At 39.6% G+C, this 121,896-nt stretch overlaps 3 protein-coding genes across 18 annotated transcripts in view; 1 reads left to right on the forward strand and 2 right to left on the reverse strand.

Annotated features, from left to right (window-relative positions):
- The window catches only part of KCNQ1 (potassium voltage-gated channel subfamily Q member 1), a 393,720-nt gene extending 389,525 nt beyond the window's left edge, over positions 1 to 4,195 (reverse strand). For all 3 annotated transcript variants that reach the window (XM_081942341.1, XM_081942340.1, XM_081942339.1), the window contains exon 1: positions 2,427 to 4,195. In XM_081942341.1, the coding sequence (XP_081798467.1) occupies positions 2,427 to 2,800 (374 nt within the window). In that variant the 5' untranslated portion in view covers positions 2,801 to 4,195. The remainder of the gene's footprint in view (positions 1 to 2,426) is intronic.
- Positions 4,196 to 42,850: 38,655 nt separating this feature from the next.
- TRPM5 (transient receptor potential cation channel subfamily M member 5) lies at positions 42,851 to 109,333 on the forward strand. Of its 2 annotated transcripts, XM_081950266.1 has the most exons (26): positions 42,851 to 42,975; positions 58,777 to 58,847; positions 59,836 to 59,986; positions 61,462 to 61,642; positions 63,560 to 63,726; positions 63,929 to 64,100; positions 64,427 to 64,491; positions 65,158 to 65,349; positions 66,235 to 66,337; positions 67,151 to 67,269; positions 68,490 to 68,840; positions 71,016 to 71,147; positions 73,765 to 73,888; positions 80,752 to 80,897; positions 84,303 to 84,415; positions 89,058 to 89,150; positions 96,000 to 96,255; positions 97,260 to 97,378; positions 98,502 to 98,634; positions 99,538 to 99,712; positions 100,438 to 100,606; positions 102,594 to 102,772; positions 103,898 to 104,030; positions 105,078 to 105,150; positions 105,685 to 105,775; positions 107,989 to 109,333. In XM_081950266.1, exons 1-26 carry the CDS (start codon positions 42,949 to 42,951, stop codon positions 108,069 to 108,071), a joined length of 3,618 nt encoding a protein of 1,205 aa, XP_081806392.1. In that variant the 5' UTR covers positions 42,851 to 42,948; the 3' UTR covers positions 108,072 to 109,333. The 2 variants fall into 2 exon arrangements, with proteins under 2 accessions (XP_081806392.1, XP_081806391.1); XM_081950265.1 differs by lacking the exons at positions 102,594 to 102,772; positions 103,898 to 104,030; positions 105,078 to 105,150; positions 105,685 to 105,775; positions 107,989 to 109,333 and having other exon boundaries at positions 96,000 to 96,117; positions 100,438 to 100,631.
- Positions 109,334 to 109,955: 622 nt separating this feature from the next.
- On the reverse strand, positions 109,956 to 120,423 carry TSSC4 (tumor suppressing subtransferable candidate 4). 13 transcript variants are annotated; one of them, XM_081950295.1, is made up of 4 exons: positions 120,270 to 120,406; positions 113,121 to 113,229; positions 112,494 to 112,564; positions 109,956 to 111,319 (listed from the first exon to the last, which is right to left on the reverse strand). In XM_081950295.1, exon 4 carries the CDS (start codon positions 111,224 to 111,226, stop codon positions 110,159 to 110,161), a length of 1,068 nt encoding a protein of 355 aa, XP_081806421.1. In that variant the 5' UTR covers positions 111,227 to 111,319; positions 112,494 to 112,564; positions 113,121 to 113,229; positions 120,270 to 120,406; the 3' UTR covers positions 109,956 to 110,158. The 13 variants fall into 13 exon arrangements, with proteins under 13 accessions (XP_081806421.1, XP_081806416.1, XP_081806423.1 ...); XM_081950290.1 differs by lacking the exon at positions 120,270 to 120,406 and adding an exon at positions 120,172 to 120,239; XM_081950297.1 differs by lacking the exon at positions 120,270 to 120,406 and adding an exon at positions 120,208 to 120,229.
- Between the last annotated feature and the right edge of the window lie 1,473 nt (positions 120,424 to 121,896).

Consider the following 121,896-nt stretch of genomic DNA (forward strand, 5'->3'; position numbering starts at 1 on the left):
AACTGCTATTTTAAATGTACCAACATGAAGAAACAAATCACTTTTTGTTTCTCCTAAGCAGAATGTCAAAGGCAGCTAATGCCCTGCTGTGTTTCAGGATATACTTATGCTCTCAATTCTTGGCACACGCATAATCTGTATATGAAGCAGAAAGAACTCTCAGTGTTCTGATGAGACTACATGTGCTCACCACTTCTAATCCTACCAAATAAATAATCAGATGAGAGGCAAAGTACAAATTATTACTGGTAACAGGAAATTGGTTAATAAAGTCCTTTCTGTTTTAAAAATATTACCCAAAGGCTGATATAACAAAATAATACTTTCCCCTTCTTTACTTGTCAGGTCCTATTCACCCAATCAATTCAACTTTTATATTTTGGGAGAAGAGGGAATAGAGTTCTTCTCTAAATGACCAAATTTCTGAACATAGATTCCAGCCACAATACCAAGAAGCTTCTTCAAAGGTTGGTTAATTACCATGGTTTTTGCCTTCATCCAACTTGCCTCAATTGGGTTAAATTAAAAGATGACAGATGGATGTGATCATTTACATACGTTATATCCAGCGATAGGATCAGACCTTCTAGGATCAGACCACCTGCTATTCATGAAAGAGTGTTTTAAGTCGACAATCTGTTGGGCTACACCATTTTAATTCACAACACAATTGGTTTCATTTGTTTGTTGCTTATAAGCCATTGTGGGTTTCTACTGGTATACCAAACAAGTCACAAATGCAAACTATGGTCTAGGGCTAGTTTAGTAAGCCAGTAAACTAAACCTGAAAGTGTGTTCTGTGACCTTAAGGAGAGGCTGCAATTGCACACATACACAAGTGCCAATGATTTTCTTTTGCTAATTCTTACCATCTGTTACTCATTCTGAACTACCATTTTCCTGACCCTTTTGCTCTCCTGGTGGCAGGCCCCTTTTTATTCCAGTGCATTCCAGATTCCTACTTCAGGCATTCCACATGCACATTTGAAAAGGGAAATACAAGTTTAGCAATTTTATAGAGGAAATCCGGAGAAAATCAGGGTAGACAGAAGTGAGTGAAAAATAGGCACTAGGCACTATTCATTCTGTAAGTTTCAAAAAAAAGTTTTTCTTCTTTAAAAACTATGGGGAACACTATGAAAATAGGAAATACTGTACATGTGTGCTGCAGGTAAGCCAATCTAGAGCACAAAAAGGATGGAGGAAAGGATTAAACATAATTTAATCCTTTCCTCCATTCATTCCATCCTTCTAACTTCCTGAACTCAGTTTTTCTGTATTGCTTTTTAAAATTGAAGTATGTGTGCACTGTGTAGTTAAAGGCCTCAGCTCCAAATAATGAATTGACCAATTCTGGCAGATGACTTAAAAGTTCCTTCCCACGGGCAACAAAGTATTGGCTCTGGTACAAGAGCAAGTATAGCTTCTTAGTACCTTGTACTTTTGCTTTGCTAAATGGATTATGAATGACTAGAACAAAACAAAAGTATCTGCCTGGTGCTTTCCCGTACTTTGCATGAGAGCATATCTACAATATGCTCATGCAAAGTCCTGAAAGAGCCCTTGGTACCATAGGCAGTTACCTACAAACACTTACTCTGGTGATTTACAACTTAGAATAGAATAGAATAACAGAGTTGGAAGGGACCTTGGAGGTCTTCTAGTCCAACCCACCTGCTTAGGCAGGGAACCCTACATCACTTCAGACAAATGGTTACCCACAACATCTTCTTAAAAACTTCCAGTGTTGAAGCACTTAGCAGGGATAGAGGTTAGGGCACAAGTTTATCCTTTAAAAACCCTGTTTCCAGTGGCCTATGTAGGAGCTGAACTCCAGTGGATTGACTTGCAAGAAAAACACACAAACGCCGGGCTGAGTTTCTTTGAAAACCGCCTGAGCGGAGTATTTTTACACTCTGCTGAAGGATGAATTCTTGGGCAGCCCGAGTGCAGTTAGGAAACAGAGATGGGGAGTGGAGGGGGAGCGAGCGACAGGCTGCCCGCTTAGTTCCGGGCCGGGGGGAGGGAGGGAGACTCCTTTCCGAGTCAGCCCTGCAGACACGGGGGCTACGTCAATCGCGGGAGAAAGAGCTCTCCGGCTACACGCGAGACGTCGCACTTACGACGGAACCTCAGGCATCCCTGTCTCCAACTCCTGGAGAGCGGGGAAGGGGGCTGGGCTCGCTCTCGCTCTCTCTCCAGCCCACCCTCCCAGCGCCTTCACGCCTTTCCTACGCCAGGAGCGAAGTGCTGGCCTTCCCCTCCGTTCCCCCCCCCTCGACTCCGGGGGTTTAACCAGGCCGCCGGGGAAGGGAAAGGGGGGGGACGTTAGAGGTCAGCAGCAGCCACCCAGAGCAGGAAGGGGGCGGAGGCGGCAGCAGCAGGACCGGCCGGCGCGAGGTGAGAGCAAAAGTTGTTCGACTCACACGGTGAAATGATAAACGAAGCACTTCCAGCCGGTGGGTCTCTCCAAGAAGTTGTAAACTCGGCCTTGGATGTTGCTACGGCTGAGCAGAGGTCTGCGGACGCTGTAGATGGAGACGCGCGGGTCCAAGCTGATCGGCGGGCGCGGAAAATCGGCGCTCATCACTACCGTGGCCGCCCCGGCTACTTCGCCGCTGCTCGGCGGCTCTTTCGCGCCCGGGGCTCCCTTGGGCGAGGAGACGGAAAACGGCGCGTAGTGGGCGTTGGGGGCGTTCTCGGCCAGCTCCAGGACGGAGGGCTTCAGGCTGCCTTTCCTGGAGGAAAGAGACAGGCGTCCCAAGCTCCACGCCTTGGAGGAGGAAGAAGAAGACGACATCGTCCCGTCCTGGAAAGCCGCGGGGAAGCCAGCCGGGGGCGAGCGAGGGGGGCGAGCGAGAACGCTGCGCTCCCCGGCGGGCGAAGGCAGGCGCAGCTGGAGAGTCTCAACAAACGCGCACTGGCTCTCAACACTGGCTCGCCCGCTCCGTGCCCGGCGGAGAGTTTCTCCTTGGCCCTGCCCACAAAGGGGGAGGCTCCTCGGGAAAGGTCCCAGTTCTCCGGTTCGCAGCCGCCCAAGGAGTCGGGGCTCAGGAATCCAACGCGTACGACCTCTGATTCGAACGACCGGCGAGTACACGCCTGGTTGCTCCGTACCGTCCACATCGAAACGAGTTGCATCTCATCCCCTTAAGTACCCCCTAAGTGGCCAGTCAGGGGTGATTTGCCGAAGGCTACCCGCAGAAGGGCCACAGCAGATGACAGTCGACCTTGGCTGACCTCGAGATAGCAAAACTGGGTCAAAAACTTGGTTGGTGTTTGGATGGAGAGATCACCAGCAACTCCCCGAGTTGGGGAAGTGAAGCATATCAGAAGAAAGCCTTGCAAACAACTTCTGATGAGCTGCTTCCTCCACCACATCACAAACACACATATGAACATATTCTTGAAGTCACTTCAAGTCAAACTCAACTTACAGGTCTATACACAAAAGAGGTGTCCCCCCCCCCCCTTACAGTTCATTAGAAGTATTCCGGTTATGGAGGTTAGTTGGTTAACTCTTGTTTTAGCACCACTCAGAGGGACAACATTAAGCCAAAATGGGAAAGAAACAGTGATGGGATTCAAACATTTTTACTACCAGTTCTGCTGGCATGGCATGGCTTGGTGGGCGTGGCAGAGGAAGGATACTGTAAAATCCCCATTCCCTCCCAATCAGCTGGGACTGGCAGAGAATAGATGGGGGCAGGGCCAGTCAGAAGTGGTATTTACCGGTTCTCCGAACTACTCAAAATTTCTGCTACCGGTTCTCCAGAACTGGTCAGAACTGAATACTATCTCTGGAAAGAATGACTTCAAATTTGGTGCTTGAGGATTTTTACTAAGTGCCCTCATAAGACAGGACTTCTCATAACATATGTATTAGGAGTGCATGCAGACGTTATAATGGAAGATATATGCATAATGAAGACGTATGCCACATTTTTCTGTGACAGTGATCCCCTCCTTTAATAACTGAAGCCCATTCAAAGCACAGGCTGCGCACAGTTATTCTGAGCATTACTGCAAGACAGAGGGGTAAAGCAGTGACTTGTGAAACAGGAAATCCACAACCGCAAAATAATTACTTTGAATTGAATATTTATTTCCATGTAGAAATTATATCTTCTTTGCAGATCATCTTTGCAATGCTGGCATTTACATGATACCTCCAACCTAAGTAGTAGAATGACCACCACTTCTTTAACTGCAATGGTGATTGCTAAGATAATGTTCATGAAGCACTTTGAACTCTGTAAAGGACAATAAAAAGAATGGTAAATCTTGGCAGCAGTGTTGTTTCTTTCTTAAACCACACCAAAGAGTAAATTAGTCAACTGCTATGATTTTTTCTCCCAGCTGTACTGTCGTCAAACTTGTCCATTGTCCCTTCTTTTTTTTTTACGTAACCACTACTCAATCCCACATTGAATAAGCTTGTTTGGGTGCCCAGAGAGTTTCAGCCCCTGCAGAGCTGGGAAGCAAGCTGAAGCAATGTTTTCAAGCTGAACAGGAACTAGCCTCACTACAGGCAAAAAACAAGTATTAGAAATGGCCAGTTAATATGCACTGATCCCAAGAAAATAGAGATACAGAGGTGCTGCAGCCCTAAAACAGTTGAAATATCACATAAAATATCGCACTCTTCTAAATTGAAATGAATACCTGTTCGTAACAGGTTGCAGTTTACGTAAGCCCCTGGCTATCAGCAAATGTATTACAAGCACCAGCTATAGCTAGACAAGTAAGATAGAGGGAGCTAAACATTACTACATAATCTTGAGCCATAGAAAGCTGAAGCGTTTGCAAGCAGTTCTTTTTGCAAGCCGTGGACTTACAGCAGAAAGAAGAGAATAAAAATGGATGGCGTACCAGGAAAAAGAACATGCAAGAGCATGAGCACCAGTGAGATAACAAATGGATCCTCACATTGTATTATGCTGAGGTTTGCTTAGCCATGGTTTGTTGAGGAAGCTGGTATTGGCTGGATTTACACAATGTACAAAGCTCTGAGTTATATTTAGCAAACCACAAAGCTGGGTTCACAACAAAATCACATACCCACATTCTGGAAACATTTCTCAATAGGTATTGTATCTGCAGAGTTGCAGGCACCTAAGCTTTCAGGATTCAGTTCAACCTGCGTCAAATCACAAAAGCAACTCACTTTGGATCATTTAGTTGGTTGTTGAGCTCAGTCTGCATCCCACTGTAGGATAAATCACTCCTCTTTGGACTGTGTTAAGTGCTATCAATAATGCAATCGAAAGAATCAGTGGAGTTGGAGATATATGGATATACAGTAGAAGCAATATTTTCCCTATGGAATTTTGTCTCTCATAGTTGTTGAAGCTCGCCAGGGGGAAAAATGTTGATAATCTAGTCCTAAAACATCAATGCCACTGCAGGACAGTACAAGTAGTCCTCATTAGTTTAACGACTGGTTGAAGTTATCACAGCACTGAAAAAGTGACTTATAGCTGATCCGTCTTTTATCCCCGCAGTAATGTGATCAACATTTGGGCTTGTTACAACCAGTATGTATTTATATTGATTGTATGTCCTGTGGTCAGCATTTACAACCTTCTCAACTTGCTTCTGACAAACAATGGCAATGGGGAAAAAAGGAGTCACTTAACAACTGCATGAGTCACTAAATAATTGCAATGATTCACTTAAAAACCATGACGAAAAGGTTGAAAATTGAGCGTGATTCACTTAACGCCCACCTTGTTCATCAATGGAAATTCTGGTCCCAGTTATGGCAGTAAATTGAGGACTATTTATAAGTTCTTTTTGTTCTTTAGGAGGAAATTGCCTGAAAGATATCTATCTTATAACCCATAAATTTGTACAAATATAATTTGTACATCTCCCATCCTTTTTAAGGAAAGTTCTACAGTGGATGATGGCTCACCTGGTAATATTGAAAAGAAGAATTCAAGTAGTCTTGGTAGAAGACCATATTGTCACAATGCTACACAAATCTATATGTGTATGTCAACAGTATTACTGAATATAGGAAATTATTTATCTGAAAAATAATAGAACGGGAAAAATTGCAGAAAGCAGACATTAACATAATCAGGGAGCTCAATAAAGGAAAATCAAATATGCTGATGCCATTTCAGTTTAGAACAAAGGCAGCTGAGAAGGCATGTGTGATTGAAGAGTAGAAGTGGACAAGGAAATTTTTTTTATCAGTTTCTCAAGAGTTTAGGACTAAAAATTATCCAGTGAAGTAGATTACAAATGGACAAAATAAACTTGGAGATTTAATAAATTTGTGGAGGGTAGATTGATCAAAAACGAATAGACTTGTATACTTAGTGCTACTACCACCCTGAGAGCAGCATGCTTCCAAATACTATATGTAGGGTAATGAGTGGGAGGCAGAAAGTTTTCACCTCCTGCTCATGAACATTCCAGAAACCTCATGTTGGCCACTGTGACAATCAAAAGGCTGGGCTAGGATGAGCCTTGACTTGATCTAACAGGTTACTCTTATGTTCTAGTGAAAAACTAGTTTAAATACATTTCATTCTTAGATTCTAACCAGTTTTGAAAGCAAAAAGTAGCTAAACTCAGTAATTGCCAGCAACTGATTAAATAATGAAACCCACTGGGTTTTTGTTGATATTTTCTTTAGCTTTTGACACTACTGACCATGATATTCTCTTTCTCTATTATCTGATTTAGAATTAGGAGACCCACTGCTGTAGTAACTTGCCAGTCTTAAAGATTCATTTTGGGAGAATCTTCTTTCAGTCTTTAGCCTTTGATTTGCAGAATGCAGAGAGTTTTAATTTTGGGATATTTTTTCCTCACTGTTGCAAGTCATGCTGAAACATAAGTTATATGTCTGTCTGTCTATCTGTATCTCATCCATCTATCTATCTATCTATCTATCTATCTATCTATCTATCTATTTATCATCTGCTTTTCTTTTGCTCATAGGAATGTGAGATAAGTTGTGGATCTCCTGAATAAACAATTTAGTACTCTTTGGGAGCAGATAGGAAAACAATTTAAATGTTAATTCATCATTGTGCATTTGCAACACAGGTTATTCTAGATGATGATTAAAAACAAATGCAACTGCATACCTCTCCATAGATTAGGTAAGGAATTTGGGGATTCACTTGGTCCTGTTATCTATGAAAGCCAGGTGGCAAAGTGACTGTGAATACATTAGGGCAATATGTTGCAGCCCTGTTTTGAATCGGGATTATTGAAATATACTTCCTGTCAGACTTCTCTGAGGTTTGATGAGAAATTCCATACAGTGTGAGCATTTAATCATTGGATGGTTGATACAGAACAGAAAACAGTACTTGCATCTCATTGACGTCAGCAGCATTGGGTACCAAATTGATTTTGGGGGAATTTCTAACTGTCTTCTATGAAAAAGTTTGAAATGGGATTGCCTATTTTATCTTACCCAAACCTGCCTGAATGCTACTTAATAGTTAGCAGTTCCATTCACGAGTCTGCCAGTTAGAACAGCTAAATTAGCAAGGACATGCGGCAGGGTTTTCTTAGTGATGGGTCCTCAATGCTGGAGCGTCAACTTTGTTCTTGGTGTCTCACAACTTTAGTTCAAATTTATTTCATTATCTTCAGGTTAGATTTTTCCTGAGTAGGCTTGACTTTAGTAACCATAACCTTGCTGTCCCTTATGATCTCGATGCATCTGAGATAATGGGAGTGAAGCAGTGGTTTTACAAACAACTCTTCTAACAATCCATTAATCTTTAACGCATGATTTGGCTATTGGGAGATCATTTTCATTTCTGTCAATAACCATTTGTTTCTCACAATAGACCCATTTCATTTCTCTGAACATTTATATGTCTTAAAATGTCTTCATCCATTTTCACATCTTTGATAAAATGTCTACCAACTTATACAGATTAATTTACTTGTTCCAGTTTTCATTGCATCATACAATCTATTTAACATTTCTTGGAAATAATTCAGGTTCTTAGCCAACAACATGCCATCATCTTCATACAAATATGCAGTACACTTATATTCATATTGGCAGCCAATTAATTTTGACATCATTACAGCAATCTATAAGTAAAGAACCAAGAGGATATTACACAACCTTACTCCTGGCTTAATATTGAACCATTAACCATACATTGTGTTTAGTCTCATATATGCTTCCCTTTCATCCAATACTGCTCATCTTGTATTCAGCAACCAGATTTCAACTTCTATGTTCATAGAAACAAGTTGTCTAACTATGCACTTTATTATATCATTTTTCTGACTCATCAAATGTACAGTCAACTTTCTTTCTCATCATACATTTCTCAATGGTCTCTTAAAGAGTAATAGACTTGTCTGCAGAGCCCATGCTGCACTTCCCAAATGTTGCTTGTTGTTACCCTTTCAATCAGTATTTTGCAAAATATTTTCTTAAGCAGACTTATCAAAGTTAATTGCCCTTTAGTTTTTTTTGCATTCACATTTGTTGTCTTTCCTATTATGGAAGAGAATAATGGAATAGGCATAGATGCAGTCTTCACATACACAGACAATAACAAATTGCATAGGCACTGAATAAGCAAACCGCACCTATATTTTAGCCTTTAACAGAACAATAGAACAATGGAAGGAACATTGGATGTATTCTAGTACTACCCCCTGCTCAAGAAGAAGATCCTATGTCATTCTGCACATATGACCATCTAATCTCTTCTTTAAAACCTTCAGTGATGGAGCACTGACAACTTCTGGAGGCAAGCCACTTCACTGAATCATTGTTCTCCCTGTCAGGAAATTTCTCCTTAGTTCTAAATTGGATCTGTTGTTGATAAGTTTTCACTTGTTACTTCTTGTCCTGCTCTGAGGTGTTTTAGACCTTTCTCTGTGACTGCCCCTCAGATATTGGAAGACTGTTATCATGTCGTCCATAGTCTTTCTTTTTGTTAGATTAGTCATACCTACTGTAGATTTTGCAACCGTTCATTGTATGTTGTAGCCTCCAGCCCTCTTATCACCTTTGTTTCTCTTTTCTTCTTTCTTTCTAGAGTCACATCTTTTTTGCATCATGGGTGCAACATTTCAAGTATGATTTTACCAAAGCCGTGTAAAGCGATACTAATGATACCTATACAAACCTGCAACATTCCCACAGTATTTATCGTTTCCTTTTCATATATTTTTTCTGAGATGGTAGCTTTTACATTTGTCTCAATTCCTCTCTAACATAACACAATTATTTCCATACAGATCTTTAAAATATTTTTTCCTATGTTTTCTTATCTTGTTCCATCCCAAATAATTTCATTTCTTTTATTTTTAATTACATCTTTTCTCTCTGTATATATCAACTTTCCCTCGACCTCATTTTTACAGCAAGTAATTCCTTATGTGCATTTTTCTCATATACATCCCTCTTCACTATGTTCCCTCAAGCATCTTTTCCCATATGTTCCATGAGCATAAAAATGCCACTTATGTGGCATTCTGTAATGTACATCTTTCCATTCTGTTCCAACCATCTTCTGCAACCTCTTTCCTTATATTCATGCTCCATTCATTCTTTTAGGAGATTAATTTATCTTCCAACATGTTTCTCATAGGACTCATACTTTTCCAAATAAGACTCTTGCTTTTGTTTCTCACTCTTATTTTATTTACCTCTTGTTTATTGCACCTCTTTCCTTTTCTTCTTTATCTTTTCTCTCAAAATGAATTCCTCACATTACCCCCCAAAAATGGACGATCAATACATCCCGCTATGATTGTACCTCTTTTTTTTTCTTTTAGTGAGTCCCTTTTATCAGGGTGGAGTTGGGGCGACTGAAGCAAATGGGAAGTTACGCATTATATTTGAAATTATGCAGTCATAACTTTCAATCTGAAATTATGTGAGGTGAAAAATGTTTGTTTTGATATTGGCTTAGAATGACGATTCTTAACTCTCAGGAATGTTTTAGAAATGGGACAACTGTCCAGTGATGGGTTGAACATACCTTCACTACCAATTTGCTGATCGCATGCACGCGTACACGCCGTTCACATACACACCTGACTCGCGCTGCGAATCCACCACCCCTACAACAACCAGCTGATTGTCGGGGCTCACGCAGGCGCCACATGCTGTGCACGCGTGCACAAATTGCCTTTTGTCATAAAACAGGTATAGAGTGCAGATTTGCGCTCAGCTGCTCCGGGCCACTACCAGTTCGGCGCTGAACCGGCCAAACCAGCAGCAATCCACCTCTGCAACTGTCAAATAATATCTGTCTTGAAACAAGCTTGCTTAAGTAGCCACTCAAAAAAAGTGCTACATCGCTGGCTTGTTTTAAAAAGAAAAGGTTTTGTTCAATAATTTATATGACATGCTTTGCAAAACATTGACCTCATGCACTTTCAGGTCTATTTGCTTCTATGGAAGGTCTTGCTTAATTAATTAAGCTACTTATGCCAGGCTATCTACCATAGGATTTAGTGCGAGTTTAAGGCACTGTAACACCCAACACGATATTCTGTAATAAATGAAAAGATTTCATACCTTCGGTACAATAAGCTGAAGAATATAATTTATCCCTTGATCGGGATTCTGTTTTCCTCTTTGAGCTTATTATAGAAAAGTGCTAGTTCACAAGCTTCTTTCCAGAGCTCAGGTTCAAGGGTTACACTGGTGCTTAGACAAAAATGTGGTGGCAAGATAAGTTGCTATGTAAAGTTAAGCACACAGGGACACACACACATACACAGTTATTTTCAGCTCCTGACAAAGGTGCCTCAGTGTTTCTTCAGATGTTTTGTTTAAGTATCACTTGTTTGCTCCAGAAAAGCAAACTATAACAGAGAAGATAACTTTGTTGTTATCATGACAATAAGTTCACAAGTAGCTCTTCAAACCTGCCAAGAGTACACAAGCCAAATTAGGCTAGGTGATCTGTGAGCAGATGTCACAAAACATGGCATTGCATCACTACAACAGCACCACCATAATATTGGCATCATAGGCACGCATGTTAAGGGAATTATTCACACCCAGTGTTCCTGATTCTAATCTCACTTATCCTCATAACAACTCTGCATGGAAAGAGACCAGGAAATAGAAATAAATTGTACTAGGAATTGAAACTGTGCAAATAACATTTTTATTCTCAAGTCTCTCTCCAAAGAAATTTGGGAAATACAATTATTGAAGTGGTTCAATTTTTTTGAGGAAGTATAAACATTAAACAAGTTAATTTTTTTTTTTACAAAAGCTATTCTATGATCAACTTACAGTATTTTCCTGTGGAAACTCTGAACATTTATAGTATATTGGAAATTATTGGGAATGGATAGAATTCCTTCAAGGTAAGGCAATACTATTTTCACATATATTCCAAGGATGTATTTCCCCCCTTCCACAATAACCAAAAGAGGAGCGTTTCACAGCATTAGCCAATTCATTCTCCCATCAGATTTTTAAGAAAACAATTCCCAATACTATTAAATTATTTTCAGACAGAGTACAATCAGCTCTCTCCCTTTCTTAATATCTAAGATAGACAGACAATATTTGTTCCCTCTTGCTGGGCATAGTATCATAACCTAATGGCTCATTTTCTATTCATATACAGTAAATTTGCAGGAAAATAACTCTGCCAAAATTCTGCCAACAGAAGAGATTCTCTTTAAAGGAAAACCCCAAAAGTAATTAGACTGTTTTTTTAAACAGGCTATCAATATGCATATATTGATATGAGCTTCTGTTTTCCTCTTGCGCATACCAATGATGGAAGCTAAAGCACCTTTACTCAAGAAAAAACCAAGTTAATTTCTATTCTCAGTTGACCTTCTTTCATTTAAGGTGCTTAAGATCCCCCTTGGACATACCAATGCCCCTTTCATTGTATAATTTAATCTTTCATTTCATTGAAAAATCACTGTTCAGTTGTTCTTTATTTTCACTTAGTCTTTTCCTTTTGTTTATTCATTTCTCATGTAAGTAATTTGTTACAAATAATTGGCTTCTACATTTTAATTTTGTTTAGTCTTCTTCCTCTTTTTTATTCCTTTAATTTTGGCACTGTTGATAAATACATGCGGGTGTATACATGTTAGAATATTAAGCAGTGCTATTGTAGACAGAAGAAGGGCAGACGGCTATCTCAGTCAACTATCACTAGCAAAGGATTAATATGAATCAGTGGTGGTACAGTGGTTAGAATCCAATATTGCTCACTGCCAGGATTTCAATTCTGACCAAGTCAAGGTTGATTCAACCTTCCATCCTTTCAAGGTTGGTAAAATGAGGACCGAGGTTATTGGGTCCAGTTTAGAGACTCTCTAAATGGCTTAGAGAGAGCTGTAAAAGTGCTATGAAGCTTTATATAAGTCTAAGTGCTATTGTTATTGCTATGAATTATGCAAAAATAGGTTATGCAAATAGTTGCTTGGGTAAATGAACCTATAACTTGAAAATCCTAGCAATGGTTTTTATCACATTTATTATGCTTCATCCCCACAAAACAATCTAGATTTCTATAAGTTTTTCCACTCTAGGAAAGAAAGAAAGAAAGAAAGAAAGAAAGAAAGAAAGAAAGAAAGAAAGAAAGAAAGAAAGAAAGAAAGAAAGATAGATTAGCAATCCATATTATAAAATAGTATCATTCAGCAAACCTCAAACCAGTTTCTGTAAAATTGAGTGGACTTCATTCCTTCATAATTGTCTGTTGTTTCTGGAAATTTTGACCTCCTCTGATTAAAAAATAAATAAAAGTGTTATAAACATTTTAAAACTTTTATGTTTTACTCTGTGGTAGAAAATGGAAGGGCAAAGTTTTGGTTTCCCAAATACTGTTGCAGAATCAGGAGTTATCTATAAGCATGTCAACTGCATTATGGAACATATTTCATGAAGGACAATAAGAGAAGAGACATTAATTTGGAAATTTCTGAGTCAACTTCATTAATCCTTATGAATTCCTAATATATTATAAATATATTAACATACTGATAATTATGAATATATTAATATTCATAACTCTTCAAGGCAAGTTTTTTGGGGCCAAGAGCTTCATTGTTAGGGCTATAGAGGTCACCACTATAGTCATAATTATCAAGATTAAGATGTTTGCAAAGTTCATTTCTCTTCTGTAAAAGAAAATTTTTAAACTATAATTGTGCCACTGCTGTGTGGCAATTTATTTCTCATTTTCAACACTTGCTCAACGTTAATATGGGGTTAGTGGCACATGCTTATTTTACAGAACTATTGCAATAATTATACAGATAAAGTGTACTGTATATGCAAATGTTTTGCAAAGTGTTATAATGAAAGATTGATCTGAATGTTTAGAACATTCAATTATTAGCATAACCACTGCCTTGAAAAAGATACCTTATTCAAATATTTACCATTAAATTTATTTCTTGGCATCTGATATCCTAATAAGATTGTAGTTTTATTACTGCCTTTCTGATAGATCAAAACCACCCTGGTTTCTATAGTTGACAATTAATTTCATTTCTGTTCTGCTTGCTTAATTTGTCACCTCTAAGGTTAACAAATTTATCAGTATTAATCAGAAATATTAGAAATATCAATCAGTCAATAATATTTATAATATAATAATAATATTTATTTGGTCTATCATATGCAAAATTTAAAAAGATAAAAAAGAGTGAAGCAAATAAATGCAATAATATACTAACAACTAGCAGAATAAATCACAATATAATATTCACTCCTCTATTACTATCTTAATACAGTTGTTTCCCAGGTGATACATTAATAGGTGTAAAATAAAAATGAAAACTATATATATCTACCATAACTTATTAATTAAGATGTAGCAAACCAAAAGTAATATTTAAAATAAAGATAAACATGTCTATAAAAAGTTCCTTTCTTTACAGCAACACAAATTTTAGTTACTGCACGTTTAATGACAGATTACAGTGACAAACTTGACCACTTAATACTTTGCATATTTTATACCACTAAACAAAACCTTGGCTAATAGCAAAAGTTGTCAATTAACATTGAAAGTACAAAATGAGTGTCATTTTGCCTTTAAGTTGCCTTCATAAGCTATAACAGTTATAAATGTAGCCATATTGCTGTATTTTCTACTGTACATAAGGTACTATCTCTACTACTATCTCTCTAATAACAACTACTGTGTTGTTATTTATTATGCAATATTTAAGTTGTAAAGTAGCAACAACATGTAAAATGTATTCTTTCAATTACTAGAGTAGATTACTGCAATCCAATATATCTAGTCTAGAGAAGTACAGTGAAAATTAGATAATGACACTATTATTTTCTTTAACTGGTATTAGATTTGATACTAGGTTATTACTGGTGTGATCTGGAATTATTTTAATATACAAACAATAAATATATTGTGCAAATTAGCAACTATGTGTATCTACTAAGAAACACAGAAAGTATAATGAATTAATGTAGCATTGAAAGTATCATTTGTTATTTATTAAGTAGTATCAAATGTACTGCACATCACCCTTTGGAAATCATGTCAGTGAGGGCAATGGGATTAGGATAAGTGATCTCAGGACTGCAGTGGCCTATTGCAACAGAGAATGATAATAGAGAGTATTGCATGTCATGTTATATAATAGGTTAAAACATAAACATTCATTTGGCTGCGTATTAATTTGTCAACCTGGATGGAGCTGTCAATAACAAAGTAATTCTTGGTGCCTTACAGAATAGGATGAACACATCATGTGAAAAAATAACAAGTAAAATTAAAAGGGACAAAATCAACAGTATAATTCATGTTCACATTTCTAGCCAAGTTCCATCCCAAGGGTTTGCACTTTTATGGCCATTTGTACATTTATGGCCATGAAAATCCAACAGTATCAGGACAATCCATTACCCAATAACCTACTTTAAAATGCTGCAATTCAAGTGTTGCTTTTACATCATAAGACCAATTCATTGGAATGGCCTCCTGTGAGAATTGTGCTTTTATCTGAAAATGTTCTGTTTTAGAGGGTGTTTGAGGCTAACGCCAAATGCTGTCTAGCCTTTATGTTCTGCTATTTTTGGCTGTAGGTTTTTCTAGTTTTAAGTGTTACTTATTGGTCTTTCATATATTAGCTGCCATGTTGTTAGCTATCCATTGGAGTTGAGCATCTATAATAAATATAACTAAACAGGAAAAAAATAAGAATCTATGAACAATCATAATGGGGTATAAATGTGGTATATACTTACATAAATAATAAATAAATAAATAAATAAATAAATAAATAAATAAATAAATAAATAAATAAATAAATAAATAAATAAATAAATAAATAAATAAATAAATAAATAAATAAATAAATAAATAAATATGTAGAGTTGTCCTTGAGGATAATTTTGGCCAAACAATTAATACAAAATGCTGTGGTACGAATACTGGTTACAACTGGGCAACATGCATATACCATACAAAATCCAGAAACATCTTCATGGGTTCCCACTTTTACAACAGAAAACTATTTACTGGATGATTGGAATATTAAAAAAAAGGGCACACAGAAGGTGACTTGGTAACACGAGACAACAACTTGAGTGTAATCACAACCAGATGGACATGAGACAACTGTATAGTATAATACATCTGCTAGAAGAGCTAATACAGTTTTGAGCAGCATCAGAAGGAAGAACAGATGAGGTGCTAAGTCCTCTCTACTTTGTATTGGTGAAACAACACTGCAAATAATGTCTACAATTCTGAATGTGAATTCAATTCTGAATTCACATTTACTGAAGGATATTGATAGGTCAGAACTGATTCAAAGAAAGGTGACAAAGTTCAAACATGGACTTGGGAATGACCTGAAGGAACCTGGCATGCACAGAAAAGGAAACATGATTTGGTATTGAGAAACACAAAAGTGTGTAATAGATAAGATGTTTGGAAACTGCATTCCATTGCCATAGAAATTTGGAGTAACAAGGTAGGTATTTGCAGATACCTAGATTTAATACAAAGAGAAACTTTCTATCATTAAGATCTATATAATTGTAGAACACTCTATTTAGGACATGGACATTCCATCTCAGGATGTTTTTAAGAAGAGGCCATCTTTTGATGATAGTTTACTTGTTTTTTCTGAACTTCTTGGATTGGGTGATTCTTGTGGTTTGTTTCATATGCTATGATTTTATGATTTTACGCTCTTAATAGTTTGAAATCACTTGTGTCCATATTTATATGCTAAGATCTTCTTCAAAGAGCCTTTTGAGGTATAGTGAGTAGCCATTTAGGACTAAGCTATAAATTCTTGTAATTCCCATGAGTCACAAAAATAATTTTTTCAACACCAAACAAGTATATTTTTATTCTCCTGGGGCCTTCGAAAATAGTTTTGATGCTGCTGTTACTGTTAACCTTTTTATTTCTGCTTTTATTTGCCATTGTTTTGGTGTTTATTCCTTATGTTATTCCTTATATTATTGAACCTTGAGACTGTATCAGTTTTTTGTATGTATATTCCAGTTGATGGGCTATAGGCCTGTGATGGCGAACCTCTGGCACGCATGCCAGAGATGGCACGCAGAGCCCTCTCTATGGGCACGTGCTCCATCGCCAGCTGTTCTTCTGGTTTCTGGCACGCATGTGCCAGCCAGCTGATTTTTGTGAGCATCAGAGCACCGGAAAGCGGCATGAAAACAGTAAAAAAAACAGCCAAAAATGCCCCAAAACAGACATGCATGCGCCAGCCAGCTGGTCTTTGGTTTTCCAGTGCTCTGGCATGCACAAGGACCAGCTGGCCGGTGCACATGCACATGCTGGAAACCCAAAGACCAGCTGGGCGGCGCATATGTGCATGCCAGAAACACAAAGACCAGTTGGCCAGCGCACATGCTGGAAACACAAAGACCAGCTGGGCGGCACATATGTGCATGCCAGAAACACAAAGACCAGTTGGCCAGCGCACATGCTGGAAACACAAAGACCAGCTGGGCGGCACATATGTGCATACCGGAAACCCAAAGACCATCTGGCCAGCGCATATGTGCACTAGTCAGCTGGTCTTCGGGTTTCTGGTGTTCCAGTCTACACACAGGAACATGCGTTCTGGTTCGGGCACTAAATGCCAAAAAGGTTCGCCATCACTGCTATAGACAATGATATGTGGGGTGGCAACTAGGTCTAATTTAGAGAGGACAGGTTGCCTGGAATAATGTGACCATCCTTGAACTGAAACTGGGCTTCACTTGTATGGTTAACATATTTCCTAAACTTACTGGCATTGTCCTTATTTCTAGCAGGAAGTGCTGCATGAGCACAGGTATGACTAATTCGGATAAATTGAACTACACCTTCTTTATCCGACTTGAAGGTATCAATTGACTAAAGTCATGATGAAAGTGGTTGTCTATGGACTGATTTGGTAAGAGCAGATTTGTCAATTGGAATGTCAGAGAAGTAGGCAGCAGGAAATTAAATGAAATTGAACAAAGAAGTATTAAGAATAGAGTTGATCTTATCTTGAGATGTGGAAGTGATTGAATACATGCAGAGAAATGAAGGTGAAGGTTTTTATTATAAAGGAGAGGGCTAAAACGGGTGTCAGAGAACATGGAAGTTATTGGAACAGAGTGAAATTACTTATGTTCCTGAGTTCTATAGAACCATGTGGAGTGATGATAATGAGAGATATGAAAAAGAATCTGGTGGAATAAAGTCAATGAAGGTTGTGACTAAAAAAACTGTATATAAGAGAAAGATAGGTACTAATATTCAAAATGACAAAAAGAATTTGTATCAATATATGTGCATATTGTATTTGTATATGTATATACACTACTGTGCAAAGTGTTAGGCAGTTGTGCAAAAATGCTGTAAATTAAGAATTCTTTCAGAAATAGAAGTGTTAATAGTTTATTATTTTATCAATTAACAAAATAGAAAGTAAATAAAGTAAAGTAAATAAGTAAATAAATAAATAATCAAATTAATATGACTACCCTATGCCTTCAAAACAGCATCAATTCTTCTAGATACATTTGCGGTTTTGCACAGTACTGTATAAGTGAAGAACACACAGAGAGAGAGAGAGAGAAAGAGAGAGAGAGAGAAAGAGAGAGAGAGAGAGAATAATTATAATTATATAAGTGTAATTATATAATTATAACCATTATATACAATGACAAGGCTTGGATTTTGAAAAGTTTTACATGAAAGTGGAGTTGAAAGTTAGTTGTTAAACATCAAAAGAGTCCTTAAAATTCTATGTATCAGAAGGAAAGTTACTGAAGTCTTCTTCAGTTACTGCTTGATGTCTTCCATCATGGATTCTCTAGTATTAGGCAGCAGACAGAAGGATATAACCTTGCTAAACCTCTATATCAGGTTTAGCAAGGTTTACGATTTAACTTTTTTATTAGTTTATCGAAGTATAAAATACAAAGAAAAAAACATGAAAAAGTAAGAAGAGAGGAAAGAAAAAGAGGGGGTATAGTGTGACAGGAGAAAAAAAGAAAAAGGCACCAATTTCTGACTCTCTTTGGCACAGTCGAAGGTAACAACATTACAACCACAACTTTTTACTTTTACACAACAGTATGTGCAACTCATTTCTGTAACAATAAGCCTGTCTAGTTTACAAAAACAGAATCAAAGTTTCATTTTTTTTCTCATTGCAAACACAAAATCCATTTCCAACTAGAGGCAAAATTAAATATAATCTGTTATTTGGATAAAATAATCATTTTAACCAACTCAGCTTCTCCTTGCTGTGGGGAGTAATCTATTATTCATTCTCATGTTTTCAAATCTAGTTCATAATATTTTACCAACTTTAGAATATTATTCAGCATTATTGGGTGTCAAACTCAATCCCGTTGCGGGCTGCATCAGGATTCTGTTTGCCCTTGGGGGGCTGGGAGGGGCTTGGCCTAGTGATCACAGCCAATTGGGTAAGTGTGTCTGGACTCCGGGACATGCGTTTGACATGTCTGCTCTATACGGTTAGCAACTTTTAGAAGGATGGCCTGGAAACTCAAATTGTTTTAAGTTAGAAAAACAAACAATAGCAAAGGGCCTCTTCAAATAGGACATCAAGAATGCAAACCATCCTTATGCAAGATCCAGGTTATCAGTCTCAGGTTCATAATCTATTGTGTTTTGGTTATTGTGTAACAATCCTAAATGTATCAGTCAAGGTAGCAAATGCCTAATGATACCCTTTGCATGCACAAACATAAATTCATTTACCTCTATATAGCTCCTAATTGTGTAATTCTAAGACTGGCAGCCAATTCTATAGAAAAGGCAGTTTTCTTAAGATACTGTCTAAAATGATTTTAAGTTGCATTAAAGGAACCATTTCTTTAATTTATTGTAGCAACAAAGAAAAAGAAGACTTAAAAGCTAACAATAATGTTGTGGCATCAGACTTATATAGCTACCCAATTTAATTGGTTACATGAAATAATGTTCTAAATTAGAATATAGCTAATTTCAAAACCAAATAAATGGATATATTTGTCTATTATACCAACCAAATCTTAAAACATGTTTTTTTTCAAATAAAAGTAACCTCCTATTTCTCAGAGTAACCTATTCTTTCATCTTTCCATCTTTTCACTTTTTCTAACCATAACTCTGTTAATATGATTCTTAAGAGGAAACCTACGATTTTTAGATAGAGGTTAAATGAAGGGCTACTACAGAAGGAATGAGTGGTGAAAAATAAAATTAATTGATTATTTTGATAACTTAGATAAAGGCACTGGTTTAAGGATTGTTGAGGACACAAGTGAAGCCTGTAACAAGGGGCTACTTTATCCATCACAATCAACTCAGCACAAATTCCTTGTGTGTCCAATCACACTTGGCCAATAAAGAATTCTATTCTATTCTGTTCTATTCTATTCTGTTCTATTCTATTCTATTCTATTCTATTCTATTCTATTCTATTCTATTCTATTCTATTCTATTCCATTCCATTCCATTCCATTCCATTCTATTCTATCAGGATTTGAAATAATAAGTCTCAAGAAAAAATACAGGCTATTTTAGATGAATTTTAAAAATTCATCTAAATTGTATATCAGAATACAATCTTATGACAAAAATTACTTATGGTAATGGTGAGAGAAATGTAGACTATACTGAACCATGCAAAACATAAGAATTTTGAGTTTACAAATAAACTAGGAAAATGGATGGCTTATATTAATGGGTAATGTGAGTATATTTCCTGACACTCTCTCTCTCTCTCTCTCTCTCTCTCTCTCTCTCTCTCTCTCTCTCTCTCTCTCTCTCTCTCTCTCTCTCTCTCTCCTCTCCCTCTCCCTCTCCCTCTCCCTCTCTCTCTCTCTCTCTCTCTCTCTCTTGCTCTCTGTGTATAGTACTGTGTGTACTGTATATATACACACACACATGGGGGAAGATATTCTTTGAAAAAGATCGAGGAGTATCTTAAAAAACAGAATTCACTAAAAGTTTCACAATCTCAGAGACAAATTCTATAACTATTATGGAGATATTGGTAACTACAAAAAAAGACTAAAATAGGGAAGGCACCGGGACCAGAAAAGCTACCAGGTTTTTATTATAAATGCTTTGAATATCAACTTCTGCAAACACTTCATAAAGTGATAAATTGTATTTTACACGGAAATGCAATGGCAGAATCCTGGGAAGGGGTGAATTTTGCTTTATTACCCAAGGAAGGGCAAGACTTTACTTTTACTGAGAATTATAGACCAATTTCTTTATTCAACAATGATTATAAAATGTTTAAACTTGATTGACAAAAAGTTTGAATTTGCAGGGATTTGCAAGAGTTCATTCTTGTGATCAGTGTGAACTTTTACTTAAAAGACAATTAAAAAATAATATGAGAATTGTATCAGACAAATACAAAGACTATCTAAAAAGTGTAAGCAAGCCATAGTAATTATCTTAGACAATGAGAAAGCCTTTGATAATTTGAATTGGCCTTTCTTGTTTAAAGTTTTGGAAAATATGAACTTTGGTGAGTATTTTATTACCGTATTTTTTGGGTATAAGATGCACCTTTTTTCATCAAAAAAGAGGCTGAAAATCTAGGTGTGTCTTATACACCGAATAAAGCCTTTTTTGCCTCCCAAAGCCCTGTCCCTTCACCAAAATGGCAATGCATACCTTTATGGAGGCTTTCAGAGAGCTCCTGGGGGCTGGGGAGGGCAGAAATGAACAAAAAACGGGTGTTTTTGCCCCCCTAGGAGGACTCCATAAGGCTATGCATGCATTTTTTTTTGACAAAAAATGGGCCGTTTTTTGCTTGTCCCCCCCCCCCAGCAGCACTCTGCAAGCCTCCCCAAGGCTATTCAAACCTTTTTTGGGGGGGGAAACGGGCCCGTTTTTGTGAAAAACGGGCTGTTTTTGGGAGGTTTGCAGAGTGCAAAAACTATTTTTTCCCTTTTGGAAAGCTCTTTAACTGATTGATGAGAACTACATTGATCAAGTGCTGTGCCAGCAGAAACACCTATCTATCTTCTGTATTTCTCTCTCTCCCTATTTCTCTCTCTCTCTCCCTCTATCTACCTACCTACCAATTACACACACTCTCTCTCCCTACCTTTCTACTGTATTTCTCTATTTCTCTCTCTCTATCCCTTTATCTACCTACATACCTACCTACCTACCTACCTAACTACTCTCTCTCCCCCCCTACCTATCTACTGCATTTCTCTCTCTATTTCTCTCTCTCTATCCCTATGCCTACCAACCTACCTACTCTCTCTCTCCTAACCTATCTACTGTATTTCTCTCTCTCTATCCCTCTACCTACCTACCTACCGACACGTTCTCTCTCTCTCTCTCTCTCTCTCTCTCTCTCTCTCTCTCTCTCTCTCTCTCTCTCTCTCTCTCTCTCTCCCTGCCTACCTACTGATCTACCTAACTACTGTCTGACTCTCCCTCCCTCCCTACAGTATTTCTCTCTCTTTCTGTCACTCTCTTTCCCTCTATCTACCTACCTACTTTTTTTAAAATTTGCCTCTTCAAAACCTTGGTGCATTTTATACTCTGAAAAATACGGTAGTTTAGTTACATCTTGGAAGCTGAATTATGATTAATGGTGACCTAACTAAACCACATGATATCAATAAGGGGACAAGATTGTTCTCTGTCTCCTTTATTCTTTATTCTGGTTGTCAATGTGTGACGTAGAGACATTAGACAAGATGAAAAGATAATGGGATTAATTTTTTTTAATTTTTTAAAAGATAAATTGAGGGGTTTTATAGATGACCTAGCCTTGATTTTACAAGATCCCTTGAAAGAGATTGAGTTTTTGTTGAAAAATCTGAAAGATTTTGGCCCATTGTCAGATTTTAATATCAATAAACAAAAAGAAAGATGTTGGTAAAATATGAACATACAAGATTAAGAAAACCTAATGGAAAAAAATCTGGCTTTAATATTGAAAAAAGATTAAATATCTGAATGTTATTTTGACTAATGTGAATTGTATGTTGTTTCAAAATAATTATGTTAAGGTATATAACAAAAGTAAAAATATTATGTTGAGTTGAGAAAAACTGCATCTGTCATTGTGGAAAAGAATTTCTGCAATTAAGATGAATGTTTTACCTAGATTGTTATTTTTATTTCAGACTATACCTATATTGATGACTGATGTACAATGTCAAAAAGGTATTTCCAAATTTACAAGGCAAGACAAGAAACCGAGAATTAAACACACATTTTTTAAAAAATGTTGCGTGACTTAGTAAGACATTTTTAAAAACAGGTAAAAAAATAAAATGGTACAAATGATTTTCCCACAGGCAGCTGTTTCAAGTAACACTATCAGATTTCTACTTTGTTTGAAAAGCAAAATAGTATTCCTATTGGTCAACTAAAGAGGCCTCAGGAAGTTTAATTAAAGCAAAAGCACTGGACGTTGGCCAATAAATATCTAAATTGTAACAGGAAACAGTTCTGAGCTTCTCCATTATTTAAGCAATCATCCTTTTAGCTATAAATGGATGGCTACATAAACAACGATGTAATGTGAATGTGAGATTCTTAAGCACGTGCAACTGTGTCTCTCTCTGGCTGCTTGCTGTGCATTGAAATTGCTTGGACAAATTCATGGAGGATAAGTCTGTCAATGACTACAAAAAACAATGGCTGTAAACATCCTCCAAATTCAGGGGGGAGGAATTATCCCTTTAATAGCAATTGTTTGAAAATAATACTTCTATGAAGGCATCTCCCAGTTATCTGAAAGGGCAAGAAACTGGATTGGTCTTCAATTCTCATAAAGGGATGTTTAGCAAGCATATATTAAATATTTTGAAGCATTTGGATAGGGTTTGGCAAACATTGCTGGATACTGGGCAAGTTACTTCTAGTCCAGGTGAAGTTTCATTTTTGCTGTGTAGATATACTAGATAGGTTTAGATATCATTTAAGTTATAAATATTGTTTTAAACTCTGTGGATAAATCTATTCAACAATAATTTATAAACCACAGTGGCGAGATTCATATGTCACAGTATACCATAAACAAACCGTATTATGACTTTGGGTAAGGTGTGAATCCAGCCATCTAGTTTCACCAATAAATGCAGCAATTCTGTTATAAGCAGAAAATGAAGTTGTATTAAGCAACTTAAGCATTTAGTGAACTAAATTTGGTGAAATGCAAGTTTGCATTTCTCTACTTTCAAACTTCTCTGTTTTCACACTGTACATATATATTATGATTTGCAGTCAGCCAGATGTTCAGATTGCATTTGGCAATTTTTATCCAACTACTGAGTCCTTCCCAAGGATGTGAGACAGGCAAATTTTGGTGTTTGATGGTGTTAGAGGTATTGTAACAGGATGTAAGCTGTTCAGAGTAAAGTTGCCTTTTACAATTGATGATGGTGAATTTCTCAATGCCAATTGTGTTCAAGTAGGGCTCCAGTTGTTTTGGAATTGAATACCATTGTTTATAATTATTATGACTATTCTTTCTCTGATCTTCACTTGGAAAGCATCCAGAACCTCGTCCATCCCAAAGGTGCTTTTCAAAAGGCAACTGGACTTTTTGTTTTTTTTCCTTGAAGATGTTTTGCTTCTTATCCAAGACACTTCATCAATACTGACCGAATCCTTCCATTCCCCACCATTCAGTCAGAACTGAAGAAGCTTCTTGGATGAGAAGCAAAACATCTTCAAGGAAAAAACAAAGAAAGTCCAGTTATCTTTTGGAAAACACCTTTGGGAGAACCATTACCTGGATGACTGAGAATCTTCATAGATATTTAACCTCATACATCATTTCTGTGTGTGTCATTGTAACAGTATTGACTTCACCCTATTAATCAATAAACCATCAAAGAAGGAGAAAACACTAGGAACTTCAGGAAGTTAGCCAGGGGTCAGGGCAATAATCATTACAAGCAGCAATTACAGACCAAGATTTTCCCTACAATTATGAGAATCATTTCGAGAACAAAAACAAGCAAAAGCAAGAATGTGTGGGAGTGTATAAGATATTATACGTAGCCTCCAGAAGATAGTGTTCTAGCTTCTAGGGCACAGTGAGAACACTAAGCTCCAAAACAAAAGGAAAAAAATATGCTAGAGAAAGTTCTGACTTCAAACATTTACAGCAGTATAAAAAAGCTTGCAGTCAGACAGTAGACTTATTTCAAGTGAATGTATTCCACATGGAATGTCTGGAAGTTGACATGGCAACTAGACTTCTTTTCTTTTTAGTTTGAAATGTTTCCCTGCCTATCCAAGTAGTTTTTCAAATTGAACAAATGGGTTAGGACAGGGGTGTCCAAACTTGGGAACTTTAAGACTTGTGGACTTCAACTCCCAGAATTCCCCACAAGTTGAAGTCCACAAGTCTTAAAGTTCCCAAGTTTGGACACTGCTGGGTTAGGAGGACCCCATATACATCCTCCAGAGAGGTTTCATTTCTCACCTAATCTGGATAGGCTCATTAGATGTGTAGACAGAGAGTCTACTGGAATGTAAACGATTCAGCTCTTAGCTGGCCTGAGAATCTTCATTGACAACATGGAATGTCAGGTTTATGCAAGTGGAAGAACAATGTGAGGCATTTAGTTTCCATGACTCCCTACCATAATCTTTTTAGGCATTTCCTATACAGTGTTGTTCAAACATCAACCTTGAGAATCCCACAATTTTACTATTGCCAAGTCTGGAAAAGAAGCTACATGATTCTTGATTAATGTATCTTGTCTTTTTATGTACTGAGAGCATATGCACCAAAGACAAATCCCTATTCTATTCTATTCTATTCTATTCTATTCTATTCTATTCTACTCTACTCTACTCTACCCTACCCTACCCTACCCTACCCTACCCTACCCTACCCTACCCTACCCTACCCCACTCCACTCCACTCCACTCCACTCCACTCCATTCCATTCCATTCTATTCTATACTATTCACAACAAAACATTTCAAACCAAAAAGAAAAGAGGTCCATTTGCCATGACTCATTTTGCATACATTGCTACCTGGATGACTAAGAATTTTTATCCTATACTGTTTCAGAAGATGTGTCAATTTGCAAAAGTTTGTCTCTACCACCCATGCCCAGCCCAGCCTGCTCCAACCATGGCTGCAATGGATGCAGAGATTAGGAAAATAAATTATTATCAAAAAGGCATAGAAGTGCAAAGATGAGAAAGCTACCAACCAACATAGCAACGGTGAAGAATTTTCAAGATATAAAGGGACATCAAGCACTATGTGATGCACCCCTTGGGAGAAATCACCTATCCTAAAATCTCCATGTTTTGCCATCAATACAGTGCTGGTCATGACTCAAAATTTGGAGATTAGGAAGCTGCCTTATGTTGAATTGCCCATTGATCCTGAAGCTTAGTATTGTCGGCATTAATGGCCAGAGATTTTATAGGTCTTGAAACAGAACAATTAAAGAAATCAAAGATTGAACCTGGGGTCTTTTCATTATTAAAAAATTTCATTACTGTGCTCCAGTCATTCTCATAGGTGTGTCTCTTGGTCCCAGTTCTTTCCTACCACTAAATTTCCTATATTATTTAACACATAGTTTGTTCTGTCTCATGAGATTTTGTAGGAACATTAAGCAAGAGGACATGACTTGCCATAGATGAAAGAAGGTAAACGCACATGCACACACACAAATCATCATGTGTTTTGACTGAACTTCATATACACATTTATTCAAGAGTAAGACTAACCAGGTAGCAACATTTAATCTGTTTTATCCAATCTTAAAAAGCTAAGAGGGTCAGACCGGGTTAGTGTTTGAATGAGGTGTGGTTTTATGGCTACACTGGGTGAATGCTCCCTAAATGATAGGAAAATTTAACTTAGCTACAAAAAGAGAGAGGGGGGGGGATGCAGATTTAAATCCTTCTAATTGAGTAAGCCACAAATGCTTACAAATGCTTCTAGGGACTCTGAAAGTTGAATCTGATGGTGACAGTATCATCATTCCTATTTTTGCACCTCCACAACCCTATTTTCTTTAAACTTAAGGGAGCATGTAAGAACCTTTCACAGACCTTTCCTCTCAAAATTGTCTAATTCCCTTTCAAAGCTATTTTGACTATGTGTATTACCTTGTCGATCAGAAAGATCGGTAGTTTGGTGGTTGGAATCCCTAGTGCCGCATAATGGAGTGAACTCCCGTTACTTGTTCCAGCTTCTGCCAACCTAGCAGTTCAAAAGCACATAAAAATGCAAATAGAAAAATAGGAACCACCTTTGGTGGGAAGGTAACAGCGTTCCGTGCACCTTTGGCGGTTAGTCATGCCAGCCACATGACCACGGAGACGTCTTCGGACAGTGCTGGCTCTTCGGCTTTGAAACGGAGATGAGCACCGCCCCCTAGAGTCAGGAATGATTAGGAATGACTTTACCTTTTATTATCTTGTCTACTACAGTTTTCCAGAAACTAAGAATTTTTACAGCTGCAGAATTCCCCAGCCAGCAAGGATTAGATTAGGAGCAAGAAAAGATTGGGCACCCATTTGTCTGGAATGGTTTAAAAACTCTTGCCTTAGGCAAGGGGTTAGATTAGAAGACCTCTGATGTCCCTTTGAGCTCCATGATTCCATAATTCTATCTAAGTTATTTTCTGATAACTTGTCTGTATATTGTCTGTAGCAGTATTTTTCTGAACTTTTAAGGTGGGGATTCCAGAATTGTAACAGAATTTAAAATGATTTATGGATTTGTATAATAGCTTTGAGAGCGTGGCAACATTTTCAGTTCTACTATGATAGGTTTTAGCAGAGCATTTCTTTTTTCATAACTATTATACACTTCGCTGTCTATGTCCTTACTCTTACATAATGCCAAGGCACAGAGTTATTTATTTTCTTGTGCAATGTGTGCAGGCACACCCAGTTGGGTTTAAAATTATGTGCAAATCAGAACACTGTGACTTGCTCAGCAAATCATAGCTTAAAATTATAGCTTCAATGTAAATATACATAGTTAGGAATAACCCCCCCCCCCATTTATTTACAGTACAAAAATCACTTGCACCAGTTTTTTCATGATAATGTTCATTCAACCAGCTGGAAATATCCTTAAGTTGTCACTAACCAAAATGATTTTGATATCAGCTTTTTACTGTTTCTCTGCTCACTCAGTGCGTTTACAATTTACAGTCATTACTCAACTTGCTATTGTAAACCAACACAATAAAGGTAAAGGAATAGGATTGGTTTACTCTAAATGCCCCTATGACTGGTCTTTTATCCAATTCTGAGATTGCTCAAACAATGCAGTCCATAAACATTAAATAAAAACTGTTTATATGTTAAAATTACTGTTAGGGAATGCTCGGGAAATAATGAATTTTCCAGCAGGACCAATCCTTTCACCCCATAAAGCAGTTGTGAAAAATGCAGCTCTGTGCAGAGGGGAAGGTTTGGGAAATAGATCGGATAGAGAATTGTAAAAGTTCCCAGAAATGCAAGGAGTTACATTGATTTAAGTGCAGCAATAAGGGGTTTGATAAAAGAAACTTTAATTCCATCATAAATATTTAGAGTACAAAGTTGACCTGACTTACAACTCCAATTGATCCCAAAACTTCTATTTTTAACTGAGAAACGTGTTGAGTCCGTTTGGCCCCATTTTATGACCTCTCTTGCCACAGCTGCTAAGTGAATCTCTGCAGTTTGATAAGTTAGCAACCCGTTTGTTAAGTAAATCTGGACTTCCCATTGACTTTGCTTGCGAGAAGGTCACAAATGGTGATCACAGAACAACATGAATATGAACCAGTTGCCAAGCATCTGGATTTTGATCACATGATGATGGGGAAGTTGCAAAGACCATAACTGTGAAAAACAGTCATAACTCATATCTTTCCGTGCTGCTGTCACTTTGAACGATCATTAAAAGAACTGATGTAAGTCGAAGACTACCTCCATCTATTTGGAATGGGGGTGGGGTGGGGTGGAAATGTCCAAGAGTAGACTCGGAGACCGCGAGAAGCATTTGCTATCATTCTGCATAATCCAAGGAGCTGATGCTTTTTTTTCTTTTCTGCTATCGTCTTCCCTCATCCTCTGCCTCCTCTGCCATCTGTATTGTCTCTTTCTAGCATTGAAGCTGGAGACAGCAATTTCTTTCCTAGCCAGATCTTGGGAACTTAATCCCTATCTCAGAGTCGGCAGAATTTCCATAGGTCATATCAGTCAGTAGTTGTCTTTGAAACCGTGTCCCAAAATATACACAACTCATCTCTCACCTTTCCTTCTTCATCTACGGCCCACGAGGACATAGATATCCTCTTCCCTAAGCAGAAGGCTCCCACCCCAGCTGACTCTGAGCCTTATCTCTTATAAGCACCAGTTTATTATTTGGCAGCCCTAGGAACATGGGCAGGCTCATATCCCAACTCACTTTGCTCTCCCCTGGGCCTTTCCTGTCTTTAGTAGACACCATTCCAGATGCAGGAGCCATTTTTCTCTCTATCTTCGTCCATGTCCTAATTAGGACATTTTGCATGGAGCAAAACATAATTTTATAATTTTATAGCCAATCAGCTTTTCTTTAAAGCAGAGGTGAGGAACTTTAATGACTTGTGGACTTCAGCTTTGAGTCCAAAATGGAAAGCCAATTCAATTGGTGCAAAGGTTAAAGTGCTGGATTGGAAACGAGAGACCATGAGTTTGCTTGTCTCTTAAATATGGAAGATGCCTGAGGGACTTGGGGCCTGTCACTCTCTCTTTCTTAAACTCATACGGCTGTTGTCATGGGGGAAATCGTTCCCCACCCCTGCTTTAAATGTGTGTTGATGTGTGTTACCACTATTTTGTTTTTATTTTCTTCCTAAACTAGCCTATAACCTATTTGCCATATTTGCCAGATATATATTGTGTACCTTTAAAGCTTCATCTCCAGCAAATCTCCTTCACAGCATTTTACTGCTGTTGAAATTAAATACAATTTTTATCCTGCCATCATCTGCACATCGGTATCATACATTTCTTGGGGATTTTTTCATCATCCTGGCTGCTTACAGCATAAATCTTCCCTTCAGCCTACATGTCACAACAACCAGATACTTTGGGGCAGCTGTAGAAGCGGCAAGATAAAGAAGGTGTTGAGCTGCTGGAGTAATCTCTTTGTTGGGAGACTCATCACTAGCAATGACAGAAAGGGCTAAAGTTAATGGTGGACTTAGCCAGAGTTTTTTAAAAAATGCATGGGATTCATTTTCTCTCTAAAATGGATTTTACCAAACTTGGCAACCTGAAGATATGTAGATTCAACTCAAGTTCAACTTTAGAAATAGAGGATTCTGAGAGTTGGAGTCCATAGATATTAAAATTGCTACGTTTGAGAAAGCCTGTTCTCAAACAATCACCTTTAGCCACTTTTCCACCATATGCAATAGGAAAGAAAGAGTGAATTTCCCAGATGCATGAATTAATTAATTTCAATGTGTTTTGAAAATAGAATAGAATATAATTCTTTATTGGCCAAGTGTGATTGGACACACAAGGAATTTGTCTTTGGTGCATATGCTCTCAGTGTACATAAAAAGACGTGAAAAGATACATTCGTCAAGAATCATAAGGTACAACTCTTAATGATAGTCATAAGGTACAAATAAGCAATCGGGAAACAATCAATATCAATATAAATTGTAAGGAAACAAGCAACAAAGTTACAGTCATAAGTAGTGGAGGGAGATGGGTGATAGGAATGATGAAAAGACTAATAGTAATAGTAATGCAGCCTTAGTGAATGGATTGACAGTGGTGAGGGAATTATTTGTTTAGCAGACTGATGGCGTTCGGGGAAAGACTGTTCTTGTGTCTAGTTGTCTTGGGTTGTTTTGAGGGTAGGAGTTGAAACAATTTATGTCTAGGATGCGAGGGGTCTGTAAATATTTTCATGGCCCTCTTTTTGACTCGTGCAGTGTACAGGTCCTCAGTGGAAGGCAGGTTGGCAATAACTGGTTTTTCTGCAGCCTCAAATTAGTCTCAGGACTCTGAAATTAGACTGAAACCTATTAGAAGCTTGATGTCTGGTAGTATTGATTTATAGCAGCTCTCCAGAGGAAATTTTGTCAGGCAATGTTAGGGACTGACATCTTGGTTTTTATGCATAAAGCATATGTTCGCATTATACGTCTGAACCTCTTTAAAATAGGACATTTTTTTTTTACTGGTAGGCTCCATGTTTTCCTTCTTTCTGGTCTACTTGAAATATTAAAGAAATTGTGCCTGACTACAAAATTAGCAGAACAAAATTTGAAGGTAGTAAAAACATAAGGTAGGTACCTTTAAAGTTATATTCTCACTCTAATTTCCTGACATATTCTAGCCAAGCATAAAGGAAGGATCCTTTTCTTGCAGTACTTTCTAAAGTACAAAATGCCTTTTCCTGGGGTGGAGGCATTTAACATCCCTTCCACATTTCTAGAAAATTTTACAACATCATTCTGTTTTTACCATCAGAGAAATGCCTCCAGATTCCAGTGATTCCATGCTTTATATTGTTGCTACAATAACAATTTCATAAAAACGATTTTACCTTTTAATTGCTTAATGCCTCATTAGCTTTTTTAAATGGCAGGGCATAATCCAAAATAACAAGAAATGGCTAAGTAAATATATGAAAGTTAAACCACTTCCAAATTTTTGGCAAGAAAACTTCAGGGAATAGTTCAAGTAGTTGGCAAGAGTCAACATTGACTCAAAATGACTTAAATAAAACCAATTTAAAAAGCAAATAAATATTTATGAATTACTTCTCATTAACAAATTTGCAGTGGATCAGGCTGTTCTGTGGCTCCCATCTGCATTTCATTTTCATATTCCTTTACTTTCAAATCTCTATTTTATAATATAATTGATATTATAAAAGAACCTGGTTAACTAAAACAGGGAATTGCCTGGGACAACTAAGGAGTAATTTATAGTTACTGTTGTTTTGTCTAATTAAAGAGACTAGCAAATCTTCTGTATATAATCACTATAACATGTAAATATCCTTCTGATAGCTGAGTCACTGCTCTAACCAAACCATCAGTGTACATTTTAAATTGGAACCAGGGCAGGAAAAAGATTCATGCACAAAGCACTATTGCTAAATATATTACCAGTGTCACCAATGAGAGTATTTACAGTCAATTCTATATTATTGTGCAATTCCCATTTCCATTCAGAACTTGAGCTGGTGGGGAGAAAACCAAAAGATAATCTAGTGTTGACTTTGAACATCCCCATTGGTTAATGTACAGACATTGAATGAAGGCTCCTTTCCTTAATGGTTTACACTGAAAGAGACACAGTGAGGCAGATTTTTATGTAGATGGCATGGAGCTGACCCAAGGCACAAAACTAAAGAGACAGAATTCAAAAAGGTTAGGAGGAGAGAATATTTATAGTGCAATTATTATCACTTCACTTGTTCCAGAAATGAAGCAATTTGAGGTGGAATCGTCTCCCAGAGATGCATGGTGTTTAGGAATTTCATTAGATGGCCTAGGAATTAGAGCTGGTCGGAATGTAATTCACAAATGAATGCCATGTCATGTTAAGGTGCTTCAACAAAAACCAATGGCAGATCGTTTTCACACCCATCTAGATACAGGCAGTGGTGAAAATACTATGCTTGATTAAGTGCCCTTGAGTTCACAGCTTAAAATAAAGTAGCAATAAAAGAGGGAGATTCTCCTCATAGCCCCTAATCTAGATAGAGAAGATTCTTTCCTAACAAAAAAATCTGGATAGATAAAAACAACAAGGTCTCTGGTGACATCCTCAACTTCCTTTTGTGCAATTTCTCCCCTCTAGCCCAAGATCTGTCTCAATCCTCAGCAAAGAACATTTCCCTTTAATTTGACATAAATAACTGTCCCCTCTTAACCTTGTTTAGAGTGAGACGATGTTTTGGTGTTTGAAGGCCTTATTTGGGCAGGTGGGAATTACAGTGGGTGGGCTGATGATAGAAAGTGAGGCTGCATTCAGATTAGCTGTTCTGCTCTTTTCTGGTATTTGAGGGAGATTTTCTTGTTTTTAGCTTTCTTGTTATTTTAACTTAAAAGTACACATTCTTCTCACTTCATCATGGTGGGAAACTGAAATTCAGCTGTACAATTGTATATGGTACTGGGGGCTGCAAAAACACAGGAGGCATTGGGGGCCAAATACAATTAATGTAAGTTATTGAATCCAAAAATAACTCATCAACAACTTTTCCAGTCATAAGAAAGTTACCTAGAACTACTGTTCTAGTCTTGATTCATTCACAAAATTCCCATTTATAGCAATAGCATTTAGACCTATGTACCGCTTTATAGTGCTTTACAGCCCCCTCTAAATGATTTACAGAGTCAGCATATTGCCCCCAACAATCTGGGTCCTCATTTTACCGACCTCGGAAGGATGGAAGGCTGAGTCAACCTTGAGCTTGGTGAGATTTGAACTGCCAAATTGCAGGCAGCTGGCAATCAGCAGAGGTAGCCTGCAGTACTGCACTCTAACCACTGTGCCACCATGGCTTTGCTGATAACAGAAAAAATGAACCTTCTCTTGCAGTGGTTGGTTCCGTGCACGTGCGCGGAAGCACCAAAGGCTTAAAGGACAGGTAGGAAGCTCGGGTGGGCCCTCTAGAGCACCGTATCAGAATGGTACCCGGTACTCCAGGCAGGTTCCAGTACGCCCGTACCGGGGCATACCGCCTGCAACCCACCACTATTCTCTTGACACATCCTGATCCTTTGGCAAGGTCTAGGTAGGATTTCCCAGGATCACACTTAGCTATCCATCACTGAGATCAGGAATACACCTGAAATCAAGTGCTCTCCACCCCTCCCCATGATGAAAACAATACATTTGCAAATTAAAATTTAGTAATATTAAATAATTCATACTGCGCAATGCAGAATAACTGTTCAACAAATCTATCTCCTCTTCTTTGTCATTCAGCCTGTGGTCTATTTTATTATAATTGGACCAGATTACCTTGCAGATGTTTCATTCCTTTATTGTCTTCTACATAAGAATGATTCATGACACCATCAAATATGATGACAATGGAAGACATGCTGCCAACAATTCATGTTCTGTACCTAACCTTGTATTGCTACTTTATTGTTTATAGTCTACACTACTGAAACCTCACCCTCTTGGATCTACACTATAAATGTTTCATTTCCTTGAATTTCTCACCCATGATATCTATAACATTTTAGGGCAAGCTAACCCTGAGATCAATTGAAGAAATTTCCAGTTAGCACAAATAAATTAGCCACCCAGCTGCCTGGACCTCATGCCAGAATAATAATTTCCATTAATGAGACAAGGAAGTGGCTAGGCAATGCATTCCAGAGACCAGGAAGGGTGGGGCGAAGTAAGGAGAGCAAGAAAGAACTCTTAAAACAAGGTAAGGTGACAAGTTAAAGAAATTTGGCCAGGTTTGACTTAAAATTGCTGCATGGAATTTGGAAATGCAATGTCAAGACTTGTACAGGAGACCTAGTTATGAATAAAGAAGGATTGGAAAGTGAAGAGAAAGAAGTCTAATATCATTGCCTTGTTTCTGTCTTGAACCCCTCTTAACAAATAGTTTCCTAGCTACCACGTTTTCTACTGGACTGCAGCTGGATCAGTCAGTAAATTTCATGATAAGCAATCGCTGTCATGACGATATTTTCAATATACTATTTAAAAATGTACTTGATCTTCAGAAACTGTTTTAAAGTTATTAACTCTGCTTAAAATGTGCTAATATAGGAGTAAAGACAACAGGAATTGCTTCAACTTCAGCAAGCTTCAATGGCTGAATTGCCACTAAACTTAAACGCTCTGCCCTAGGTACATTGACTTGGAAGTAAACCATTCATTGCATGCAGAGTCACCTGGATTAGACACTTGGTGTAAGAGCCTTCCTTGTAACCTACTTTATAATTATAGCCTAGGTTTGTCAAGGAAGCAGGACAAAAGTGGCCAGTGGTGCTTTATCTAATCAGCTTGCTTTATTGGAAATCATTTGCAAAGTGAGATACCGTATATGATGTTGCATAAGGAGGACAACTAAAAGAGATCCTAACTTGGCACGAATACTCTCTGGATGCTCCCTTGTGAAATGATATTGTAGTGAAGAGCAGCAAGAACCAATTCCTCAAAATGGCTATTCCATGGCCAGTGCTTTCCCACTGAATATGCTTCCTTCTGTTTCAGTGTAAGCACAAGAATGCACAGAACTACTAATAAATGCCAATAAATACAGGAAATCCTCAACTTACAATCACCCATTGAGTACCAAATTTCTGTTGCTAAATGAAACAATTGTTAAGTTTCCTCATTTTATGATTTTTCTAGCCTCAGTTATTAAGTGAATCATTTCAGGTGTTTAGTAACCCAGTTGTTAAGTGAATCTGGCTTCCCCATTGACTTTGCTTATCAGAAGGTCACAAAAGAGGATCACAGGACCCTGGGACACATAATTGTGTCATAATTATGAGTCAGTTGCCAATCAATGCCAATTTAAGCCTCTTGGGTTAGGAAGTAGTTACAGAAACTCCCATGTAGGTGCGGCTCTCATTTTGGAGCACCATTTGGGCTTACTCCAATAAATAATGTATTATTTAATAAATAACAATTTAAACTATTTCGTAAGGGTGGTTCCAACATAGCTAGGCATAACGGGCACTTCCTACAACTCTTTGTAATCTCAAGCCTCTCAACTCTAGGAAGTCTCAGGACATATTCCTCCTAATGGCAATGAAATCAACAAGCATGTAACGCAATAAATTATACCTATAGTTTCCACATTAGTGTGATTTTAAAAAATGAAGTCGTCACTTCTTAGGTTGAGTACAATTCCTGCCGATTTACATGGACATGAAAAGTTTTCTTGCCATGATATTGAAATGGTTATCCATTGCCCCCCTTTTTTTAAAAAAATCTTCTTTTCATTTGGAAAAGAGAAGGGCATCAAAGTCTTTCTATAAGACACTGACACAAATGGACCCCAATAATGAAAATAATCTTTGCTCTGTACAGAAATAATGCAGTTTCAAATCAGCAGAATGTTAATATAATCTGACACCATTTTTCCGAGGATCCATTTGGCCAAAGATTAGTAAGGATACTTAATCATATCAGGAGACAAATTACATATGACAGACAGTAATAATCTATATGGATTTTTATATATGATACAAGATGCATTGTAAGAATGTATATTTCTTTGCTGCTGTCTGTTGTACATCAAAAGCACTAGGATTTCCTGAAAGCACATGCATTGAGTTTCTTTGTTGGGTTTCACAGTAAGGAATGTTTGCGTCTATACATTTATTTGTAGGTAGAGAAATCATGAGAAATGAAATCTGTTAACATCAATAAAGACTTGGACAAAGGAAATACCAAAATGATAATAGAAAACTAAATGAAAAATTGTGCCACCAGAACCTCCCAATGCAAACAGAATAAGGGGAAAAACAAACAGACCAGGGAAGGGATAAAACTGCAGAAACATAGAGCAGAAGTAGTTGAATATCTTCAACTAGAAATCCAACTAATGCAAGGGTAGTCAACCTTTTTATACCTACCGTTCCCTTTTGTATCTCTGTTAGTAGTAAAATTTTCTAACTGCCCACCGGTTCCACAGTCATGGTGATTTATAAAGTAGGGAAGTAGCTTTCCTTTATAAAATTTAGAAAGCAGAGTTACAGCAAACCCCTACCGCCCACCATGAAAGCTGGAATGCTCACTAGTGGGCGGTAGGGACCAGGTTGACTACCACTGGTTTAACGACATTACACATGTTTTTATGGATCAGACAAATACCAAACAGCCTAGGGAACTCCAGCAAGGAACCTTAAGTCAGCTAGTTTAGGTAGCGTCCCTCATAATACAGCAATGAGAAGTTAAATAACAATCGAATTCTGCTTCTAGGCAGCAAAAGCATCTGCTGAGGGATCATGATGGGTAGCAGAAAGAGATTCAGAGAAGACCTTCAGATAATGACCTTGGAGAGAAGCCAGCTTCATTGTAAGATGGGGTGGAAAACATTTTGGTGGCAAAGAAACATTAGGAATATTTGGGAAGCTGGGGGCTGCAAGTGGGTAAGGACCGCATCATACTTATGGATGGTTTGGATGACATCATCATCATTGTTGTCATCATCATCATTATCATCATCATCATCATCATCATCATCATCATTATCATCATCATCACCTATGATATATCCATTTAATGGCTGAAGTTTCCTCTGTGGCCTAACTGGTGGGAAACTGTATTATCAGGAGTTCAGCTGTCATGATCAGAAGGTGGCTTTGAGGACTGCAGAAAGGGAAGGACCATCTGCTCTGAAAGAGTGCTAAAAGGTGACAGGCCATCTCATGGTCCGGCTTCCTGCGTTCTCTAACGCAAGTGGTCTGCTTGATGTGGGAAAGTCATGTCCTCTGCTCGATGTTATTTGCTTCCAGAGAAAACAGAAGAAGGAGCCATTTGTCTAGAAAGGAAGGAGGGAGAGGTTCCACCTCCCGAGTGCAGTTGGGTAGAAATAGGATCCTTCCTTTAAAAAAAAAAGGCAGGAATTATTTGCTCCCATTTCTGTCTTCTAAAGCTACAGGGAGTGGTCTTGCTTTTGCAGCTTGCCCTCTGTGCAGAATAGTGTTTCAGGGCTGGCATCAGGAGTACGGCATTTGCCAAGACACTGCCAAATCCCGCACCTCTGCCACAGTTTCATGCTGCAACTGCTGGTGTGTCTGTTCTTGAATACACAAGCATAGCAAGACTGTGCAGATGAAACAGCAGCCATCAGAGGGAGAAGGGATGCAGGGGAGGGTGAAGGAGATCCAAATGGAGGATTGAAATTAGAGCTAGGCCCCTCAACTTCTGTACTTGCAAATACAATATTTTTAAAATGAATCAGTATTTGTCCAAGAGTCCTATGAAAGAATAAACAGACTAGCAACCCACTTGGATGAAAATATTTGGCTTTTAAGATTAATTAGTTCCATTGTTTTCAGGTATTCATTGTTCATATTCACAAAACAATATGAAGCCTGTAGAGAGAGAAGCTCCCACGTCTTTGCTAGCCTTACTTCAAGTGCTGGCTCAGACTGAAAACTGTGCATCCTGGGCTGTACTATACTTGTCCTCTGCATAATTGAAGCTATGACCTGCTACATTCTAAGTTCAGCAAAAATATGTTGGGTTAGACTATTTTGGGAATCCAGGTAGTGTCCTAGCACATCATGTGAACCAACCTGTTACGATAAGTTATGGTGTATTTCTTTGGGTCTAGGTATGTTGGTAAATACAGGATCTGTGTTTGTTCATTTACACGTAGAATCTGAACCCAGATATCATGTAGCCTAATTGGCTGTCTGGCAAATTTATTCTGCACTGACTGCTATTATTACTTGCTATAATTCAAAGATCAAAACATGGTCCATGTCCATCCTTTCTCTGTATAAAAAAGTCCAGGATCCCAACTCAGCAGAATGCACAGGTGGGCTCTCAAGAATTTATCATATATTAATAGGTAAAATACAACCAGTTCAATAGCTCCTTGCTCCCCCTCTACCTAGAAGACCATTAGCCAGAGTTAGTGCACCACTGGATGAAAATATAGAATAGTACAATCAGTTTTGGCCATTTAATTTTTAGAATTTCTGGCCTGGGAAAATACACTTGATATGACTTCTTCCTTTTAATAACACATGTTGTTTAAGAAGAGTACCTCAAATCATTATTAGAATGGTATAAATTAACAGTGGATAACTTTGAATGCCTGGAAGAAAAGCAACACAGGTACTTAATATGGATTGAAATCAGTGGTAAAATTCATTTTTTTTTACTACCGGTTCTGTGGGCGTGTCTTGGTGAGCATGACAGAGGAAGGATACTGCAAAATCCCCATTCCCTCCCCACTCCTGGTAGAAGGATATTGCAAAATCTCCATTCCCACCTCACTCTGGGGCCAGCTAGAGGTGGTATTTGCTAGTTCTCCAAACTACTCAAAATTTACGCTACCCATTCTCCAGAACCTGTCAGAATCTGCTATATTTCACCCCTGATTGAGATCCCAAATACTTTTTTCAGTTTGAGGACCAGGATACTGAACTATAATTGGCTTCCTAAAGGCTGAGTGCCAAAGAATTGAGACCCTTGAACTATGGTGCTGAAGAAGACTCCTGCAAGTCCCTTGGACTGCAAGATGATGAAACAGGTTAGTCCTAGTGGAGATCAAACCTGACTGCTCTTTAGAAGGCCAGATCCTGAAGATGAAACTCAAATACTTTGGCCACCTAATGAGAAGGAAGGACTCACTGGAGAAGAGCCTAATGCTGGGAAAGATTGAGGGCAAAAGAAGGTGGCTGGATGGAGTCACCGAAGCAGTAGGCATGAGCTTAAATGGACTCCAGAGGAAGGTAGAGAACATGGGGTTGTGATGGGTCGGACATGACTTTGCAACTAACAACAACAAATGTTGATGTATAAGCCAAGAATATCTGTATCAATATTTAGTGTTAGGCATAAAAGAGCCAATTTCGTGTAGTGGTTAAGGCATCAAGCTAGAAATTTGGAAAGACCGTGAGTAATAGTCCTGCCTTGGTCACAAAGCCAACTGGGTGACTTTGAACCAGTCACTCTCTTTCAGGCCTAAGAAAGAAACAATGGTGAACCATTTCTGAAATCTTGCCAAGGAAACTTGAGGGAGTTATCCAGGCAGTCTCCGGGAGTGAAGGCAGTGTTGGCACTAAAAATGAAATGAAATAAAGTTCTATAATTCAGCAACCTTTTCAAAATAATTTGCTAACCAAAGTTAATACTCTCAAAATAGCTGTCATATAAATTACAAGCTTCAACCAGTGCTCATGAAGCAGAGGTTAAATTTATAGGAATTAAAATCCTGCCCTTAAGCAGTATGTTTATATTAACAAGCATGCATTAGTTGTTCCTTTTATCTAATAATCACGGCTATATTTAGTGAATTAGATTTAATTTTTAAAGAAAGAGCTTGTTTCCCCCTTTTGCCCACCAGTAAGTTCTATAATTACAATAAAGATGCATTCAGTGCGAAAGTATCTATGCAACATTCAAATAAATGACATGTGGGCTAATACAAATTTGCAGAAACTGCATGTGTAAATGTATCTCTCATTAGGCAAAACCATTTTGGATATAAGATTTTATCAATACTGGAGGGCAAAGCAGGAAATATAAATCAACACAGAGATGAAGAATTGATTGATGATTTTGTCCTAATTCCAAAACATTCTGCATTTGAGAAAGCAATAACTATTTAGTGTTGATTAAAAACGGATACCTTTTCTATCTTTAATATTCAAAGATAGTTTCATTAAAGAAATAGGGAGAATTCACTATCTCAATTAGGATATATGTAATTTTGTAATGGCTTGAAGTTCATCAGGTGCAGTGGTTCATCATTGTTCAAGGGGTGAATTTTGAACATAGTGCGCTTTTTTTTGCATATGTTGCTAAATAACATTCTCAGGGATCCCTCTAGTGGCTAAAGTAGAAGAATAAAAATGTGTAGTTTCACAGAGTACAATCTGTTGTTTTACATAAAAAGTAAACAAAATGCTTGACTCATTTATGACATTAGCTTCAGAGAAGGTTTACAAAGTTTTATCCTAACAATTTATATATAGCTTTGCTAGTTTGTGCATAAAGTTTAGAATTAATTACTAATCAAAAACATCTTCCTTTCATATTTGTTAATTTTGGTTATTACATGTAAGATGCACAGAAACCATATATATAAATAGAGTATGTAGAGAGATGAAATAGTAATTTACAGAGATCTTTACTGCAGACATGCAAGGACACAGCAAGAAATGAATTATATTGCAACAGTAGCCAACACCCCCAAACCCCTCCTCCTATAAAGATGTTATATTTATATCTTTTGCAGTTCCAAGAGGTGTATAGAATAAAATATCCTAGACCAAGGGATGCAAAACCTTGGCAAAACTTGTGGACTTCAACTCTCAGAATTCTTCAGCCAGCATGGTTAGAAGTTGAAGTGCACAAATATTAAAAGCTGCCTCATAAAGGAACTCACCTAGACAATAAAATGGACGGTATCTAGATTTGATAAATAAATACTAAATATATAAATAAACTCTTTCCCTGGGGAAAAATGGGAAGCTATAGAAAAAGTTTAATATCTTATATAACAAAAAAAAATATTAGTGACTGAGAAAGTAAGAAGGTTATTGACATTCTTGTCAGGAAAACTGCAGGGACCAGTCCAGGCAGTTGCCAGGAGTCAACACTGCCTTGCAAAGCACACATACCCAAATGTTTGTAACAGTTTAAAAAGTTCTGTTTTTTATATTTCTAAAAATCTATTTTTCTACAAATCTTTTAGCTAAGGACACAAAAGAATTATTTTTTGTAAAATATTCATATTTATAGGCACAATTAAAATCATAACATGCCAAAATAAACATATCACTGTAGGTATAAAAGGAGTGGACATATATCATATCATAAACAACCATAATGTAATTTTGTAAAAATATCCTTCTCTATGCTTTTCTTTAAAGCCTAGGCAATATAAGGTAATTCAAGATAAAGTAGAGGTATTTTGGCTGTATATGATTTCTGAATACAGTTTGAAGCTGGCTATGATTAAATTAATCCCTTCTGCATACACAAAAAATGTATATACATATTTAGGCAGAACTTTCCCTGCAAAAAAAAAAGGCAGTTTGGCAACAAGTGTGAGATTTCCATTACAAAGAACATAGGATTGCTGGCAATGAGGGATGTCATGTCTCATGTTGTTTTTCCATCCATAATGACAAATTCGGTGTGTATCTGTTCCTTTCTTTTATTTTCCCAACTCTAGGAAGGAACACTTTTGCTCAATAACATAATGCAAAGAGGAGATGAAAATAATAGTTTAGCAACCAGAAAAGAGATTTGCCCAAATGACAGAAGCGGCAAGACGTTTTTATGGATGTGGAAGCAATCATCCTATTGATGTCATGCGGGTAGTCCTTGTTTGGCAGCTGCCTTGTTTAGTGACTATCCACAATGGTAATGAAAAAATATCTTTGCAAACACTCCTTGCATTCCTCATCTTCACAGATCTATAAATCAAAGGAAAGCTAAAGTGAGACCATAAGAACGGTCGTGATTTCACTTAGCCACCACTTTGCTAAATGACCAAGTTGCTGGTTCCAACTGTGGTCACTAAATGAGGACTACCAATATTCCATATATCCATATGACTGCAGAGAATGGCTTACATGGTGATTCCAGATTGGTTGAGAAACAGTGACAATGGAAAGGAAAAATAAGCAAAGCAGGTACAGTAGAAAGCTATATTTTCTGTATCCTTAAATCTCATATGCCTCTGCACTGGAGTTTCAGCTATCTGGCTATTTGGGCAAACAACTCTCAAGTTCCATAACCTGTTCTTTTGATCTTCTGCTGCTTCTTAGAAAATCAATCTCCTTAGTCCCGTGAGGGCGAACCTGTGGCACGCGTGTCACAGGTGGCATGCAGAGCCATATCTGCTGGCACGCGAGCCGTCAGCTCCAATGAGCAGGCGCATGCCAGTCAGCTGATTTTTGGCCTTCCAGAAGGCCAGGAAGGCTGTTTTTGCCCTCCCCAGGCTTCAGGAAAGGCTCCGGAGCCTAGGGAGGGCAAAACACGGGGCCAATGGGCCTACTGGAAGTTCAGAAAAGATCCATTTCCAGCTTCCAGAAGCTGGGGGGGGGGCAGAGGATGCTGTTTTCACCCTCCCCAGACTCCAGAGGCTCTCCTGGAGCCTGGGGAGGGTGAAAATAACCTCCCCCAACCTTCCAGAGGAAATACCAAGCTCAGCTTGGAAGAGAACAATACGGCGCATGGGGGGGAATGGGGGGGGTTGTGCGCACATGCACATGTGGGGGCATGCTATACATTATGGGTATCAGAACACACGTGTGCTATCGCATGTGTGTGCTCACATTTTTGGCACCCAACAACAAAAAGATTAGCCATCACTGCCTTAGTACACTTCAACACATATAAAATATCTTTTACCTTTTGTCACATTTAAAATTACAATTTAGAAGTAACTTTTGGAGGATTTTGAGCACTGAACTCAAAGCTTCAAGGGTTGCCCATGGCCGTAAGAACTCAAGTTGTTGCTCTTCAAAGCACTAGCAATTCAACTGCTTTTGATAATGGCAGGGAAACAGCAACTGATAGTTGTTTGCCCCGTAAGTACTTTTGGTTACCGGAAAGAAAGATTTGCCTATTTTTTGCATGTTCATTTGTTTGTTCTCTGTGAAACCAGTTATTTGATTATATTCCTTTACCGTAGGGACAGGGGCTAGCTAGTTCTATCACCATCCCTGCCGCAAGATCCAGAAGCAAAGCAAATTTGAGTGAAGCAAGAACAGCCTCCTTCATAAGAGAAAAAGGAGAAAACAATTATGGTTTAATTATCCTGCACAACTGCAGCATTGCAAATCATGGCTACTGAAAAAGAGTGTCATCAGGTAAGACAATTAAATATACTTTTTTCTGTCTTCAAGTTAGTATTGATTCCAGTCAAGTGCCTATTCACATTCCTGCAATTTTCTTAGTAAGGTTTTACAGAAGTGCTTTGCCTTTGCCTCCTTCTTAGGGCTGAGAGGAAGTGACTGGCTCAAGGTCACCCAACTGACTTTGTTCCTAAGGCAGGACTAGAACTGGTGGTCTCCTGACTTCTAACTTGATGCTTTAACCACTACTGGCTCTCTAGTTTAAATATACAGAATTTAATTTGTTTTTTTTTTAGCAATAGCCTTTTGGGGAAGGGGCAAGGACTGACTAAAGCAGCATTATGGGTCACAACAAAAGTTCTATTTTTTCTATATGCATCACAACATTGCATTTATTTATTTATTTATTTATTTATTTATTTTTTATTTATTTATTTATTTATTTATTATTTGTTTGTTTGTTTGTTTATTTATTTATTTATTTATTTATTTATTTATTTATTTATTTATTTATTTATTTATTTATTTATTTATTTATTTGGACTTCTAGACCGCCCCCTCTCCCCGGAGGGACTCGGGGCGGTGTACAGGTACAAATTAAAATCATACAGTCAAAATACATATAACTAAAATCGAATTAAATACACCCCTGTGCAAATTTATAAAATTAAAACTTAACCTTAAAACCAAATCACAAAATTTAAAAATACAAACTGAGGTGGGAAAGCTGGAATTAGGCCAGGCTGGCTAGATGAAACAAGTGGGTTTTGAGTTTCTGGCGGAAGGAGCGGAGGTCCGTAGTCGTTCTAATATCAGGGGGAAGGTCATTCCAGAGGCTCGGGCCCACCACAGAGAAGGCCCTTCCCCTGGGTGCCGCCCGCTGGCACAGTCTAGTGGATGGCACCCGGAGAAGTCCCTCTCTGTGTGAGCGAATCGGCCGAAGGGATGTGAGGGGCAGGATACGATCCCGCAGATAACTAGGTCCTGTGCCATGGAGCGCTTTGAAGATGATAATCAACACCTTGAAACGCACCCGAAAAGCCACAGGCAGCTAGTGCAGCCCGCGCAGGAGAGGTGTTACGTGGGAGTATCTAGAGACTCCCAGAACTGCCCACGCGGCCGCATTATGAACCAACTGCAGCCTTCGGGCGCATCTCAAGGGTAGCCCCATGTAGAGAGCGTTGCAGTAGTCTAGCCGGGACGTCACAAGTGCATGAGTGACTGTGCGAAGGGTGTCCCGGTCCAATAGGGGACGCAACTGGCGCACCAGGCGAACCTGGTGAAACGCCCCCCTTGCCACGGCTGTCACATGGTCATCCATTGACAGCCGGGCATCTAGAAGGACGCCCAAATTGCGTACCCGATCCACAGGGGCCAGATGTTCGCCCCCAATGGCCAGTGATGGAATCAGCTGGTTGAACCGGGGCGCCGGTAGCCACAGCCACTCAGTCTTGGATGCACAACCTGAAGGCACATAACATGTAGTGAGGCCATGACTCTGCTTTCATCATTGCAATAACAGTAACAAAACCTCACAGATGTATATAGATTCTTATTCTTATATTTAAGAAACATGATGAACATCTCATCACGTTAACAATTTTAATGAATTTACCAACCTAGTTTCATAGTTATCCCTTTTACAACTATTCATAACATCTCTATTTCTATTCTAGCTATGTGTTTGCTAAGAGCCTAAAATGAGTTGATCGCACATAATCAATCAATCACTAAATTGTTGCATCTTGCTACACAAATGTAGCAATATTTAATGCTATTGTGGAGTCACAAGTAATAAAAGATACTAGACATGGAATACAGTTCCTTTTGTGATAGCGCTTTAAGTGTGGAATTATATAAGGAAAGCAGCAGTCTTCACAGCTATTACTCTGTAAATGATACATGACCTATACTTCAGTATTATCTGTGATGGTGAGGGACTAATTTTATTTATTTGTTTGTTTGTTTATTAAATTTTTATACCTAATTCTTATCCAATGGCATTATATAATAATGCTGAACTCTCAGTGGATACCTGACCAATCTCTAAAAACAGAGGCCTGGACTAGTAAATATGGCCAGTTACTTAATGTCCATTCATGTTGTGTCTCCAAATGCTTTTCTGAAATAAATTTGTTAATTTCTGATTTGGGGTCCTCCCCAATTGCTTTGGATACTCAGTTGATACATCTGGATTTCAACATACTGCCTCTTATGGTTCTGCTGTACTTTGAATTGAATTCAAAACAAAGATCCTTTGCTTTACCTGGGACAGCTGACATCCTGAGATGATACCTTTAATACCATCAAACAATAACATCTGCCTATCCCAGGTCTTTGGAAAGGACTCAATAGGTGGATAAAAATGTCAAATCCAGTCTGAATATCAGGCTGATGTTTTATGGACATCAGTCAACTAGAGTTTACTACAACAGTCAACCATCTTAGGTAAATGCTAACTAAAAATAGTAGCCTCTCAGGTATGGACATCAGACTTAGAAAAACCACCCATTCTGATTAAAAAAATTATGTAGGACAAGGGAGCATGTGTATGTTATGTTAACTAAGCCCAATGGCTTAGAATATTATGTGAATACAGCCATATTCTCTCAGTTTGTTCCTCTTTTGATATTTTCTAGTATCAAGGAAAAATTCTAAAAACACAGAAGGTTTAGACCAATGGTGCTGAAACTAATCTATCATGAGAAATACTAGATAATTAACAGGGTTTTTTTGTTGTTACTTGTTTGGTAACCACTATCCAGAATCCTTAATGGGTTTACATTATAATTTTGATGAAATTGTAATGTTCAAATGTCATGCAACATTCAGAGTAAAGCATTTACACCAGATAGATAAGATAAACATTAAGATATTAATGTTTTAATAAGCTACATTAAAAACCGATGTTGGAACAGTGACTGGAAAATGAAATAAGATATATGGGTAGTGAAGTATGAGATACAGTTTAAACTAAGGCCTTCAGATTGTTTGAAATGCTTCAAGAAAGTCAAATTTAAGTTTCCAATTTTCAATATTAAGGTAATACAATGTGATTACATACAAGACATAACAACAAGCATTATAACAAGCAATTTCTATTTAAAATCTCTTGTTTTTTTTATTCTCCTATTTGTCATTCTTAATAAAAGAACTTGTACACAATTTAGATAATTGTTTGAAAGAACATTTGTAGTTGGGTTATTTTAAAAAGTGGTTCATAGTAGTTTATATTGTCCTGGATAGTTAAAGTTCATTTAATAGGAAAGTAATGCAAATGAATAGAAAGCAAACACAAATAACCTCAATAAATATGGGGCAATGTAATTGCACCATGGAATTAAATGCAATAACCTACTAACTGTTGTAAACTAGTCTAACAAGCTGGCATCAACTGGAAAACAGAACAACTCACACAGCCTACATGTGACAACATGCCTCAACCTAAGCAGACCCAACCATGACCTCAATCAGTCTTCACGTAATTTGCTCATTATAATTTTGAAATAGGCCATTTGGCAGTACCAATCAGGTAAATAGTAAATAAAAATGTTAATACAGCCAATTTTGTTATATCCCTTTATGTGAGATACCTTATTTTCATTTAATTTCCAGCTGGCGTTCAGGAGAGACCTAACTATTCTTCCTGCTTTAAGCGTCACTACTACTTTAACATATCTCAAGGCCTCCTTGTTTTATTTAGTTCCTTCAAATTTATTCTATGTTCTTTATGGTCTTTAAGGCTTCCATTTTGAAAATCGGTACCACAAGTTCGTATGGACTGAAACCAGCTAGGTCTCTTTATTAGAGTAACAGAGAAGTATTACAGAATTACTCTTTCAAATTGTTGTGGGCACGGGATATAAAACTAATTTCCAATTGGAAAAATATGGGATTTTAAATTCAGCCAACCTTGACTTCCGGTTCCGGCGGCTGACGGCGACGGGCAGAGACTGCTCGCCCCGCACATCCCCGGTGGGCTCCCCACCCCTTGGGGGGCACAGGACGCCCTGGAGAGGCGTTCTGCCGGAGGAGCGGCGCAGCGGGAGGACCCCTGCATCGGCGGCAGCCGTCGGGGGGCTCTCGCTTCGCTCCAGGCACCGAGGAGCGCGAAGGGGAGACGCGCTGAAGCGTCTTCGCTGCGAGGCTGTCCGGAAGAAAAAAAGAAACTTGAAGGATGTGGCGGCGATGCGGCGAGGTGTAGACTCCTTTCATACCTATCACCAACTCTAAAACTCGTCAGTTGTGTCTAATCGGAACTTTTGGTTAATTCGGAGAGGTGCGGCTGGAGGGGAGGGGGATTTCCCCCCTCCTCGGACAAGTGGCTAGAAACAAATGTGCTTGTAGCCCCAAGGGAAGGAGGAGGGGGAGAGCCAAACCAAAGAGGTCACACTCCAACTAAATGGATCTTCGGATTTAAACCTTTAGGTTTCAAGATAATGGGATCTGGAAGCCTTGGGAACTTTGAACTTTGAAAACTTTATTTGTTGCCTCAGTACCCGAAGTTGGCAGGGCAAGATGGCACACTTCTGTTGTCTTCATGAAAGGTGAACTTGACTCCACCTCTTAGCTTCAGGCTTCCGGTCTTTGTCTCCGTGTTATTTGGATAATTCTCTTGTGGATTGTTTGCTTTTGAACTTTCTGGAGTGAAAAACGTCTGTTCCCTGCCAGGGTGATTAGAGAGTTCCCTTGTGCCTGGTCTCTCTACCCCCCCGAACTCCCTTGGCTGCTGTACCACTCTGATTGATTCTTCTCTATACTGACTGGACTCTTTATTACTAACAATGACATCTAAAAGACCACCTCCTGGAAAGTCCGGCTTTGCTGCCTCTGCCCCGACATCTGCAACCTCAAGTCCGAGCACACAATCAACATTGACAGCTTTTAAACAAGTTAAAACTACGGACTTGGAGTTTCATCAAATGTTTCAGCAAATTCTACAGGGACAAGAGGAAATTAAGAAACAGCTGAAGGAGATGAAAGAAGAAATTAGAGGGAACCAGGAAAAAATTGATAAGAACTCACAGAGACTGGATCTCTTGGAGCAGGGGGCGGCTGAGATGAGGGGGGGGGGGTGGAGGGCGTGCAAAAGGGAAACAAAGAGCTTGACACCCAACAAATGAAAATAGAGTTTGAGAGAATGTCCTTTTATCTTAGATTTCAGAATGTGATGGAGACAGATGATGAAAACATTAGGGACATCATGACAACTATCTTGGCTGAGTATACCCAGAAAGAAAAACAACAGATGGGGTGGGAAATAGACCTGGTCTATAGAGTGAACTCCACATATGCTAGAACACACAATGTCCCCAGGGAGGTTCACATTAAATTTCTTAGGAAAAGCACAAGAGATGAAATTCTGAATACACAAAGGGGACAAGCCCTGATATACAAAGACAAGGAGATAACCATACTGAAACAGATCCCCAAGAAAGTGAGGGAGAAAAGAAAATATTATTCGCAATTGGCGAATAAATTATACCAGAAGGGGGTGTGGTTTCGTTGGTTGCTGCCTGAAGGTATGTTAATATTCTGGGAGGAGACAAGGGTCAGAATTAATATACCCATAGAGGCGCAGGTCTTTATGGAAAAAAATAAATTACTCCTAGAAAAACCAGAAGACATCCCAGTAGATGTACAAGACACGGGAGGGGCCGGAGCACTGCCAACAGGGGGAGATGGGGCGACATCAAGAAAGCTCAGATCACACAAATAAGTAAGAAAATCCACATGACACAAATTGATTGAAATTACTTATGAATTTACCACACTGACTATATGTTATTATGTAATATTTGAATGCTATGCAAAAGTACACCGTGAGTCTGGAGGGGGCGTATACCTACCGCAGTTTGCGGCTGCCACAATTTGTAACCTTCCCCATACCTTTTCCTTTTGCAAAACACCAAAAAACCAATAAAACTTTGTTTAAAAAAAATAGATTCAGCCAACCTTGTTTTTTCAATATTTTTTCAAACTTTCTAACAAATATCCAAGATAGGTGAAAAATGAAATCAGCCTTAAATGTTGCCCTTTTCAGAACTCTCAGCCTGAACAATCCCATGTTTTGTTAGTTGTCCATGAAGGAATTAATTTGGCCCAAATTGTTTGGTTGTAGCTTGCAGAATGGGAGGTCAATTACAGTTAGCTCCTAAACCCTAAACGAAAGAAGAATTCCTCTGGCATTCCAGTGCAAGTACCAAGCCTGAACTCCATTCTCCCATCACATTTCAAAAGCTCCATGTGAAGAGCAGCTATTTTCCAAACTAATGTTTACCACATTCCTTTGCCCTTTTTTTGGAAACTCTGTACTCTGGATCTTGAGAGAAGACTATTCATTCTCACTTAAAATTCTGCAAGCAGTCAGTGGGCCATCAGCTGACTGGGTTCCTTCGATGGTGATGGACATGCAGAATATTTTCTGATGCTCCTGAAGAATTGAGGAGAGCAAGGACCAAGACCAGCCAAGCCCTGTTTTCACTAGGGAAAAATGTGGGCATGATTTTCTTTTAAAAAATATTTTGTGTTTGCATACCTAGGTGTGGAGTAAAAATATCCCAATGCAAATACTGTAACCTCACTTGGCCTCGTCGTTTTTAAGAGCAGCAACTCAATGCCATATACAAAAGGTTGCTATTTGACTATTGTTGTTTTAGCACAACAATGTGCCTTAGATCCTGAACTCTACCGCACAAAAGAAGTATATGGAAGTGTGGGTCACCTGATTAAATGTCAAAAGAGTGAGGAAACTGAAAATAGAGAGGATGTAGAAGTTGGACAATTACAGAATACAAAACTAGAGACATTTATATAATTGGTGAAAATTAATGTCTGTGGCCTTATGCAAACATGCCTGGTTTGGAGATTTTAACATTATCTTTCCCTCTTTTTTCCTCCCAAGAACTAGTAAATTATTTTTATTACACTTCCCTTCAGGATTTCACTTGCATATATTTTTCCTTCTCAGACCTGTTTATTTCAGTTTTTCAGTTATCAGCCGCAGCCTCTGAATTTTTAAATTCTTCCACATTTGGTCTTATTCAAGTTCCTTCCCTCACCTTCTTCCTTCTTCTTCTCAGCAGCATCCCATTTTTCTCTTATTGGATCTTGGCTCAGCCTTTCCTTTTTGATGATTTAACATTTGCTTTATATATACAGGGGTTGTATTTTTGTGAGCACCCCCCGCCCATGCTGCGGCATTCCTTTCCTCTGTAATTCAGTTACTGAAGAGTTCGTGAAAATGCCTTAGAAAAGCTCATCACAGATTATCACCCAGGGAAACGATGGCGGGATTCACATTTTTTTTACTATTGGTTCTGTGGGTGTGGCTTGGTGGGCTTGGCATGGCTGGTGGGCGTGGCTTGGTGGGCATCGCAGGGGAAAGATACTGTAAAATCCTCATTCCCTCCCCACTCCAGGGGAAGGTTACTGCAAAATCCCCATTTCCTGCCGATCAGCTGGGACTTGACAGACAGAGAATAGATGGGGGCAGGGCCAGACAGAGGTGGTATTTCCGAACCACTCAAAATTTCCACTACCGGTTCTCTAGAACTGGTGAGAACCTGCTGAATACCACCTCTGCAGAGAACATGTCCATCAAGTCAGACTAAGTTCAAGGGAAACTCAACTTTAGATTGAGAGCCTTGCTGGTAACAAGCACAAAGCTGAATGTTTCCTGGAAGAACTGCTTTGTCATTGTGGATCCAGGGAGATATTGTGGTTTGCAGAACTCTTTGTAGTCTTGGCTGATTTCACAACAATGACGGCTTCTAAATGGCGTTGCAACAAAAATAAATAAGTGTTATACTACAGGTGGTTCTTGACTTATGACCACAGTGGAGCCCCAAATTTCTGCTGACAAGCAAGACAGTTGTTAATGGAGTTTTGCCCAATTTTACAAACTTTCTTGGCATAGTTGTTAAGTGAATCGGTGCAGTTGTTAAGGTAGTAACACAGCTGTTAAGTGAATCTGGCTTCCCCATTGATTTTGCTTGTAGAAGGTTTCAAAAGGTGATCACGTCATCCTGCAAATGTCATAAATGTGCACCAGTTGCCAAGCACCCAAATTTTGATCACGTGACCTGGAAATCATAAGTGTGCAAAATGTTCATAAGTCACCTTTTCAATGTTGTTGTAACTTTGAATGGTCACTAAATGGATGGCTTTAACCCAAGGACTACCTGTTCTTATACATTTGCCTCTCAACCCAGTTCAGTAGGCTAATTTTTAGTTTTAAAACCAATAAAAACCTGGGACTCAAATATGTGAAAGAATACCTTTCCTTATAATATTTTAATTGTGCATGTAAGTTCTGCAAGGAAGGTTCTTTTTAAAGCACACACTGACTCTTTTGAATAAAAAAACAACAACAACAACCCATGCTATAAGGCAGGGGTGTCCAAACTTGAGAACTTTAAGACTTGTGGACTTCAATTCCCAGAATTCCCATGGCTGGCTGGGGAATTCTGGGAGTTGAAGTCCACAAGTCTTAAAGTTCCCAAGTTTGGACACCCCTGCTATAAGGCCTAACTAAGGAATAATAATGATAGCATGGATTTTGCCTGTAGGTCATTAACTTCTATAAAATAGTTTCACTTGGGATGTTGTAAAAATGGATGTGAGAACCAGGAAGAGGGAGATAACTACAATGAACCTGGAGTGCTATAGAGATATATTTCATAAGCAAGTCTGAAGAGGAAGTATATATACAAATGAAATACTCTTTTGAATAAAGAAGAAAGAGTGTGTACATTGAGATGACAAACCTTGTTTGGGCAGCTTCCTCTGCTTTGTTTTTAAAATGGGGAGAAATCATTGAAATCTGAGTCCTTTTATAGTCCTCTTACAGTAAAAGCTGATTATCTATACTGTAGATAAAAATATATTATAGATTTATATTATAGATATAGATATATTGACATTGTACTAACTGAAGTTCATTGTCACAGCTTGGTTGATTGGCATGATCAGAGGAACACCATTAATATCTTTCCCAGGCTAAGGGCCCCATCCAGGAGAATGTAGAAAACACTGCAAATCATGATTGATTGATTGCTTTTTGTGGCATGTAGGGTGACTGAAGTTTTAGATGTTTTTATTCAATTGTATATAGCCTTTTATTCTTCTCTATCTATTTGTCAACCTAGCAGTTTGAAAGCATGTAAAAATGCAAGTAGAAAAATAGGGACCACCTTTGGTAGGAAGATAGCAGTGTTCCGTGTGCCTTGGGCGTTTATTCATACCGGCCACATAACCACGGAGATGTTTTTGGACAGCGCTGGCTCTTCGGCTTTGTAATGGAGATAAGCACTGCCCTCTAGTGTCGGGAATGACTAACATATATGTGCGAAGGGAACCTTTACCCCCCAAGAATGTAATTACGGAAAAGACCTCAGAATTTTGTTAGCCATCAGAAAGATAAGCCTCTGAAAGCAGAAAAGAACCACATTTGTTGTGATAAGAGAAACCAACAGTAACAATAACAAAAAAGCTCAGGTTCAAAAGTGAGATGGGTCTACAGAGGAAAGAAATATTGGGGGGGGGATCCTAAAACATCCCTATGGGCTCAGAGAGTTGCTGATTGTTAGAAGTCCTATCAGCCAACTTCATCTAGCTCTTGCGGGAGGTTTTCAGCCATAGGTTTCTAGCTCCCTGCTTGAAGTCTCCAACAGTAGACTGCCCATTCTTTGATTCAGTGATGCCCACATATGTGGTTGGTGAGTCAAAATGGCCCAGATAGTGATGCAACCTTGCTAGCTTTGGCTGTGCAAACTATCCTTCTATGTGTTTCCAATTCTGTGAATCTCTAACTTTCTGCACACTTGACTTGGTTACCGGTTTGCTTCTTTAACAGCCCATCCATAACAAGATTCCACATAGCCAATGAAAATGAAAACTCTTTTGACATTATTTCTTAAAGTAGTCACCTCTGATAACTTAGGAAAGGTTAACTATGTTAAAGTTTGAATTGTGCACATATTCAGACAATCATTAATTCTACTCACCCACCCTCATCAAAGGTTGCTCATCTGAGGTTCTTCCGATTGTGAGAATAAGAAAGAGCCCACAGTAATTTCCAGAAACCTGGCACCCAAAAAAGCTTTTCAGGTCTTATCTGCAACTGAAATACAATACTTTCCTAGGAACTAAAATTCATAGACTCAGGCAGCAGGCATTTTTGAAAGTATTTGAAAGCTTTACAGTTTTCAAGTACACTTCTTGAGGCATGATGGTTAGAAGTTAGTGAAACAAGGTGGAAGGATAGAGAAAAAAAATGTGGCCATCCTGTCCCCAGCTACATTTTTAGATAACAAGGAGAACTTCCAGATATTCAAATTGTATAGGCACCTACATAGCCATCCATCAATATTCTACCAGTCTTGCTGCATTCTACTTTAAAGAGAGTTGATATTTTCCCCACTTATTGCTAAGATGTAGTAGAAGGGCATTCAAAGCCATGGAAACAATACAATACAATACAATACAATAGTAGAGTTGGAAGGGACCTTGGAGGTCTTCTAGTCCAACCCCCTGCCTAGGCAGGAAACCCTATACCGTTTCAGACAACACTGTTATCCAACATCTTCTTAAAGACTTCCAGTGTTGGGGCATTCACAACTTCTGGAGGCAAGCTGTTCCATTGATTAATTGTTCTAACTGTCAGGAAATTTCTCCTCAGTTCTAAGTTGCTTCTCTCCTTGATTAGTTTCCACCCATTGCTTCTTGTTCTACCCTCAGGTGCCTTGGAACACAGCATTACACACACATTAAAACTGCTAAGAACAACAACATTCCCTTATCTTGTTAACTGAGGCAGAATAGGATTTAGCAATCAAGGCAGTACAATTTACTTTGCCATAGTTTTCTTGCTGACTTAAGAAAAGGGGAAATAAATATAAACGCAGCCACCAGGAAAAGCATTTTTTAAAAATAAGTTAAATCCACCCTGGCCCCTTGGTTTACCGAGGAGCTAAGGGTGATGAAGCGCCGCAAGAGATGCCTAGAGAGTCGTTGGAGATCCTCCCGTTCCGAATTTGACCGAACACAGGTACGAGCCCATTTAAGGACGTACCTTGTGGCATTGAGAGCGGCCAAACGTCAATATTGTGCCGCTCTCATTGCATCCGCGGAGAACCGCCCTGCCGCCCTGTTTCGGGTGTCCCGCTCCCTTCTGTTTCAGAGGCCGCGGGAGGCCCCTTTACAGGGTAGGGCAGAGGAATTTGGGAAATACCTGCAGGATAAAATTGCTCAAATCCGGAAGGACTGGGTCCCTTTCAGTGGCCCAGTGGAGACGTCCGTGGCGAGTCTTGAGAAACCAACCTGGGAAGAGTTTGATTTGGTTGCCATCGAGGATTTGGACAGAGTGTGTGGACGACTGCGACCTACCACATGTTTGCTGGACCCGTGTCCCTCCTGGCTTGTACTGGCATCCTGGGAGGTTACACGCGACTGGCTCCAGGGCCTAGTGAACGCTTCGCTGGGCGAGGGGTCTCTTCCAGCCGCCTTGAAAGAGGCGGTGGTGAGACCCTTGCTCAAGAAGCCTTCCCTGGACCCTATGGAGCTGGCCAATTATCGTCCTGTCTCCAACCTTCCCTTTTTGGCGAAGGTTGTAGAGAGTGTGGTGGCTTATCAGTTTCCACGACATCTGGAGGAAAATGATTATCTAGACCCGCGCCAGTCCGGCTTTCGCCCCGGACACAGCACGGAGACGGCCTTGGTCGCGTTGGTGGATGATCTCTGGAGGGCCAGAGATAGGGGTTGTTCCTCTATCCTGGTCCTATTAGATCTCTCGGCGGCTTTTGATACCATCGACCATGGTATCCTGTTGCACCGACTGGAGGGGTTGGGGGTCGGGGGCACCGTTCTACGGTGGTTCGGCTCCTACCTCTCCGGCCAGACGCAACGTGTGTTGACAGGGGAGCAGAGGTCGACTCTAAGCCCCCTTATCTGTGGGGTGCCGCAGGGGTCGGTCCTCTCGCCGCTCCTGTTCAACACATATATGAAGCCGCTGGGTGAGATCATCCGTGGTTTTGGGGTGGGATATCATCTGTACGCTGATGATACTCAGCTGTACATTTCCACCCCGAACCACCCCAACGAAGCCATCGAAGTGATGTCCCGGTGTGTGGAAGCCGTACGGGTCTGGATGGATGACAACCGACTCAGGCTCAACCCTTCCAAGACAGAGTGGCTGTGGCTGCCGGCCCCCAGTTCAACCAGTTAATTCCATCTCTGGCCATTGGGGGCGTACAACTTGCCCCGGTGGAGCGGGCGCGCAATTTGGGCGTCCTCCTGGATGCCCGGCTGTCCATGGATGACCATGTGACGGCCGTGGCAAGGGGGGCGTTCCACCAGGTTCGCCTGGTGCACCAATTGCGCCCCCTATTGGACCGGGATGCCTTGCGCACAGTCACTCATGTGCTGGTGACGTCTCGCCTGGACTACTGCAATGCTCTCTACATGGGGCTTCCCTTGAAATGCACTCGGAGACTACAGTTGGTCCAGAACGTGGCCGCGCGGGTAATAATGGGGAGTACAAGGTACTCCCATGTGACACCTTTCCTGCGCGAGCTGCACTGGCTACCTGTGGTCTACCGGGTGCGTTTCAAGGTCTTGATAATGATCTTTAAAGCGCTCCATGGCTCAGGACCTAGATACCTGCGGGATCGTATCCTGCCCCATACATCCCTGCGACCAATCCGCTCGCACAGAGAGGGACTCCTCCAGGTGCCGTCCGCCAGACAATGTCGGGGGGCGGTGTCTAGGAGTAGAGCCTTCTCTGTAGCGGGCCCAGCCCTGTGGAATGACCTTCCCCCGGATATTAGGACTACCTCTGACCTCCGCGCCTTTTGGATAAAGCTCAAGACCCACCTATTCCAAATAGCTGGCCTGGCTCAACCATAGTTCGCTCACTCTGCTCCTGACGGGTTTTTTTTAATTTTAATTCTGGGGTTTTTAGATTTTACTGTGTTTTAATTGTCTCTATTTATCTGCCTCCCTTCTCCATGTCCATGTCCATGTATTTGTTTATTGTGTATGTGTTGTCTATTTTATATTTTATGTGTTTTCTTGTACGCCGCCCCGAGTCCTTCGGGAGAGGGTGCGGCTAAGAAATAAATTTTATTATTATTATTATTATTAAACAGAAAGTAATTTACTTTGCATTTATCAACATTATCAGCACCTGATCAGGTGCTGTTCTATGCTGCCACCTATGATCTGTTCTTGAATACTGCAGTACACAATGAAAAGTGGAAACAACAATGTTAATATTGAGATTGCTCCTGTGAGCTACATCTTCTCACAAAGCTATGTTTTTTGAGTAGAAAGAACATAAGTTCTATATTGTGAACTGTACCGTACATATAATTTATAGGGCTAAAGACTTTGCTTCGGATAGAAGATCAATCAACATTTAGATTCAGGTTCAGAGGGGAGTGGTTTTTCCCTTTCTCTTAAGTCAACATGCTAACATTAACATTGCTTAGTAAATGTTAACATATTGGCTTAGTGGGAAATCTTGCTTCATTTTTTGGGCCCTGAATTTGCTTGTATCGTATGGTGTTCATTTGTGATTTGCTTTATTTTGAATCCTATGATTATCACCAAAGGCTAGTCAGAGCATGGGTTAAATATAGGCAAGGATTATGGCAAACTCTCAACAGCTATCGGTTTAGGAGAAAAGCAACATAAAGACAAAAGCAACAAAAAGCTCCTTCAAAGGCCAACTTATAAACCTGCCTGCCAAGAATGCTAGTGTCACTTTACTTACATCTTTCAGAAATGTTTAACTAGTTATTTGGCCATCTCTGTATTTGTGTAGTCTCTAGTTCCCAACATCAGAAACACTGTTGATTTATTACTCCCTTGAGAAGAAAAAACATTTATGCAATCTACAAAAATAAAAATAAGGAACCATTATTATGTGTTTAAATAAAGCTTGTGATTGAAATCCACCATCATTTGGTGCCATCTGTCATTTGTGCAGAATGCCATTTTATTCCTATTTTACCTTTAATTAAAACTCAGTACAATACCTTACCCTACCCAAACATGTTAGAATATAACTACCTCTGGCTTGAAATGCAGTTCCACCCTTTCTACTTTTCAGAGCAATAAAAACGTTCAGGGTGATTACTCATTTGGAAGGCAATCATTGGAATCTTAAGGTGTTTAGTTTATTGGACGCATAAATAATTCAAAGGCATAATTTAAAAGCTCTCCAGAAGACAGTGAAATCCATTGCCTCAGGGTTGAAATTTCAGAGTCTCAATAGATGGCCACACTATTTATATGTGTTTATATAATAAATCCTCATCATAAGAATTAGTCATCTTCTTTGGCTTCTTCTAGCTTTCTTGGTTCATTTATCTGCAATTTACTTAAAACAATGATGTGGCTGGGAGTCATCCTCATAATTTTGGCTTCCTTGTCGTTCTTCTGTTCAGCTCTTCAGTTTTGCAAACTAACATTGTAATTCTTAACCATTTTATAAGCATATAAAGCATATAAGCCCAAATAAAGAGGTGTTGGGAAGTGGGAGATGAAGAGATGAAAGGCTGAGAGTTAAATCAGATATTAAGTTGACGTTTATGGAGTTGACGTACATGCATATAGATTAAGTCAGCTGAACCTTTGTTACTGACATTGTGGGGGTTAAAAAAAAGCAGCCAGATTCCTCCTTCTCAAGAGCTTGGATCCAAACAGTCTTTTATAAGACAGAGCCATGAAATCAATGGGACTTAAAAGAAGATACAGCAGTGTTAAAAGTGCTTTCCATTGATTGCAGGGCATTTATATTACCGTAGGTTTAGTATGACTGAGCCAGGGTCCAATTTATTAATGTATTTGGGTTCTCATGAACAGGATGGGAGTTAGAATTCAATGTTTTAATTGTCATAGACCTAAATTAGTAAGGCAATGACCTTCCAGAAGTTACAGAGCCATCAATCCTTGAGTGCCAGTGTGAATATTGGAGCTATAGTTCAGTGATTTTTGAAGTGCCATGCTTGATGTACATCCTCAAAGGTGCTTTTTTCAAGAGGGAACTAGACTTTCTTTTTGTTTCTCATCCATGAGAAGCAAAACATCTTTAAAGAAAAACCAGAAAGTCCAGTTGCCTCTTGATAAAGCACCTTTGGGACAACTACAACCTGGATGACTAAGAAGCTCCATAAACATTTAAAGTACATTATTATGTATGTATGTATTCATGCATGCATGCACCTATGTATGTATGCATGCATGCATGCATGTATGTATGTATAGATAGATAAATGATAGGGAGAGAGATTTAGGAGTTGACAGACAGATTTAGGAATTTCCAATTATATATGCATGAGACTGTACATAGTAATTTTCCACTTTGGGAATATATTTAACAAAAAGTGGATTAAAATTTGCTACAATTAAATAATTGGAAACTTTCTCTCTCTTTCTACTTTAGCGTCATGAATCAGATTAGCTATATTCATTAGATCTCCAAACTTTTTGGGTGTGGTGGGAAGGTATGAGAACCTACATGGAGAGGGAATTTGCTCAGTGGTGGGATTCATCCAGTTCGCAGCACTTCAGGAAAACTGTTTGTTAACTTTCTGAGCAGTTTGGTGAACTGGTTGTTGGAAGAAATCACTAAGGCAGAGAACCGGTTGTTAAATTATTTGAATCCCACCACTGAATTTGCTGCATAGAGAAAAAAAACTTATTCTATTACAGGTGTCCATTTCCCCGGTAGCCAAATCCTTTTCATACTGTGGAATAATAATTGCTCAAATATTTTAAGCTGCTACAACTTGATTTTTCTCTTTTTCCTAGATGTTTGTTTTCCAAACCCTTACAAGAAGAGAAAGCAACTCACATGAACAGTTGGTCTTGAGGAATAAAGTGTAAGTGTTTTAAATGATTTGAGAGAAAGTAATAATAAAGCAACACTGATATAGTTCTGTACACATCAATACATATATGTATACATCATCTCTCTTGCAATTCCCTTTCAGAAACACTACAGTATACAAAATACAGAAAGGGCTGTAAGGTACTGGAGGAAAGAAATTAAATGTAGAGTAGAAGTGGGGGAAGGAAAGCTAAATAAAGTTTACATCAGTATAGTTTACTAACTATCTTGTTGTACTTTTCTTTCGTTGTGTCACATCCCTCTTCCACTCACTATCACTGTGGCTTATAGAGTCTGCAAATGGTATTACTAGTTTACTGATGACCTCAATGACCCCAGAGCTTGATGATGTTTCTTTGGTGTTGTTATGTTCTTATTTTGGATAATACAAGAACTATAATAAAGAACACCCATTCATTTTTGATTCTATATCTTCTTCTATTATCTTGCATCTTTTTCAGGTACCCCATCCCTATTATATTAAATTTATTGTTGTTTTTCTCTGGCAATAATTAGTTTTCACATAACAACGTGGCTGGAAAACAAATCTCTATCACATACATTTTAACTTCATTTACTCTTCTTATTTTCCAAGTTTCAATATTCTATACACAATTATTGTCATCTGATAGATCAATAGCTACCAAGCTCTGCTGTTCATCATGGGTTTGATTAAGAATTTCTCACAATGCTTGGCAAGAGGAGAAGAAAGTACACTAGGTTACTAGCTTACAACTTATGTCACATGTAGCATTATCTACTTGTGATCAAAACAATATCATATAGTTTTGCCAAATTTCAGCCAAGCTCAATTTTACCCTAAGCATCCTTATGCACACTTAGATCAATAATCTAGAAACTTTGTAAGCCATTACTATTGGTCCTACAATTACATTCATTAAAAAAAATACTACTGTATTGAAAAAAGTCCAATTACAATTTGGTATAAAGTTGAATGGTTCAACTCATTCCTTTTTCAGAGAACTGGGTCAGGACAATGTTTCTGCAGTACTCCGGAAGGAGAATACACAGAATAAAGTGTACAGTGATGAAGAAAAAGCAACTAGAATGGAATTGCCATATTGTATTGGAGAAATTGACTTCTTGGCTACTGGAAAGAAACAGGGAAAGGTACCACAAAACCTATACACATTATCAATATTCAGTAGAATATTATTGCTATTCTATATTGTCACTGAATCTTTCTAAAATATATCCTCAAGCAATATTTTGTGTCAATCATCATGATTTGAGCTCATTCAGGGTGCTCTTGTTCATAGAAGAGACTGAGATTCAGTAGCAATCTCAGAAAACAAAGGGAATCCCAAAGGTGCTTTTTCAAGAGGAAAAACTGGACTTTCTGGTTCTTTTCTGAAGAGCTAAAGAAGCTTCTTGGATGAGAAGTGAAATGTCTTCAAAGACAAACAGGAAATCCAGTTGTCTCTTGAAAAAGCACCTTTGGGACAACCATGACTTGGATGCCTGCAAATCATTTTGAGGAAATTATTATCTTTGATGAAGGATCTATGGGGATACTGATGAAAAATATAATATGCTACTTCACTGATGGCGAACCTTTTTTGGCTCGCGTGCCACAAGTGGGGGGAGCGCAGGGGGGTCATGTGCAGGCATGCCGCACCCATAATGCAACGTGCGACCCCCCCAGTGCGCATGCGCGCACAATGTGTGACCCCCCCATTTTTACATGCTTTTTTTGCCCTCCCCAGGGTCCAGAGGCTTTATAGGAGCCTGGGAGGGCGAAAAGAGCCTCCCCCGCCCCCCGGAGGCCCTCCGGAGGCTTCAGGGACTGTCCGGAGGCTTCCCTGAAGCCTTTGGAGCGCTTAAAAACCACCCTCCGAGCACCCCGGAAGTGACTTCCGGGTTGCTCGGAGGGTCGTTTTAAGCGCTCCGAAGGCATCAGGGAAGCCTCCGGACGGTCCCTGAAGCCTCTGGGGGGGCTCTTTTCGCCCTCCCCAGGCTCCTATAAAGCCTCTGGAGCCTGGGGAAGGTGAAAAATAGCTTTTAAAAAGGTGAACTCAGCTGGCCAGCGTGCGCATGCGCGCTGGCCAGCTGAGAGGGCAGCGCCTTGCGTGTCCTGACAAATGGCTCCGCGTGCCACTTGTGGCACGTGTGCCATAGGTTCGCCATCACTGTGCTACTTGGTGTTTATAGATACATCTACTTGAATGCCTTCTTTAATCTGGTGTTTGATTCAGCTTGTGTTGGATCAACTCCTGGAATTCCCAGCTGGTGTGATCTCAGCCTTTGGCCTTGCAGTTTGGGAATTCTGGAAACTGAAAAGACAACATACCTGGAAGCCATCAGAATGGTTTCTACAGAGTCTGCCATTTTTCAAAGGGGTAGAATGAAGGGGAATGAAGTAGATACACAGCACGGTTGCTCCCAAGTTCTTCTTATTTAAAATAGTCCTTTGTGTTCTTTCCTAGTCTCACAGTCATGATTACAAAATATTAGAAGCTAACCCCATTAAAAATGCCCATAATCCACTAGTTACATTTACATGTGAGACAGAAGTTGGCTTCTGGTTTCTACAACCCTATTGTTTTTTCATGTGTTTTGTCTGAATGTCCTTTTCTTGATTATAGTTTCTTAAGGTTCCATGTGCCATCCATCCTGGAGTTATATTTGACCTCATGAGTAACAAGTGGAACCTTCCTGCTCCCAATCTGGTTGTCTCTTTTGTTGGAGAAGAAGAACACTTTCAGGTGAAACCTTGGTTACGTGATACATTGAGGAAAGGATTGGTTAAGGCTGCCCAAAGCACAGGTTTGTCTGTTTTGTTTTGTTCCTGAAAAAAAGAGCATTGTCTTTAATACCTTGTTCAATAAGACTCTAAAGGACTAAATTTCCAAAAGACTTTACATATTAAAATATATCGAGAATCTTAAAACTTTTCAGCTTTTGTTGATTCAATTTGCTAAATTTTCTGAGAAGACTCAAACCTATTAGAAATTGGATCATTTCACTTAGAAGTCTTTTAATTTCTTTTTAAAAGAGCATGAAAAGATTCAAGCAGAGTTACCCTTATAATCTTGCTGTCAGCATTCCAAATATCATCCAAAATTAAATCAGAGTCCAAGGCAAAGCATAGCTCTAAGTTCCAATTTATTAAGAGAGACATGTTGGCACATCTGTGGAAAACCTGAATCTGAAAGCTTCCTGGGTTTTCCACCCAGTTGAAAGTTCATGACATTGCCCCCACACCCACAAGTCCATCACATGGTCCAATCTTCCATTGCCACACTGGCATTTCCACCCATCTAGTTCCGGTCAGGTGCAGAGGTACGGAGACAAAGAATGACCTTGGGCTACTAGAAAGGAATATTTTATTTTGACAACAACACATTCTACAATTCTACTCCTTACTATTCCCCCTCCCAATTACCCCACTAATGAAACAGCGTAATAAAATAAGACAGAGTGTGGCAAGCAAAATATCCTAAAAGGAATATGACTGGAGGCCTGACATTTGGTTAGTAGTGAAATCCTTGGACACAAGTAAACAACCTTATTTTATCATTTTGTCCATGATTTCACTCTGCTTCCTTCATTCTGTCTCTGATCAGAAAAGCCATATAATGACTTCTTAGCTGTCTCTCTCTCTTAGCTGTCCTGGTCTAAACCCTTATATCTGTGCTGCAATCCTCAATAGTCAGCTTTGCTACATTCAGGAAGTAACATCTTCATTTCTCTTGCACATCTTTTTATGCAGCCTCTTTGATCATATAGGTCTGAAACTTAACAAAAGTTGCTTCCCAGCAAAACAGCTACTATTGCAATATATTTGATCATATTCTGTCCCAGAGCATTTACATGTTTATAGGTACTTTTTAAAATGAGCTTTGTTCAAAGACCTGTGCATCAATTTCAATGAAATTTGGTACTCTTCATCCCCATATGAAAATTCATTCTCTGCCAGAGAAAAATGGTGTGTAGCTTATAGTGAAATGGGTATTTGTACATGCAAACACCTGGGGATATGGTGGATCAGTCGCTCTGGCTCCATCAAACAGGGATCCCTAAACCACTATCTGTATGGTACCCTCTCACCATCTTTGCTGTGTAGGCCTGAGTTGCTGCTGCTGCTACTATCATTATTTATCAAAAACACCTGGTTTTTGCATTGTTATTCTGGAAGAGTAAGATTGAATTTTCTCTTACTAGTTTTGCCCTTCTGTAGCTAACAGATGTGTAATTGGCTAAATTCTTCCCAGAAGATTTAAATTGCTTGTTATATACAGTAAAGTCAAGGAAAGACAGAGAGAGAGAGAGAGAGAGAGGCAGAGAAAGACATAGAGAGAGAGAGAGAGAGAGAGAGACAGAGTAGGATACCTAGAAGCAAATTTTAGTTTTAGCTTTTTTTTAGCTCATTTTTAGTTCGCAGGCTTTACGATCTCAACATCTTAGCCAAGTTGTAAGGTTTAATTTTGATCGATTGCCATTTGGGAGCATTTTCTCTCCTTACGTAACCATTTTCAACTTTCCAGTGTTAATCTATGGGAGAATAGAGTTGTTTCTCTGAATCTTGCTTTGGTTTGAATTAAACTAGGCTATCCCTAGAATGATTCATATTAGATGAAGCTCTGCCCCAAACTCTAGATTTAATCCCTGAACCTGGATTAGCCAATGCTACATGTCTTTAGTTCTTATCTAATATCAAGGCTGAAAAATAAATCATTTCAGGTGCCTGGATTTTTACAAGTGCTCTGCATGTTGGAGTAACAAAACACATCGGGCAAGCAGTCCAAGATCATATGTTGACAAGTACTTCGTCTACAGTAAAAGTAGTTGCAATAGGAATAACTTCCCTGGAGAAAATACAGCAGAGACATCTTCTGGAAAATGTCAAGGTACCCTCTTCTCATTGACAAAAGAATGGAAAACATATGTATAGAGGATGCCTAAGACCATGTAATGTTCTGGGAACTTGTTAAGAAGTCTTTCATTTGATAAAAATGATTACATGCAATATGTGATTTAATCATATTAAACAGACATGGTCCAGAATAATGATTTGATTTTGTGTGACAAGTGATGTCTTCTTTTTCATAGAATGACATTCTTATAAGCAACAAAACTGATAGTAACGTCCAAGGGCGTTTGTATTCCCTTGACAATCACCATTCCCATTTCATTTTGGTGGAAGAGAGTGAGCCGGATGGGACAACAAAACTGAAACTCACCTTGGAGAAATATATTTCAGAGCAGCATACTAGCTACGGAGGTAAGTTCCCCTCTCAAAAAAAAGTAGTCAAGAAAGGTTGTTATTTACCATTTGGATGTATGACATTTTCAGGGGGTTATTGTTGCTTAATGATGGGACAGAGTCTGACTTACTTTAATTAGAACGTAATCATTGAAATCAATAAGACAAATTCATAGATAATGCAAATTTGGCAGCTAATACTGTATAATTTCTTTGGTTTAGAAAAATATTCAGCATAATATTGGGCATAAACTGATTAGAAACAAATAATCAGCTGAATTAGTAAATATATATTTTGAATTTTGTGAGAGATTTATTACATATTTTATAATATATTAACTCAGGAACAGGCAGCATCGAAATCCCAGTTCTCTGTTTACTTGTGAATGGAAGACCTCACATTCTTGAGGTAAGACATGAAACTTTTGCTGTCATAAGAATTCCAATTATGCAAAGATTCTAGTGCTGGGCAAGAAACAGAGGACTCTGAACGCAGGGACCTAAGTGGGTGGACTGTTTAAAAGTGACATAATTCCTGGTTAAAGTCCAGTTAGAACTTCACAAAACAAGAGACCAGAACATTTTTCAGTTCCTTATTTAGTTAAGTGAAATAATGGGAAGAGGAAGAAATAAAGATGGTTATGTTGATCAAGATGGCTGTCTAGAAGCTGTTTAAATACAGAGTACGGGAAATGTTATATAGGCTTAATAATATTAGTCTTGGCTGAGCATCAGCGCAGAGTGTCCATGGGTACCAAGTTTTTTCAGGGATTATCATTGGAATCTCTTCTTTTTTTTCTTTTAAAGTTTACTTCATTTAATGTTTGATCTGATTTTCATAAAGTGTTTGCCATTGTCTTCAGTGGGATCTTGAAAAACTTTCAGTCTAGCCTGCAGCTCTGCAATTTCCTAGTCTCCCTTCCAAATTCCTCACCAGATCAGCCCCTGCTGCAACCTGACTGGGTTTGATATAAGTTCCACTGACTGAATTCAATGAATAGATCTGTATACAATTATGTGGTTTTCTTTTGTCTGAAAATATAGTATATGACTCTATTTGTTTTTGTTTCAATAGCGAATTTTCAGGGGGTTGAAAAATTCTATCCCTTGTCTTATTTTGGCTGGATCTGGTGGTATAGCTGATATCTTAGCTGCACTGATGAGTGAGCCACACTTAATTGTGCCACAGGTAATAGAAAAGCAATTAAAACAGAAGTTCCCCACAGAACATTTCACTTGGAATGACATTGTTCATTGGACTGAAATGGTAAGTTAATTTCTTAAGGCATCGAATACATTAAAGGACTGTCAAAATATTTTGGGAACATCTCCATTTTACCTATGCCTTCTGTCTATCTGCCTATCTCAAATCTACCACCTCTCCCCTAAACATATGACTTTTCAAGAAAAACAAACAAACATGCCCAAGACATTATATCTTAGGAAATATACAGATTATAAAAGATATCAATTAAACCATCCTATAAAGGTAAAATATAACAGCCTTAAAAGAACATAAGGTAAAATGCTGCTGAGTATCAACACCTGAAAATGAGTGGGGAAAAAGTGGGGTCTCTCTATAACCTTCCACTATGCCATAGGGGAGGGTCCGGGGACCCTGTGACAGCTCATCCCTTTGTGGTGCTGCCTCCATAAATCACATAAGAATGGGGCATACTTTAGAGAATAGTTCTTGTCAGGTGTTTGTGAACATTGGCATGTCAACCCAAATGTTCTGGTGTGTCACCTTTGACACATGTGCCCTAAGTTCACCATCACTTGTGTAGGCAGTCCATCAGGCGACCTAGCCCATTATCCATTTGCCCATCTAACTGACTGCAGACTAACTGCTTATCTCCCACAAGCATCTGAGCAACAGCTTTCTGAACTAGATTTAAAGGCAGCTCTAAGCAGAACATATTAAAAGAGTCTAATTTTGGAAGTAATTATAGTAAACTTCAAAGAACTTGGTTCATTTACATGCCCTGAGTATTTCCAGATGAGGGTAGTATTTATTCTTCTTTTAAGTGGGCCCCAGAGACCATGGCTTGCTTTATTTGCCTCTCATAACCCTTGGCATGTAATATCATCAAAGCATGAATAATCCGTAATTTTCACTGTTGGAAACCAGTTGTCTGTTTTAACCCTTTAGATCCAGAGTATAATTACCCAGGAGCAGCTTCTAACTATACATGACTTTGAACAAGAAGGTTCAGAAGAATTGGATACAGTTATTTTGAAAGCCCTGGTTAAAGGTAACATACTTTTAATCAATGTTCTTTGTTTGTTAAAACATAAACAAAAATCTCACTTGCTTGATGTACAAAATTTCTTACGTTTGACATAATCCTAACAGTGAATCACACAGAAAGAAAACCATCAATTTCACAAACCAATTCCAATTTAAGCTTCAAAAATATTAAGCTACTATTTTAAAAACGATTGCAAATCAAAGGCTTGCTGTGATCGGAAAGTGACATAACCATTTTTATATTCAAAAAGAACTATGAGCATTGCCATGATTGATTAATTGATTATGTATTGATCAAGTCTTTGCATGCTTCCACGCAGTGGTTAATTAGCTGACTATTTATTATATCATGTGTTTATGTTGCAGCAGCATAAAAATAATGTTGGACAATGTGTGCTACAAATTCATACTTGGAATTGGAAAAGGGCACATGCTCACATCTGGTTCTGTTTTTTTTTAAAGGGTAACCTTTTTTCTGTATAATCACATTTTTGTAATATATAAATCATCCACATAGAACAAGAAGGTTGAGATTAAAAAACGCACAATTGTAGCTAAACACCTTTACATATTAACAGATTGCTTCTCTAGTTTAATTAAATCACTACTTTTTCTGAAAGAATTAAACACCTACCCCATGAAGGACACCTGAAACAGTACACAAACCAAAACAAATTAGATAAAAATGTACAACACAATGTACATTATTTCCTGGAAAGATTGTGGTTTCAAAGTTGTGTATGCTTATTTGGTAGTAATTTATGAACTCCGAGCAAGCCTCCACTGTGAATTTATTCTTCTTTTATGTTTGTGACAGCTTGTAAGAGTCATAGTCAGGAAGCCCAAGAATATCTAGATGAACTCAAGCTGGCTGTGGCCTGGAATAGAGTGGACATCGCTAAAAGTGAAATATTCAATGGAGATGTGGAGTGGAAGGTAGATCCTTCTTTTAAAAACATACTTTTCAATTATTTTACAAAGTTTCGGCAAAGTTTCTATCATGTGCTTCAAAATTTTGAACTGGGAATCTATGAATTGGAATTGCTGCATAATGAGTCCACCTATGTTTTAATGTCTTTGATATCCATTGGGAAATTCTCTGTGATGGCTCTAAGGCATTTTGCTAGATATACTAATTCAGGGGTCCCCAATCCATGGTCCGTGGACTGGCACCAGGCCGCAGCACACCAAAAACCAGGCCCCACAAACAAGCGAAGCCCCATCCGTGGGATGCAGTCAGCACATGAAACCACACCCCTTCAGTCCATCCACTCTCCACGGTACCGGTCCCTGGTGCCCAAAAGGTTGGGGGCTGCTGTACTAATTGATACATATTGGAGTATTTCACCCAGGAGATACAGGTTACTCCATATAGTTAATGTAATCAGGTGAGGATTCAAATCCTCTACTTAATCATCTGTGGATGAATATATTTATATATAAATCATGTAGTGAATTTTCTCAAGACCAGTGGTGGGTTGCAAATCTCATTCCAAGCGGTACAGTTGGAACGGGGCCAGCAGCATCTTCATAGACGCACGCAGTGCGAGCATGCGTTCAAGCGCCTCCGCGATGCTCCAGCTGCTCTGCGGAGCATCGCGCAGGCACTCTACACACCATGCACTTGCACGGAAGTGCAGAAGCCTTTAAACTCCGATAAGCTTGGGCGGTTGGAGGGGGCCTCTGGAGCACCCTACCAGAACGGTATCCGGTGCTCCGGGCTGGCTCCGGTACGTACCGGGGTGTACTACCTGCAACCCACCACTGCTCAAGACGCAGTGTAAGTCGTTGCCTTGAGGACTGTGTAATCATCTGTAATGTGGAATTCTCTCTCCATGTTGCATCATTAGTACACACTTTTTGTAGGATAGTACACACTTTTTGTATGGTAGTACATGTCTAGTTCATAAGCTTTTTCACTGAACGTTTTTTCTTGCATGTAGATTGAAAAATTGGACAGAGGATTATTTTTCTTGCATTCTTGTACCTGTCCAATTATAGCTCGTAGTTCAGAGAGCATAATTTGTTGCATAAAACAATTTCTTATAGTCTTTTGGTTTCCATGAAGCATAATATGTTGGAAAGGATGATGATTGTAATATCCTAATTGTAATATCTAGCAATATTATAATGTTTTGCATTTGTTATTATTCTAGTCAGGTGATTTAGAGGAAGTGTTGATGGATGCCCTGGTGAATGATAAGCCAGAGTTTGTGAAATTGTTCATTGATAATGGGGCCAACATATATGACTTCCTAACATACAGCCGTCTTCAGAGCCTGTACTGTAACATTTCCCCAAAGTCTCTCCTCTATATGCTTCTACTTAAAAAACATGAAGAAAACAGACTTACTTTGGCTGGAATGAGTGGACAACATCACAAGGAAGTGGTGGATGTGTCTCCTCTCTTCACTCTTCATGAAGTTTCCAGGGTACTGAAAGATTTTCTACATGATGCCTGCAAAGGCTTTTACCATGACCAAAAACCTGGAGGAAAGAAGAAAGTGGTGAGTGTTTTAATACAAGTTGTGTTTAATGATGAACAAACTACTTTTTGAGGTCTTAGAACTCCAAGGCATAACTTCAATACTTTCAGAACCAAAAAGCATGTGATGCAGTGGTGGGTTGCAGACGGTACGCCCCGGTACAGGCATGCCAGTGCCTGCCTGGACCACTGGGTACCGTTCTGGTACGGTGCTCTGGAGGGCCCATCTGCCCGCCCGTCATCCTTACCTGTCTTGATATGTACAGCACCTGTACAATGCTCCACTGAGCAGCTCGAGTGTCACAGAGGCTCGCGGAGGCATCGCTGGAAGATAGAATGCATGCGTGTGGAGCACATTCATGTGTGGTGCACATTCATGTGGAGGATGCCAGGCCCCATTGCAACCGTACCAGTTGCAACAGGATCCAGAACCCACCACTGATGTGATGGCAGAGTGGCACACTCAAAGGAACCCCAGTAGAAACAGTCCCAGTCAGACCTTGACATCCTTTCTTCAAGGCCATCTTCTAGTGTCAAGTTCCCTGAGAAGTAATAGTAATAATTTAGTGAACTCGTATGCCACCCAACTCAATTTATTCTGTATGGCGTAACAGAATACAGCACTGGTTTTGAAAAGAGCAGTTATATTCATGCTGCTGCTTCTTGCTGGGAAATCCTTGTAAGGTCCAGCAGCCACAATATGTAGACTAATGAGCCATGGCAGTCCCAGGTGCACTGGTCTACATTGCACCCCACCCAACTCAATGTCTTTGGGCGAATACCGTAAGCAGGCAGGTAGTGGAAAACTGAACTAACAAACTATATCTTAGCCTAAATAGGCTTCAAAAAGTACTGTGACACTTCCAGGGGTGGGATCCTACTGGTTTAACAACTGGTTCGCTGAGCAGGCGCTTTGCACATGTGCACAGTATAAAAAGAAATTGCCTTCCGCATTACTAATGGGAAGGAAAACAGCTGAGGTGCGACAATCCATTCTGCCCCACTGATCAGCTGAGCTTCAGAAAAAGGAATTTAGATGAGCATAGCGCAGGGATGGGCGAGTGGGCCCAGCTGACAGTCAGAGCTACCGGTTTGCCTGAACTGGTCCAAACTGTTAGAATCCCACCCCTGGACATTTCCATCGGAAGTACAGATTAAAACACCACCTGGGTGGTTAACAGGACTGTTTTGCCTACCTTACTATCTGCTCATAGTCTTTTGACATTTCCCCCCCAAAGTATTGCTTCTGAGATTAAGCTGAAAATACTACACAAAGAAGAGAATGCATCAGGAAAACTTGTTCTCAGTTATGCAAATATATACATATCACAACATCTTTATTGAGGGCCCACCATATCATCAGTGAACAGCAATAACCTTTGAATCATCCCTCTGAATTTCAGTGCTGAAATATTTGGGGGGTGGGTGTGCCTGAAATAAGAGATGGAAGAATAGTTTGTTTTCACTTAGGCTTATGCTTCTGGAAGCTTGCTTGAATTTAATAAAAGTAATAAATTAGTGCCTGATGGAAACTGCTTTTGTTTTTGCCAGCCCAAAATAGAATCCAATGTTCCAAAAAGCTAGGTTTTGCAGTTAATTTCCACTTCTTTATTTGCTATCCCATGCAGGATGTTCTGATACCAATTTCTATTCATTTAGGATATAGCAACTGTCTTAGTTTAATGGAATGAATTGTCTCACAATCCTGCCAACAACAACTTTAACAGAGTCAGGAGATGTGTGTATGTGTGTGCATGTGTTAATTTTGGTGCAGATAGAAATGCAGTGTGAGATTTGTAACCAATACCCAATTATATTAGAGATCCATTGCAATATAAAGAATCACCAAACATTCAGGTACATTTGGTTTGTCTCTATAACTATAACATCTGGGGAGGCATCTTATATGTCAAGATATCTATACTCATTTTACCAAAATGTCCCCCCCCCATCCCATTTGGGGGAAATTATTTAATGAGGATGGCCAAAAAATTCAGGTACAAGGATAGCAGAAGTTTATTGTATACCTGGTTTCTAATCAAGGATTGCTTAAGAACAGAGAATTTCTGTTTAGAAAGATTGTTGTGTAAAAGCCACAGTAAAATTACTATTAGATTTACGTGCTTATAACAAGCCAGCTGTGACATCTTAGATTTAAAATATTGTTTTTGAAGTGGTAAATTGTTGATTTATTTAGGACAAGACAAATGTCAGAAAGCTCCCAAGCCTCTTTGATATGAATCAGAAAAGTGTAAATCCTTGGAGAGATTTATTTTTATGGGCAGTGCTTCAAAACCGGCACGAGATGGCGCACCTCTTCTGGGCCATGGTAAGCTTCAAGAAGCAGATAATTCATCCTTCTCTGTGTGTATATATGTTTCTGTGTGTGCGTTTGACTTAAAAGGTAATTGTGGTGTCTGTCCGTGAAAATATTTCAACATTTACAGTTAGGCAATAATTTTAGAGGGAACAACCAAATGAGCACAAAAGAATATTATGCAGCTCTGCTTCTTATCTATGGACTTTGAACATATTCCACTCTATATTTTCCTTTGAAGGCCACTGCTTTGTAAACATTCAATCTAAACATTGATTTACAGCTTGCCTTTTGGGACAACATTTTATAAGACAGTCCATAACTTTTACAAACTCTGCAAATGAAAAACAAGAATATTGTAAAATTGCAATATATAAAATGTCATGGTTGAAAACCTTAATATGTTTAAAATCCAAACACAGTTCTTTCAAGTTCTTTGGCTGGCTGAACCAATTTTACCCTGTGTCATCCTGCCTAAAAACAATTTATAAACAGTATGGGAACAATGGCATGCAATTATTTGTTACAGTGAATGTATTTTTGATAAAACACACACATGTACTTCAATCACTATGGTTTACTCGAACCAATGGAAAAGAAGATGTCAACACCACCCCAAATACAGATTAACCACAGATTTGATCAGGGACTGCTAGAGGACCTCTAAAGGACTTAATCATTTATTGGTATTTTTCTATCCTATTTGTATATTGTTGGTGATGTTTTTGTTGCAAGCCACAGACCAAATGGCAGTTATGGCACCAGGACAGAAAGCAGGAGACCATGAGATCAAGTCCCACTGTAGTCATGAAAGCCAGCTGTGTGATTTTGGGCCAGTCATTCTCTCTCAGCCCAACCCAATTCACATGGATGTTATTGTGGGAAAAACAGTAGGAAGTTGATTAGTTTGCCATATTGACAATAATAATAATAATAATAATAATAATAATAATAATAATAATAATAATAATAATAATAATAATAATAATAATAATAATATAAAATAACTTAATAATAAAATCAATTAATTAATTAAAAAATTAAAGAATAAAGAATAAAAATAATAAAGGTAGGATACAAATAATTTTAAAAAATTGAAATCAATAAAACAAATGAATAAATGATGGAATGGCCCTATTTAGACTAAGGAAAGACACAAAATCCTCCTCCTCCTCCTCCCCCCTTCCTCTCTCTCTCTGTCTCTCTGTCAGACACACACACACAATTCTTGAGATATTGTCTTCTCTCAAGGGCCATAGTGTAGCAACCTGGTTAGTTAACTAACTAGATTAAAAAATTCACTTCTTTGTAAAAATAACCTGAGAATGCCTCTTGGTGATTTCACAGCCAAGCAGGAAATCTTGTGGTATTTCTGTTTCTCCACAGTTAAGGGTAAAGGTTTAAACACATTGTTTCCTTTAGTAAAAAACAAAACAAAAAAGCATACACAAAACCAAAAACAGAATCCCTATCCTGCCAGTATTTTTCAGACTTGTTTTTTTTTCTTTTTCTGCAAAGCTTGGGGGCTTCTGTCATGTCTCAGCAACAGCTAACAAGAGTTTAGATTTACAGTTTACAGCAGAAGCAGAAAGACTCTGAGAGAGTCTTTGAAAAGGAACAAAAAGTTGAATGTTCTTGTAACTTCGTCTTTGAAATTGTGGTTGAAAAGAATTAAACAAAATGCCCTTCTAAATAGCACTTTTGAATCATAATGGGACAGTGCAGTAAAAAGAATCCACTAAGAACAATTTGAGAATAGTTCTTTCTGGTGGCGATTGGTTTTAAAAAACCCATGCCAGCAAAACTATATCTGAAGCATCCTAAACACCGAGCAATGTTCTACATAGTGCTAAACGAGAGAGAAGATGTGCTCTGACTATCAGGATTTATTTCATATAGCAAAGCCTTTAAAAGCTACAAACACTAGTAGATGATTTTAGGGCCTCTTTCTTTCTGCCTCAATATTTTAGGAGGATGTGCATGAGGCTTAAGTCACTTATAGCAGTTTAAATAACATTTAACCTGATTAATTGTCCAGAAAAATCCCAATAGTGTTTAACTGGCCATGATGAGAAGCAAAATCAAAGTAGAATAGTATATCTTGGCCTGATATAGCAGAGCTTATGTTTTTCTCATTGTTCTTTATTTGGCTGATTTAACCACTGCCTCCTGTGAACTTTTCTCCTTGGCGTGAGTCTTGTATAGCATGAGGGTTTAATATGGCAAGGCTGACTGGGCCAAAATCCTTATGCTTTTTTACTCTACTTCTTCTCATACAAGGAAAATGTGCTTTGGATGTAGCCTTTGAAAAATGCGAAATTCAACTTTGCCAAATTGAAGTGTCTTTGGTTATGATCATTTCAAGCTGAAAGCATTTATGAAATTTTCATTATGGGGCCCACCTTCCCTTTCCAACTCTTGACCAAGTTCACTCTGCTGAATGTAAGCATATGCTATATAGGAGTCTTTAAAAGTGGTTAAAGGATCAGGCTACAAATTGGGAGGCAGTAAATTCTAGCCCTGCCTTAGGCACAAAATCACCTTGGTGGCCTTGGGCCAGACAATGTATATGTTTGACTGAATTTGGGAAATACAGCATTTGAGTAGTTCTATATGTTTTCTTCTTCAGGGTCCAGAAGGAGTTGCTGCGGCTCTAGCTGCTTGTCAAATAGTACGAGAGATGTCCCACCTGGAAACCGAGGCAGAGGTAGTGCGCAGAATGAAAGAAGCAAAATATGAGCAGCTTGCAGTGGGTAGGTAGATGTAGCCTGCCCAGAGATTCATGCCTGTAGAGGTCACAGTCTGGCAAATTTCCCTTCTCACAATCAGGATTGGTATATCAGTGCTCCAAATGGTAAAATTCTTTAGACGGATGCTAAGGATTACAACACGAGAAGGTCAATGAATACCTTATGGTCAAACAAGAAACATATCTGATCCGTCATGCTTCTTCAAAGCTGCCAAGTGGTGCTTCTCTGTTCAATAAATGACTTTAAGATGGCGGAGACGACAAGTCCAAAAACAATTTCCAGAAGACAATCTGGGGAGATTGTTCCCTGTCTTCCACTCTATCCTGCCATGATTATATTGCGTGGACGACTGCGACCTACCACATGTTTGCTGGACCCGTGTCCCTCCTGGCTTGTACTGGCTTCCTGGGAGGTTACACGCGACTGGCTCCTGGGCCTAGTGAACGCTTCGTTGGGTGAGGGGTCTCTCCCGGCCGCCTTGAAAGAGGCGGTGGTGAGACCCTTGCTCAAGAAGCCTTCCCTGGACCCTACGGAGCTGGCCAATTATCGTCTGTCTCCAACCTTCCCTTTTTGGCGAAGGTTGTAGAGAGTGTGGTGGCTTCTCAGTTCCCACGACATCTGGAGGAGAATGATTATCTAGACCCGCGCCAGTCCGGCTTTCGCCCTGGGCACAGCACAGAGACGGCCTTGGTCGCGTTGGTAGATGATCTCTGGAGGGCCAGAGATAGGGGTTGTTCCTCTATCCTGGTCCTATTAGACCTCTCGGCGGCTTTTGATACCATCGACCATGGTATCCTGTTGCACTGACTGGAAGGGTTGGGGGTCCGGGGCACCGTTTTGCGGTGGTCGGCTCCTACCTCTCCGGCCGGATGCAACGTGTGTTGGCAGGGGAGCAGAGGTCGACCCTAAGCCCCCTTACTTGTGGGGTGCCACAGGGGTCGGTCCTCTCGCCGCTCCTGTTCAACACATACATGAAGCCGCTGGGTGAGATCATCCGTGGTTTCGGGGTGGGATATCATCTGTACGCTGATGATACTTAGCTGTACATTTCCACCCCGAACCACCCCAACGAGGCCGTCGAAGTGATGTCCCGGTGTGTGGAAGCCGTACGGGTCTGGATGGATGACAACCGACTCAGGCTCAACCCTTCCAAGACGAAGTGGCTGTGGGTTCCGGCCCCCCGGTTCAACCAGATAATTCCATCTCTGGCCATTGGGGGCATTCAACTCGCCCCCGTGGAGCGGGCGCGCAATTTGGGCATCCTCCTGGATGCCAGGCTGTCCATGGATGAACATGTGACAGCCGTGGCCAGGGGGGCGTTCCACCAGGTTCGCCTGGTGCGCCAATTGCGCCCCCTATTGGACCGGGACGCCTTACGCACAGTCACCCATGCGCTGGTGACGTCTCGCCTGGACTACTGTAATGCTCTCTACATGGGGCTTCCCTTGAAATGCACTCGGAGACTGCAGTTGGTCCAGAATGCGGCCGCGCGGGTGATTATGGGGAGTACCAAGTACTCCCATGTGACACCTCTCCTGCGCGAGCTGCACTGGCTTCCTGTGGTCTATCGAGTGCATTTCAAGGTTTTGATTACGATCTTTAAAGCGCTCCATGGCTCAGGACCTAGTTACCTGCGGGATCGTATTCTGCCCCATACATCCCTACGACCCATCCGCTCGCACAGAGAGGGACTTCTCCAGGTGCCGTCTACCAGACAGTGCCATGGGGCGGCGCCTAGGAGCAGAGCCTTCTCTGTGGCGGGCCCAGCCCTGTGGAATGACCTCCCCCCGGATATTAGGACCACTACTGACCTCCGCTCCTTCCGTGTCAAGCTCAAGACCCACCTTTTCCAAATAGCTGGCCTGGCTCGACCATAACTTCGTAACGCTCCTGATGGGTTTTTTAATTTAGTAATTTTATCTAAGGGGATTTTAAATTGTATTTTTAACTGTCTTGCACTTATAAGTCAATCCTCCTCTATGCACGTATGTATATGTCTTTGTTCTTTTGTATATATGTTTGTCTCATGTGTATTTTTATCCGTTTGATTGTACGCCGCCCCGAGTCCTTCGGGAGAGGGTTGCGGCTAATCAAATAAAATTATTATTATTATTATTATTATTATTATTATTATTATTATTATTATTATTATTATTATTATATATCTTCATAACCTTTATTGGTTAGTAAGAGTGTTGCTAAATAAAATAGCATGTTATAGTCCCCAATCAGCTTTTTTTTTAAAAAAGGACACAGGTAGTCCTCAACTTATGACTGCAACTAAGCCCAGAATTTCTGTTGTTAAGCGAGACATTTGTTAAGTGAATTTTAACCTTTCTTGCCATAGTTGTTAAGTGGATCACTGGAGTTGTTTACGTTAACAACATGGTTGTTAAGTAAATCTGAGTTCCCCGGTTGACTTTGCTTATCAGAAAGTCACAAAAGGTAATCACATGACCCTGGGATACTACAACCATAGTAAATATGAGTCAGTTACCAAGCGGCTGAATTTTCATCACAGGACCATGGGGATACTGCAACAATTGTGTGCAAAAAATGGTCTTTTTTTCCAGTGCCATTATAACTTTTTTTGTAAACATTTTTGTTATTTTTAAACAAACGAATACAGACACACGTAAAGCATAAAAACATCTTTCAGTTCCGTACAGTGTGTTGATTGGTTACAAAACTTTTTGTACATCCTCACCATAGTCATCACTTACATTTTATATAAAATCTCATATTATCAAACTGATATATATATATGTAAACAATTATTATCATTATTATACATTTATTTGACTATAATTATCATTATTCCATTTTATGTGAGATATTCTACATTAGAAGTAAATTTATATTATGACATTTCATTACATCATCCAAAATCCATCCAATAACAGTACATCCTTATAAAATTCTTTATCTAACCATTGTTAAGATAAATTCCATATTTTATTTTAAAAAGTTATCTTTGGTTACCAAACTTTTGTGCATCCTCTCCATAGTCCTCACTTCCAGTTTATATAAAATCTCATATTATCAATATACAGTATTATCATTACTAATAATTTATTTGACTATAACTATTATTACTTTATTTTATACAAAGTATTCTAACTTTAAATAAATTCAACTTAATTTTTATTATAAATTTCATTACATCATCCTGTTTCCATCCAATAGTGGTACATTTTTTTATTTCTTACCATTTGTGGTATTTGTATTCTAATTGCTTTTTTAATAAATCTTGTATGGACATCTCTTGACAACTTGTATTTCACTGCGTATCTTGTGAAGGCTCGAAGCCCCTCATCCATTCCTTCCATCCTCTTCTCTTTAGTTATCACCAATGCTTCTGCCAGAATTTCTATCATTACTTCTGCCAGGTTTTCTCCCTTTTCTTCTTCTATCTTCTGGAATCTGAGGTAAAGTTCAAGTCTATCGATTTCCCAATCCAATATTCCACTCTTTCCAACAGCACTCATTCTGCTATCAATATCTCCAATTTTCTTATCTCTTTGTTCATCTTCTTCTTCAATTTTTTGAGATCTATCCTCATATTTCATCTATTTTATCTGTTCTTTATTCAATAATCTCCCATCTCTTTTCAATGCTCTCTGTTCTTGCTTGTATTTTTTGAATTTTTTGCAAAAACATCTGCAATGTCACTTCTTTCCTCTTCTTTTTCCTGTTGCAACATCGTCTATATTAATCTCTTCCTTCCAATAGTACACACTGCCACTTTAAAATCCAAGACTCTTTTCCAAACCAATTCGTGCATTTTTTTTTACACTCCAAGCTTTTCACTCTGATAGTACCCAGAGAAGCACCTGTATAAACATACATGCTCTTCCCACTATCATTTTCAGTAAACAAACTCAAAGAGATGTTGTAACAACATCTCTTACTTTGCACAAAATTACCAAGTGCTCAAACATAGAGAAGAAAAACAATATTTCCAAGCCTCCAAGCCTCTAAGGAGCAGTGTTATTTCCCTCTATTTTCACTTCTCTCTTTATATTCTTTGTTTTCCAATAAAAAAATTTAACAAGAAAATATTATGGGGCATTGAAAAGAGAAAAAGAATGAAAATCTTAAAAAGAAAAAGATAAAATCAGTCCAATTTAAAAAATATGCATTTGTAGAAATTCCAGCAGTAAAAGGATTGAAGAAAAATAACACACAAAATTTGACTCTGGCTTAATCTTGCTGCTTGACCTCTTCTGTCTTCAATTTTAACTTTACTTTTAATTTTGGGGTGTTATCTCATCTAATAGTAACAAATTGTCTCACCAATTCAGCACACTTTCTCTCCTGCTTATCTTCCATTTCTGGAGTTGTCCCAACTTTCAGCAGCTTCAATGGATGCTTCTTTGTCACTGGAAAAAAGGGCTTCTCCTGGATCTACCAGGGACTTTGTGATGTCCCCGGGATTGGCAGGATGTGCCCTTCTCTATCACCATCTCTGCGGGACGGTTTAGGTCCAAAAGGATCATCCAGTGACAGAGATATCGATGGCGATCCTGGAGCTCCAAGATCACATGTCGTATCATCGCAACGTCATCCCCGCCTCCTCAGTGCTGTTGTAATTTTGAATAGTCACTAAATGAACTGTTGTAAGTTGATGACTACCTCTATTTATTGAAGCCATATTTATTTAACTAGAAAATAACTTTCTAAAAATAAACTGCTGAGACATAGAATTTGGAAGAGAGTATATTAGGGACGCGATGGCTCAGTGCCTAAGACACTGAGCTTGTTGATCAGAAAGGTAAGCAGTTCGGCGATTCGAATGCCTAGTGCCACGTAATGGAATGAGCTCCCATTACTTGTCCCAGTTTCTGCCAACTTAGCAGTTTGAAAGCATGTAAAAATGCAAGTAGAAAAATAGGGACCACCTTTGGTGGGACGGTAACAGCATTATGTGTGCCTTTGGTGTTTAGTTATGCTGGCCACATGACCACTGAGATGTCTTCAGACAGCGCTGGCTCTTCAGCTTTGAAACAGAGATGAGCACCACCCCCTAGAGTTGGGAACAACTAGCACATATGTGTGGGGGGAACCTTTACCTTTTACCTATATTATATACCTCTAGTTGAAGCTCCTCTGAGTTTCTATCTGTGGTTAGAGATTCAGAAAATGAGAACAGAATAATAAGTATTATATTGCAAAGCCAAAATAGTTCCAACCATAAACATCCTTTCCTAAGCAACGAAGACATCAAAATGATGATATTCCACCCTGCCACACACTTCATTTAAAGTTGTGTGGAATTAGAGAGTTTACGTCATCACATCACAACACTCATTTATTTCATTACTTGTCTTTTTTTGTGAAACCCTCCAATGTGTTCATTTGTATTTTATGGATCCTGGCTTGAATGAGATCTTCCCACTTTCCTAAATAAGAGACAAAAGCGCCTCTTTCTCTTTCCTCTGGACTAGCTGCTGTCCTTTCCTCTGCAATCTTTCTGCCCCTCAATGAAAATAAAGAAACCACCTTCTTTAAGATAAGCACCGTTTCCTCCTATTGTTCATTCTAGGTTTGGAATGCAAATATTTTGAGAACTTCCTTCTTTATAAGTAAGAAGAATTATGTGAAAGTAATATTTAAAAACAGACAATTCTTGCAATGACCAGGGAGGATGCAGCTGAAGTTTGGATTTTAAAAATGATTGACTCCCCCCCCCTTTTTTTTTTTTTTTTTACAAGTAGCTTCTATGTTTACAAGCATGTCAGATCCAGTATGAAATGGAAAAAATTCCAATACCTTTATTTTATTTCTTTTTATGAGCAGAGGGACTTTTCCGTAGAGGAATATTCATATGAGACCTTCCAGATAGTGAATGAATTCTAGACAGAGAATTGTGGGGTTTCAGCCGGTTTCCAACAGCCACCAGCATTGACTAAAATTGGTTCCATTTCAATCTAGATGTTGCAATGAAACTGAGCTGGGCCATCGGTGTTTTCAAAAGGATAGAGAAAATGGGCCAAAATAATTCTATGAATGGTTTTCTCCATTTTTAACTACAGCATCTCTTTCTGCATAGTCTGTATCAGGGGTCTCCAATCTCTGGGCCTTGGACGGCTATCTGTCTGCAGCCTGTTGGGAACCCAACAGCGGTCAAGTGAGCAAAGCTTTATCTGGCATGTGTGGGATCTAGGTTGCATGTGAAACCATCCCCCCAGTGGAAAAATTGTCTTCCACAAAACTGGTGCCAGAAAGGTTGGGGACCACTGGTCTAAATGAAGTAGAAATAGAGGTTGGATTAGATGACTATTAAGATCTCCTTTAATCATATGCAGTATTTACAACAGTATTTCAGTTTTGCAGTTTTATTCCAAAGGAAAACACAATTATTTATTCTGCCCAGCCCTATTATCCCAATAAATGTAAAGCAAAAAAAAGGGAAACTTATACAATAATACAGTAAAACACACACACAAACATGATATTTATGAACATATTCATATATGTACTGTGTGTTTATGTTTTACTTTTCTTGCTTTACATTAATTGGGATAATAGGAGGAAATAAAACTAATGTGCTTTGATTATTCTGATTGACTTTTCATGGGCTTCATTTTTACCTATAATTTTGTAATCTGAGCACGGGTGTTCTTGGGAGAAAGCCTTAAAATAATTAGGAACAGGAGGTTTACAATGTATCTTGGTATTTTAGAACCACTTATAGTAGAAATTAAAGATTTCTGTGCCAGGAGAGTATATGAAAGGGCATAAATGGACTGTAATTTTGTCTAGATCAACATCTCTACTTAAAACATGTGTAGCTGGATTCAAAATCACAGTCCTCAGACCTCATTCTGTTTACTTGAACTTCATCTTTACTTTTGGTTTGGCAGAATTGTTCAGCGAATGCTACCATGACAGTGAAGAGCGAGCTTTTGCTTTGCTGGTGAGGAAGAATCGATATTGGAGCAAAACGACTTGTCTCCACTTGGCCACAGAAGCAGATGCCAAGTCCTTTTTTGCACATGATGGGGTCCAAGTGAGTACCTTTCAAGGTGTCCCTTTCTTGAAGGTGTTGGATAATCCACAATTAAGAAGAAAGTGGAGAGAACATTGTTACGTTTGTACCCAGATTGCACTTACTTGTGCATATGGATCCTATAGAGGCCCAGGAACCTTACAACCCCCCTTGCCTCTACCTGGGTTTTTCAAATAAATGCAGTTAGAGGGTGAAATATAAAATCTGGTCAATAGCCAGGAAACTGATTAGAAATGCATGCAAATCACTTTCAATTGAGCATTGAGGCATGTAAAATCTGCTGGAATATATAGAGACTTGATGAACTCAAATGTTTACTAGTTACAAAGTACATTTTTTCTTTCACTGCTCATCTCCACTAATCTACCTCCTTTTGAATTAGGCTACCCAAGGTTAGGGATAGAAGCCACCAAGGCCAGACCTAGAACAACTCAAAGAGTGGATGGGCTTCAGGATCCCTTTTATCTCCCCAAGCCCTTGCTTTGATGATGCACGAATCTGGTAGCTATTAATGGGAGTCAGGGTGAAGAAGGCTCAGCACCCAACTTCTTTTGTCCATCTTCTGATGACATTTTTCCTTTGATCCTTAACAACTTGATTTTTTTTTCATATCTACCACCTGAAAGGACCTTTTCCTTTCATCCTCTATCTACACATGCCTCCTCTATTTTTAGGTTATGGCCATTTCAACCTACTCTCATGTTTTCACATATCTTCCTCTGAACAGTGAAATCAGATATTAGATGGGCCTGCAGATCATTTTTTACGAACTTTGGAATTAAATCATATATTATGATCAGCGGGAAGCGAGCCCATATATGACAGCAATACCATTGTGACACCCTGTTTTCTTAAAGCAAGAACAAAATCTTTCCACCCTATAATACCTAAGAATAAAAACAATAATTGATAATCTCACCAGGAGAAAATATTCACATTGGAATGTAAGAGATAATGTAATTCAACATTGTGGAAAAACTGTAGCTACTGTACCTGAGCTAATTTTATATCTAGAACACATGTGTCAAACTCATGGCATCACGTTGTCATCATATGACGTTTTGTGATCATTTTTCCCTTTGCGGAGCTGGGGTGGCTGTGGCCTTCATATGATACATCCGACCCGCTGGATGACCCCCCTGATCTAGAACTTCATTCAATGACTGACTGCTTCCTCGGTTATATTAACAATGAAGTTACATTAACAATGAAGATTGTCCTTTGTTAATAAGGTCCATAAATAAACAAAAGAGCATTATTCTGAGTTGTCAGCTCATCAAGAATCCTAAGGTAGCCCGCAAGAAATTAAAACACCATAAACACTAAGGGAGATGTTCTTGAGGACATGTGTAAGAGCCATTCCTTGGATAAGGAAGGCTGAAACATCCTAATAATAATAATAATAATAATAATAATAATAATAATAATAATAATAATAATAATAATAATAATAATAATAATCTTTAATTTATAGACCGCACCCTTTCCTAAACAGGACTCGGGGCGGTGTACAGACATATTAAAACAATGTAAATACAAAAATATAGGTAGATATACATAAATAGACAGAGGAGGTAGGTTATACACTGTACAATAGATTAAAATTCAAATATAAATTAAAATTACCCTTAAAAATTACCCCAAAATAAGGTGTTTGCCAGGAGGTTGAAAGTGGGACTATAAATGAGCCAGGCCAGCTAATTGGAACAGGTGGGTCTTAAGTTTCTGTCGGAAGGAGCGGAGGTCGGTAGTAATTCTAATATCGGGGGGAGGTCATTCCAGAGGGTTGGGCCCATCACAGAGAAGGCTCTACTCCTGGGCGCCGCCCGTTGACACTGCTTAGTGGACGGCACCTGGAGGAGTCCCTCCCTGTGAGAGCGGATTGGTCGCAGGGATGTATGAGGTGAGATGCGATCCCGCAGGTAACTAGGTCCCGTGCCATGAAGCGCTTTGAAGATGGTAACCAATACCTTGAAACGCACCTGAAAAACCACAGGCAGCCACCTTGAGGTTCTGGAAGCAAGATAATATTCAGAAGTAACTCAGCCAAATGCCCCCTCCTCCAATTTGCTGGGGTAAAAGAAGAGAAGGGAAGAAAGCACAATTGGAATTGCAAGATTCTATGGTGGCTTATCTCAATAGAGTTTTGATCTTTTTGGGAAGTTGATTTTCTAATTTGGTCTGGCGAGGCTGACAAACACATATAGTAAATGTTTAAATGTCACATATTGAATATTTTACAAATCACAAAGCTATAGATACAAAGCAACAGAGAAGCCATTTCAAGAATCTAACAACAGAAGGACTATTTTATTTTATTCTTTTATTTTAGATATTTCATTTTTAAAAGTAGTTTATATAGCCACCCATCTCACCACAATGACTTCTTTTAAAAAATCTACCTAAAGTGACTCAGCAAATCAGCCAGAGGTATAGTAAAAACGGGCAGCCTTTCGTCATGTCCGAAGCGATGTACTTTTTGCTCTCCACAATTGTGTCCTCCACGATTGTGTCATCCAAAATTAGCATTAAGTTGCAAGTTACAATAGCTCAATTTTTTCCCCTTTTTAAAAGGAGTAACTGATAAAATAGATACAAGAATATCTAAAAATAAGAAATATTTTTGTAAGCCACCCAGAGTCAATGAGAGTGAGTAGACAGCCATACATTTTTTTAAATAAAAGAAAAAAAATGAAAAAGACCCTCAGAAGCTGAAAAAAAAGAAAGTATAGTCCTCAACTATAAACAAAAGAAGTCTGATTCTTTTAAATAAAAAGCTTCACAGAGATAATGCAGGACTGACTAGATTCATGAGTTAGTTTTTAGGGGAAACAGCTGGCTATGAAATATATGCCTTGTTTTCATTCAAAACCATTTGCACTCATTCCAGAATTTCCAGAAGCTCTTGTGGTGAGGAACCTAAGAGACAGGTGAAAAGCTGAAAAACACATTTACATTGAATAACTTTAGCCTCTTGGGTTTAAGAAAAGAGCCAAGCATTATGATATACATTAAAGTTTTTTTTTATTATAATTGTTATTGAGCAAAGTAAAATGTATTTGTATGTCTTTGGTACTTTCTGAGATTGGTTGCTTGTTTGCAGACATTTCATTACCTAACTAAGTAGTATCATCCATGCAGGTGAGTGTGGTTTTTGTAAAAAAGAAAGAAAAGAAAAGAAAACAGTAGTATGCCCTGCCATTATTGATATGGTGTAGTTTCCTCCTTGGTAATTTCTCAATCAGGGTATTATTTTCTGCTTGATTGTTTATCTGATGTAATCCCTGCTAATTTTGGTATTGACTGCTATGATTGGCTATGTTCTGGTGTTTTTCTTTCCTTCTTAGCTTTTTAATTGTATTATTACATCATTGATTTTTCACATGTATCTTCTCTAAATTTCAGGCATTTCTGACAAAAATTTGGTGGGGAGACATGTCAACATCCACCCCAATTTTGAATCTGATCTGTGGATTTTGGTGCCCTTTCCTGATTTACACTAACTTGATTTCATTCAGGTATGAACCATAGATTCTTTTGCATCAAGAGGAAGAAAAAAGTGAATGCAAGGATAGTGATTGTAGTGGTGTGTTGTAATGGCCTTGGGAGACAGGAGGAAGTGTCAAAGCCTAGACAATGGTCTGATAAATGAAATTTGAGCCTGAAGAAGGAAGGGTGGTAAAAGGGTCTCAGAAGGGACTTCCTTAGTTTTCAGGAGAGTAAAAGTGTGAGACAAGAGAGGTACCTAGAGACTTGCAAGATTGTTAACATAACCATACAATAGAGATACAGCTGGTACTCCTGGTTGTGTTTCTTATCAGGGCTATTTCACTAATTTAACAGTGACCTGCAAATACTGAAATGGCAACAGAATAGGTTCCTTCTATATTCTGAAAATAAAATATTCTACTTTCTCCATTTAAAACATGTTTATAGAGACAACTTTGCTCTTTATATCTGTAATTAGAATATAGTTCAAAAAGTATACTCAACCCAGATTTTTTTAAAAAAACACCATGTTACCGGAGAAAGCAAACTCTCTTATCACTCACAATCTTTAGCCCTCTGTTCCTGACTTCTGCTTTCCCTTTAAAGATGATTTATTAAGGCCAAGACATCAGTGAAGAAAGTTAGAACTTTGAGGACAGTAATAGCTCCAAAAGATCATGAGAACATTTTGTCCAGGTGAATAACTAATGCAAGAATTCAGCCCTGTGGTATCTGATTGGAAGGCAAACAGCTTGGGGAATCAAGAGCTGGGTGGGAGAAACCCAGTGAGGGATACCAGATTCGGATTGCTTGGAAATAAACAACATTATTTTTTACCCATTTGGAAAACACAGTAACTCTTTTATCTCTGAGTCATGTCCTTACTGGCAAGAATCGGGGTTATTTGATCTTTATGAAAGATGGTAATGGGTAGTGAATTCCTTCCTAGCATTCCAGATGCAACCAGACAGAAAGCTCTTGTTTTAATTTCTGCGTGTTATGCTGTGTATTATACTTTTTGCTAGGGAGGAAACAAATGGTCAAAGATAAGTGGTTATAGTTCAAATGACAAGTTTCTTATTTCTCAGGGACTGGAGCATGCAATTATGTTCCTGGCGCAAGGGGAATCAAAGTGATGTTCCTCTTCAGATTCCCTTCTCACGATTTTTATCAGGGAAAAAATATCATGTACTTTTATTAAATCATTTGAGATTCTTCATATTGCTACCTATTATAATGCTATGAACAAGTGTTCATATTTCCAGAATTGTAGTCAGTTATGTCCTTTCAAGGTTTACATTGAACAATATTATTCCCAGGACATTGCACCTTAGCCCTATTATAAAAGCCATATTCAGAGGTGGTTGCATTTTACAAGGTATGTCATTATGCCAGTATTGTATTCTCCTTTGAAACTAAGCATTCCAACTGTCATACTTGGCTTTTTATGGTACTAATTAATCTATAAACCAAACCTATAGGCTGCTCAACTCATTGTGATTTGGGGCAGCATATTAACTTTTATACATGACATTTCTTTGCAAATGTCTCTGGGTACACATGCTCCCTAATGACCTTTTAATATATTTAATTAGTGATTGTATTTTAAGCTGCCTTTTCAGCCAATTTCCCCTCTTCTGCATTTGGATGATGCATAAATATAGACATAGAAGTACACTTTCTTTCAGTTCCAAGTGATTCTAAGTTGGATTCTGTCTGAATTCTGCTTTTTCCATGTGTCAATTTTAAAATAATTATGCTACAGAAGTGATAAAATCAAGGGATCAAGTTTGCATGAATCACTTTTCTGAGTATGTAAGCCTAAAGGCCACTAGGAGCAATACATGTCAAGATAATTAGTAGAGTCACTTCATCCTTTTATCTGCTTCTCTTTTCCAGAAAACTTACAGTTTTGCATTTATCTATGTAACAAGCTTTAAATTTTCATCACTTCCATCCTCTCTCAGATTAGTTGTCTCTTTTTCTTCTGAGGCATGCAGTTTAGGCTCTCACTTGATTTACTTTATCTCCATCATGGAGAAGATGCTACCGGTTCTGTTTAACTTAGACTTTCCTATCATAATGTTTTTTCTTAAATCAAACCCAGTTTGCTTTCATGAAAGAACCAGCCTTAAGAATGCTCTCTAATAATGACTGTATTCGTAACTTCTCTCACTGAACAATCCTTTTTGCTGTATAAAACTTTTGGCTATTGAGCAAAAGTTATTTGACCCAGTGCAGAAAGAGATTTAAAGATTAGATAGAGAATTAAAATTTAAAAAATCTAAAAGAAGGCTTACTGTTGTAGAGAGCTTATTGGTAGGAAAGCAGTCAGAAGTGCTACCTATCATCCAGCAAGTAGAGCTGACTATTAAGTTGATATAGAAGGTGGTTCCTAGAACGAAAAAGGATAGCAAATGTACTGGAAGAGCGAAGTTAAATAAAAGTAGGAAATAGTAAGAAGAATGAAAATTTGCAAATGGAAAAAAAAACTTGTGACATCTAGTCCTGAATATGATTCCCTATTTACTAACATTATGGCTATAATACTGAAAAAGATGTTAAGAGTGCATTGCGGGGACTATTTATGCTCAGGAGAGCAGCATAAAATCTAAAATATTTTTAATGTTTGATTCTGCAACAATTTGCAACAAATGAAGAGTTGCAAGTGAATTATTAGAATCCATGGGTTTCTTTCTGGAAATTTTAAAGCAATTAGAAAGACTAAATGTAGCATGGACACAAGTAGTTGAAGTAGACTTACTTCTTAAAGAGTTTGCATCAAGAATATGAGAATATTAATCTTGTTCAAATTAAATAAAACTTACACCAAGTTTTGTTTGAGAACATTTGCTAGAATATAATCAGAGCAATCAAAGGAGGCAGTAGAATTGAAGAGAGGAGCATTGAAACTATCAGGCAGCAGAAAATGCTGCTTGTCTATTTCTAATTGATAATATGGTACTAGTTGCTTTTGGCATTATCATTTGCAAAGATAAGTAGGGATAGACTTGGTAAGTTACTCTGATCTGTGCTTCTAGCACCCAGAATAGTATTTCATGCACTGACAGATCTGGCTAATGATTTCTGCTCTTCGTAGTATAAAGGTCAACTACCGTGGTTGTTCTCTTCTCTTCCTTCAGGGTGCAGCTGCGATGTATTTATGCAATTGTTGAATGTATGCCCTGTCTTCCTGATTTGTAGGAGCAATCAAAGCAGTTTACCATTCATAAAATCAATGCAATGAAAAATTGAAATCAATTTGAATAAAATACCATTCAAACAATAGCGAAAACCTTGATGATAGAGATGCATTTTTGCCATTTTGCTACAGTCTAGGACAGAGGAAAAACAAACACATTTTGTTGTGTATGTGTATATGGATGTGTGTGTGTGTGTCTATATTCCACAATTGCATCCCCTCTACCTTTCAAGATTTTACCTTTGGTTTTCTCGCCCAATTGTGTTGTTTCTTCTTCTTTCCCTAAATAACTAGAGCTTTCACCTCTGTTAGGACCTCAAAGCTATTTGTCATCCTTTGTTTCTTTTTCTTTAAATGGAGAGCTGCTTCGGGTGTTGCTCTTGCTGTAATGCCTCCTTTCTTTAGTTTTGAGCTCCAGGGTGGCCACTTACTATTTCATTTTTTTTACTTCAAACATTATTACAAATCTGTACTGACAAATTTGTAGCTGGACTTCAGAGTTCAGAGATGCCACAGGCACCAGAGGACAGGTCTGTTCATTTCCCTTTTGTTTCTAAAGGCACCACCGATAGAAAGCTTTTTATATATTCTATTTGAAGCGATGTATCAGCAGCCTGATTTGAACTTGTCTCAGAAAGAATGTGTGTCCCTTGTATAGAAACCCGTGTGTCCCAAAAAATCTCCCTGCATCTTGTGAAGCTCAGGTTCATTTTCTCAGGGTATCATTTTGTTCCCATCTTGAGAACTTTTAGCTTCTCTTGGGCTAACTAACCCTGTGCATAGAAAAGGTATACTTCAAGAGGGGAGCATCCATAGGGGTGCTGATAGTGGCATCCAAATAGGCAAGATGGCAGAAGTGGTGTTACTATCTCAGCCTTGTTTTTTTGTCCTGCTGTCTGGCATTTTGCCCATTTTTGTTAATGCCATTGCTTTATGGAAAAAAAAAACCTGTCTTAAGATACTTTCTTTGTGCTTCCATACCTAACAACCTAAATTGTAGTTCCAGAGCCTCACAACTGTTCTCCCCCCACTCCTTAAATTCCTTGGGCAAAAGTGTACCATAACTGCCAGCTCCACATGTATATTCTCCACCAGGTTATTCAGATGCAATATGATCTATGATTTATTTAAATTGCATATTAAAAAAATCTCAGAAGGATGATTCTGCTAATTTTAATTTGGATTTGTCATTTATGCTGAGGTGAATTTAGTTTTAATTTTATGCTGAGGTAAATTTGGTTTTAATTTTATGCTGAGGTAAAATTTAATAAGATAAAATTCATACATTTTTGTAATGTTTTCTAATATAATTACTCTTGTGTGCATTTTTTAAAAAGCATGGCTCAAATATGTGCAAAGAGCATCTGTTACTGTAGCAATCTCAAAAATGAAAATTGCATTGTCACTTGAACTGTGAAAAAACAAATTTGTTTTCAATAGCATTAAACATTAAATCTATTTCTTTGCAGTGAGGAGTCACAGTCAGTGGAGGACTCAGAATCATTCAAATATCTTGACAGCCCTGGTACAGAAAGGACTTTGCTGTCCTACACAAAAACGGAGTAAGGTTACATACATGGCTCTATAAATATTTTTTTTAAAGATGCATTTATTAACTGTAATTGCTATGACCATCCAACCATGTTAATATAGAATGTGATTTAAAATTGATGAAGGATGCACTTTTCTTTACAACGTCGAAACTGTACTTTACTAAACATTTGAATCCCTCAATTTGTTATTTTTAACGGCTATGTTTAACAGTTTTTTTATGAGTATGAAAATCCACCTGCACAAATGCTGCAGAATGCGGAGAAAAATACAGCATGTTGGTACCCTTCCACGAGTCACAACTGTGTGGCTTCTCCTTTTGCATATATTGAAATGTTTCATGGGGCAGTAGGACTTTCTATCATTATGTCTTTAGAAGTTAGAACTGTATGCCTTTTTGGCTATGGAGATTCTCAGTCATCCTGGTCATAGCTGTCCCAAAACTATGCTTTTTCAAAAGGAAATAGGAGTTTCTTTGTTTTGCTTGAAGACGTTTCACTTCTCATCCAAGAATCTTCTTCAGTTCTGACTGAATGCCATTTTGCAGATATCTATTTGTGGAGATCTAGATTTTTTTTTTTAAATGAAGAAGTCCTATTAATGCTTTCCTCCAAAAAGAACAATAGCAAAATTATGGCTATAGATACTTGATCATTGGGAATAATTATCTTTATACCTCCAATTCGCAGTGAACATGCAAACCCAAGAAACTCTTTCATTGCTTTATTAAATATATTTGTTGCCCCAAAGCTCTAATGAAATGAATGGAATATGTAGAGACAAAAAAATATGTAATGTAGGAGATGGTTTGAGTTCAGCCCCTAGTTAGGATGCCAAATAATTGTCACTTAGGCTAAAATATATAAATTCTTGCTGTTTTACTTAAATATTAAATATAAATAGCAAGATCTAAATCCACTATGTTGAGAAGCTTGGTTCCATTACGTACAAAAAGATGGTTTGTGATTCTTTTAAAAATATGCTGAACCCCCCCCCCCCTCAAGCGTTATTAGTCACTAGGCAGCTTGAATTCTGCTTCCTCCACTGTTTCTTTAATGATGAATTTTAATACAATATCCACCCTGACCACCTTTGCTTTTGATCTTCCTGCAGTGAAATTATTACTGCGGTTTTTTAATATTAGTTTGTTGCTATGGGAATGGTTGGGATGAGCATATCAAATGTATACATAACCTCACTGCAGACTTGCTCACCCAAAGCTCAAAGGAATTGCTCTTTTTATAATGGCTACATTTAATGTTTAATAAAAGTGCCAGGGGAAATTTAAAAACTGTAGTAGGAGTCAGTTCCATTGAGCTTCATTCGAAAGTTTTCTTTCTGTTCATGTCCTACTCCTTAGAATCAGCTCCTAGTGTTCATTACCATCCATTACCAGTGCTGTTACAAAACAGCAATATAAATATATTAATGAAAAGAGATGATATATCAGATGAAATTCACCAGAAACCTCATAACAAGGTGTCTTAATCAAAATATGCTATCATTAAAGTTAGTTGTCCATTGGAGAGCATTCCATGAATCAGAGTATAATTTTAATCTCTTTTTAAAAAAATCAATTTAAAAAACAAAATTAAAATTTAGACTAACATAAAAGGGAAAGCCAGAGGGAAATAAGAGGACAAGTTAAAAGTGATAGAAAAATAATACATCAAACAAATATGTTAAAAAAATGACTTTCAACTTTTTCTAGTACAGCGATAATAAAACAATACTACAACCTCTTTCTAAGTTGTTCCTTTCTAAGTAATAACAACATTTAAAATACCATAAAACACTAATTAACATTCTTAAAAACCAATATTCATACTCTCTTAATTTTAGTCTAACACACAATAAATTGTCAAATATGAATAACAGTATGTTTGAAAAACTACACTATTTCGCTAGTCTTCAAATTCCAAAGTCAAAAGTTATTTCCTTATCTTGTAAGATAAGGAGAAAACAGTGGTCTCCAAGTCACAAGAAATTTAGTCAAAATATTGTCTCTAAGCAAGGCAGTCAATTCTGCTATGTCAGCTAGCTCTATTCATTTCAAAGTCCATTGACTTTCCATTGTTGGTATTATTTGGAACTTCATTCAACCTATAGAGGCTTCTATAACTCCCTTCTACAACCCTGGATGCTCTGGCATCAGAGTACCAATGTCAATAAAGACGAAGAGATGAGACTCTCTTTCACAATATCTGCACTGTGCCTATCAACTCAGAAGTAAGCTATGTTGCATTCAGGGAGCATTATTCTGGAGTATTTTAACTTGATTTCCAGAGTTAAAATGCTATTGTGCCCCCACTCCCTGTTTTCATTAAATGAGCTATTGTTAGCCTTCCTGCAGTAGGTAGATGGACAGAAAATGCAACCAGTTGAGCTAATTCTAATTCATTGTAAGTCTACATTAAAAAAATGTTGCAAGTCTGAAAGTACAAATCTCCTCTGGTCTCTTTTTGTAGTCTGATAGCTTAGGAAGGTCCATTCTGAGCTTCTTTCTCTACCCATTATGCAGCTCTTCTCCTTCTTATCTGATCTATGGAGCATCTTCACCTTTCTCCACCTCCCAAGGTTGTTTCAAATATTTCAAATATCATTACATCTATTCACATATTCAGATGTTTGTTATCATAAACTAGCTATGCTTGCTCATAAATGATCATAAATTCAGATTAGAAATGCTGTTTAGATGTAAACCTCTTTTCAATTCATTAAGGGTCACTTTAGAGAGAATGTGATGCCACCACTATTCATAGGAATGTAAATTTGACTTGCATTGAGATTTGCACTCATCAGTTCTTTTGATGCTCTTTGGTATTAGATTAGTGGTTCTCAACCTTCCCAATGCAGTGACCCTTTAATACAGTTCCTCATGTTGTGGTGACCCCCAACCATAAAATTGATGTCTCAGTTCCTAAGACCATCAAAAATATGTGTTTTCCAATGGTCTTAGGTGACCCCTGTGAAAGGGTCGTTCGACCCTCAAAGGGGTCCCAACCCACAGGTTGAGAACCACTGTATTAGATGGACCCTGAAACATTATGAACTTGTATCAATATGATCTGAATCTCAGGGGGGGGGGAATGATTGGGTATCTATTGATCAACTTACCACTGGAATCAATAAGAGCAATCAGAGACATATCAATGAAGTGAAGATTTCATTGGATGTCATTATTAAAAAGATTCATTAAATATTCTTGTATTTTGATAAGATGGAGAATAAATCTATTTAAATATAGCAGTTACAATTGAATTGGGGAGGAAACTTAACTGGATGAAGGTGCTTAATTTTTATGGAAGAATTTGGGAAAAATGAGAATGATCAACATCTCTCTAAAGTCAGTCTGAGCCCTTGGCAGATTCATGGAAGAAACGGAAGCTGAGGGGATTTTTAGTCAAATGTTTTACATTGTTTTTAGGGGGTTCCAGGGAGGGGGGGTGGGTTAACCAGGCCGGGAGGGAAGCCAGCGCCAGTCGAACAGGTGAGTCCAGGAGGGAAGTGAGCGGGGTGGGGGGGGGGGGAGAGGGAACAAATTATTCCGGTAGAGGGTTGTTTTATTACATCGGTCGCGGGGAGGGGGGGATGCGAGGACAAGAGAAGATCACAAGGTCGGTTGGGAGACCGTGGCTGTTGGCTACGCCCGGTCGTTTGTACCAACCCCCGCAGCCTAGGTGGTCAGGAACTACAGAGCCAGGGCCTGCGGCTGATGCTTTGCAATGCAAGGTCCATAACCAACAAGGCCCCCCTCATTAGTGAGTTGATCTCGGAGGGGGAGCTGGACTTTGCAGGGATAACGGAGACCTGGTTGGGCCACGAGGGTGGTTTACCCCTCGTGGAAATGTGCCCACCGGGTTTCTGTGCATTCCATCAGCCTCGGGCCCTGGGTAAGGGTGGTGGGGTGGCGGTAGTTATACAGGATGGTCTGGAACCGAGAGAGTTCACTGTTCCTCAGATACCCGGTTGTGAATCCCTAGGTGTGAAATGGGGCCCAGGGAGGCAGTTGGGCCTGCTGATTGTATACTTGGCTCCTCGCTATACATCAGCGGCCCTGCCCGAGCTCCTCGAGCTGATCTCAGAGACGGCGGTTGAGATCCCCAGGCTTTTGGTCATGGGGGACTTCAACCTGCCGTCGACGGGAGCAGCATCTGAGGTGGCTCGGGAGTTCATGGCTTCCATGACAGCCATGGGCCTGACCCAATTAATTCAGGGCCCCACACACGAGGGCGGTCACACACTGGACCTTATTTTTGTATCTGAACAGTGGACGAGTGATCTGGGAATAGGGGACTTAGTCATTACTCCCCTGTCATGGTCAGATCACTCATGTCTCCGGCTCGACTTCCCTTCCGCTACCCCCCACCGCGAGGAGGCGGAGCCAGCCTCTCCAAGCTGGTACCGCCCCAAGCACCTGATGGAACCGGATAGGTTCCAGATGGAACTTGGGCCACTACCTGTAGCCCTGACCCGCGCTCGGTCGGAGGACCTAGTGGCCGCCTGGAATACGGCGGTGGCTGGGGCCTTGGACCGGGTTGTGCCTTTGCGACCTCTCCTGCGGCAGCGATCCACCCGAGCTCCTTGGTATACCGAGGAGCTAAGGGTGATGAAGCGCCATAGGAGACGTCTAGAGAGCAGGTGGAGATCCTCACGCTCCGAGTCTGATCGAACACAGGTAAGAGCCTATTTACGGACCTACCTTGTGGCATTGAGAGCGGCCAAACGTAGACATTGTGCCGCTCTTATTGCGTCCGCGGATAACCGCCCTGCTGCCCTGTTTAGGGTGACCCGCTCTCTCCTGTCACAGGGGACGCGGGGGGCACCCTTGCAGGGTAGAGCAGAGGAGTTTGGGGAATATCTGCAGGACAAAGTCGCTCAGATCCGGAGCGGATGGGCCCCCTCCAGTGGGCCGGACGAGCCGTCAACAGTGAGTCTTGTGAGACCATTCTGGGAGGAGTTTGACTCTGTTGCCCCCGAGGATTTGGACAGGTTGCATGGACGGCTGCGATCCACCACATGTTCAATGGACCCGTGTCCCTCCTGGCTGGTACTGGCATCCTGGGAGGTGACACGAGGCTGGCTTCTGGGCCTGGTGAACGCCTCATTGGGTGAGGGCTTCCTACCAACTGCCTTGAAAGAGGCGGTGGTGAGGCCCTTGCTCAAGAGGCCTTCACTGGACCCAATGGAGCTGGCTAATTATCGTCCAGTCTCCAACCTTCCCTTTTTAGCGAAGGTTGTTGAGAATGTGGTGGCACAGCAATTTCCACGACACCTTGACGAATCCGAATATCTAGACCCACGCCAGTCCGGCTTCCGACCCGGGCACAGCACAGAGACAGCCTTGGTCGCGCTGGTTGATGATCTCTGGAGGGCCAGAGATAGAGGTTGTTCCTCTATCCTGGTCCTATTAGACCTCTCAGCGGCTTTTGATACCATCGACCATGGTATCCTATTGCGCCGGCTGGAGGGGATGGGAGTCGGAGGCACCGTTTTACGGTGGTTCGGCTCCTACCTCTCCGACCGGTCGCAATGTGTGTTGACGGGGGGGCAGAGGTCGACCCTGAGGTCACTCACTTGTGGGGTGCCACAGGGGTCGGTCCTCTCGCCCCTCCTGTTCAACACATATGTGAAGCTGCTGGGAGAGATCATCCGTGGTTTTGGGGTTGAATACCATCTGTACGCTGATGATACTCAGCTGTACGTTTCAACCCCAAATCACCCCAGCGAGGCTGTCGAAGTGATGTCCCGGTGTTTGGAAGCCGTCGGGGTCTGGATGGGGGACAACAGACTCAAACTCAACCCCTCCAAGACTGAGTGGCTGTGGCTACCGGCACCTCGGTTCAGTCAGCTGACTCCAACGCTGGCCATAGGGGGCGAACAACTGTTCCCTGTGGAACGGGCGTGCAATTTGGGCGTCCTCCTTGATGCCCGGCTGTCAATGGATGACCATGTGGCAGCCGTGGCTAGGGGGGCGTTCCACCAGGTTCGCCTGGTGCGCCAATTGCGCCCCCTTCTGGACCGGGATGCCCTACGCACGGTCACTCATGCACTGGTGACGTCTCGCCTGGACTACTGTAATGCTCTCTACATGGGGCTTCCCTTGGGACGCGCACGAAGACTGCAGCTAGTCCAGAACGCAGCCGCGCGGGCAGTAATGGGGAGTACTAGGTACTCCCACGTAACACCGCTCCTGCGCGAGCTGCACTGGCTACCTGTGGTCTTTCGGGTGCGTTTCAAGGTTTTGACCACCATCTTTAAAGCGCTCCATGGCATAGGGCCTAGTTACCTGCGGGATCGCATCCTCCCACATACATCCCTGCGGCCAATTCGCTCTCACAGGGAGGGGCTTCTCCTGGTGCCGTCCACTAGGCAATGCCAACGGGCGACACCAAGGAATAGGGCCTTCTCTGTGATGGGCCCAACCCTCTGGAATGACCTCCCCCCCGACATTAGAACCACCACTGACTTCCGCTCCTTCCGGCAGAAACTGAAGACTCACCTGTTCCGACTGGCTGGTCTGGCATAATTCTTAACGTCTACCTCCTGGCATATATATTTCCTACTGGTTTTTTAGGGGACTTAATTTTATAAGACACTGGGGTTTTAAACTTTGTATATTTTAAATTATTTATTTAGCAATTACAGTTCTGTCTATTTTATCCTCCTCTTATTTATGTATTTATCAATTTAATAATTTTTAATTGTTATTATGTATGATGTTTTTGATATGGACTGTACACCGCCCCGAGTCCCTTTTGGGAGAGGGGGCGGTCTAGAAGTGCTAATTAAATTAAATTAAATTAAATTAAAAATGTTGAGAAATGAATTGCTAGGGGACTGTTCTTTCACTTTTGCAGGGCTGATGCCAGACTAGAAGCAGAACCTGCCGCTGGGAATATTGCCTATGCAACATTTATGTTTACACGCTGGAAGAAATTCTGGACCGCTCCTGTTACAGTCTTTATGGGGAATGTTGTTATGTATTTTGCTTTTCTCTTTCTATTTGCCTACGTCATCTTAGTGGATTTTAAACCTCCACCTAAGGGTCCTGCTATCAAGGAGAACATACTCTACTTCTGGGTCTTTACACTAGTCTTGGAAGAAATCAGACAGGTTGGTGATTTGCTCTGTGCTGTCCACCATGTTACTAAATTTATCAGGTCACTGGATCCCTCTAAACCAGAACATGGCAGGAAAAGCAGGGGGGGGAGGGTGGAATGCTAGCATTTTACTAAAGACAGTAGCATCCTGATCCAGCCTGGAGCTTCTGTGCTGAAAGATTTATACAGCCAGGAGGAAAGAATGGGTCCTTCTAGATTATTAATGGCTTCAGGAAGTAGAAATCTGCAAGTGGTTGATAAGAATAAATTATTGCATTACTTCAACAATTCCATATCCTTTCCACTTCCTCCCGTTTAAAGAAACTGTATATATGCAAAAAGCCTTGAGCTACAGTCAATATTGATTGCATTCATTAAATTTTGGCACAGGAAAAACTGAATGGGATTTAGGTCATTGCTGCAAACACATCAGCAAGTATGATCCCATGCAAATGTCTAGCTTAGTCCATGCTGAGTTTTAAATCCAGCAGTTATTCCATTGCAACTGTGGGAATCTGGTAGCTTCAGTGATGAATTGCTCCTGGGTTTATTACTACAAATATAGACTCACAAGTATTTCCATGATGTGTCAAACTAGCGTATGAAGACTTTGTCAGAATGCAAGCGCATTAAAGAGGTAGGTTCCAACTTTCCCACAAAAGTCACAGTCTCCTATAATCACGAAGCCTGATAAAATGTTATAGTTCAGAATCAATGAATTAATTTTCAGATTCCATAGATCTTGAGATGCTAAGTATAGGTGGGCATAAACAACATAGCTATGTCGGGTGGATCATCCAAGCCCATACTTTTTTTTTAAAAAGTATTACATTATACTACAGGTAGCAGTAGGATGCTCAGGAATGAAAGACCTTTTAATTATTCAGATGCGTACAGCAAGCCTAGGAGAAAAATTATCCTTATTTGCAATTGTCATATATTTCATACTCAATTTTGAAATGTTGAAACTATTGATGAAGAAATGAAAGCATTAACCTAACAGATATTAACTTACAGAGTTTCTTTACTGATGAAGGCATGAATCTAATAAAAAAATTCAAGCTCTATGTAGAAGATAATTGGAATAAGTGTGATATGTTGGCTATTTCCTTGTTCATCATTGGAATCACTTGCAGGTATGTGGATTCATATGTTTCTCCCCCCCCCCCTTTTTTTTAAAGTATTACATTATATTACAGGTAGCTAGAGAAGAGATGATACTGTGCTGAGAAAAAAGTCCGAAAGGCACTAAGTAGCCAAGCATGGGAGATAACTACCATTAGTGGACCCAAAGGTGCTTTTTCAAGAGGCAACTGGACTTTCTGGTTTTTCTTTGAAGACGTTTCGCTTCTCATCCAAGAAGCTTCTTCAGCTCTGACTGGATGGTGCAGGGCTGAAGAAGTTTCTTGGATGAGAAGAGAAATGTCTTCAAAGAAAAACCAGAAAGTCCAGTTGCCTCTTGAAAAAGCATCTTTGGGACAACCATGAACCTGCATAACTGAGAATCTCCATAGACATTTACCTTAAGTGGAAATTATGAAAAGATCACTAGTTTAGAATCAGAAATGACATGGGGGGAAAATAAGGAATAACTATTCAGTCCTTGTAAGAATCAGAGAACTTTCAATCTGTGGAATCTGTAAACAAAAGCAATAATTCAATAGAAATATAGGATAGATGACTGCTATTCTTATTGGTATAGTTGCCATAGCTCTTTTCCAGGGGCAACAAAGCTATTTGTTATTAATTAACTCTATTTATTTGAGTTTTTAATCCAGCCAGAATCACTGTTGTCCACAATGGGCTGCCATGTAAATGGAATAAATAAACACATAAATAAATATCTGAATAGTGCAAAATAAAAATCTTACCATGACTGAAAAACCAGCACGGGTTGCTAATTGCTTTTTGGACAACTAGTGATTTGTCATGATCTTGGATCAGAATAGCTGAAGAAATGTCCGTAAGAATTACCCTAATTTCAGAGAGTATTCCTTGGGAATATGGAGAGAGAATTATTTGCAAGCTATGGCCCATTGACTTTTGGAAACATAAATTTACACCTGTATTTAGAAAAGAATGTAGTTTGAGATGTTTTAGACTGATATTAATAGTTATTATGTTTGTGTTTTAATTATGCCTTCTTATTGTGTTTCCATTTTATTTTATTTTTGCGATAACTGCCTTCATCCTCTTATCAGGGTAGAAAGGAAAGGCATAAATTAAATATCAATGCACAAATGTTTCTTCCCCCTCCAGAATGTTTAAGTCAACTTTTCACGATGGTCGAACAGTACTCGCAATTGATTTTATGGTGTTCACTCTGAGACTGATTCATATTTTTGCCATTCATAAACAACTGGGCCCAAAGATTATCATAGTGGAAAGAATGGTAAGTGCAGCATTGCAGAGAGAAATGAAAATAAATGGGGGTGGAGTGGATCTGGTTTCAATCCAGCAGGCTCAAGGGAAATTATGCTATTAATTTGAAATGTCTAAGTATCATTACCTCCACCAGCGTATATGCCTTTATTAAGGTATCGATTTACTAAGACATCTACCAGACACTGTTGAAGATTTCCTTGCTGTCAGTGTGCCAGTTGCTAGGCACACACAAAAGGCTCTTCCCTGCCATGTATTCCCCTTGGTGTTTAGAGACCTGCAAATCTTTTTTAAATTTTTCTTTGTTGCTTCCTTTTACTTTTTATCTCAACTTTAAAAACTATTTGAATCTTAATTAGCTATCTTGGACACTGTTTTGAGGAGAAAGTCAGTATAACATAATGTTGAAGAAATGAAAAGAAATTCTTCTCTTCTCTCTCATACAAATGCTTGTATTGTTTTTCTTCTAAATGCAATATTTTTGAAGGGGCTTCTCCTAGGTTGGAAGTACTAGAAGTTAAAAGAAAGGGGAAACCCTGGCTATAGCAGAAGAGATTTCACCTGCAAAAGCTGCAGGAAGGAAACTTTTCTTTACAACGTGTGTGTGTGTGTGTGTGTGCTCAATTTGACTAGATATATGACTAATATATTAATATATTTGTACAGCATGAATTAAACAAAATAGTCCTTCCAATAAGTCTAAGTCCTAGTTCAGCATGAAAGAGGATTTTTTAAGACTACATGGTGACAAGGAAAAGAAATCCATTGTGATTCTCTTTGAATGTTTCTAATCCAGTAGCCCCCAACTTGACTTTTCCAGATGTCATGGGACTATAACACATCTGGAGGGTACAAAATGTTGAGGGAGATAGTTTCAGATTTTAGTTTTGCATTTGTTTATTTATTTTTACAGATGAAGGATGTTTTTTTCTTTCTCTTTTTCCTGAGTGTGTGGCTTATTGCATATGGTGTAGCCACACAAGCTTTGCTTCATCCAGATGACAGTCGTGCTGAGTGGATTTTCAGGAGGGTCCTTTATCGTCCTTACCTTCAAATATTTGGACAAATTCCATTGGATAAAATAGATTGTGAGTTTAATTTACTTTAATTAAATTTTATGTCAAGGGGTATTGGTGGATGATAATAAATCAGTCCACAGCATTCTTATTGCACTGTATCTGAAGTCATCTGTACTCTAATGCTTTTATTGTATTCACCCTGATGAATGGCATAATGCACCATAATAATCATAGACTAGAGCAAGTAAAACTTAACTAAGTGTGCTGATTTGCACAGAATTTTAAGTCCTATCACTGAATCATATCAGCTAGAAACATTTAGTTGCACATGGGTAAAGCCATCCTTTGCATAAGATAGAATTGACAAAGGCAGCAGCATGAGGCAAATATGAAAGCAATTTGGTTACCTATGGCAAAAGCCTTTTCTAGTTCTTCAAATCAGTATAAAAAGTTAGGATTTAGATTTAAGTCAGATTCAGTGATATCAATGAGGTTTATGACAGATTCTTCCAAGTCCTTTAGCCTGGGGTGTTTCTTCAGAAGTCCAGTTGTCCTCTTTTGCTATGTCTTCTTGTTTCCCTGTTAAATTATGTTCTACTTGGAGGCTCTGGTTCCCGTCCCTTATAAATGCTACTGCTGAGTGTCAGCTGCATCAATTCACCCGATTCCTTTGTAAACTCAATGTAGTAGAACCTTGTTTTAGCAAATCATTCTGAATCTCTAACAGTTTCAACCATCTTTCCTCCCTCCCTCCCTCCTTTCCAATTCTCTTTTTTAAATCTTCACTACAACAGTATCTCGCATGGATTTTGAAAACTGCACATTGGGTCAGCAGAGGAACCAGACGGCGAGTGACTCCTCGTGTCCCAGTGCCTACGCTAATTGGCTGGTTATAATACTCTTAGTCATTTTCCTATTGGTTACAAATGTGCTGCTTATGAATCTCTTAATTGCCATGTTCAGGCAAGTATAAAATGAGGGTCTATAAGAAAATATAAGAAACCTTCTATCTGCTAGCCACAGATAGAATAATATGCATGCCCACGCTCCGGGACTTATCGTGTGTGTGTGTGTGTGTGTGTGTGTGTGTGTGTGTGTGTGTAATAGATGGAATCCACAAAAGGTTTTGCAAAGAAAAGCAGTAGCAAAATAAACATACTGAGAGTACAGCTATGTATTCTGAAATCAATCCTGTTGAGTAAGCGTAATGTGATTTACTTCTTGATAACTGTGCTAGACTGACATATCGCATACTAGTTCTTGACTTACAACCATGGTTGGAACCAAGATTTCCATTGCTAAGCAAGGCAGTTGTCAAGTGAGTCATTCCCAATCTTGCGATCTTTTTTGCCATGGTTATTAAGAGAACCAGTGCAGATTTTAAAGCAAATTACATGGTTGTTAAGTGAATCCAGCTTCCCACATTGACTTTGCTTGTCAGCTGATTGGGAAGGTCATAAATCAGGGGTGTCCAAACTTGGGAACTTTAAGACTTGTGGACTTCAACTCCCAGAATTCTGGGAGTTGAAGTCCACAAGTCTTAAATTTCCCAAGTTTGGACACCCCTGTCATAAATGGTCATCACATGACACCGGGACATTGCCACCATCCTGAATATATGCTGGTTGCCAAGTGCCCATATTTTGAACATGTGACTGGACGCTGCGATGGTCATAAGTGTATCACTTTTTTCAATGCTATTGTAACTTTAAGTGGTCACTAAATGATTGAAAGTCAAGGACTGGTCTGCTTAGCACCCATGTCAATGGAATTTGGTTGTCTCAGATTTGTCACAAAAGGAATTTCTGATAGAATCAGGAAGGTTCTCAATCTATTTAAAATGAAGACTTACAGTAATATTATTCAGTATATTATTAATATGCTTAAATATGTTACTTTTGCAAAGCTTAAATTCTTAATAAAGTTGCACGTGTTATGCAATAGGTAATTTGTGCAGATATTTAAATAAATAGTCCTATCTCTGGAAATAATCTACCGTATTTAACTTTATTTTCTCTGGCAATTAATAAGGGAGAACTTTTTATAGTTTATATAGAGTTCTGAACATTTATCTTCATAATAATTTTTATGAAACATATTTGACATCTTGGGACCTTTTAAAACCCACTGAAAATATTTACTATGATCTCAACTAGCCCAGGGATATATGGCAATATAGTTGGATAACCTTCTTTAAATAGGCAGGACTACTGATGTGATCTTTCTGGCCTATTCATGTGATCATATTATCTCTTCCTGATCTGGGAGTCTTAAATAGCTCATGTTCCTTCCAGTTTTGGGTGATGTACCTTTGAGACACAGAACAAAAATAAGAACGGAAACAAAAACTTTGCCTATTTTAAACCAAGGGACATAACAACACTAAAACAAATACAGCCTAAAATATTCTATAGTCAGTGGAAACAGCTACATTCTCAGGTAGAAAATAAATATATCAGATGTAGTTATTAAATGCTTGGGTATCTCCTAAATGGCAATTGAAATACAAAACAAGCTGATGAAACAGACAGCTTGCAGAGAATATTGAAAGAAAATTTAGCAAAATGGTGATATTGTTTCAGGTTTAGTCTCATTTGTCCTATGCATCAAATAACACCAATGCTTGAATATTCACAGGAATATTTTATCGTGTTCAATGTATTAATTGCATTAATTAATGTATTAATTCAAATCAAACTCAAGGCTTAGAACTGCCTCTCCAAATCACATGAAACAATTATCATGATGTTTCATACAAAATGAATTGTGAAATTCATTTTACCTCAGCAGAATCCAAGCTTGTTTACTGTCAGTGTTAATCACACCCAAAAAAAAAAAAGCTGGCAGACTCCTTCCTCAATTAGAAAAAACAGCAAGAACTTTACACATTTGAAAACAATCTTCTCTTTAGCGAATAAGATCTGTTGATACCACCCTTCTTCTTTTTAAGTTATACTTTTCAGGTTGTTCAAGGAAATGCAGACATCTTCTGGAAATTTCAGCGATACAACTTGATTGTTGAATACCATGGTCGTCCTGCATTTGCTCCTCCTTTTATCATTATTGACCATGTTAAACTATTTCTTAGATGGGCCCTTAAGAAGACCGAACACAAAAAAGAACATCTGGGTAAGCGATGGGGAGAATGGTAAGAACAAGCTGAGGATTACATCTATACATACACATACATACAATACATATATTAATGTATAATCATAAACTGTATTATCAGTTTAGGCAATAGTAAAGTTCATTTCTATATAATTAGCTGTGGATTATTATTTTTAAAAATTGAAATGATGTAGAGGATGAATAACCTTCCTCAGTATGGTGCCCTCCAAATGGTTTGTATTCCATTTTACATTTACATCTGGATCATTTTACATTGCATTAAAATGCATTAAAATGATATTATCTGTGATTATATAAAAACAAATTAATGTTAAAAGCAAAATGGAATTAAACATTAATTTTTAATTAAAAATAAAAACTCACACTTTCTTAAAAAATATATCAGTAGAAACTATTACTGCTGTAGCACAGAGAACAAATGATGAATATCTGTTAAGATCCAAAATTACACATGGAGACGACTATGGGGCATCCCCCTCCAAGAGATTTTCCAATTCTATTAGAAGTAAATTAAAAATAGACTGCTACATTTTAAATCAAAATGGGACATTTGTCAACATGAGGCCTCTGAGGAAGTATTCAGAATGGAAATTAAGGTTGCCCATAAACCCTCCAGGGTAGAGATGAAAATTTGTATGGGGAAACATTTCCTATGCTGGGGGTGCAGGAGTGGTGCTTCTGTGAACTGGGTTAGTGAGCTTCTTTCAAGATACAGCAATGAGTCAGCCATTGGACATAGACCAGTGATGGGTTTCCATTTTTTTTACTACTAGTTCGTTTGTGCGTGTGCGACGCTTCTGCCATGTGCAGAAGCATCCGGGTGGGTGGGCGCAGCCTCGCACCGCCACCACTATAGAGCAACGCACCTCTGACTTAAACTAAGTGGTTCCTTTCATACTCATATTCTTAAAGTGTGTATTCAACTTCAAGGGAACTCAGTGAAAACTGCGTGTACAGTATTACTGAGGTGCCTTCAATATTCATTTGATTATAGTGTAATATTTAAACCCTATAGAAAACCAGCAAGTGATGATTTTTCTATATTTTGGTGTTGGTTTATACCCCCTCCTTTGGCAACTGTTTCCTTTTCCCCACCCCAAATCTAACTCTCCCTTCCTTCAGAAAGAGACATTCCAGAAGAACTGGATCAAAAATTAATAACCTGGGAGATGCTCCAGAAAGAAAATTACCTGGCAAGCTTGGAAACAAAGAAAAAAGAAAGCAACGAGGAAAAACTGAAGAAGATGTCAGACAAGTAAGTAAGGGTCAGCAAGTAAGGTGCAGTTTGATGTAATTAAAAAGCAGGGGACATATTTATATGTTTATAATCAGGTCAGCAGCAAACATTTGATAATGGGTGGCTTTATTTACTTCATTTTCATTCTCTTATTCTTTTCCTGTTTCTGTTTCCCTTTCCCTTTTTGAAGCTTTTAATCCCACCTCCCAGATGCAACATAATCCAAAATCATTGTTCTTCAAGCCAACCTACTGCAAATGTCCACTGTACAAACAGATCCTTCTATAGGTGATATGGGAAACCCCAGCATTAAAAAATGCACACATTATATGGCCCTCGCAATGAAAATGCTAGGAATAACATTAATAGAAGTCATTTTTTGTGATAAGCTATTCTAAATATTTGGCGGTTCGAATCCCTAGTGCAGCGTAACAAAGTGAGCTTCCATTACTTGTCCCAGCTTCTGCCAACCTAGCAGTTCTAAAGCATGTAAAAATGCAAGTAGAAAAATAGGGACCACCTTTGGTGGGAAGATAACAACATTCTGTGAGCATTTAATCATGCTGGCCACATGACCAAGAGCACTGGCTCTTCAGCTTAGAAACAGGGAGGAGCATCACCTCTAGAGTCGGGAATGACTAGCACATATGTGTGAGGGAAACCTTTACCTTTATTCTAAATGTAGAGATGAACAGCAGAATCTGATGTTTAGAGCCCAGTTCAGACATCCAGTGGTTCTTATAGGTTCACCAACTGAATTCCAACTAGAACAGGATTGCACAGACGTGTCAACAGATACCTCCATGTAGAATCTATGTCCATGGAATTCGAATAGCAGGTAGCAATCACTCAAAATCCAAACTAGAAGATATGAGTTGCTATAGTAGGTGGATGGATTCAGTCTTACTGTTCATTTCCTAGATGGATAATTGTTAATTCACAGAAATTATTTGCAGTAGAAACTATTCTAAATAAGTCTTGGATAGATGCTCTACTGAGTTCTTCAGGATCTCCTCTATGACCATGTTTTTCTGACTCTATTATTCTTGGTTTATTTTAAAACAGGGTGGACAGTCTTTTAAAGAATTTTAGTGGTCTAAAAGAGCAAGAGAAACAGCTTAAATCTTTGGAATCACAAGTAAGAATTTCTTTCTTTATGCTTCAGTTGCACAATTTTTTATTTGTTTATACATATATCTCCAAGATCAACATTCAGAAATCATGATAGGATTTCATGCATCAATCTTTTTTTTTTTTGTTTGGGGCATGATTAGGTGAGATGGATAAACAATAGTCTATGGCCTTCTCCAGAAGGATACTTCAATAATAAATTACTTTCAAAATATGTTACAATCAAAGGACACTTTGGATTCTAAACCTAATAAACAATTCATAGATTCAAGGGTCTCAATTGGACAAAATAACTAAGAAGAAACTACTGTATATGCAATTACCTAGAAGTAAGCCTACACAGAAGTAAAACTACTTAAGTAAATGGGTAGAGGGTTTCAAAGTTTGGTCTACAATCACATTCTGATTCTATGACTGTATCACAAAAGAAAACCACTATGCCATCAGTTTTGATTTCACAGAACTTTGCTATAATTAGTATTATAATTGTAGTATGTCTTGAATAGTAATGGTATCCAAATAATTTGTTTTTATTATGCAGATTAGCTATTGCACAATTATGCTTTCTTCAATGGCAGATACTTTAGTGAACAACAGTTTATTTTTCAGCAGACCAACTTCAAACAACACATGTGAGTAATGTCCTAATAAAGATTGGGTAGAGTGGGGGAGGAATGCAAAACAGAGGTTAAAAAAACCCCTAAAATCCATTAAAAACAGTCTAATACACAATACACACCAGAATTGCTGTAGAAGCATCTGTAATTGTGCTAAGTATAATGGCTATGACTTCATACATTGCATTCAGTCATAATGAAGGTTTTTTTTTTTTGGCTTGGGCTGGGTTTTGTGAATCCAGCCATTTTAATTAATGCTTAACAAATTGTGCCAATAAAATAATACTTTATTCAATTAACTATGATTAACAAGCCATAAGCTTTAGGGATGTGTAAACCTTATTTTCTTAATCGTTAGATTATAAAGAAAGACACAATGATATAATGGTTAAGAATTTAACATCTTGCCACTGTTTTTGACTGGCTAGGTAGTTCATAGCAATCCCTCTGCATTCCAGCTTAATCTCCTATATGAAAATATGAGGAAAATGTTGGCCTGGTACATAGGAGACAAAGTGACCTCTCAATGCCAGGCACTTTAGCCAAACTCATTTTACTACATAATGAACATCGAGTGCCCTTTAAAAACACATTTTCAGACTGAAACAATTTCAACATTTTTAGTTTATCTGTAGGTACTCTGTTTCCCTGAAAATAAGACGTCCCCAGATAATAAATCCAATCAGGCTTTTGAGCGCATGCGCTAAAATAAGCCCTCCCCTGAAAATAAACTCTCCCCAAAAATATTGCAAAGCAGCAGCAGCCGTGAGGTGACCATGCTCGCTGTTTCCTGCACCTCAAAAATAACAAGACCTCTCCGAAAATAAGGCCAAGTGCTTATTTCGGGGGGGGAGGGTCAAAAGAAAATAAGACCCTGTCTTGTTTTGGGGGAAAGACGGTAGCTGTCAGCCCTTCAAGGTAGACTAGACTGGGAAACCAAAGTCATGAATGCACGTATTACTTTCATAAGGTGTTACAGTAGTAACAGAACCTTGCAAGTATGAATGTGCTTCTTCCTCCCTCCCTTCGTGTGGACTAGGGAGCAGCTTGTCTGAGATACGTTCTCAGGTTACAGTTCTGCCCCAGATTCAGGTTTTAGTTGACAGTTGTCTTGGTTGCATCTCAATCTCTGGTTCCCCATGGTTATTCTTTCTGCCTGTTTCTATAGTCTAGGAATGTAAAGCCTAATTTAGGACCTACTTAGCTTCAGCAAGTCTGCTCCTCTGTGTACTCATTTCCACAGAAGTAACTTTGGAAGCATAGTGGTTAGACACCAGACTACAGAGACTGTGAGTTTTAGTCTCTCTTTGAGCATGAGGCCAGCTGGGTGACCTTGGGCCAGTCACACTCTCTCAGCCCTAAGGAGAAGGCAAAGACAAATCCCTTCTGAAAATCTTGCCAAGAAAACTGCACAGGGACTTGTCCAGGCAGTTACCAGGAGTCAAAATTGACCTGAAAGTACCAAACCGAAACAAACAGCCTCTCTCCCTTTGGAACAGTCTTGTGGCATCTTCAAACATACCTATTTCGTACAGGTATGTTTCTCTGCAGTAAAATGAACAATGCTTTATCATTATTAACCTTAAGATAGCACAATACTCCCACAGCAAGCACAAAAGGGGCGTTTGAATTTCAAACGTGGGATATTTAAGATTTGCATATAAGCAGGGGGGGGGGGAAATATCCCACACAGCAGCAGCATAAATTATTCACATAGCTGATTATGTATTTAACACTTGCTAATGAGTACAAAAATCTCACTTACCCAATTGTGAGCATTAAGATAGAGTTGCCCAAGAGCTTCCAAATTTTGGGGATTAGAGCTTCTTTTGAATATGGAAGATCTCATACCTCTTTCTCATTTAATCCAGGTAAAAATGAACTTGATAATATGTTAAAAGTAAGCACAAATGTACTTTCTTATAACAAAAAAAATAATGTAGTCAGTCAGTATAAAAATGGATGTGTTTTGAATCTCCATACACAAGCTAGTGGAATTTTGTCCATAATTTGCCAGATTAATCTTTAAAGATTGCAGGTGTATTATTTTCCCATTCTTGAACATCTCTACTGAAATACACAGAAAATATGTAAGTTTTTTTTTAAAAAAGACAAGCTAGTCTTGACAAGTGGCATTACAAGAAATAACTTATTCAAATCTCACTATACCTGCTCATTCTTTATATAACCAATATTTTCATTTAAATTTTCATGTTTCATAAATGCAGGCACTGATCAAATGGTTGTACCAGAAAATGAAGATGGGGTAGATACTCGTCAGTTTGATGATGTGATGTATATCAATAACTGATTGTAACAGATCACTTCTCCGTATAATTTTGTCAATTCAAATACCTAATGGATATTTTCTTTTAATGTGAGAGCACCACTGTTATAACTACATAATGCCTTCCTTTTACATTATATCCAATGTGTTTCCAATAAATTATCTAATGACATCTCAAAAATGTTTTTTTATTCTAATCTTCACTGTTAAAATAAATTTTACGCTATGTGACTCTGTAAATTCATTGAGACCAGGGGTGTCAAACTCAATTTCATTGTGGGCCCCATCAGAGCTGTGTTTGACCTCAAGGGGCCAGGCGGGCGTCGCCAAGTGGGTGGCATGGCCAGCTTGATGCCACTCATCGTTCATAGCCAACTGGGTAGGCATGGCTAGCTTGACACCATTCCCCAAATTGCTGGCATGTTTCCATGTTTTCGCACTGGGTAGACCAAGCCCAAACCACACTGGCCCAATGTTTCCTCTTCGCACTGGGTAGATCAGGCCAAAGCAATGCGGCCTGGCCCCTTACATCTTCCAGGACACCGTGGGCCAGATTGGACATTACAGGCCGAATCCGGCCCAAGGGCCTTGTTTGACATGCCTGATTTAGACCAAACCTTTCAATATTTTCTTATAACCAAGGAACATTTATATATTTTCTGATCTTTTCAATTATCCTTCTTTGATATAGTTGTACATAGTATTCATTGACCTGCTTCCCTCATTTTGTGCCTTTCCCCTTGAACGTATATATTACTAGTGTAGTTAGTTTCCAATCTTGCTATTTTCCACTAATCATGAGTACAATTACGTTTAGTTTCAATCCAAATATTTAACGTCTTTTTTGTATAAAACAATTAGACTGCGTTAGGCATTCTCATATATAGGTAGTCCAAATTTAGCAGTTGCCCAGAAAGCAACTGCAGTTAAGACTGAAAAAGGTAACTTTGTGACCAATGGTCACATTTATGATCTTTCAGGACTTTAAAGCAAAAGAAAGGTGAAGTAAGATAATGAGCATCGCTGCAGTTTCTCTTAGTGATTGCTTTGTTAATGACTGAGTTACCATTTCCAATTGTGATAGCTAAAGGAGCATTACCTATAAGCAGTAATAAAACAATTTTTTTCCAACCAATGTATTTATTCATGACCAAACATGCCAAGGTGAGAGTAACGCTGGGATAGCTGTACAAGAGAACTTTAGCTGAAATGAGATGGCATCTTGCTTCCTTAAATGTAAAGGCAGAAAGTGTGACAAGTAGAAAGGGGCTAATGGGTAAAAAGGGGTACAAGAGTAGAGAGAAAATTAGTTTTTGACACAAATGGCTAGCTGCTAACATGCAGGTACAGAATTTTCAACCTAATTAAGCAGTTGTTCCCAAGTTTTATTGACACCAAAAATATCAAATGAATATTCTGCTAGAAATACTATTTTAAGCTCCTTTATTCTTACATAAACAGTTCAGTGGACAAAAATCCATGTACTTTAGAAGAAGCTTCCAAGTATGGAGGGGAAAAAATATTTCAGTTTTCAAGGAAGTTGTGGAAATTCAACAGTCTGAACCAATCAAGTCTAAGTATGGCTTGATTGGCTGTATTTCAATTTTAGAAAACATCACTTCCAATTTGTTAGCACTTCCTATGATCTTAACATACTGTGTGTTTACATTTTCTGGTCTCTAGCCGAATAACATTGTCATATTTCATGCTTTTATTTTCATTTGTACTGTGGAATAATATTGGTTAAATCTTTACCCCAGCTACAATAAACTGATAAATCTTGTACCTCATCCACAAGATATGTTTTATCAATTATGAATTGGTTGAGATATCAATACAGTATACTGTCAAAAGTTTTGACAGCTGAATAGCTGAGACGTCCTTGCATAAACAGAAACTACACATATATTGTTGGACTATCTCAAGGCAAAATGTCTTCTATTTATTGCAAAACACAGTGGGATTTTGTTGGAAAGAGCAAAGTTACAAGTATTCTTAGTCACAGCAACAAGCATGTTAAGGAAAACAATTGCCCAAATTCATGCATATGATGAAGATAAAATTTTCAGTAAGCTATCACTGGAAAAAGACAAATATAATGTATCTGGCTTTTAGGATTCTTCTTCTTCTTCATCATCATCATCATCATCATCATTAGCTTTGGGTCGGAAATGTTTCCTACTCCTTTTCTGGCTACCATGAAATCCTATGGTTGTTGTCACCTTCTCTTCAGGCACCTCTGAAGAACCTGTGTTGGCTCTTTGAGCACCTCGTTCTTCCAATTTCAGCGGCTCCCAATCTTCCTTTTTTTTCTCTTTGCTTTCTGAGGGATCTAGTACAACTACATCACTTTTATTCTGGGCATCCAAGTTACCGAGAGGCCTTCCACTGGCCCCTTGGTTTGCATTAATAATGTTGGCCTCCAACTTTTCCTCTGCTGAAGCTCCTCTTTTTCTTCCTGATCTGTCTAAGCCTGCCTTTACTGGTTTGCTAAAGACAATTCTTCCTGCACCAGAGCTAGAAGCATCCTGGTTGAAAGATGGTATATAATTTTCAGGACTTGTTGAGCTTTGTTCCTTTCTACCCTTCTTCAAGCCACTCAAGAACTCCATAGCAATTGATCTGTTGGTATCATCACTATATTCTGCAACATCCTCCAAACTGTACTTGGTCCAGCGTTCTGGATGGGCCACATAATCAGGTACTGGTGGGGAACTTTTATAAGACTGATTTGGCTGACGTTGTTTTCCAAAGCTTTCCGCAGGCGTCTTGTTCGAAATGCTGAGTGGTGGCAGAGGGCGTTTAAATCTTTTATCAATGACGCTGTCTTCACCCGTCAAGGGCACTGCCTGCTTGGCTGCTCCTTCCAGACAATCAAAAATGTTCTGGCTGCGTTGTGAAAAGCTTGAACTCATGCCTTTCAAATGAAAGGGCTGAACAACTGATTTTGGGCTGTTGTGCAAAGAGTCCCCACTCTTATTTGATTCAGAATCCACGTCATCTGAATGAAGCGGCTCCTCAGGGGACACAGCATCAACTTCAGCACTGCCTGCAAACTCAAAATCTTCTGAATCTGAATCACTCAGGGAAATTGTATCTGAGGGAAGGATGCCTTCGTAATCTGCGGCCGCATCAGTCATAATACCCACAAAGGGTTCACCTGCACCTTCTTCTCCCATTCTTGATGATCACTTGTTTATACTACTTTGATTTGGGTCTTTCTACAGACAAATACGTTCTTCAGCTGTTTCTCAGAGGATGTTTAACACCTCCTAGAACAAAAAGGAAGAGTTATATGCAAATATGTAAGGACATACAGTATTATTGATATCTGCTTCTTCATTTACATAAGGAGATTGCAAAAAAAAAGTACCAAAACTTTAAAACAAGAAGAGAGAGAAAAAATAAGCGAGAAACTTTAATCTAATCTATTATCTCAGATGGAATTAGTTTTGTTTTTATAAACAATATTGACATGGTATAAATAGATTCCAAGTAGATTCTACTACAAGATTTCTTGTGATATGCGATTTTTTTTCCTATTTATTTTTAAATACATCTATAATCCTATAACCTGCCACACACATATGATTTTACAAGAGTATACAGTCTAACCTATTTCTGCTGTGCTTTCCAGATTTAATGCCGTTGGTGCATCTTCTTTTACAAGTGCAAACATCTAATAATCATATTTGTAGAGAAACTCTCAACTGGTCAAATTTTAGTGCTTTAGATTTTAGCCCAGGGAATAGTACTTCATTTTAATTAATATTTCATTAAGAATAGTGGGTAATCTATCAATACTAACCTACCAAGAACTTATATTAAAGAACAGTCACCTTAAATGAAAGCAAAGTTCTTGCTTATAAGTAATGAAATGCAAAATACAAGTTGAGGAAATCTATGATTTACTACAGAGTATTACGCAAAATTGTGAGAATTAAAAACTTGGTAGCATTAAATAATCTATAACCATCACATTTTGCTTTTTATTTAAGGATGGAAATAATATTTAGCATAAATTAGTGGCTTCTTTGATAAATTGTGTTCCCTTTTGTGTATTTCTAATGCAATAGTAATATCTTTGCGCTGATGTGCAAATATTACCACTTAGGATTGTGTACAAATCTGGAACATAAAACAACTTGGTTTTGTTTTGACAATTCTCTACAATGGCATCCAGATATTTAGTGCTCTAAATTAATTACAATTCTGTAATACATTTATGTAGACAAACATGAGGTTTGTTGGCACAACTTCACACTATTTCTGAAGTCGGAAGGCCTTTTTAGGTATTTAAGCATGTTTAGTAGCCCAACAGTATTAGTGTTCTTATTCTTTGGTGACAGATTGCCTATCACAGGAGAACTGTATTTGACAAGAGTTGTCCAACAAAGTACTTTATGGCGATGGTAAACAGGCATGGAACAACCTCTAGCCACTCACCATCTGGAGTATGAACCAGTATTCCATCCTCTGGGTCAGTAAAAGCCACCAAGGTTCTGAGATCCTGTACCCTGGCAGTAAGAGGTTGGACATATCATCAGCGCAATCAAAAAATGTGGACTTGCAATTTTCTAGTATATCAATAGTACTTGTCACTTTGATAAGTGAACCCTCTAGGTTTGCAATGTTATCATCTACAAATTATTATTTTAAAATTGGAAAGCAAAGATATTTGTTTTATTTAGTAATCTAAATTATGTCTAGTAGAATTTTGGGGCAACATATTATTGCACACTAGGCAGAGACAGCAAGTACTGTACTTCAGTGTTGGGACTTACACACCAGTGGATCTGTAGGACTGTTTAAACCATCGCTAACAACCAAATGTTAATACAATACAGTTAAATCACCAAGCATAAAAATATAATTGGATGAGATCAGAAAAAGAATCAAACTCAAGTTTTTCAAGGACTAAGAAATGTAGATTAAAGAAATGCACGTTACAGATTTTTAAATGCATGTTATAGATTTTTTTTTTGTTTCTGTCTCTGATCTATTCACCTCCTTCCCCCCCCCCCCCTGGTTGGGCAGTAAACAATAAAATTGTTCCAGAGAGAAAAGACTCACAGGATGTTTGCAGCAATCTGATTGCAACATAATTCAGACATAATGGCTTTTCTGTGACTGAAGTCCCCATCAAAATCTTCCATAGTAGTCTTGATCCTTGCTATCTCAACTGTGGGAAAGCCAAAGAGCACATTATCTTCTCCTTCCCCATCAAGCTTATGCTATTGAAATAAGTTAATTTTACTTTTTTATTTTACTTGTATCCTGCTTGTATTATTTTTACAAATAACTTAAGGCAGTAAACATGTCCAACACCCTTTCCTCCTTCTATTTTCCCAACAACTCTTAGATTGGACTGAGAGAAAGTGACTGGCCCAAAGTTACCCGGCTAACTTTCATAGCTAAGGCAGGACCCAACAATTTCCCACTTTCTAGCCTGATACCTTAAACCATTAGACCAAACTGGCTGTTGCTTTTTTTAAATCCTTGTTTTAAGACACATCTAACAGATATATTTATCTGATGGGCCTGAATCTATGATTGCAACATATCCACAGCTTTCTTGTTATTTTGGAAAAGGAAGAGGAAGTGAAAAAATCTTAATTGGGGGAAAGCTTTTCTTTCGTATCAAGGAATGCTTAATTTGTTAATTTTTTTGGAGGCCAAGCAGTTTATAAATTAGTTTTACCCTCTACTATAGAGATATTAATATACATATCTAAAATACGAAAGCAGGCTAGCTTGCTAGATATATATGACTTTGCATTTGATAATCAATATATCAATCACACTAAGAATTATATTTAAAAAAGAAATTTATAATGGAAATGTCAGTTGGTCTTACCTGAACTGCAGGTCTCTAGGTTCCCGTGGGAGGAGTCATTGATGGGATATTCTCAGACCCCATTTGCCCTGAGACTGAGGCCACTCCCCCCTGCCTCACTTCCTGGCTCCCAGTTTAATCGAAGGTCAACGGTATAAGAAGAATCTGGTAGGAATGGTAAGGAACAGCAAACGGAACACAAGAACAACAACCAAACCAGACAAGAACCGAACCAACCTAATACAATAAGAACGCTTAGGCACTTCCCGCGTCAGCGCCCAATTGGGATGGGGAGTGACTCCTCCCATGGGAACCTAGAGACCTGCAGTTCAGGTAAGACCAACTGACAGTCTCTTAGGTGATCCCGTGGGAGGAGTCATTGATGGGACATACCAATGCTCGATGTCCCAGGGAGGGAATCGGAAGCCTGAGCCTCCCAAGGTTCTAACACTCTCTGCAGAACCCGCCTACTGAATGAAGCCTCCACCGAAGCGTAAGTGTCCACCCGGTAATGTCTGATGAAAGGCGTAGGGGAAGCCCAGGCTGCCGCCCTGCAAATATCCTCTATGGGTGCCTGAGTTGACCAGGCTGCCGACGTGGCCGCAATCCTGGTGGAGTGGGCCGTAATTCCAGCCGGCACCGTAAGGGTGCGAGCTCGTAGGCTCTAGTAATAGCCGACCTGATCCATCTACCAATGATAGCTGAGGATACCCTAGCCCCAAGGGTGGAAGGAGACGAACAACGCCTCCAACCTCCGGAGGGGAGAGGTACATTTAAGGTAGATGCGCAATGCCCTCCTCACATCTAGTCGATGCCAGGAGCGTTCTCTCTCCCTGGATGGTGCTGGACAGAAATCCGGCAGGACTGTGCCCTGTGGAATGGGGAACTGACCTTGGGTAAGAATGAAGGGTCCAGTCTGAGGACCACCCTGTTCTCATGGAATGTGCACAGATCCTCTCTGGAGGACAGGGCATTGATCTCAGAAATGCGCCTGGCGCATATGATGGCCACCAAGAACACTACCTTCAGGGTGAGGAACTGCAGGCTCACCGTCCTTAATGGCTCAAAGGGAGCCCTCATCAGCGCCTGCAGGACCATTGGAAGATCCCAAGTGGGGAAACAATGGATCACAGTGAGCCTAAGGTTGCCCCCCCCCCCCCCCGGAGAAACCTTTTAATGATCGGATCCTGTGCTAGGGAACGGGAACCCAACCCAAGAACCGTTGCCAATGCCACAACCTGCCTCTTGAGGGTGTTATGGAAAAGCCCCTTGTCCAGCCCGTTCTGCAGGAACTCCAGCACCTGAGGTATTGAGGCTTGCGCTGGATCTACCTGCGCGGAATGGTACCAGGACACAAAAGCAGTCCAAGTGGCGTCGTAGATGCTGGTAATAGATTTTCTTCTGGAGGTCTCGATGGTCATAATGACTCTAGCTGAAAACTGGGCCTCCCTCAACTGTTCCCTCTCAAGTGCCAAACGGTCAACTGGAGCCACTGAGGCTCCAGATGATGCAGGATCCCCTGGCATAGAGCCACCTCCCCTCGGGGAATCCTCCAGTGGGGGGACTCGAACAGATCTATCAGGTCCGTGACGAGGCCAATAAGGGGCCACTAGAATGACCTCCGCCCCCTCTGCTACCAACTTCCTGAGGACCCCGGGAATGAAGGGAAGAGGGGGAAAGGCATACAAGAGGCTCTCCGGTCAACGACACCGCAGGGCGTCCACGTCCTCCGCACCCCGAGCTGGGTACCGGAAGATAAACCTCTGGACCTGCGCATTGGCTCCATAACTGATCCATAACTGGCCTGCCGAACCTCTGGCAAATCCTGACGAAGACCTCAGGAAGCAGTTGCCATTCTCCGTGATCCACTGTTGCTCAGCTGAGCCAGTCAGCTTGCAGGTTGTCCACCTCCGAGATGTGCTCCGCCCTCAGCGACAGATTACGTTCCGCCCAATTCCCAACTTCGCAGCCTCGTTCCAAAGGGCCGAGTGGGTGCCCCCCTGCTTGTTGACGTGCGCTTTCGCAGCAATGTTGTCTGTCAGCACCAGCAGGCACTTCCCCTCGACCTTCTTGAAATGACGTAGGGCTAGGTGGATCACCCTGAGCTCCAGCCAGTTTTTGACGCAAGTCGGAGGCAGACCAACATCCCTGGGCCAGCTGGGAGTCGAGATGCACCCCTCCAACCAAAGAGACTCACGTCGGTTGTCAACACCAACCTGTCTGGCTCTCTTAATAGAGCCCCCTTGTCCATGGCTGGAGACGTCCACCAGCACAGAGACAGCCGGACTTGAGGTGGAACGGGAATCTGAAACATCGCGTCATTGGCACTGTCCCTCTGGTACAGAAGCAGCAGCATTGCAGCTCTCTGGAGTGAAGTTGAGCCCACGGGACAATTGCTATGCAGGAGATGCACTTCCCAGCAGATGCGAGAGCAACACCACAGGGACAGAGTGTGCCTTACGGATCTGCTGGACCAGTTGGCAGATACTGTCCCTACGATCTTGTGAGAGGTACACCCTACTCTCCACCGTGTCAATGACTGCCCCCAGGTGTTGCAAACATGTGGAGGGCTCTAAATGGGTCTTCTCAAAATTTACAGTGAAGCCCAAGGACTGCAAGGTCCTAATGGTGAACTGAAGGTCCTTCTTCGCAGTCCCAGGACTGCGCCCCTGAACAAGGACATCATCTAAATAAATTTGAATTCGAATCGGGACAGACCTGAGGTAACCCGCGACCACCGCCAACACCTTAGTGAAGGTCCTGAGGGCCGAAGGCAAACCAAAGGGAAGGGCCCTGTACTGATAATGGACACCCCACCCTCCCCGTAAGAAAAGCTAAGGAACCTCCTATGGTCCGGTGCAATCAGGATATGGAGATAGGCCTCTGTAAGATCAATGGAGGCCAGGAAATCCCCAACCTTGATCCCTTCGAGGATAGACTTCAAGGAAGCCATTTTAAACTTCCGGAAAACCAGCCTGGAGTTAAGCAACTTTAGATCTAGGATGGCTGTCCAGCCCCCTGAACTCTTTGGAACTACAAAAAGGTTGGAATAGAAACCAGACTCTCTCTGGTCCTCCGGAACCAGTTCCACTGCCTGAATGTCTAGCAGGTGCTGGATGGCCTTGCGCATAAGCTCTTACTTCACTGGGTTCCAAGAGGAGGAGACCAGGAAACGAGAAGGGGGGTGAGAACGAAACTCTAAATGCAACCCACAACAAACAGTGTGGAGGACCCATTCATCAGAGGTGATGAGGTCCCAGCGGTCCTCAAAGTGAGCGAGGCGACCGCCAGTAGGAAGATCCGAGCCCGGATCATTTATTCCTGTGGTAGGAACGGCCAACCCCCCGCTTTTGAAAGGACTGCTTGTTGGGCTGTTGGTATCGATTCCTCTCTCTATAATATTGCCTATCCCCTTGGCGAGGGTACCTCTGTTGCTGCTGGTAGTCCTCCTCTGGAGGCCGATATGCAGGCCTCCTCTGGTAGGGCGTCGACCTTTGCTCTGCCCGCTTTAAAGAAAAAGGAAGGATCTTACGTTTGTTCTTGTCCTCCACCAGCAGCGGGTCCAGGGATGCTCCAAATAGCTTGTTGCCAGAATACTCTGCTGCTGCTAAGGTCCACTTGGACCGGGCCGCCCCCTGCCAACTATGGAGCCAAAGCAGTCTCCTGGATGCCACCGACGTGGCGAGCGCTTTGGACGCGTACTTGACTGAATCAAGTGTGGCATCCTCTGAGAACTGGGCAGCTGCAGTGAGCTTTGCGATGTCCTGCAAGAGACGTACCTCCGTAGCCGGAACCCTCTCCTGCATCTGGGTCAGCCAGAGAAGGGTAGACCTATTGAAGAAGGCGGCCGCAGCCGCTTCCTTGATTGCCCACATGGCCGCCTGGACATTCTTGCGCAGTCAGTTCTGCTCTCCTACCTTCCGCCTTAAGATTGTTGGCAATGTCGCCAGCCACCAGAGAGGACGATGCCCAAAGCCGCCCAGTTGGTCCACTGTCGGAATCTGTAAAGCCTGAGAGAAACTAGGATCAAAGTTATAAAACCGGGGATCGTTGCCGCCTGGGGTAGGAAAGGCTGTGGGCTTTGCCCACTGTGACTTGAGAACCTCCTTGAACATAGGGGGAGTAGGGATCTCCTCCTTTTCTACTGGGGGCTCGTGGAACGGCCCCTTTTTTGTGCCTGGAGCTGGGGTAGCCGGAGTGCCCCCAGCAGCAGGAGCCACCTCCAAATCCGCAATGGCTTTAGCCTTGCGTAGAAGGGAACCAAATTGGGAGGGGGGAAATAAACCAGTGAACATGGAAGCCTCTGGAACAGGTTCTTCATCATCAGAGAAACCAACCTCCTTCTGACCCCCTTCGTCTAACACAGAATCCTCACTAGCTGTAGAGGGGGAGCTCTGCCTATGCTCGCGAGCAAAAGAGGTTGCGGGTTGGTTTGGATGACCTCCCGGTGTCCCACAAGAACTCCTCCTAGAGGATCTAGATTTTTTTCTGCATGCCTGTGGCAATACCTTCAGATATTGCCTGGGCAATAATCTGCTGAAACCTCTCTGGAAGCTCAGGAAATGCTGGGGAAACAGTGGGAGGCCCCAAAACCGGCTCTGCCTCAGCAGATTAAGGGAGCTAGCCTAGGTCTGCCCAGCCCAGCAACAGACCTGCTGAAAGGATCCCCTCTCTGGGCCCCAGGGTGCTCAAGGGTGATAGGGGGGAACCTGGAAACACCGTCTCCCCCATGGAAGATCCCCAGGATCTAGGGGGTGATTCAGTCACAGGCGTGAGCTAAGGGGAGAACAGGACCTGGAGGGGGAAGGGCTAATGCAGTCCCTGGCTCTTCGAGAGGAAGCCCTGGTGGCAACTCCCTCATGTCCCCTGTGAAAGCCCCCTGCTGTGGCAGACTTAGATGTGGGTCTCTTGCCCGAGAACCTCTCTCTGGATGTGGAGGGGCCTCTGGAAGTCCCCTCGCCAGGCTCAGGATCCACAGGGGAATCCGGTGCTGCCTGCCCTGGTTGCCTCGTGGCACCCGCCATTAAGAACAGCTTCCCCAAAAGCCTCAGGTACTCACAGCTCCACAGATGGCTCACCAGGCTCTCTGCAGCCTCCTCCGCTCCTCACAGAAGAAAAAGAATGCTGCCAGTGATCCTGAAGGGCCCCATGCTCCATGCACGTAGCCCCAATGACACCGATCCGTGGCTCAATTGTGGAACCCTGGAAGGAGCAGCTAGAGACGATTCCAGGATTCATATGGTGAATGCCTTTGCACGTGGCCTCTGCAGAGCTCTAATGGCTGCCCTGGCCACGTGCGTCTTCCAGAAGCCGGCAGGGATCCAAGATGACGACCGCCAACCATGAGGCCTGATTCCTCCAGGAGCTCTGCCTCAACAGCACCACCCAGAGGCCTGGAGGAGCTCCAGCAGCCCCCCATGGGGTGGAAATGCAGTTCCTCTTCTGATCACCGGGGGGCTGGCTTCGGAGGCTCTCCAGAGACTGCAAGCAGTCTTGGAACCTGAGGTGCTCTGGCAAAGCCCAGCTATTGCCCAATTCAGCCACAATCACTCAGGGAAGACAAGGGAGGAGGTGGGGAAGGCAAGGATGGAAAATTCTCACACCAAATTGAACAAAGTCAGGAACCAGGAAAAAAGTCTCCTATTAGGCTGAAAGACTGAGATTAACTGGGAGCCAGAAAGTGAGGCCGAGGGGAGTGGCCTCAATTTAACCTCAGTCTCAAGGCAAATGGGATCTGAGAATATCCCATCAATGACTCCTCCCACGGGATCACCTAGGAGACAATAACATTTTCCCTATTTAAAAAGGGGAAAAACAAAGGGAAAAATATAAAATAAATAAAAGCAAACTACGCAACTATTGCTGTTATGCAATAGTTATTATTTATGTGAGCGCTGCCACATAATTGTTACCATACCTCTGTTACACAATTCAACGTGCAAAGCACGGTTATAATGATTTCCTTAGAGAGAAGGGATGTTTCTTCTCCTATAAATTATTGCTTCTCACCCTTATGAACCTAACGATATACTCCCAAGCAGGTAACCTGCAAGAACTTTCACTCTCGAGTCTTTAAAAAAAAAGAATAAAATAATCTGAATCCACCTGCTTCGAAAAATTCACTGTCCCAAGAGCAATTTCATGTAGTAAAATGAAGGGTCAGCCAGGGACATTAAATATATATATTAGATCTACGACGTAAGAGGGCGGGGCTATTAAAAACCAGGAGATGTCGCAGGCGGCTGCTTCTCAGCCTGATCCAGCCCCCCAGATCTTCTTCTCGCATACCCTTCTCCCCACACACGCCCCGCTTATCTCCCAGACCTCCGGGACCAACGGCCGCTTATAGCACCTGCCTTTTCAAGACACTGCGTGGAACTCCTCACCTGCAAGGGCCCGTTGCTCCTATCTGCGCACGCAGCCCCCGTCGCTCGATTCCCGATTCGGTGCGCTGTTCCCGGCGTCGCTTTCCCGTTGCTTGATGGGATGAGTAGTTTTCTCGCTCCGAAAAGGTCTGTTGGAACTTACGCCGCCCTCGAACCGTTTGAACAACGTGTCCCAGAAGTCATTTCGCAACTAAACCAAAACATGACAAAAACTCTTCCTTCGGGTTTCCCCCCTCCCAATGTCTTCTGGGAGTTGTAGTATTATTATTATTTTTGCTATCGCCCGAGCCAGCGTATCCGACTTCTGTTAACGGTGCAGAGAAAAAACTGTTACAGCTTTTGGGCGCTTTGTACAGCCTCGCTATCGACATAAGGGTACAACAAATGCAGTTTGCTAAAGTTTATTTTCTTTCCTTTTATGCTAGAGTTCGGAGAGTTAATTTAGATTTAGAGTTGCAAAAATGTTTTTTGATGACTGTTTCCATTTGTCCAGAAATTTAGCAATCCATTTCATCAACCGAGGACTCAGGTCTGAAAAATAGAGAGCCACTGTGGTATCGGGATCAAAACTAGCACTGGGAGACCCAAATTTAAGTCCATCTGTGGATACTCAAGGATAGCTTTGTACAAGTCACTCTTGATTTGGAAGAGTCAAGTCAAAATGGACCTCCTCAATAATTGGATCAAGAGATTCAGTTGCAGACTAGACTTTGAAAATGAAAAACCATCAAGAAGATTTTTTTTTTAAAAAAATTGTTTGGCAACTATATAGTGAAAAGTTCTTAAGATTGAAAATCTTAATGGTTCCGTGGTCTTCAGATTGTCCTGGTAAAGACACTAATACAAACTAGAAGTGAAAAAAGAAAACAAAAAACTGCAAAGAAAAAATATATAGAAACAACCCCCCTCAAAAAAGCAACCCTCATCATGGCAAGTGTAAACAAGTCTTATGTTCTCTTCACTGCCTCTTTACCAATAAATACTTCATCTCCTAACCCGCAAATCAAGTAAGTCACATCTTAATGCTGTATCAGCAAAAGATTCAAACAGAATACTAGATTTGTAATATTAATTACAAATACCATTTCTCCTTAACAAAAGATGAGTTCCAATATACATTTTCCCCATTTCAAATATCAACAGTTCCCCAAAAAGTTCCCACTCCAACTTATCCAATTCAAATATACATTGCATATCTCTGTTCTGAACTATAAACATCCACATTTCACTAATATCAAAATCCTAATACAGTAGAACCTCTGGCCCCGAACACTTCTGACCATGACCAAATCAAGTTCTGATCAAAAAATTCACAATTATTTTTTTTGCAGTCGATTTTCCCTTCTGCGCCATTATGGAATGAATTATGGTCCTGAGCAGAGGTTGTACTGCAGTGATGGCTAACCTTTTTGTTGTCGTGTGCTGAAACACCATAATGCAATGCGACCTGTGCTCCCTGCCCCCCTGCGTGCGCCCCCCTCCCCTGCGGCCTGTTTTGGCCCTGGAAGGCCTCCTGCACCAACCTGGAAGCCAAAATGGGGCATGGGGGCACTGTGTGAGCCCAAATACAATGCGAGCACTCCCCTGCGCATGTGCCTCCCCCCCGTCAATGTGCAGCAGAGACCTG

This window comes from Natrix helvetica (genome assembly GCF_964273705.1).
Source record: "Natrix helvetica genome assembly, chromosome: 1".
NCBI classification, from domain to species: domain Eukaryota; kingdom Metazoa; phylum Chordata; class Lepidosauria; order Squamata; family Natricidae; genus Natrix; species Natrix helvetica.

Excerpts from the sequence above, each read along its gene's own strand:
- TRPM5 (XM_081950266.1), top strand. The coding sequence starts at position 42,949 with ATGGCTACTGAAAAAGAGTGTCATCAG. Across the intron at positions 64,101-64,426 it reads GCAGCATACTAGCTACGGAG|GAACAGGCAGCATCGAAATC; the intron begins GTAAGTTCCCCT and ends ATATTAACTCAG. Across the intron at positions 73,889-80,751 it reads ATATGAGCAGCTTGCAGTGG|AATTGTTCAGCGAATGCTAC; the intron begins GTAGGTAGATGT and ends TTGGTTTGGCAG.
- TSSC4 (XM_081950294.1), bottom strand. The coding sequence starts at position 111,226 with ATGGGAGAAGAAGGTGCAGGTGAACCCTTTGTGGGTATTATGACTGAT.